The 122,847-nt window shown below is 43.8% G+C and overlaps 2 protein-coding genes across 5 annotated transcripts; both read left to right on the top strand.

Annotated features, from left to right (window-relative positions):
* The first annotated feature begins 13,056 nt into the window (after positions 1-13,056).
* On the top strand, positions 13,057-13,926 carry LOC128970807 (RING finger protein 223). The gene has a single exon (XM_054386169.1). The coding sequence runs from the start codon at positions 13,057-13,059 to the stop codon at positions 13,924-13,926; it is 870 nt and encodes a 289-aa protein (XP_054242144.1).
* Positions 13,927-27,330: 13,404 nt separating this feature from the next.
* PAX3 (paired box 3) lies at positions 27,331-107,587 on the top strand. 4 transcript variants are annotated; one of them, XM_054385704.1, is made up of 10 exons: positions 27,331-27,415; positions 28,190-28,425; positions 29,777-29,906; positions 30,544-30,678; positions 41,321-41,329; positions 79,872-80,071; positions 92,199-92,364; positions 93,182-93,396; positions 106,799-107,045; positions 107,553-107,587. In XM_054385704.1, the coding sequence occupies exons 1-10, from the start codon at positions 27,331-27,333 to the stop codon at positions 107,585-107,587; spliced, it is 1,458 nt and encodes a 485-aa protein (XP_054241679.1). The 4 variants fall into 4 exon arrangements, with proteins under 4 accessions (XP_054241679.1, XP_054241682.1, XP_054241683.1 ...); XM_054385707.1 differs by lacking the exon at positions 41,321-41,329 and having other exon boundaries at positions 29,780-29,906; positions 79,866-80,071; XM_054385708.1 differs by lacking the exon at positions 41,321-41,329.
* Positions 107,588-122,847: the final 15,260 nt, after the last annotated feature.

Here is a 122,847-nt window from a genome sequence, read left to right as displayed (position 1 = left end):
AGCAAGACAGGATCTCATCCATAGAACACAGGAGAAAGCAGGAGAGAAGGAATGAAAGTACATGGTCAAGGCCAGCACCCTGCAGGTATTTTAAAACATCTTGTCAACCACAAGTCAATATTTATCTGATCTATCCACATACCTGTCTCCCCTTTGTCATTACAATGCTGCCCAAGTATTAAAATAGGACTAACAATTCATAGCCAGCTTCTACCTAGTCCTATTTTGGGCAAATACTTGAGTTAGTGGGAGTGTGCCTCACTGAGGATGCCAGCATCCAGCTGATAAGAACTCTGGATGACAGATAATTTTTTGCCAGACTTACTCTAAAATTAATAGAGACCCCAAAAATAAACAAAAATGAGAGAGAGCAGGGTGGGAGTTTCCACCTAGTGTTAGTTTCAATCTGCCTTGTCCATGTCCCTGAGTGCTCCAGCTCTCGGATTGTCTTCATTCACTAAGGCTTCCAAGAACGCCAAAGAGGGTGAGAAGGCAATGTCCCTTTACAAATTTCCATGCCATTTTGTTGACATGAGGTTAATGAAGCTGTGACTTTAGATTGCAGAAGCGGGATTGTTTTAGCAGAGGAACTTGTGCACAAAAACTTCATGAAGTGTTATCCCTATATTTCCTTTATTCTCATCAAGGGTTAGGACTGAGCTGGCCACTAGATGAGTGACAGACTCTCTCTATGAACCCTTCTCCCTTCCCAAAGACAAGAGAAAGGGAATAAGGGAGAGAGACAGATGGGTTGGGAAAGAAACTAAACCAGCTTGAATGGAAGTAACAACGACATGAAATAGAGACAAATAGATACAAACCAATGTCAAACACAATCCCTGATGGCAATGATGTCCCTGTCACCACTGATGCTGTGGACAGCCATTGGGGAAGTCCCAGGCTAGACTCAGCAGCAAATGGAAACTGGATTAAGGAGCTGGATATTAAAAAACTGAATTCAGGAACACATGGATTGGGATTGAAGGCAAAACAGACAGTCTTTCCCAGACACTGGCCCACACCAGGCTTGACCTTGGTGATCCCTCAGCTTTATACTGAATGTGATGACTATGGAATGGAATTCCTTGTTGGTCAGTTTAGAGTCATGTATCTTGTCCCCTGCAGGTGTCACCTCTTACTTACTGCAGCCCAACATGGAGCACAAGATTTAGCAGTGACCTTTGTCTGCACAAGATCAAGGATAAGCAAGAGCATCTCTGCACCAACCCTTGCCAGCAACTCTCAATATCACCATTCTCAGCACCCCTGTCTGTGAGAATACGCTGTGAACTTCAGAAAGTGCCATCACTGGGAAGAGACTGAGCTGGGAAGTCAGATCCCTCAACAGAATTAGTTCTGTTCTAGTTCATACCAAGACAATTCCATTTTGGATAAAGCTGTATTTGAAACCTTCCTACTCTACATGAACTGGGAAATGCCAGATTAATCAAGCCTCCTTACAGGTGCTTCAGCGTGCAGGCACAAAACACTGTGGAATGGCACAAAAAGAAAAGCCAGAATTGCAGTGTCATTGAAACAAACAAACGAACCAAAACCAATCAACCAAAAAAACCCAGACACCAGGTTTGAAGTGTCCCAGATCTGAGGGAACTTCCAGAACCCCTTAAGTCAAGACTGCAGTGACCCTTTGTCTCTTCAAGTCAGAGTTACATGTGGAAAGGACGCTGCCTGTCATCTCTAGCTTAGACGTGAGCAGACCCTGATTAGGTTGGAGGTGTGGAGGTGAAGGTGTTTGCAAGTATCCAGCAAAAGGGATTTGTAGGAACCTCTGGAGAGGCAAGATGCCTCAATATCAGCAATTCTAAGTGACACACAAGCTGATGAGAGAAGTCTATGACCCTGTTTTTGCTAAGGAAAATCACAGAATCACAGAATATCTTTGCTAAGGAAAAGGAAGAGATTTGTGAAAGTTATGTTCCTAATATAAACCAATTTCTGGAGTGAAAGACAGTTCACTTTAAGACACAAAGAATCACAGAATTACAGGATGGTGGGAGTTGGAAGGGGGCTCTGGAGATCATCTAGCCCAACCCTTCTGCTAAAGCAGGGTCACTCAGAGCAGGTTGTCCAGGATTTCAATGTCCAGGTGGTTTGAGAGGAAAGTATCTTCCAGAAAAGAAAACACATTGATGGCTTTTGTCCATTTTCATAGGAAAGCAATGATAAACTACTCCTCAACTCCCATAACTCCCATAACTGCTCCTCAACTCCCATGACTTTTTTGTCCATGGGGAATAATAGAATTGTAGACCCAGGGGGGGAAAGTGGAATTGTGGAATTGTGGCGTTTTTATAATTCTCACATAATTTTATTATAAAATCCTTATTATTATTATGTGGTCATATTTTAAGACTGTAAGTACAAAAGTAAAGTAAATTTTAGAGCTTTGAAAGATGAAAGCACCCCCACAAACAGCAAGAAAGGGAATGTGCTGAAGCTGTGGCTGCTGTCTTAGGTAGGAATAATTGACTTTTCTGTTTGCAGTGTAAGTAACCAGATAATGCTATGTAATTGCTTATGATTTGCATTGCTTGAAATGGTATTGCTAATTTCCATCAATGATTAGCATGTCATTTAAATAATTATTCTGCACTGTATCTCTTGGACACTTCAATTGCATGCACATCTACTGTGAAATTTCTAGAGGTGTTCTCAACACTGCTGGTTATTTGTAGGCTATACCATATTCTGGCTGTTTCAGTGTTTTAGAAACTAGAATACCACCATGCTGGGATTCTGTGATTCTGTGTTGGAAAGGAGCTGCTGATTTTAATTGCATAATTTTCTGGAGCAGCAGTTTATATTGCCAGGGCAGGCTCCACTTTCAAATGCCTTCTGTGCCCTGCATTCTTTCCCAGGGTTCTTCACCCTGTTTGAAGCAGAATGTGAATGAATGGTACCTCTCCATGTTGCCCCTTGATAGCTTCTCAGTGACACTTCACATGCAGGAAATCTCCTGCCATCATTTCTGAAGCTGCAGCTTTCTGATTGCTCAATGCTTATCACTGCATTATGCCAGAGTGAGTCACTGCTGGCAAATGCTCATCAGGAATGTAACAGACTGAGGATATATCTCTTTCCTCTCTGTTTTTTTGGTTTTTTTTTTTTTGTTTTTTTTTTTTTTTTTTGTGGTAGGGAGCTGAGCACTGCCAGTGCAGGTTATCCTGGCCATCAGGATTGTTCAGTCCCTGCAGAGACTCACCCAGCAAAAAGCAGCCTGAGAAGAGCAACAGTGTCTTTTGATGTGAGCTGCTGCCTCATTAAATTATGTTTTTTCACATAATAGATGTTTCAACAAAAAGTCTGTTCAGGCGAAGTCCAGAGAAGGAAGGGTGAGACTGGAAAAAGAGCAATGAAATGGACTGAGGCCAGTACAGCTAGTACACAGATTTTTCCTTAGTCCATAGAGTGTAGGCACGAATTTTTGGCAATTAATGCCTTTTAACCTAGAAAAATAGACACTCAAGCAATTCATTCAGCTATGAAGACCTCTGAAATTCTCTCCTTCTCATTCCACTACCACCCACCTTACAGATGTCATCCTAAACCCAGAAATAGCTCTTGAGTTTTTTGCTTAATTTCTACTATTTACATGACAAACCTTACTCTTATTTTAAGGGTGGCAAAAAATCCCACATCCATATGTCAGTGCTTTAACACTGATTGACTGGCAGCAGACCAAGAAGGGTACATATGTATGGATTTTATGGTACAGTAGATAGAAACAGTCATTAGGAGGTCTGAAACTGTTTGTCTTGACTCATTAGAAATAATACAAGTCATCCACTTTGAATGCTGGAAACGACAAAAAGAGCTGTACAGGGTAGGAAGAAAAAACACATTGATAGTCTGGGAATTTGCCTTGATTCTAGCACTTAGCAGCAATTAATACTCAGTTATTGATGAAGCAAAGGAGCTGCTATCCTTGTATATGGATAAGTGACATAGAGATCATTGTTTCTTGCAGATGTGACCAGTATATTTTCAGAGCCTCGAGCTGTCCTGACCTTGCTTTTGGAAGCAGTTTGCAACCCCTTAAAAATGTAACCAAAGAGTCACAGCCTGGTTGTGGTTAGAAGGGACCTTTAAAGTCATCTAGTCCAACTCTTCTGCAGAGAGCAGGAACATCTTCAACTAGAGCAGGTTGCTCAGAGCCCTGTACTACCTGACCTGTGATGTTTTCAGCGATGTGGCATCTATCACCTACCTGGGCAACCTGGGACAGTGTTTAATCACCCTCAATATGAAAACCTTCTCCATAAGGAAAATAGAAATATAGGGTTGCCCTGCACTTACAGACCTCTTTGTAGAGACATCACTGAAGTCAGACTGAGGAGATGGCTTCCCTGGGCATCTCCTTCTTCCCTCTTGAGAATGGATTCATAATTGATCCTTCATCTCTAATAACTCACAGCAGGAGTGATTTTCTACTATGCCCCAAGCTCAGAGCAAACATTTTGCTGTTGAAATGTGTTTAAATATCACCAAATGGCAGGCATTTGCAGTATTTTTTGCAGGAGAGAAGCATACTTTGGAATCTCCTTTTAATGCAAACTCTATCAGCTATCTGTATGGCAATTTTAATAATCCTTATTTTAAACTATTTCAGTAAAACTATTTCCTTTGCATCAGATTGCTGTATCTCAGGTGTCATCCAAGAGGCAACTAATGACATGTGTCAGGAGCTGCTGTATTCTTTGACTGAGAGGGTGGGTGCAACAGCAGCATTTCCAGTGCTACAGCTTTGCATGGACACTATGCCAGTCAACAGGATTTGGGACATCCTTTGATTATTTTAGAGAAGATATCCACTCCCATCCTCTTATCTCTGTTTATTTGTGCTTATTTGGGGAACATGCATTCTTTTGAAACACAATGGCAGCACCTACAGACCACAGAATCACAGGTGGGGTTTGAAAGGAACCTCTGGAGATCATCTAGTCCAATCCCCATGCTAAAGCAAGACCACACAAAACAGCTTGCCCAGGATTACAATGTCCAGGCAGGTTTGGAATAGCTCCAGAGAAGGGAGACTCCACAACCTTTCTGGGCAGCCTGGTTCAAGGCTCCAGCATGCTCACAGAAAGGAAGCTTTTTCCTCATGTTCAGATGGAATTTCCTGGGTTCCATTTTGCACCTGTTGTCCCTTGTCCTGTTGTTAGGCACCACTGAAAAGAATCTGGCCACATCCTCTTGCTCCCTGCCCTTTAGATATTGATAAGCATTGAGAAGATCCTCCCTCAGTCATCCCTTCTGCAGGCTACAGAGCCCCATGTGTCTCAGCTTTTCTTTGTCAGAGAGATGCTTCAGTCCCCTTCTCATCTTTGTAGCCTCCACTGGACTCTTTCCAGTAGTTTCCAAACAACATAGATATTCTATCTATGATTGCTGCCCATCCACCATGGTTGACACCTTTCCTGACAACAGCTGATGAGAAAATCATGTTTTAACTCTCATCCTTAGTGGTGATGAGGTCTCCAGCAGTGCGTCTACAAATCCAAATCTTGAATCTACAAATCCAAATCACAACTACAACTCCATGTCCATGTTTCTAGGATAATTACCATAGAAAATTCAGAGGAGCTTCTGAAATCGTATTTGGAGCTTCAGACAGTCAGAGACAAGACTATCAAATAATACAAAATGTTGATCTAAAATATTTCTCTGGGATTATGGGATGATTTTTTTGAGGGTAAAGTGTTTCCAGAGACCTGAATTTGTCCTTAGAAAATTTCCACTGGAAAAATCCACTGGAATTCTTCCAATCTGGCATTTACTAGTGGGAGTACAAAATTAGTCCACATTTTTGTAGGAAAAACAACTGCAAACAGAACAAACTAAAACCCTAATTTAATCCTTTTTCAATTATTCTTTCTCATAAAACTCAGGAACCACATACTCTTTAATTAATTTAGATTCCAAATTAGGAAGACAGAATCTCTTTCTTGACTCACCTAGAACTGTGTTTTTAGTTAATTGGAGAGTTTTCTCTAAAAATGCAACCTCCTGAGTTCTCACCCTCAGCATAAAGACATCCCAGTTGTTTGTTTGGTTTGTTCCAAAATACTTAGTATTTACTTGTCCCATTAGAAACAAATTGCTAATTTTCCTTTCCAATATTATGAAAATGAGTGGGCCAGCAGAACAGACTATACAGTAGGAGCATGCCAAGGAACAAATCAGATATCCTTTTCCTCCCACACTTACCCTTGGTGGAGCCAGTTCCAAAGTTGGCAGCATCTCTTTTGGCAGTCTTCATCCCCTTGTAATGCTGGAGATATGTCCCCTGTGTCCAAGTTGCTTGGCTTTTTTGGCAAAGTCAATTTGACCACTATTGTATCCCCTCTTAGCTGCCTCTTTCAGAGGTTGTGGAGTCCTGGTCTGTTAAGTTTACTTCATAAGGAAGATCTTACCAATCCCAGGCTCTTCTTGCTCTCCCCTGAACACCTTCCTTCCTAGAGAAGAAGCACTAGAAGCATACATTGGGCTCAGAATGTGATTCAAACAGTGGCAAAATGATGTTACCTCATTTGGCCTATCACAGAATCACAGAATTGTAGAGTCTGGGACCTCTGGAGACCATCTAGTCCAAGGCTCAGCCAGAGAAGGTTGCACAGGATCCTGTCCAGGCAGTTTTAAAGTGACTCCAGAGATCAAATTGTTCCTAATTTACCCTTAACACTTGGTTTGCTTTGCCAGGGTTGCAGAGATACAACTAGGGAATGCAGAGGCTTCCAAGAGGTGGGGAGAGCAGGGAGCAGCCGGGGTGGCCCATAGCCCTGCCACTCTGGAGCAAACTCAATTCCCGTGTCTCCTTACCAGTCACCAGAGTTCAGGGGAAGCTTATGAGGTTTATTCTCCACTATAGAGGCATTTCTCAAGCACAAGGCTGAAATAAATCTATAACAGAAGATGAAACTAACCTCAAGCCCAGAGGAGCTGATAGAGACAGTTTTGCAGGTTTCAGCAATAGATCAGGTTTTAGGTTCACATCAATACTATGAATGAAAAAATCCCCAAATCCTTCACCTGTTTCTTATCCCAGAAAAAATGGACTAAAGCACTTATATGTAACATTGTGGCCCGAGTAACAGTAGATTCCAAGCTGTCTTAAAAAAATATGCCCCCATTATTGCCAAGGAAATGAAATTGTCCTCTCTGATGAAAAAAAAAAAATCACCAGCTTCCACTGGATGAGGATTTTACTTTAGAGACAACCACCCCATTTTAACTCAATGTTACTAATGATATGCTGCCATAAAAGCAGTAAGCGAAATGTGTACCAAGCTCCCAAAGCACTAAAGAATCTTCTAAAGGGATTAAAGGAATAGTTCTTGTTTCTTAATACAAGGACAGTTAGGGCAGCAGAAAGTAACTGCCCAAGAGCAAACAGCCATGCTGCTATTTACTAATTACTCTAAACACCATTATTAGTAATTATTAATTCGTGCTCTGTTTTCCCACAAAGCTGCTTTAATGTGGCCAGCACAGCCATAACAACTCGTTTTAAGCCCCAAGGTGCCACACGAGATGCAGCAGTCCCACATCCCGGAACTCCCTGTTCTGCAGAGATCTGTCACCCGGCCCAGGCTGCTGCGGCAGCATGCTGCACCAAGCAAGCCCAGACAGGCTCTGCCAGCCCCACACTGCCACCTGAATCAGCATCCAGGGCAGAATTCCATCTTCATTGTCACTGTGATGTGCAGAAAACACGGTGCTGACAAAACAGATTTCCCTGAGGTTTTCTCTCTTTTTCTCCTATTAGCTTGGCCCTTTTTGATGAAATACCAGCTAAATCAATGTAATTCCTGGATTTCTGCCCCCTCCTCAATTATACTGTCAGAAAAGTGTCTGAAGAACTGCAGTTTGCTTAGCAGAAGGTAAAATAAAAATGCATTTGCTCCTAAAGCTGCAACCAACCTGGAATGACTGAGCCAATTTAAACACTGTTTGCTATGAGCTTAATTAAATCCCTGCAAACACCCAAGGCAGATCTGCCCTAACACAGAAACACAATTCCTGCTCCAGGGAGCTGTTAATAAAGTGCTGTACCCAAGAGAGCTCCAAACCCCACAGCCTCAGGGACACACATGGCTCTGGAGCCCAAAGAGTTACCTTGATACTCCTGTGAGCTGGATTAAACGTAGGTCTGCAGAGAGAATTCTGAAGCTACCTCTATCTGAACTGCAGTCATCCAACACCATCTTAAACAACATTTCTGAGATGGTTTTGCTCTGCATAACAGTATCACAGTATATCAGAGGCTGGGACAGACATCAAGAGATCATCGGGTTCAATGCCCCTGCCAGAGCAGGATCACTTAGGAATGCATCCAGGTGGGTTTTGAAAGTCTCCAGAGAAGGAGACTCCCTTGGGCAGCCTGTCCCAGTGCTCTGTCACCCTCACTGTAAAGAAGTTTCTCCTCATGTTGAGGTGAAATCTTCTATGTTGAAGTTTGAACCCATTGTTCCTTGTCTTATCACTGTGAACCATGGAAAAGAGCCTGGCCCCCTTCACTTGACACCCACCCCTCAGATATTTATGCACATTTATGAGATCCCCTCTCAGTCTTCTCTTCTCAAGACTAAATAGCCCCAGGGATCTCAGTCTCTCTTCATAGAGGAGATGCTGAAGTCCCCTAATCATCCTTGTGGCTCTCTGTTGAATTCTCTCCAGCAGTTCTCTCTCTTTCTTGAACCAGGGAGCCTAAAACTGGATTCCAGGTGTGGTCTCACCAGGGCAGAGTAGTCTGTGATTCCCCTTGTTGATGTTAAACCTTGGTTGTTTGAGGATATTGCACTAAGGAACATACTCTCACAAGTTTCATGACCTCACATTCTTAAATGCTTCCTCATCTTTCCTTAGCCAAAGCTCGTGTGTTTGGCATATGCTGAAAACACAGGATTATGTATGGTTTGAATTGAAAGGAACCTTTAAAGGTCACCTAGTCCAACTGCCCTGCAGCCAGCAGGAACATCTTTGACTAAATCAGGTTCCACAGAAAATAAAGGGATGAGAATAATCAGAAAACATTCCCATCAGAAACGATGTAGTCATACCTGTGTCCCTCACCTTTTTATTGCCAATAAACCTGTTGCACTATTTGGCATCAGACTGATGCCAGCAAGGGTGTGTCTGCACTTGCTGGTCAACCATGGCTGAGGAAGAGAAGCTTAAAACCTTAACCTAGAAGAAAAGTATAAACAGAGGTCAGTATAAGTATAAAGATAAAGGTAAAGTATACAGAGGTCAGTGCTGAAGCTACCTCAAAGCTACTTCACTTTCAAATGCTCCACATTGCCTGAAGCAACTGAAATAGGGCTGTAGTTAGCAGCTACAACACAATAAAGAGATTTTTCTGGGGAAAGAGGTGTCAACTATAGAACCATAGAATGGTTTAGGCTGGAAAAGGACCTTAAAGATCATATAGTTCCAATCCCCTGCCATGGACAGGGACACATCCCACTAGATCAGGTTTCTCAGAGCCCCATCTAACCTAGCCTAGAACTCTTACACGGATGGGCAATCTACCACCTCTCTGGGAAGCATGCTCAGTCCATCTTGGTGACCCTCATTGCAGTGTGTCAGTGTCTTTTTTTTGCACAGGGGAGCCTCCTCAGATGGGCCACACCACTATAGACACTGACCAGAGGGGCTGGATCCTTGTATCTCTGCATCTTTCCTATACATTAAGAGAACAACATATGTTGTATATGGCTGTGACTGACATGAAATTTCTCGTAATTGCCATCTTTTTTCCTCTCCTTTTTCAGCTCCTTGAAATGGCTGCAAATATTACTGAAATTTAACATTTGCTTCTGTAATGAACGCAATAGACCATGCATGCAGTCAGTTCCAAGACAGAAAAGGTAAAAAGAAAGCACTTTAATTACAAACTGTTCAGAAATACCTTATATGAAATAAAGCATTAACATGAAGAAAGATGAAGATGATGTTGCAGCATCCTACAATACAATGTTAGGGCATAAAAATAATGCATGGTTTTTGCCATCTCTCCAAAGTGAGTATAAATGGGGCTTGGAGATGGAAACATTTGGAAATGAAACTGAGTGGAAGGATGACAAGCAAGAGAGTATTTTCTAAGTTTTTACCAAATGAGTTCTAGGCTTAGTTACTTAATGCACCCTAGAAAATCATACAAGTGGCCTTTTGTAAAAGTAAAAAACTCCTGCATGAAAATATTGTCAAAAAGCTTCTGCTGTCAACCACAGTATTATATTACAGAATCACAGAATCCTGGCATGGTGGGAGTTGGAAGAGACCTCCAAGGATCATCTGGTCCAATTGCCCTGCTGAGACAGTCACCCACAGCAGGTTGCCCAAGATTTCAATGTCCAGGTGCTTTGAGAGAAGAAAATGTCTTCCAGAGAAGAAAATACATCGATGGCTTTTGGCCATTTTCATAGGAAGACACCCTCACAGGAAAGAAGTTTTTTCTTATGTTCAGATGGAATCTCCAGATTCTGGTTTGAACCCATTGCCCTTTGTGCTGTTGCTGGGCACCACTGAAAAGAGTCTGGTCCCTTCCTCTTGCCTCATGCCCCTTAGACAGTGAGAGACATTGAGAAGATTCCCACCTCAGTGGGGGGAAAAAAAAAAACCAAAACCAAAACACGTACATTTAATCCTCATTTGGCACTTAGCCTTTTTATTATTTTTTTTTTTCAGTTCTGCTCAACTTTGGCATCTATTCTGTATAATTTCCACACCAGACTTAGCAGCAGCTTTCCTAGTACTGACTAGAAAAAAGCACAGTTATTAGGTGGATTTTCAGCTGACCTCACAGCAGATCCACATCAGATACAGAAACTCAGAACACAAAAGACAGGGGTAAAGCAGTTTGAACCAGCAATGTAGCTGATATATCTGGACCTGATTACAGCATTTGATACAATACATCAAAGAGTCTGACTTGAAAAATTAATTCAGATTTACTTGGATCTAAGGACTTTCATGTGTTTTGGAAATTAATTGGAAATTAATTGGAAGTTGTAGGGTTATGAAATTGGCAATAAAATTAATGGAAGGGCGGTGCCTGGGATATTTTGACATATACCTTTTAACAACAAACTCATTAAATAGGAAGATGATGCTAACTGGGAAACAGCAGCAAGGAAAATAAAAGGGGGGGGATGAAGTGGGAAAAAACAAGGGGAGGGGAAAGGGAAGGGGAAAGGGGAAAAAAAGAGCAAAACAAGCCACAAGAAATGTAAGAATTTAATACCTGAGTAAATAAGATGAAATTTAGTGTAAAAAAGTGGAAGGTCCCAGAATTACATGAACACAGTTCAAATTCATGAGGGATGATGTGCAGCACTGGGGGAAAAAAAAAAGTAATACTGGAAAGAGTGTTCCAGGTGACTGGGGAGAAGACCTCTGATGTTGCAAACTATGTGGCCTTAATAAAATAGGTGATGTTTTACTCCGTTTCACATTTTCTTTCTTCTTTTCAGAGGCTGAACCTAGATTTTAACAAATATTAAATCAGAGGAGAAAGGAAGATATCCAAGATGAGCTCTCAGTCCAGAGCTGATGTTCCCAACATGCAGGTTGAGCAACAAAGAAGGGTGATGTCGTGTATTATAAAAAGAAACAATTAGTTTTATGGCCTGTGCCAAAAATAAAGGAGTTACTCCAGACTTCTCTGATGAGACAGAGCAGAATGTGATTTTGTGAAATGTATCAGATTATTTAACATCTGACACGGGAAACTCTGAATGCTCTACTGTTTGGGTTGGTTTTCATTAAACGGGGCAAAATCTTTCAATCTGATAGCAATGTTGGGATGAAATAAAAACAGAATCATAAAATTATTTGGGTTAGAAGGGACCTTAAAAGCCATCTAGTTCCAACGCCCCTGCTATGGCCAGTGACATCTCCTACTAGACCACACTGCTCAAAGCCCCATCCAACCTGAGCTGCAATGTTTCCAGGGATGGGGCATCTACCACCAGGCCAGGCTGAGAGTTGGGGTTGTCCAGCCTGGAAAAAAAAAGGCTCCAGGGAGATCTTATTGTAGCTTTTCAGTACCTAAAAGGGCCTATCAGAAAGATGAGGACTGACTCTTTAGCAGGGCCTGTTTTGATAGGACAAGGGGTGACAGTTTTAAACTAAAAGAGAGGAGATTTAGACTAGATAGAAAGAAGACGTTTTTATACTGAGGGTGGTAAGACACTAGCACACATTGCCCAGAGAGGTAGCAGATGCCCCATCTCTGGAAGCATCCCAGGTCAGACTGTTTCAGGCTCCAGGGAACATGGTCTAGTTGAAGGTGTCCTTGCTGACTGCAGGGGAGTTGGACAAGTGACATTTAAAGGCCCCTTTCAACCCAAACCATTATATGATTCTGTGATAATCATATTGGGGAATCCTCATAAACTATTACATTATTTCTTAAAATGCCATTCAGGATTAAAAAGCATTTTCTACCCAGGAGTGTTTACTGGAGGCAAGCGAAGCATTCAGGGCTGCAGGACATTACAGCCCGCAGCATGGCTGCTGGGGAAAACCCGAACCCGGTAGCCCGACTCGCCGCTGCAGAAGCGCCCACATCAGCAGGGGCAGCCCGCCAGGAGTCCCCGTGAAAGCAGCATCCTGGCTGAATCGGCCGCGGGCAGAGCCTGCGACGCAAGCACTCCGAACGCCGAGCGGGCCGGTAGTCCGGCCGGTGCGCATTCCCCGCCACCGTCCACCGGCGGCCGCTCCTGACGGCGGGCGGCGCCGATCCCGCCCCCCGCCCGCGGCAGCTGCCACCGGCCCCGGCAGCTGCCAGCGCGGCGGGCGGGCAGGCAGGCAGGCAGGCAGGCAAGCAGCCGCCGGTCCTCCCTCCTATCCTCCTTCTCTCCCTTCCTCCCTCCCACTCTGACCATCGGGCCGCGCCGCAGCCCGCGGGCGCGGCCAGGAGGCGGCGGCGCCGGGGCTCCCCGCAGGCTTCCCGCCCGCCTGCCAGGCGCGGCGCGGACCGGGACTCTCCGCCTCTCGCCGCTTCTCCGTTCCTCCCTCCGGCGAGATGTTATGGCCGAGCCGGCGCAGAAGGGCGGCGTAGGGCAGGGCGAGCGGCGGAATGATGATGAGGAGGAGGCAGCGGCGGCGGCTGCAGCCCCCCCGCCCAGCTACGAGGACTACGAGTGCAAGATCTGCTACAACTACTTCGACCTGGAGCGGCGGGCGCCCAAGCTGCTGGAGTGCCTGCACACCTTCTGCCAGGAGTGCCTGAGCCAGCTGCACCTGCGGGCCGCCCAGCAGCCCTCCGCCTCCGCCGCTGAATCGGGGCCGGGGCCCGGCCGGTCGGGCGGCGGCTCGCTGGCCTGCCCGCTTTGCCGCCACCGCACGGCGCTGCCCGACCACCGCGTCCACGGCCTCCCCGTCAACACCAAACTGGCCGCCGCCTGCCCTCCGCAGCTACGGGCCCGCGACCCGCTGCCCCAGGACACCTTGCCGCCGCTGCCGCCCCGCCGCCCGCCCCGCGCCCGAGAGGCGGCGGCCACCCTCGCCCCGCCGTCCCCTGCTCCTGCGGGCCGGGCTGGGCCGCGCTCCTCGGGCGGCGGCGGCTATGAGAGCTGCCAGAGCTGCAAGCGGGCGGCGCTGAGCGCCGGCTGCGTGTGCGTCGTCGTCTCCTTCCTCTCCATGGTGGTGCTGCTCTTCACCGGTCTCATCTTTGTCAACCAGTACGGCGGTGATGCCGCCGGGCCCGGCGCCTCGGCGTCGCCGTCGCCGGTGGGGCCCATTTGCCTGTCGGTGGCCAGCATCCTCGCCCTCTTCTCCGTCGTCGTTACATGGCTCATCTGCTGGCTCAAGTACCGGCCCGAGGCGGCGACTGGCGGGGCAACCGCAAACGGTACCCCGCGGGGCCGGGCGGCGGCTGCCCGCAGGAGCGACACGTAGCGCCGGCGGAGCGGAGTGGGACCGGACGGCGGAGGGGCTGAGCCGGGCAGGACAGGCCGGATAGCGAGGCGCGGGCTGTGAGAGGAGCTGAGGTCCACTTCCCCGCCCTCCACACTGCGGGGTAGAGCGCGGTCGGGGGGCCCAGACCGGGCTCGCAGGTACCGCTCGTTCGGTTGGTGCTACCCCGACCCCCGACACCGCCGAGAGGCAGGTGGGGAGCAGCGGAGGGAGGAGACGGGTGAGGCCGTGGTTCTCTTGGATGCAACGAGCACGCTAGGACGGAGTCTGATGGCCGGGGCTGACAGGGTCCAAGCCCACTACAAGTGACAGGCCCCAGGTTCACCATGGCCACAGGGTTGTGGCTCAGGCTTCATCCCTTCGACGGGGACAGGCCCCAGGCCCGGCACGGTGGCATGGTGAGCCTTGCATCCAGACCCAGCCCCGCAGCCAGGTCAGCGGCGGTAGGACAGCCCTGTGGCACAGCTCGAGGTGGCAGGGATCCTCTGCAGGATGACCAGGTGAGGGATCCGGCCGCTCTGGAGGGAGGTCTGTTCAGGATGCACCTCTCTTGCAAAGGTGTCTGGAAGGGCCTCCCTGGGGAGCTGGGGCTGTGAAGGTGGGCGACATGCTCATCCCCACCTCTGTCGACGCGTGCCCTGATTTCCGTGCTCCCTGACGGCAGAAGGACACAATCTCGATTAAAGAAAGCTGGCTTACTGTTGCCCCCACCTGGAAGATAATTGGAGAGATTCGGTGTGGTTAGGAGCAGGACAGGATGATGATGTTCAGTGCGTTTTGTCGTTCTCACTTTTGTGAAGTTCACAAGTACATATAGAGGAAGCTGTAATAGAAATGTATTACCTTAAAGAGAGTGAGCCAAAGTTTCCCTACGATGTATTGGGTACGATTTTGTTACGATTTTATTAGAAGGCCATTTGGCCTCTGTTGGTTGCTTAAAATAAGCTTTATTATTTAATTCTTATTTAATGTAGGGGACTGAAACACTACATTGCACACTTGAAACACCTTATGGAAGATGATTTAATGAATGGAGCTCTAAAGCAGAGCTAAGAGACTGGTGGTAGAGAGTAACATTTCTCTGGCCATTGATTTCAATTTTTACACAGTGAGAGGAGCCCACATTAAAATATGAGCTTTGAGCATCGCTGTACAAGTGAAATGTGGTACATTTGTGTATCAAACATTTACTTTTGATTGAGGGAGTGATAAGAAGATGGTGGGTTTCCCCTCTTGGTAGGTTTCTCTTCTGTGATAGGAGTTTCTGTAAATGCCAGTAGAAAACATTTTTATTGTGTGAAGGTAGAACCTTAAAGATGTGTTTGAAATGTGAGAACATGCTTGGAATATGAAATGGAAATTGTTGCCATACAGCTGGTTTTGTAGTATATTACTGGGAGCACTCTATATACTGTTCTGTGTTGCAGGAAAATTCATTTGGTGCCTGAATTTTTTAAACTTAATCAGTCATTGTAACCTATTGGGAATAAGATAATGCTTCTTATTCCATGTTTCTACACAGTACTGTAATGGAATGAAGTAATTCTTTTTGTGCTTAATTCCGGAGTTTTAAAGGTGATCTTTCAGTATGTGTATTTTGCAAGCGTCTGCATGATACCCTACCAAAGTATCCTCCTAACAGACCTTTACCTGAGCACTTCTATTTATCACAAGCGCAAAGCAATTTACAGCGTGGAAACATAAAGGTGGCGGCAGGTGAAGACAAGTGATGTGTTTTATGGCTGCACAAGTGATGTGCGTTCTCTTGAGTATCACCAATCTGAAAAATCAATCCCCAACACCTCCCAAAAGCCTCTCGAGCCCCAGCAGTGTTTATACAGACTCTGTGGCGGGACACATTTTGTTGTATGATTCTTGTGTTACACATGTCCATTTAAAGATCCACACCAGCCTTTCAAAGTCATGTATCATAATATAAAGGCCCTGAGGAGATAAATGACTGGGCTCAACTGTGGCTCTGGCTGTGGTTTATGTCTTTAGACTGATGTTTCCATACTCAGAGTTGCTCGGTAGCCATGTAAAAATGTGTGTGCCTCCTAAAATCAGGCCCAACCATTAGCCCCTCTTGACTTCAGCAGTAGTTGTGGATATTCTGCACCAAAGAAAACCATGAGACTTTTCTTTAAGCCTCTAAATCAGAATTTAGATGGTTGACTTCAGGTACAAACATTGGAAAATTTTGGCCTTAACCTCTCTGTTCTTCAGTTAATGCATCTGTAAAGTTTGACGATAGTGTTGACCTACCTCACAGGTGAGACGTGAGGCTTTATTTATTAACCTTTTTAAGCAGGTGGAGATCCTTGAAGAAGAGGTGCTACGGAAGTGGAAGTATTCTTCTAAATGATGCTGTAGTAAGACTAAATATCTGTAAATTAATGGACATAAACAGTGGTGATGTTTTCTAAGAAAAATAAATATCCAAGCTGTGTACATCATATGCATCAACACATGATTTACTTGCTCGTGCTTCTCCTGCAAACACAGCCCGCGTACCCGCAGGTCTCTTTAATATTAGTGATCTGGACAGGGGCAACCCTAGTTAGTCTGCAGGTGACACTAAATTGCCAGGGAGTGTTAATCTGCTTGAGGGTGGGAAGGCTCTACAGAGGGACCTGGACGGACTGGATTGATGGACTGAAGCCAGTGGAATGAGGTTCAACGAGACCAAGTGATAGGTCCTGCACTTTGGCCACAACTACCCCATATGATAGTCCAGGCTTGGGGAAGAGTAGCAGGAAACTGTCCTGCAGAGAAAGACCTGGGGTGGTTGAGCAACAGCCAGCTGAGTATGAGCCAGCATGTGCCCTGGTGACCAAGAAGGCCAACAGCATCCTGCCTTGTATCAGCAATAGTGTGGCAAGTAGGACCAGGGAAGTGATTGTCCCCCTGTACTCAGCGCTGGTGAGGTCACACCTTGAGTACTGCGATGAGTTTTGGGGCCCTGACTACAGGAAAGACATTGGGGTGCTGGAGCAGGTCCAGAGAAGGGCAACAAATATGATGAAGGCTATGGAGAACAAGTTCTCTGAGGAGTGGCTGAAGAAGCTAGAGTTTTTCAGTCTGGAGACAAGGAGGCTCAGGGGAGACCTCGCTCTCTACAACTGCATAAAAGGAGGTTGGAGTGAGGTAGCTGTTGGTCTCTTCTCCCAAGTAACAGGACAAGAGGAAGCAGCCTCAGGGTGAACCAGAGGAGTTTTAGATTGGATATTAGAAGAAACTTCTTTGCTGGAAGGCTTCTCAAACACTGAAGTAGTCTTCCCAGGGAAGAGGTTGTATCCCCAACCCTGGAGATATTTAAGAGAACCATAGTTATAGTGCTGAGTGACATGGTTTAGCACCAGCCTTGGTAGAGTTAGATAATGGTTGTACTCAATAATTTTACAGATGTTTTCCAACTAAAGCAATTCAATAATTTTATAATTTCCATTCTATCAGGTAAGCTCCAGTTCCTTGCAGTTTGGGTGAGCCCAACAGTTGCTGTTGTGACTTCACTTCATGCAGGCATGTCAAAGGCAGCGCCGAGCGCTCATGAAGCTCAGGTGGAGCTCATGGCATGGTTCTTCCCCTGCATTACTCCTGTGAGGTTTCTGCTGTTTGGATATTGCAGACACCCAGTGCTGTGTGGGCACACCATCGAGCTCACATCCACATGGGTGTGCTCACAGAAGCCGCAGTCACAGCTGTCACATAGCTGTGCCCTGAAATACTGTTTACAGACAGAAATGTAAACTCCACCTTTTCTTTTACACATTGTGTTTTTATTATTGCCTGTTCTGGTTTGAGATAGAACAGAACTAATTCTGTTCAGGAATTTGGTTTTTCAGCTCAGTCTCAGTGACAACGCTTTATGAAGTTCACGGCATGTTCTTGCAAGACAGGGGCTGCTGCCAGCCGTAATAACACTGACATTTAGAGTTATTACCAAGGGTTGGGATGCAGACCAAGATCACTGCTAAATCTTGTGACCCATGCTGGGGTGCAGAAAGTAAGAGGTGTCACCTGCAGGGAGAAGAGGACAGGACAGGTGATCCCAAACTGACCAACAAGGGATTCCACTCCATGGATGTCTTATTTAGTATAAAGCCGAGGGATCACTGAGGTCAAGCCTCTTCTTTGGTTGGTTTCCAGGAGGGCTCTGTCCAATCTGCCTTCAATCCTAATCCACATTCCATTATCCAGTTGTGAATCCAATTCCTGTCTGCTGCTGAGTCCAGTCTGGAACTTCCCCAGTGACCACTCACAGCATCAGTGATGATGGTTATATCATTGCCATCAGGGGGTTGGGTTCAATATTGGTTTGTATCTATTTGTATCTGTTTAATTTTATTGTCACTGTTTCATTAAAGCTGGTTTCATTTTTTTCCCAATCCATCAATCTCTGCCCCTTATTCCCTTTCTCTTCTCTTTGGGAAGGGAGAAGAGTTCAGAGAGCACCTTCTTCTGCACCTGTTATCCAGGTGCATGTGGAAACAGATATTTGGAAGGAATGACACTACTGCATTGACAAAACACGGTTTATGTCCTGGAGTATATAAAACACATATTCAATGACATTGATCATTGGTCAAAATACCTTTGCTTGTGTTATGGGGAAGGAGCAATTCTGGCTTCCATTTGGTGTTGATCTCCTCTTACTGAAACTGGCCTTGTGGTTCTGGTTCTAAGTTGTGCTTGTTTAGTTTGTACATGTCCTACAAATCATGAGGTTTCGGATCAAGGTGATTGTGATATTGTACAAATAGAATCACAGAATGATTTGGATTGGAAGGGACCTTTAAAGGTCATCTAGTCCAACATCCCTAAAGTCTGCAGGGACATCTTCAACTAGATCAGGTTGCTCACAGTCTCATTCAACCTGACCTGCAATGTTTCCAGGGATGGGGCATCTACCACCTCTCTGGGCAAGTTGAGCCAGTGTTTTATCACCCTCAGTGTAAAAAATTTCTTCTTTCTATCTAGTCTGAATCTTCCTCATTCAGTCTAGCTTCAGGTGAAGAATGTTTCAGCTATTTTAAGATTTTTGCAGTAAACTGATATTGTGAGGTTGATTTGTCTCACTCTATTATGAAATTTGGGAGGAATAGCTTGAAAAAATTTTACTGCATTATAAATTGTTATTATTGTTATTTATCCCCCAAACCTCCTCCTTATTTCTCAGGGAATCTAAATCTTAGACTTCAGCTCACCACAGTTCTAGATGCAAGCAGCATTTTGCTGTCCCACCTCCAAGCTGTTTATTTATCAGAACAAACTCATGTTGGTTATTATTTTGTGATCTTTTGGTTAATAACAAACAGCAAGGACAGCATTTAGGTCTTTGGGTGTGTGTGTTTGTGGGGGGGTGTTGTTAATGACTGGAATCTGAGAAGTAGGCTTGAGATACAAATAAAAAAATTATTTCCTTTAAAATGGGAAGAATGGAACTTTTTATCACTTGCAAAGTGTGGAAACGTGTTATTCCACACTTAAATGTGGAACAGAAAAGCTGCAATAACAACCAGCTTGATTTCCAGAGGGTGCACAAGGATTTGTTAGTCAAAGGGATAATATTAAGGGATAGAAAAATATTCCTCTAAGAAACCTCAAAACTAAAATAGATACCACACTGTCTTCTAGTCAGGTAGCAAAAGCCTTCCTCTGTGAGACAAATTTATTTCTGCCTCTATCATTGAAGTTGTTCTGGAAGTTACTTTTGTTGTTGGTCTGAAGAAGAGGGAAGAGTCTCTCTTTAGTAGCAGTCAGTAAAAGTACTTTTCCAGGTGTTTATTGGGTCGTGTTACTCCCCTAAAAAAAAAAAAATAAAAAAAAAATGAGGGCATCAGCTTGCTCCCGGACGCGGGGCTGTCAGTCCGCTGCGAGATCAGGGAATGGAGCCAGCCCCCTATGCCTTCCCTTCCCAGCAGCACCCCTCTTGTCCTGCATTCATCATTCCTTTTTGCTTTTCCCTTTCCCTCTCCCTTTCCCTTTCCCATTCCCATTCCCTTTCCCTGAATCATAGAATTGTTTCAGCAGGAAAAGACCTCTAAGATCATCAAGTGAACTGTCAGCCTAAAACCACCATGGCCATTAAACCATGTACCAAAGTGCCACATTCACACATTTCTTAGAACACCTCCAGACACAGTGACTCCACCACCTGCCTGGGCAGGCTGTTCCAATGCCTGATCACACTTTCTGTAAAGAATTTTTTCCTAATATCCAACCTAAACTTCCCCCAGTACAATTTCAGGCCATTTCCTCTTCTTCTATCACCTGATACTAGGGAGAAGAGATGGACCCCTACCTCAATATAACCTCCTCTGAGGCAGTTGTAGAAACAGCAATGAGGTCTCCCCTGAGCCCTCTTCTCTAGACTAAACAATCCCAGTTCCCTCAGCCTCTTCATAAGACTTGTGCTCTAGACCCTTCCCTTCCCTTCCCTTCCCTTCCCTTCCCTTCCCTTCCCTTCCCTTCCCTTCCCTTCCCTTCCCTTCCCTTCCCTTCCCTTCCCTTCCCTTCCCTTCCCTTCCCTTCCCTTCCCTTCCCTTCCCTTCCCTTCCCTTCCCTTCCCTTCCCTTCCCTTCCCTTCCCTTCCCTTCCCTTCCCTTCCCTTCCCTTCCCTTCCCTTCCCTTCCCTTCCCTTCCCTTCCCTTCCCTTCCCTTCCCTTCCCTTCTTCTTGCTTGCTCGATCTTTCTTTCTTTCTCTCTTCATTTCCTCTCTCAGTTTCTCTTTCGCCTTACTTTCACCCCCGTCTATCTCTAACAGACTGAGCACTGAAGTCACACCACTACAGGCCAAACACCAGGTAATGGAGTCTGTGTTTGAGCTGGGAGGGCTGCTTTTCCCTTTCACAGCATTAATTCCTACCTTCATCGTGTTGGATAGAGGGAGGGATGTCCTGGGAGACACTTGGGGGTCGAGGGCTAGGTGCTGTTGGTGCCTTGGTGCCCAAAGCAGACCCGATGTGGGTCACACAGGGCCACATGTGTTACTCATGTCCTTCTTGCTGCTAAATCCCTTGTTTGAAAGGGACTGATCCTCTTGCATGATCTGGCTGAGCCTTGTGGTCTGTGAAGCCCCCACAGAGGGGAAATCCTGGTGGAAATCTATTGTTAATTAATCATCACTGGTGGAATTAATCATCGCTGGTGTTTTCTATATTTCATTACAGAAGATTAGACACTCCATTTTGAAATGGGGCTGCTAACAGCGGGGAAGGGACAATGCGGGTTCCCCTTCCTGTGGGTTGAGCCATGCAGGTAGGCGAGGAGGGCACCAGCCCAGCCCTCCCTTTTGGGAGGGGAATTATTGGAATCCACAGTTCCACTGCGATCTTCACCATCAATGAATGAGTAACACTAGCCTTTTCCTCCCGTCTCTGCAGGACAAGACCAGCCAGTCCCAGCCTCCGTGGAAGAACCCCTGCCACCCCGGGACCGGCCAAGCTGGGACCAGTGGTGGTGGGATGGATCCCGGAGCCTCGCAGACCGTGGATGCAGCTTCTGTCCTCGTCCTGGTAGGCGTGTGTTAGAACGGAGTGGCAGCTGTAGTATCGCTTGCTGGAGGATCTGGTAGTAATCAGAAAGGTGAGGAGTTAGTGAAGTACATGTTGTATTTATTGCCAGTTTACAGGGAGGGAGAAGGCGGCTGGGAGCCATTTGCAGGGTTAAGGGTTTCAGCCTTGTCCCACCAGGCAGCCTTGCCGGCCTACGGGGAACTGGATTTCAGCTCTTCCCGGAGACCACCTCCCAGATCGGGAAGAAGGGCAGCTATTCTTCAAAGTCACACCCGGCGGGTAGCAGAGGGGCTACCTGGGGTCTTTGCTCCCTCTTTGAGGCTACCTCGGATCTATCTGTGCACAGAAGTGCTTTGCCTTCACCCTCCAGATTTTCCTTTCCTTCCCTGTGGAGAAAATTCCTCTTTAGGAGGGGCAAAGTGCCTCTTTCCCTCTCCGGACCGGGTAGTGGGGCTTCAGAGTGCTCCCTGGGCTTGTTGCTGGGGTTTCTGGGGTGGTTTAGGGGGACTGAGATGTCCTGTGCCTCCCACTGAGCCTCCTCCCTGATTGAGCCGCCTCTTCTCAGTCTCCAAATGCGGAAATTAATGAAAACGCAACAACTCAAACAGAGGGGAAAAAAATTTGAAGAAATCAAATCAGACGGTGCGCATGAGAACATAAAAGCGATGGAGAAAGGTTCAAAGCTTTCGGTGATGACTTTTCAACCTTTATTTATGTGCCTATTAATGCAATATCCATCATGGAGATACACATCTTTATCCTTTCAACTGATATGCTGGGAATCAATTGGATATGCAGATTACATTTCCTGAGTTTCCAAATGTTAATCTCCCCAGCCCTTTGCTGGCAATTTTTTTTTCACCAAGTAGTATTACGTTTCTGTTAAAAAAAAAAAAAAAAACAACAAAAAACAAAAACAAACCCACACACGAAAAAACCCAACAACAACCAAACCACAAAAAACTTAAAACAATTAATTTTAAGGCTACTTGTCTCGAAATATTTGGTAAGGTTCGGGTCCAGGACCTGGGGTTGGAGGTTATTACTCGTTGCCCGCTCCGCCACCCGACTAGAATCTTCCCGGTGCACCGGTTCCTGCTCCGCCAGCGCGGGCCTCGGAGCGGCCTCTGCCCCTTAGAGCGGTGCTCGGCGAAGCCAGGGAGGTTGTCCAAGCCGGTGTTTTTCGCGCTAAACCTGGAGGCTGGGTGGCTCCTTGCCGGTGCTGGAGCTCAGCCCCGAATCCTGTCGCCGAGGCAGTGCTGCTACCCGGCCGGGGTCCCGGGGCTCCCTCACCCTCCTACCCCGATTCGGTAGGTAACGTCCCCGAACACCTCTGCGACTCTAAAGCGGAAGGGAGCGACATGCTAAAACACGGATGGAGAGGGCTGCCCGACAGGGCTCTATTCGCGGAGCTTGTTTCCGACCAGGGAACAGAGCTGTGCGCGGCTGCCTGTAGCTGTGACTGGTGACTTCTCCGGTGTCATCATCCGCAGGGTGCTATCAGCCACCGCCTCCCTCCCTGCCCCACTCCTCTGCCTCCCCTCACCGCGTTCCTCCTCAAAGCAGGGCATTTATTAACCGTTCGTATGACTCTAACCCCCAAACTACTAGGTTAAGTCGCGTTGAAGTACCTCTGGCGTTTCTCAGCTCGCCGTCTCTCTGTTGCTTGAAAAAGTCGGTAGGGATTGATTTAAAGGTCCTCGGGGTGCTGGCAGAGTTTGCGGGGGTATATGGATCCCCGAATGCGGGGCACACTTCCAAGCGGGCCAGAGGGTGCTCTAAATCCCCTAGTCCCGCACCCCTAGCTCCTCATCTCCCTCTCCGCCCCAACTCCTGCCGCGCACCGCCGGCCCTTGGGCCTCTGCCCGGCTTCAGCGGGCCGAGATGCCCCGAACGCAAAATCGCGGGTCGCTCTGAACGAGGGGGAGAAGGAGGGAAAACTGTATAAAGGAAGACAGATGAAGCGGCGGGTGGGACTGAACCCACAATCCGCTGTCGGAGACCCCAAACCCGGAGGTTTCCTGGAGGGTGGTTATGGCGAGGGCAGAGTAGGCTTGAACCAGAAATCAGAGTGCTCACAAATACTAGTTATGCCAGTTTTGTTGGTATCTTTCTTTCTTTCTTTCTTTCTTTCTTTCTTTCTTTCTTTCTTTCTTTCTTTCTTTCTTTCTTTCTTTCTTTCTTTCTTTCTTTCTTTCTTTCTTTCTTTCTTTCTTTCTTTCTTTCTTTCTTTCTTTCTTTCTTTCTTTCTTTCTTTCTTTCTTTCTTTCTTTCTTTCTTTCTTTCTTTCTTTTCTTTCTTTCTTTCTTTTTCTCTCTTTATTTTTTCTTTCTTTCTCTCTTTCTCTCTTTTTTCTTTCTTTCTGTCTTTTTCTTTCTCTCTCTTTTTCTTTCTTTCTTTCTTTCTTTCTTTCTTTCTTTCTTTCTTTCTTTCTTTCTTTCTTTCTTTCTTTCTTTCTTTCTTTCTTTCTCTTTCTTCCTTTTTCTTTTTCTTTTTCTTTTTCTTTTTCTTTCTTTTTCTTTTTCTTTTTCTTTTTCTTTTTCTTTTTCTTTTTCTTTTTCTTCTCCTTCCTTCCTTCCTTCCTTCCTTCCTTCCTTCCTTCCTTCCTTCCTTCCTTCCTTCCTTCCTTCCTTCCTTCCTTCCTTCCTTCCTTCCTTCCTTCCTTCCTTCCTTCCTTCCTTCCTTCCTTCCTTCCTTCCTTCCTTCCTTCCTTCCTTCCTTCCTTCCTTCCTTCCTTCCTTCCTTCTCTCTTCCTCTCTTCCCCTTTCTCCCTTTCCTTTCCTTTCCTTTCCTTTCCTTTCCTTTCCTTTCCTTTCCTTTCCTTTCCTTTCCTTTCCTTTCCTTTCCTTTCCTTTCCTTTCCTTTCCTTTCCTTTCCTTTCCTTTCCTTTCCTTTCCTTTCCTTTCCTTTCCTTTCCCTTTTCCCTTTTCCCTTTTCCCTTTTCCCTTTTCCCTTTTCCCTTTTCCCTTTTCCCTTTTCTCCCCTGGGAACAGTTTGACAACGAATTCCCCCAGATATCCCCAGGAGGACTCCGGGAGTGATCAAGTCCCTGTCCCTGCTTCATTTCCGAGCGTGGAGCGCCCAGCGCTATTCCTGGGCAGAGCCCGTGTCCTCCCGGCTCCGATTCCCACTGCCCATTTGATGTGCTCCAGGTTTCATAGAGAGCGCTCGCTAATCCCATTAAAAGTGCACCTGGCCTGGAAGAGCTCTGTAATTAGCAGGAGCGTTTTTAGCTATTTCCACTGGAAAAGCGTGAAATCATCTCTGCTGGCCCTAAAGGACGGGAATATGGGGGAGGGGGCGAGGAGGGGCGGGAGGAGTCGGGCCGGGCACTCCTGTCTCATCTTTTCAATTTGGAGCAGTTCCCGTGCGGGAGGATGCAGCTGCTCCACCGCGGGGCACTCGGTGGAAGGCGAGAGTCAGACTAGGTGGGTTCCACACCGCATTCCCCTCCCGACGAGCCTGTCTTGGGAAAACGGGACTCGGTTGCGGGGTTAAGGGGGCCCCGCGGGAAATTGTGAGGAAGTATGCAGGAGGGTCTCCCGTCCCATGCCCTGTGTCGCGGAGGTACCAGAGCACCGAGAGGGGCTGCGGGAGCCGTTGGCTGCGGAGGCCGGGGATAGTGCGGGGTGTGTGTGTCTCCGCTCCTATGCTTGGTGCCGGCGTAGTGGGGCGGGCAGGGGGATGCTCTTCGCGCCGGACTTCCCGGGCTTCCCGACGCCTGTTTTCAGATCACGAATGAAACCTTAAATAGCTTCGTCCTTTATTTCTAATATCAATTCTATTGCCTTTCATCCTCGGGTGAAACGGACACAGAAGAATCACTCGGTGCGAGCGGTCCCTTCGGAGCTTTCTGGAGTGTCCGCGTACTGGTACCCCTCATGCTGCCCCAGCCCCGCTCCGCCGGCTGGGATCTCACTGGGATGGGCTCCCGGGACTGTCTAGCGGCTTCCTCACAGACATGGTCATCGGGGTGCTTTGGAGAGCAAGCGCTGTGTAAAATCCAGCTTTTACCGTCGTGCTAAGTTTTCTTGCCAACCTGTTCACTGGGTGTGTGGAAGTTTTCCGGGGTCGAGCCTGCGGCCGCAGAATAAACAAAATTTAGGGGTGATTTTTATGTATTTAAAAAGGGATTGAAACCGGTCGATGGTCGGGGATTGGGGTCCAGAGGGAGCAGGACACTGACTGATCTCTCACTAGGAACGGGGCACACGCCGCGGGGGCTCGGGGTTCGGGACCCCGCTGACGGTCCCAGTGTTCTCCCTCATCGCCGCTGCCTCTCTGATTATTGCTGCTGCGGCCTTCTACCTAAACAACGAGAGTCCCCCGCCCTACCCGGGGCCGGTACCGGCCTCGAAACGATGGCCGGCCGGTGAAGGGGACTGGGAGCGCAAAAAACATTGTTTCCTTCATTTCAAAGGGGGGAAACCTCACCGATTCTCATCCTTTTGATTGATTAAGGTCTTGAATAACTTGAAGCTCGGGAGTGACAGTCGCTGAATAGACTATTGCAAATAAAGAGCACTGTGGAAAGCCGGGCTGGCACTTCAGAGTGTAAAGGAGGCGAGTTTGCTGGCACTTACCAAGTTATAAATAAAAGGCCAGGCACAATAGTACCTTCTTTAAGGACAGACAGTCTTTACAACACTCCTGGCGTCATATCCTGCTGTGGGCACTTCAGCTCCGAGGCAGACTTTACCTCTTTTTTTTTTTTTTTTTTTTTTTTTTTTTTTTTTTTTTTTTCCAGCAGTACGGGTTGAATGCTACAATAAATTCCTGGGAACAAGCGCTCGTTGGTAGGACTTTAACACGCTCCCGCACGGCCCCGCGGATCCACACCCAGGGGACGCGCGTGGAACGCGAGGTACAACCTCGGTATTTAAAAGCAGAAACTCCCACAGAGATCTTTTGCTTCCCAAAGCGTTAGCTCTGGGCCCGGGATGTTTCTTCGAGGAAAAAGAAATAAAGAGAAGGAACGAAAACGGATTTTTCCCGTTAGATAATAAAGTTATTCCGCTCTACCCCGCCACTAGTGCTGAGAGGTGCGGAGTCAGGAAACAAAGGGCAGCGGCTGCCCCGGATTGATGCGGGGTTCCTACGGATGCAGGGTCCGGCCGGTGCTCTCCTCCCCAGAGACGGGGCGGCCGTCTGGGCTCCGAACGGTTCACCACGGAGCCCAGGACGGCACGGCTTGCAGGGACAGCAAGCGGCCGGGCCGTACCGAGCAGAGCCATACTGGGCCATAATGGGCATTGCCGTATCAGGCCGTACTGGGCAGTACCATACCAAGCCGTGCTGTACTGGGCCATACCGTACTGTACCAGGCAGCGCTATACCAGGCAGTGTCATACCGGGCCATACTGTGCCATACCGTGCCATACCGGGCGGTACCGTACCGGAACACAGAGTTCCGTACCGGGCCATACAGTGCTGTACCGGGCCGTGCCGGTCGCGCTGCCGCCCCTCTCGCCCAATCAGCGGGGGCGGTGCGGCCGGGCCGGGCGGTGGCGGCCAATCGCGGCGGTGCCGCGGCGGAGCCGCGCCGGGGCCGGAGCCGATAAATGCTGCCGTCCCCGAGGCCGCCGCTCCCCGCCGCACCGGGGACAGCACCGGCGGTTCCCCTTCCTGCCCCACCCGCCCGCCCCTTCGCCCAGCCTCGCTGCCCTGCGGGGCTCCGGCCCTTGCCCTCTCGGTGCGGGGCAGAGCGGGTCAGTGACAAAGGGGCAGCGGCGGAGCTGCCTCCTCCCCGCCCCCCAGCAGCATCTCCCACCCCCTCCTGGGACTGCTCCTGATTCGGTGCGAGCCTCTGACAGCCCGGATCTCTCCTAGATCAGCCCTCACCTGGATATAACTGTGCTGGGCCGCCGCGATGACAACTCTGGCTGGAGCTGTCCCCAGGATGATGCGACCCGGGGCCGGGCAGAACTACCCCCGCAGCGGCTTCCCGCTGGAAGGTAAGGCCGCTCACGGGCTGTTCGCGCTATTAACGGCGGGGAAGGTAAGGCTGGAGATGGGGAAAGTGGGAATTGCTCCGTGCCGGAAGGCTGGGACAGCTCAGCCCGGGCCGGGCCCACAAAGAGCCGACGCACCCCTGGGCTGTCAGAAGCCGGAGGAGCTGGGCCCTGTCCCGGGACGCGGGGAAAGCGGCGGACGGGAGTGGGAGGAACCGGCCAGGAGGGCGGTGGAGGAGCGGACCCGGAATCCGGTCTTCAGGAGAACCCAAGGCAGCGATCTGGGAAGCCCAAAGTTGGGGAAAAGTTAAAAAATAAATTAAAATCATATAAAAAGGAGCTAAACGAAATCGAAAGAGTCTTTAGAACCGGAGGCTTCCTGAGAAGAGCCCCGCAGCGCTGGGGTGCTCCGCGGGGCCCGGCTCTGAGAGGAAGGGGTTCGGCGGGCCCCGGGCCACCCGAGGAGACCGCGGGCTTCCTACACCGCTTCTCTCCTTCTCCCCTGGAGTGGGACGAGCCCTGAATCCCGGCTCCGGTGCAACAGGTGAAGCCGCCCCGCCGCCTTCTCCTGCCCGGCTCTGCGGGGACCTGCGGGCCCCGGGCGCACTGCGGGGCGGCCGGGCGGGAGGGAGCGGGTGGCACGAGTTGCCTTACGAGAAAAAAAACGAAAACAAACCCCAACACGGTAATAACAGAAACAACAACAAGACCCAGCAGGATCCAAAGGAGACGTTAACGCCATTTCCCCCTCCTGCCTCTCCTCCCCTTCTTTTCTAGTTTCTACTCCTCTAGGCCAGGGCAGAGTCAATCAGCTCGGAGGAGTGTTTATCAATGGCAGGCCTTTACCCAACCATATCCGACACAAGATAGTGGAGATGGCTCACCATGGCATAAGGCCCTGTGTCATCTCTCGCCAGCTGCGAGTGTCCCACGGCTGCGTCTCCAAAATTCTCTGCAGGTACCAAGAGACGGGCTCCATTCGACCGGGGGCCATCGGCGGCAGCAAGCCCAAGGTGAGCCGGGCAAATCTCGGCCGTGGCAGTCGCGGAGTGAGGCCCAGCAGGGGTGGCCGACACCGGTGTTTGCAGGGTTGGAAGGGGGAAGGCAGCACCCCGGGAGGACCGAGGGGACTTTGCGGGTACCGGGACTGGGCACAGACATTGTCCCTGCCTGTTGCTCTACAGGTTTCCGAGACTTGAAAAAATATTCTTGCACTTCGTGGCAATTACTCTTTTTGCAGTTAAGAACATGGTATTTTAAGAGTAACTTCTCAAACGAAATGAAGGAGAAATGAGTTGTTTTCTGAACGCTTGGCCTTCCGAGGCCCCCGTGCTCAGCCCCTGGTAGCCGGGGCTGGTTCGGAGGCTGCGGGACCGACGGGAGAGGCCACCGGTCGGATGTCCGTACTGGCCCGGCGCGGCCGGATCGGGCTCCCACTTCTTTCGTTGTGAAGCGCAAAAAAACCCAGCCACTAGGTTTCTCCCTCTCTGCCTTCCTCCTGCTCCTTTTCTCGTTTATTTTTCTGTGCAAAGTTGTGTGTATTTACAGCCACATCGTGAAAAATTTGCGCTCGTAATAACGCAAACAAAAATGGATTCTTGTCTCACGATTAGCCTCCTCCTCGTCTTCTATCTTTTCATTCCTACAACGGCTAAGGCAATACATGACTTCCCATTGAAATTTGCTGCTAGGTTCCCCCTCACTTTGTTGCTTCTAAACTTTCAGTGGCTGAACATTTCCCTCTCGGTGTAAGGAAGGACTAGGGATATAATTTTGTATGACTGTTCCCAGACGGGAGATTTTTGTTTTGTCTGAGTTCGGCTTCATTTTAAAATCACGAGGCCATGGAAGGAACTTTTTCTTACTCGAACTTCTCAGCGCTTTTATTGCTCTGATTTTTATTCGGTGCTGCAAACTGTTGTTCAGCTGAAACTTTCCCGACATAAAGCTGACTCGAATTCCTCCTCTCGGCGTGACCCAAAATTTCTCCTCTGTGTTGCCTCATTAGGGGCTTCCCTTCCCGAGGGCTCGATCCTACCTTCCCGGAGGATTTCCTGGAAGTTTCGTTTAACATGGGCTCGATCCCATTTCCCCGGGCGCTTTTTTTGTTTAGCCCGGGGATGCCTGTTTTATGAGGGCCCGTCTTTACATATTAAGCTCCCTCTGATTTCACACTCCCCGTCCTCGGAATGTTTTATCCCGGGACTATTCGGCGGGGCCAGTGGCGGCTCTCCGTGTGGCGGCGGCGGCGGCGGCGGCGGGGAGGCTTCGGCCGCACCGGCGGGTCCCGGCGGCGGCATCCCGGGCTCCCGTGGCAGCTCCCGGCTCTGCAGACTGTGCCCGTTCGTCTTGTCTTTACTGAAGCAGGTGACGACGCCGGATGTTGAGAAGAAAATCGAGGAATACAAGCGGGAAAACGCTGGGATGTTCAGCTGGGAGATTCGAGACAAACTGCTGAAGGATGGTGTGTGTGACCGCAACACGGTGCCGTCAGGTACGGGACGGCACTGGGTACAGGGGAGGGGCTCCGACACGACCCATAGGATCGGGACGGGGAGGGTGAACCCTGTCCCCGGTGGAATGAGTCCCGGGCCAGACCGGTGCCCGTGAAGCGCCCGTACCCGCAGGAGCATCCAGGGAGGATTCTTGTGCTCGGCGGGGGTGTTTTCAATTAAATCGCAATAGCATCCCCCTCCTCCCCGCCTCCTCCTGCTTCCCCACCGGGAGGGCTCAGGGCTGGCTGGAGAGCTGAAGCTGGGAAGCAGGAATCAGGGAACAGATCCCTGTTCCAGTGAGTCGTTTTTGTATGTTTGGGTGCTCACAGAGCCGGTGCAGTATTTTTGCGGGTGTCCCTGGGGTTTTTTCGTCACCCACTGCCCAGGCTCAGGAAGAAAATTCCTTGTGAGGCCACTGTGCCGGTGCTGGAGCATGTTGCAGGATGTTGCCCCGTGAAAACCATCATGGGAAGGGGAGTGGGTGGTTGCCTCTGTGAAAGCCTTGATGGGTGGCAGCCAGGGAGGGGCACAGGACAGTGACATTGATATGGGATTTGACTCCCTGGCCTGGCCCAGCCACTGCAGGGGGCTGCTGGTGACAAGTCTGGTTACAGCTTTGTGCTTCTTCTCTTGAAGTGAGTTCCATCAGTCGCATCCTGCGGAGCAAGTTTGGGAAAGGTGAGGAAGAGGAGGCTGAGCTGGAAAGGAAGGAGGTAGAGGAAGGTGACAAGAAGGCCAAGCACAGCATTGACGGCATCCTCAGTGAAAGAGGTAAAATCCCATTATCTGCACTCTCCAAAGAGCCCTGGGACTGGCCAGTACCAACTCTGGGTGTGCCCCTTCTCCTGGAGGTTGCCCTGGGGCCAGTGTAGGGCGAGGAGCTAGCCCCCACAACGTGGCTGTGCTGCCACATCCTATCCCATCCTGGTTCCCCACCAACATGACCCTGCAGTGTGAGACAATGGCATGGAGGTGGGGGCAAAGATGGGGGACGCCATTGGTTTGGCTTTAGATAGCAGGGCCAGGGAGTGGGGAGTGCTGGACCTGGCTGCAGAGCTTGTGGCGTGGCTGTGCAGGGGCTACTTTTCCAGCCCAAGCTGAGCTAAGGGCCACATCTCACAGAAGGAACAGTTGTAACTAAGGGCTGTGGATCCTCAAGTCTCTGCAGTGGGTAGTGAGCTGCATGTTTCATTTCTTCTCCTCTTAAAAATGCGGGGAAAAACCTTGTGTTGGTGGTTGGCAAGGGACTGTGAGGAAGATGACCAAGGTGAAGGGCTGCTCTGGTCGGGGTAGCTCCCTGGCTGGCCTGGGGCAGAGGCGAGGGCCTGGCTGGGCAGCCTGTGCATAGAAGTGGCTGGCCCAGCATATGCACAGGCACTGGAGAAAGCGAGACAAAAGTACCAAATGAGCTGGTCAAACATTTGTACAACTTTTCCAGCTTTTACAAAGAAGGCCTTCTATACACAATCTACACTTGGAGATGAACTTGGAAAACAAAGAGGGGGCAGTCCATTGAAACTCACACTTTGGCTTTGCACAGACAAAGCTTCAGCTAGCAGCAGCTTGATGTGAACAAAAGAAGGCAACCTTTTTATAATTCAAGGAGAAAAGAAGAGAAAACAGCCCCACAAAAGGCTGAGAAAAGACATTATGGGCTTGCAATGAGGGATGAATTATTCAATGAGCCCCTAATAGCTGATGCTCCACGCAGTTTTATGGACTCTCCACAGTGCAAAAAGTGGCTGTTTTAACCTAGAAAGTGTTTTTTAGCATTTCTAGACATCTAGAGTGCCATTCGAGGAAAATAGAAATTTGTTCTTTAGCAGTGGGATATCTCCTTACTGTGCAGGAACAAACCTCAAAACAGGCCCCATAGTTTTCAACTCTATTACTAAAGCTTTCAGGGAAACCTCATCTTCTGCATGCTGTGTGTGATACAAACACACAGAAGATGCAGACCAAGAGATTTTAAGGCCAGAAGGCACAGCCTGATTGCCCACTCCAGCTTACCCCTCTGTGATGGGTCCAGAGTTTCCTTCAGTGTCTCCTTCAACAGGGGAATGCTCAAAGAGGGACGTGCACCGAGGGGTAAATGGAAACTCAGTGCCTTGGTTGTTAAAATAACTAGCTTTTCTGCCTTCCTGAATTTCTTTGCAGATATTAGAAATGGGAGATAGGAAGCCTTGGTAATATCCTGGCTTTAAGGAGCAAGACTAATAGAGGCAGCAAAAGAAAAAATAGTTATTGGTATAACCCACTCCTCTGCCTCTCTGAGGTATAGTTTTCCTGTTCTTTGACTCTGCTTTTTAAAGCAAGGCTTCTGATATGCCATAAATTAGTGTCTGAGTACCTGGCTACAGCCTGGGAGAGCCCCAAAACTCGTAGGAAAATCACTGGGGCTTTGTAGTGCTTTGCTGCAAACCAGGACTCTCTTGCAGTCCCCCAGCACAATCCTCCGAGGCACCTTCTCTTTCACTTTCTGTGGGTGTGGGTGTCCTGCTTTGCTTCTTTCCGATTCAATCAGCTGCAAAATTCCTCTTGACTCCGTGGGGCAGCCCTATCCTGTCCTTGTGCATGTAGGTTTTTGCTGGGTGGTTCTGTACAACTTGATAATCCAGTCTGTTCTGTGGCAGTGCCTGGGAAAGCTTGGCAGTTGGAGGAAGAGCGGCACCACCGTTTCCTCCTCACTGACTAGCAAGATGTTGCTTAATGTTACTGCTGGAGCAGCTGTAATGCTGCAGTGTGAGAGAGCTGCTGCTTGACAAACAGTTTGCCTTACACATGCCTTAGGTATAGTGTGATACTATAGGGACATCACGCTGCAGCACATTATTCCATAAAATAAGTCCATTCCCATAAAATAAGTCCACCACAACTTTCTGTATCTGTCCAACAAAAAAAAAAAACATTCTGTGTCAACTCCCATTGCCAGCAAAGGAGCTTCAATTTCACTCCATCTATAAAAATCATCAGGTCATCTCCTGCTCTCTGGCTGAAATAACTGGCAGTGCTCTGGAGGATTTGGATGCTGCAGGATCGTGTTTTTCCCCCACACCCACCAGCCTGGATGTGAGGCCTGGTGTGGCTGAGGGTGCCTGCTGACAGGGCAGTCTGATGCTCTCTGACACTTGGGTGGCTTGCAGTATGTCTGAAGGTTATCCCAGTGTATCTGAAGGTTATCCTGGTGGTACACAGCAAAACCCTTGCATGGTAGCTTACCCTGAGTACTTTCCAGTACAGTGCTCCATGTTATGGAGTGAAAAATGTGCAGAGGATGAGTAAATGTTATAGCTCTGGTCTTGAAATATCGTGGAAGCAGGAGCACGGGTGCAGGGAGAAGCAAGGGAAGGCTGTAGGATAAGTTGGAATGCAAATCCCAGAGCTGAGTGTGGAGCAGGGAATCATTCTCTTGCTTGAGAGGACACAACTAGCGCTGGACATTTGCTGCCTTTGCCTGAAATCCCCTCTTCACCATGAGCATTTGGGCAGCTTGAAGTGAGGCATTTTTTCTGAGGGCAAGGATAACAATTGTAATTTTAATTGTGGCTAATTCAAGGTTTGGGATTTGAAGAATGCTTACAGCAGAGAGAAAAGAAACACAGTATTTTTGGAAAGAGTATCTCATGCGGTTTGGGATTTCTCCCATCACGTATATTAATGGAGGTAAAGTTCTCTGGGTCCTGCTGTGATTCTGTTCCAGCCTCTCTTCACGGACACTTAAATCTGATTCTCTCGATGGTGTTTACGGACACCACATGTGCTGTGTGCTCTGCTGTATTGGGGCATTTCTCTCCCCTGAGTTTGGGTGTATATTCAAGGAAAACCTCGATGATCACAGCGCGGAGCAGGAAGTTTGTGATTCTATAACACCGTATCTGCCTTTCTGCATGCGTGATGAATTGTTCTTAATGGCACAAGTCATAAATAAAGCAGATGAGAGAGGAACTTTGGTGCCTTTATATGGCACATTGGGGCATATTTTTAGCAGCTAAAGAGGGAGTTGCTTGTACCTTGGGTGGGAGCTATGCCCGGCATGGTTTGCTGACTAATCTAACTCCCCCCTTCATAAGATAGCTGTTGTTTGCTGGCATAAACCAGTGGCTTTCAGCACTCAAACGCTGGGGTGTCGAACTGGTCCTCGGGCATGCTGCAAGCTGGGGTTGGGGCTGGGTCTGGGATCGGGACCCCCTCAGCCTGATCTCAAAGGGGTCCTCTGTTCCTAGCCAGTGGAATTGGCCCCCAGGCCCTGTCCCGGCGGATCCTCCCCCAGTCATGCGCACCCGTCCAAAAAGGGCCCTACTCATCCCAAGCCTCTACCCTTGGCTGTACTGAGAGCAATTCAGGCTACAGCAGACTAAATTGCCTCCTTTATTTCCTTCTTACTTTCATCTTGGACCAAACCCTTCCCCCTCTCCCTCCCCTTCCTCTTTTCTTTTTTGCTCTGTGCCTCAGGCTCACATTAATACAATTTCGGCACCACCCCTATTTTTGTGTGTGTGTGCTGGGAGTTTGGCGGGGGGGGGGAGTGGGTTTGAAGGAGAGGGGAAAAAAAAAAAAAAGGACCTTAGCACAAAAGCCCTGCTCAGCAGCTAGAAAGTTCAAGCTGCTGCTGCTGCTGCTTCTCTGGCTGCACGATGCTTTTCCTGTTTGTGAGTTTTGGGAAACATTTTTGCTTTGTACTGTAATGGAATTAGAGGACAGATGCTGACTGTAAGTGGGACACACGACTCCCAGCCCCTAGCTTAAATATTTAGATGCAATGTTACAATTACTGACTTGATGCACAAGCTTTGAAGTGGTGGCACATGATCTGAAGGGTGGCTCGGGCAAGATGGGCTTGCAGATGTTTTGATTAGGGTGGCTCAGTATCATGCAGCCAGTTATTTTTAGGTTGTTAAACTAATAAAGGGAGTTTATTAAGGGACAGGATTAACATACAAGGCACTCTGAGTCATCCCATTCATTTCTGTGTCATGGATTGTGGGGCTAGTGGCCAGAGCATGGGAAGAGGCAGATACTGAGGTAGTTTTTGGTCGTGATTTTCTGATGCATGGCTTGTGGTGGTTTGTCTCCAGCATCCCATCCCAGGGTGCAGTTATTCGGAGGACTTCACTCAGTGTGAAATATTCCTGTGTCTTAGGTCTGTGAAGCACACTGTGTTCACCTGCTCCATGTTCCTGGTGAAGATTCACTTACTGAATGAAATGTGATGACTCTGACTGCAGGCAATCATCCTCTGGAGTCTGCAATTTCATACAGTACTTTACATACTCACTAGCAGGTCTGAAAATTAGCTTGTGTAACTTGAACAGAATTTTGCTCCTAAGGCTCTAGGAGCTGACAAGAAAATAGTCCTTAATTAAGAAAAACTCCCTGGTTATGCCAGGATTTGGATCAAGGCAGATGGTGCTAACAGTGTTTTCTGTCTGATTTCTCTCCCTTTCTTTGCTCATATCTCAGCAGCCTGAGAGAATTCCTGGAGAGAAAAGCACAAGTGTAAATCCATGTAGGTTATGCCTGTTCACTGTTCAGCTTTATTTCTGCTGCCTGACCCATTGTGCTGTGAGTTGCCAAGCTCCCACTTTGAAATCTTTATTCCGAGCTAATAATAATTGATGACCTCAGCAATCAGTAATGACATCACCACCATGCAAAAGTGCGATGCCTTGGCATGCTGAGCATTTTCAGAAAGGTGCTAGGTGTCTCTATTTTGAGTGACTTCAGAAGGACGTTTGCTGCTTCAGAGATGCTGGGAGCAGTCTATGCTCTCCTGTCTTGAAGACAAGCTGGAGGACGTTAGGAGGAGTGCTAATTGTCAGGCTAATCACCTTACAGAAGCACTAGCAATATTTCCAGCCGTGGGAAGAAAGAGTCTGTCAGTGATCTCTCTGGATAAAATGTAGATCCGTTATACCCGTTCCCTGAAATCTTGATTTCCTTGATGGGTTCACATTTTTTGCCATCTTAGGGGCACTTTCCTCAACATGAAAGGAGTCAGCACCTATTCATGCAGAGCCACTGGCATCCTCTCCAGTTTTTCTAGTGGCATAGATAGAGAACAAAGGTAAATGTTATTTTAGCAAGTATCAGGACTGCTTCATACACAGCAGTTGATTCCTGAGTTTGTATCTTATTTGCTCTGAAAAATCTTAATGATCCGTAACACTTAGAGTGCTGTTCTGGAAAGGCTGAGGCAAGAAATGTGGTCGGTTGAACTTGAGATGGCCAGGACTTGCTCTGAAAAGGTGATTGTTATGTTTGTCTTTCTAGATTCTCCTACAGCTGCAAAAATCCTTGACGTCAGTAGGAATTTAGTGATCTCTATATCAGGCTCTTCTTGAAAACAGCTCTATAATGTGGTGAGCAACTGAAGCTACCTCAGGTTTCAGGTGGAAGATGGTTTTAATAGATCAAGTATCAGACCTCCAGTTCTACAAATGTTATGGTACAGCAGTAGCAGTGTGGAGTCCCACTCAAACAGCTTATTCTTGTGGGTACAGTTACTCACAGGGTCTGGGGCAGGCAGCAATGAGCCCAGATTTGTTCTGTTAATAGAAAGTACCTAAGTGGTTACGCACTAAAGTGTGACTCTAATCCTGAGTGAAATTCCCCAGTAAAACTCTCATCCAAAGGCAAGGATCTTTGTGTTAACACAGACAGGGGGTTTAATTAGATAAGTAATTAGCAATTAATGATAAAAGTAAAAGTGGATGTAATCCTTAAAGCAGAGTATTTTCCAGGTCTGATTTTGGATAGTAACTATTTGTTTTGTTAATTTTAGATGCTTTTGTCTAGCACTGGCTTGGGGAGGTTTTAGTTTGGTGTTAAGTTAACTTATTGATAAGGGCTGGAACAGGGTTTAGAAGTGGGAAGCCCATAAAGTTGATGGTGATAAATTATCACAAGGCCCCAGAGCTGTGTAGTAAAAGTGCATTGGGAAATGAAGCAGAACTACAAAGTGCTCTCTGGTTAATTTAAGGAGAAATGGAGTGAAACGTAAAGCCGTAAATCAGAGCAAGCCAGTCGATGTGAATTTCTCCATGTAAATGTCACTTTAAATCCCATGTAAAAAACACATCTGGCTGGAGAAAGAACAAAATACATAAGGAAAAATGCAGGATACTCCCAAGCACTCCCCAAATACTGTGTGGTTATGGATAATAAAAATTAGGTACAGTAACATAATTCACCTTGTTTGGCATAGGATGAGTGCAGCGTTTTCCTCTGCTTGCCCTGGAGTACTCCTGCCCCATGCTGTTAAACTAATTCAGTTTAAATCACCCTGCCTCAAGAAAAAAAAAAAAAACAACAACAACAAACAAAACAGGGCAACATAATGAAATTAAAACTCACTGAGGACACATTAGAGTTAACGTGTGTCATGTGCTGAGATTATTTAGTTAGTGAAGTTTGATGTGATTGTTGACAGGTCATTTATTCAGCCTAGTAAATAAAGATTCACCCGCTATTAGGAATGTGCATATATAACTAGTGAGACAGTAAAAGGCAATTAAGCAGTCAGTTTAATGTCTTATCTTGCTGGTTGCCCTGCAGTTGTTTTACAACTAGGAATTAAAATCTGAAAAGGAAGTTTTCAGTGTCGCTGGCCAAATATTGATTAAGTAGTTGTTTGCTGATGCCATTGTGGGCACTTAAAAAGGCCACTGGTTCTGCCCCTTGTTGTTCATCTTCCATTGTTGCTGCTTCTTAACCTCGGAGATCAAAGGAGGGATCGTTTCAGTTTATCTGTCTTGGAAAATCCTTCTTTGCTCCTCAAGCCGTATGGATTAATGGCCAAATTGTCTTTAATGAGATGTGAAATTTGAATAGAATCCTTATTTTGCATGGTCCGTTGGATTATGTACTGTATGCCCCTCCAGTTTGGGGGGTAGGGTGTGTGTGGGGTTCCCTTTAGTGTGATTGCATTTGTTTGAGTCATTTCATTTTTGGCACACAGCACGCTGGAATTTTACTGTTCTGGCAGGTAAAATACATGACGTTTAACTGATTTTTTTTTTTGACTAATTTTGTTCAATGTGATTGTTTTGATGAGGGGAAAAAAAACCAGAACTGTCTTTGTGCATCAAGTCATGTAGATAAATGGTCCAGGGCTGACAGTAAGAGAGTTTGAGAAGCTAGCCAGTTCTCTAGGCTGAGTTCTTAAGGGGACAAAAATGAGCTTTCTTAGGGCTGTAGAAATGCCCAATTTTGATTTTGTGGAGCTCACTTACATAGTGAGGACAGTTGTACTGCCCTTCTTCCATAAAGGCAGAAAAGTCAGCTTGGACTGGCTGTGCAGAAAAGCAAGCAGGAGTCCCTGAGAAGAATCGTTTCCTTGTTGCGCGCACTACAGAAAGCTGTACTTATTTCAGAGATAGTAAAACATATTCCACCACACCCACAGTAGAAGAGGCTGCACAATCTGGATGTGTTATGTTGGCTTGTCATTATGAGATGAAGTTTAACCTGAATTGTGGCTTATGGGAGCATTAGGTCCAGGTCCTGTCTCTTTCACTGGCAGATCGAGACACGGAAATCCTGCAAACAAATAACAGTAAGAAGCCTGGTAAAGCTGAGGAGCTTCTTCTGGTGTCATATGGATTTTCATGTGGGTGAGCCTTCTCTGCTGTAGCCACAAAGAGCAGACTAAAAGGCTAAACCAGAATCTTTTAAATCAGTGTTTTCTCATTCCCCTTCTTAAATACACTTTCTTTTAATTTTGTCTGGTTATCTCTGAAAAAAATATCACTCTGTACCTACTGCGGGAGCTACTCTAGGAGTCGTTTGGCCCCAGAGGAACAGCTTAGATGCTTTGAAAGTGTTTTAGGTACAAATTTCCTTCAAGTCCATGAACCTGATTTGTTTATTTCCACAGAGAGCTGTGATGAGGACAGCGACACACGTTCTATCTTCTGATATATTTCTTTTAATAGATATTTGCCTGGCTGCAAACTCTGCCAAACACAACCAATGTTTATGTCATGCCCAAGTCCATATAAGGACCTGTCTGAAGAATTTTGGTATTTATGATATGCCTCATGTTGGCTGGTTGATCCAAAAAGGACTGTGGTAATTTCTTTATCAGATATAATGTCACAGGGATCACTGTGGTTGGAATTGCACAAGGAATAAACCATCTGCAGCCAATATCTCTGCAAGCAGACAGCTTATTCAGCCCCCGTCAAGTCTCATTCCCCTTCTTCAAATGAGTAGGACTGTTCATGCCAATATAATCGAGATCTGTTCCATATCCCAGCCCAAAAAAGCAGTAACAACTACAGTTCTGGCAAAATGACTCTTTCCTCTGTTAAGAACGTAACCAATGTATATGTTCCATATAGCCCCTGTGAGGCAGTAGCACCATTTGGGCTGAAGACTGTTCTCCACCTCTATGTCTTTGGCTCAGGGAAAGGTGGAGATGAACATAGATTTTATACAAAGCAGGCTAACGGAGAGGCAGGGAATCCTGTTTCCACAGCAAATCCCTTTTTACTGCAGATGGTGTAGCAGGACTTCCTTTTCATCATGACCTAAGGGCTCCTTGATTGATCTGGTGTGAAGTGCTGAAGGATTGGAGAGTGAACTGGTGGGGGGGATCAGTGTCCCGGTGAGGACTCTGATACCTCCCCAGCCCCTCCAGTCAGGCTAGGTGGTAAGAAAAAGCCTGCATGGAATTAGCTGGCAGTCAGGGTTCCATTGGTTTCACGAAGAGCAAAACAAGTTGTTTTCAAAAAGGACGCATTTTGACAGAAAGGCAAATGTTTAGCTAAAGAACTGTGCAGATGGGAAGTGAAAACCACTAATTTCACAAAAAGATCCTGCAAAGTATGGATTTTGGAAAAAAAAAAAAACAACAAAAAAACCCAAACAACCCCAAAACAACCGATCTAAAATAACATCAGGAATCCTGTTTATCAAGATATAAACTGGGATTAACTCCACTGCAGTTGGTGGTCTGGACAAATGCTGAGTTAGATCAGCAGTATTTACACCTAAGAAGAGATACCATCACCCTGCAAATTCAGCTTACCCACTACTAACACTTTCACCCAATTCATAAGAAGGACCTGGCTAAGGACTCTTTACACAAGGAGTAATATTTTAAGTAGCCATCAAACCTTGATGGTTCAGGCTTTTGGAGGTCTGTTGATCTACAATTTGTTCTGTATATTTTTCTTTACTTTTTTAATGTGTGGTGCAGATAATGGCATCCTGTCCTCTAACCTCTCTTGCTGCCTGTGGTGGCTGTTCTGTCTATGGTAGGTAATAACTGATCTTTGCCGCCATCTGTGGAACTGGAAACCAGAAAAAAACATTTAGCCATCTATTTAGAAGATCATATAAGTTGATGTTGCAGTTAGGAAAAGCTTTGTGGGTTCATCCCTGATTTATGACAGTTAATTGGCCCTGCTCATGTTAAGTAATTAGCATTAAGCAGAAACTCTCCAATATTTGGCAAAAACCCCACACAAACTACTGTTGCTTTAATGCCCCCAACTTGTTTTCTGACTAATAGAATGTTACTTTTTTTGGAGAAGCCCTTAAAATGATCTGCTTGGCCACCCCTTCTGCGGAGCATTGGGGCTGGCATAGACCATGTTGCATGTGCTGAGGCAGGGGATTTGGTGAGCTGATCTCCAGCAGGGACTGGAGCAGTGAGAAGTATTGCAGGCTGTGGGGATGCTCACCTCTCCTGGTGAAAATGCAAAATGGCTGCACACAGCAGACATTTTGTTTATCTTTTTATTTATGTTAAAAAAGTTCTTGAGAGCAAATTGTACAGTCATATACATTGGAACAATCCCCCACTGTCAGCAGGGCTGTGCAGGTTCCTCAGGGTTGAATTTGACCCTGTTATGAAAGTTTTATTACATTTTAGATTTGAGGGAATTAATTCACTTTTTCAGTCTTATCAAGACTGCTGGTAAATAAGAGATCTGATGTGCCAAGTAAGATTGAGCTGTTTTAGAGAATTTCACTTAAAAATTATTTAACACATGATTTAGAAACAAAACCAAAACCCAAACAAACAAATAGCCCCACAAACAACAAACAAAACTCCCACCCCACAAAACAATAAAAAAAAAAGACAAACCAAACCCTGCTCTTCTGCTGCAGGAACCTCTGTGACCAATCTGCTCCATCCGTCCCAGCAGGACAGGAGGCAGAAGGCTGCTTGCTGGCTCTGATTTCTGGTTCCTCCCCAGCTGAAGGGTCTTTCTCTGTCCTCCCACACCACATTGCTTCCCACAACCTTTGATCCTAATCAACACCACAAATGAAATTTTGGGTAAGGAATCATGAGCTTTTAACTCAGTTGTCAAATCTTACACCATGACAGGCATAAAGAGGTTTTTTCTATAGACTCTTCAAGATCACCTGACCAAGGAAGAACTTAAACCAGGATTCAGAGCCCCTGTATGTCTTCTGTTTTGGCAGTTGAAAAGATGGAGCGATGACTGAAGACACAAATATCTATTTTAATCTGACATCAGGAACAGGCTTGTTACCACTAAATCAGAGACAAAAAATTAAAGTATTAAAAGAGTCCTAAATACATCTAGTATTTGAATCTCAATATTGGCAGATGCAGAGGAAAATAAAATACCTCATAAAAGTCCTGTATAGGGAAAAAAAGATCCTCCAGGTGATCAGTGGAGCAGGGACTCCTGTGCTTCCAGTAAAGTCACACTATTAAAGGATTCAGCCAGGTGGTGCTTATTTTTTGGCCACTGGCTAGCACTGGGAAGGCATGCAGAATGGTGGTTTTCCCAGGATGGCACAGGGGGAACTCCTTCGGATGTGCTCTTTGTTTTCTTGTTATGTTACTCTTTTCATTTTAGTCTCATGGGTTCTGAGCAGTCCTGTACCCTTGGGGTACCTTGGACCATTTTTTCAGGGCTGGATCCTTTAAAAGGTCCATTATGCAGTTTGAAGCAGAAGGAGAGTGCTTAAAGCAGTACCTTTAAGTTCAGAGGTGGCTCCCAGCCCAGACTGGAACTGGTGCTACCGTTTCCAACTTAAGGAGCTCCTTGCTCTACCTTTCCCTTCTGGGAGGTTTGCAAGTGGTTTTCATTCAGTTTATATCTTCCATAGGATTGCTTGGTTCTCTAGGTGGGAAAGTTCTGGTCACAGCTCTGCTTTGTTGTTGTTGTTTTGCACTTTGTGACCTTCAGCTTTTTGAATAGATGCTTTAGGTCTCAGTGATTTGGGCTCAGTGTCTTTCCCCCACTTGCCCAGCTGGTGCTGGTTTGCTGCTGAAGTTCTCACAGCTACAGCAAAGGGGCTGCTGAAGACATCCTTCCATTGGCTTGAATAGTTTTCATATGGAGCTGTGCTGAATGTAGTTCTGCATCTTTGGAGTGGGATGAGGGAGTTTATTTACTATTCTTTTTTAGTAGGAGAAAGTGATTTTGGTGACTAACATGTTTGTAAGTGATACCCCTAAAAAACCCCCAAACAAACAAGAAACCAGGGGTCATAGCAAAACTGGCGCTAGAAGAGATGAGTTTACTTTGGAGGAGAATTTATTTCAGTTGGTATAATCTGCTCTGCATTTCTCAGAGTGATTTTCTGCATTGTCTATGCCTGGAACCAGCTGAGGTGATTCTTCTCAGTTTGGTTACTGGTCTCTGCCTCTGGCCATGATCCCCTAGAGCAGAGAGAAGCTGTTGGTTCTTGTTTTTTACACTCTCCTTAATTTTTTTCCCCCCCTCCTGTTACATCCTGGCAGTGTGTGCAGTGGGGAAGGGCCTAGAGTCTTGATGAACTGTGTCAGCTAAAGCCTTTTGTATCTTAGTTTTTTGTTGTTGTTGTTTGGGTTTTTTTTTTTTATTTTTGTTAAAAATGGGATTGGATATTTCAAAGCGCCTGGAATCAGGAAATCAAAATCAAAGCCTATATAGGTTCAGGTGCTGTAGCTCATCTGTTGAAACTGCAAATCCAGAGGGAACGATGTTTTGGAATGAATGTTTTGTGGCTAGAAAGGATTGCAACCCATCCTTGTAAGAGTAGTTTGGCAAAGCTGGGGAATACCAGGTTGGTTGTAGAGGGACTAGTGAGTGCTTTCTTGTCCAGTGGATCCATGGTGTGGAACTGAACAGAGTGATGCTGCAAGATCTGAGCAGCTGGTAGGTGAATGAGTCCATTTTGATGAAGTAGATAAATCTCAGCAGTTTTATTTCTATTGCTGTTTTAACTATTTGTTACTGCAAAAGCAGAGCAATAACTAATATGGTCTGGGATTCAGAGGTGTTGCCTCAATTTATATCAAGACTCCAAGCCACAGCATATTTACTGGAGCACAGCAATTAAATGATACAAACTTTTTGCTGAATTTGCTGCCTTTCTCGTGAATAGCCTGAAGTGTTCTCATATAACATGGTGTGGGAAATCTATCCAATACTATACACAAATAATCTTTGGTTCCAAGCAAACATTCAACGCTTGAAATTTATGTGGTTGCAGCTAGACACGCAGGTCCTGTGTTGTTCTCTCTGCTTGAACTGCATGTTGCTGTTGTATTCATAAAAAAACTTGTCTGGATAGCTGCTTAAACTACTTTATTTCTTATTGAATTCCCTTTTTCTTTTTACTATGTGCTTGTTAAAATAGAAATCTGAACTGAGAGGAAAAAAAGTGAGACAAAAATCATTCTTTAAACATTCTTTTATTGTATATTTGCTGGCATATATAGTTTAAAACTACAGCTTTCAAAAACCTTTATGCCACAGAACATATCTCTCTATGATAGGATTGTGTGTTACACAGATTGCCTAAAGATGAATTGTTTTGGCTTGGTTTGAAATGGTTTTAAAATTAAATCTCTGATTTTCTTTTATAAGCATTTTTTTTTCCTGATGGGGAGAAATAGTCAAGTGAGGCAACCTGCAGCAAGGCGAGATACAAATGCTATTACACGTAGTTTTAACTGATTTCTAGAGTTTCAAGGGCATTGCTACAGTCTTAAACATTTATTTTTTTTAAATACTATTTTTAAAATCATAAATTCCTCTAATTAATAATATCAAGCATGTGAGATTTCTCCTAAACTTCCAAAAAGCCTGTTGAATTTAACAGCAAGACTTGCATTGTCTTTAAGGAAACTTGAGTAGATACTAAATTAAAATAGTTTTCTTCTTTTTTTTCTCTCTGATTTTTTCCCCCCCTTTCCTTGAGGGGGGGGAAGTTTTCAATTTTTTTTTTGTGTGTGTGTGCGAGGAAACTGTGGAATTCTGGCATTCCTAGACATGAGAGAGGAATACTGATTAGAATCAGGCAGAGAGCAAGCAGGTGCTGAGCATGTTCATTGCTTAACCCCCTGCCCCGCTCCTGCATCCTGCCCTGACCCAACGCCGAGACCCTGCACGTAGCAGCAAGTTGCCAGATGTGGGAGATGTTTCCAGGCAGAGTGATTATTCACCCAGCCTTAGATGAAAACTAGAAAGTTCCTACAATGGTTGTATTTCATGTTTAAAGCTGGGCTGGATGATGCTGCTGGGGGAAAATCCCGTGTTTGTGATGAGAAGGGGCCGTTCTTTTGTGAACTGCCATGTGGTGGCTGTGGTATCTGCCTGCAAAAAGTGGTACAAAAACCCAACAAGAAGGGTATTGCCTGAGGGGGAAAAGCTGTCTATTTTTTTTTTTAATGAAGAAAAAGGATTTTATGGCTTAGAAACAGCATACCCTAAAGAGAGGTGTGTTTAAAAGTGAGACTCAAATTCTTTTGTCTGGAGAATAATGCACTGGGTGTAAAGAACAGCACAATGGAAGCCTTTTCTTCAAGTTATGTATGGGCGAGCATCAGTCAGCCAAGGAAGAACTTCAAAGGCCAAAGTGAAAACTTGCTCAGCTCTTTCTTTTCTGCCAGGTTTTTCTTGGTGGGATGGGGAGAGCAGAGAATTTGCTATCTGCTTCTGTAGCAGAGGAGGCAATAATAATGCACAAACTGCAGTACCCAGCCTGAACTCTCTGTCTCCACTTGATGTGCCTTTTAGGAAGCTACTAAACTATCCCATCTCCTAAGTCTTTTATTGCTTATTCATAAGGAGCTCTCAGAAATTCCACTTCTGCCTTGCTGTGAAGGCATCATGCCAGATGTAAGGGGAAGCTTCTTTCTAAGCATCTTCCTAGGGAAAGATGATCTACTTCTCTGCCTCCAAAAATACTCATTATTTGTACACTAGAAATTGCCTTTAAGGAGTGAAAATAGCACCAGTGTGTTTTAATGTAATTAGTCCAAGGGTATACTGACAGTGCATTAGACCAGCCACTGAACTTCATGTCTGTCAATATGCATGTGAACTGTCAGGGTTTGTAATGGAGATGCTTGTGTGATAGGAAATAGAAACTCTAAATAGCTTTCCAACATGACCTTACATCCTTGTTTCATGTTGTGATTTTTGAAAGCTTTTTTTATTATTTTTAACCTAGGAATTTATTTACAAGATGTTAAATGCAGCAGCCTGGAGTCCTTTACCTAAATTAAAAACTGGATTTCAGAAGCCATTTCAGTGTTATCTGCAAGACTGGATTCTGGAGAGGTAAAAAAAAAATCTATTGCTGTTTTAGTGAGCTGTGCGTGTCAAGGGCAGAGGCACAATGGAAAAACCAGAGGATGGCTAAGGGAGGGAGCAGCCAAGAGTGCAGAGCAGTTCATACCACAAGCCTAAACCACACCAATGCTCCTGATGTGTGCCAGGCTATTCACTTTTTGAGGAGTGGGGTAGGCCAGACAGTTGCCTTTAGGAATTACAGAAGTATCACAGTATCTTGGCTCTAATACTTGAGAAATGCTTGTACAGGTAAGAGATCAGCCTCTCTGCCAGCCCATATTTCAGGGTTGGGTGTGAACAGTGGTGATCATGGCTTATGCCACAGCTGCCCAGTCCTCAAGCAGAGCTGTGGGAGGAGAGCACTGGGTCTCCTTTCTATGAAGCTTGTAGCGATTGACCACAGTACCAGTAGGCTGTTTTTAAAGCATGTTTGGTAGTAGCCTGAATTTGGACTTTAGTGCTACAAGAGGAGATCAATGGAGGTAGCTTTTGTGCTTTGTATTCCTATCATGATCATCTACACTTACAACTTGAGACCCTTTCATGAAAGCCTTCATTCAGCGCATTATGTGTTTGGTGGGGAAGAAGAACCAGTAATTATGAACAAGCTGGCAATACTGAGTTTCAGAACTCTGCTTCATTTTGTGTTTGAATTGATGGCTTCATGAACGGGGAACCAGACTTCGGGATGATATGGAGGAGGATTTCTGTTGGCATGGTCTGTCTTTTGGCTTGAGCCTGTTGTACATGCTCAGGCATCCTTGGCTTCAGTCAGAAGTTTGAAGGAAACAGGGTTTATGTGAGAGCTGGGTTGAAAATACCTGCCAAACAATAGGTGTTGTGGTAATATTTGGTAGGAGCGCAAACAGGAGCCAGAGTCTATGGACTGCTGTGAATGTACTATCGGTGAAGGTAACTGGTTGTCTTAGAGCTGCTACTCAATGATTCACATACCTACTGAAGAAAACATGGAGGGAAAATTTCTGCAGGTGTGAAAAAGAGATGGGTGACCACTGCATTGGTCGTTCCATTGCTGAGAGTTCCAGTTGGCAAAGCAAAGAGGTGTTTGTATTCAAGAAGAGCGTTTTGCATTCTGGTTCTGCTGTGCTGGCAGCCAATAGACCATTAGTGGGAATGGGATAATGGTCCTTATTTTGGATCAAGTCTACAGAGCTTAAAACATATTGGGAAATGAGAGAGTTTGGTTCCTGGCTGCATGGAACATTTTTAGGCTCTTGTGATTTTAATAGAAAGTTTTTGGGTGTGATCATGTCTTTGTGTTCTCATTTCTAAAGTATTTATTTTTTTATTAAATAATAAAAATAATGTATTTTGCCTTCCCTAGGGGAAAAGTGATAGATAAATTCAGAGTATGATTTTCACCCAATTCCTTCTCCTGAATTAAACCACTGTCAATTTACCAGAGATTGAGATATGGGGAAGTTGAGAACCAGGAGACATTATTTTGCAGCTACTTTTCATCAGCTGTTCATTGCTCACAGAATAAGAGCTACAGGCACTTGAAGAATGAATCTCTACAGACAGTAAAAAAGATTAAACCCCTGAAAATCTGAGAAGTTTCTGTTACACAAATATTCAGGATGTATTTGGGCATTTCTGCCTCAGCCTTTTCCCCATGAGAAAAGCTCAGCAGCAGGTTCAGTATATTTAGGTTCGGTCACATCATCTCCTCCTTCCTGTGTTTCTGTCATTGCTGTGTATCATGGATTCAAATTTTTGGAGAACAACTTTTAATCTCCTTTTGTATGTTTTGATAGGTAACAAAGAGGAAACCAGCATAATTGGAGATACCAGCTTAATCTAATTACTGTTGTGAAACAAGAAATAATGGACTGAGGCATTAGAGATTTGTACTTGCATAGAGACGTTCTCACAAACTGGCAACAATTAAAGCTGTAATTCAGAATATTCTTAAAGACCAGATTCTGGTGCTGGCATTAAGTTTGATGCCTACTGGCATCAAATCAGAGTGGTTCCTTTGTGAAATCCCTCCATTTCTGTACAGATCTGAATTTGGTTTGTGGATAGTTCTGTGCAGTTTGATCAGCTGAGGACTTTCCTGAGCAAGGGCATATAGGGTGTCATAGTACAGGATTAGCTGTGCTGTGAGGTTTAGTTATGTGAAGAATTTTCCTTTGGGGATATTAGCTGAGGGTTATAGAGGACGTTTATTCTGTTTCATAGAACCATAGAATTATAAAATTTTTAAGGTTGGAAAAGACCTCCAAGATCATTGAGTCCAACCGCTGACCCAGTGCTGCCAAGTCCACCACTAAACCATGTTCCTCAGTGCTACATCTACATGTGTTTTGAACACTTCCAGGGACAATGACTCCACCACTACTCTGAGCAGCCTGTTCCAGGACTTAACTACTCTTTCAGTGAGGAAATTTTTCCTAATGTCCAACCTAAATCACCTCTGAGGCCATTTTCTCTCATCCTGTCACTTGTTACCTGGGAGAGAAGACCAACCCTCACACCACTCCAACCTCCTTTCAGGTAGTTTTAGGGAGTGAGAAGGTCTCCCCTTACCCTCCTTTTTTCCAGGCTAAAGAAGCCCAGTTCTCTCAGCCTCTCCTCATAAAACCTGTTTTCCAGACCCTTCACCAACTTCGTTGCTTCTTTGGATGCACTCCAGAACCTCAATGTCCCTCCTGTAGTATTGGAATATTCAATTGTCTAAATCAAGTTATTTAATGACTAATATCATGTTTTTAGGTAAATACGGAAGACTTTTGGTAGCTTTTCATACAGCTCCTGTAAGGAGTTGGTGAAGTACACTGGTCAGATGTATGTGTTTGATACTAGTCTCCTGAACATACTGTTAAGAAATCTTACAGATCTTGAGGGATGATGTTCTATAACTTATCTGTAGTGGGTATGTCATATTTGATGTGCACAAACATGGATGTACACCACAGAGACACATAAACCCATCGAGTCATTGGTGTAGAGTCTGGCCAGGCATGTTGCTTCTGCAGCTACAAGCTTGTGCTTGTGTTTAAGCAAAGCTCTACCTGCCCATATTAGTGAAAGGTTACAAATGGGATTTTAAGCATATAAAGAAAAATTTCTTTTACTGCTTAAAGGAACTGCTGCCAACACACATTAAAGCCTTCAAACTAAAAATAAAACCCAAAAACAAAGAAAAAAATTAAAATTATGAAAACCCCCATCAACAAACATCCCAACCCAACCCCCAAGTTTCAAACCAACCTCAGTTTGAGGAATATTGTTTGTGTGTTTGTTAGTAAACTTGGTTATAGTCTCCAAGAGGCTCTTCTAGCACTGTTCCCTGCCAGTACTCTTAATGTCCTTTCAAATACTTCATCTGATTGTCTTCCCACTTACAACTTGGAGGTTATGCTGTTCAGGTCTCAGAACTGTTTTATTCTGGTAAGATATGAGTCCACTGAACGTGAAACTCCGTCAAATCCTAACAATTATGGCAACATTTTGTCCTGAGGAAAACAAAAAGAAGGAAAAATTCGGAGTGCATAAAATAGCCCATCTCAATGTTTTTTTTATTCATTACTTAATTCTTATTACTTCATAACATGTTTTCTATTAAGACCTTCAGCAGGATAGCTGTCTGGAAATTGTCTTTGGATCCTGTTTATTTTCCACTTTTAATCTTTCTGACTTGCACAGTGGTCTCTGCTTGCTCTTTAGGGAGGATCAGAAAAATGGCCTCAGGGTTTTGGGATCTATTTGGGACTAAGAGGGGGAATAACAAAATACGGCTCGTATGAAGTTTTGTTTCTCGTTTTTAACTTTTCCCTTAGAAAATTGAAAATAAAGGTTTGATTATTTCTTTGTTGTTACTTTTGAGACAAAGCAAAGGCATTTGAGAAGATTTTTCCCCTTCAGCTTTTTGTTCTCAAGACATATTCAGATTTTGTTCTTAACCAGAAGGAAAACAAATGCTGAGATACCAAACTTCTCTGGGGACCAGAGTTTCTCACTCCAAAAAGTGTCCTTTAGAGGGTTGAGTGTGAAGAAATGTCAGAAACAATATTTTCATTTTACTTTTTTTATTTTTCAGACTCTGGTTTTCCCAGACCAGTCACTCCATGAGATGTGGGGAAGCTGGCAGCCTCTCGTTAGAAGCAGCAGCGATATTGGGGGTGTTTGTTGCCTGCAGTGTTTCTTTGCTTGATAGCAGGCACCAAATCTGGTAGGAAGGACTTTGAGTATTAGCTTTGACTTCACTGGCTAGCCTAGTCTCCAAGAGTAAAAGAGACTGCTACAGTAAACTGTAAAAATACTCGCTTTTACTAGGGCAACTTAATTTTCCCACCCATGAAGCGATAGTAATGAGTAAATTTGGTCTGTCACTTAGCTCAAAAAGAAGGGATTATTTTTTTCCAGTTTGTTTTGCAGACTTTCCGTTAATTTAAAATCTTGGGAGCTGTTCAGGGAATGAGCAAACACTACCACAGCAAAGCAATTAATAACTGAGCAGTGGTTTGAAATCAAGACATGAATATTAATTCTTTAGGGGCTGCTTGGCATATAAGTTGAGTTTGATTTGGGCTGCTTCTTTCTCTCTCCTTTTAACGTTCCTTCATTTTTTCGTTCTTTTGTCCACTTGACATATAGCTTCTCGAAAGTGGCTTTAGACAAGATGTTGACATGATCCTGGAACAGTTTTTCCATGGTGTAAACATGGACCAACTTTTAATTACACGTTTTGTCTATGCTGTTTCAAACAGATGGAGAAATAGCTGATGGCATGGATGGAAGGATGGTCTTTGGTGCTGACAGTACTGAGCACCTCTGTTGCTGGTGGATGCTGGGGATAAAAAGGTCTGTGGGGAGAAGAGCAGTGTAGGCTGTAGGTTTTACTTTAGGGGGATTCTGGAGCTGCCAGAAGTTTTCAGTGTCATTGAGATTTAAATACTGGTTGAGAAAACAGTTTGGTTTATTAACTCAAGTTATGGTGCTGTCAGTCTTCTGCAGGGGGGAAAAAAAAGGAAAGAAAGGTGTAACTTTAAGCACACACTGATTTGTTCTTATTACATAACAAAAGTCTATTTCTTTATCATGTTATTATTCAGTTAATAAAAATTAGCTACAATAACACCATCAACTTAGAAACCCTTCAAAGTCCAGGGGATTTTCTTTCACAATGAACATGAATACTGTTCAGAAATACAAACAGTCAAAGGATAACTTTAGGTCTGAAAGAGAAACCTGGCAAGGGTAATTGAATAAGCCTGGATCTCCTGAATATGTCATGGTGAGTGCAGTCAACATGTCATAATTAGGTTTATTGAGGGCCATTCCAACAATCTGCTTCTATTCTTCCTGCCTTATTGTCCACAGCTAGGCAAATAGCCAGGGGACAAAAGGAATCAAGTGCTGACAAAACATGAAAGAGGAAAAAGATTTAGCTGCTTTTATCAAAGAAACTGAGAAGGACTTTGTGTAAATAAAGTAAGTAACTGGCCATCCTGCATTTAGGCAATGCCGTTTTCATTAGAATTAATTCTTGACATATTGGAAGGGTTCCAAGAGAAGGATTTCTACTTCTGACAAGTTTAATTTGTAAATTAAAAACAGTTGGTTAAACATGAGCTGCCATCAACAAAACTTAACTAAAGCCATACATGGGCAAGTCCTAAGCAGGTGAAAGAGAGAATTACTTTGAAAACAAAGTATTCCCTAAAATTATGCAAATTCTTATTACTTCATAACAAATGTTTTCTATTGAGACCTTCAGCAGGATAGCTGTTGGGAAATTGTCTTTGGATCCTATTTATTTTCCTCATTAAGTCCTGCTGGCTTGCACAGCAGTTACTGCTTGCTGTCTATGATGGCTCAGAAAAAGCGGCCTTGAGGTTTTGAGTTCTATCTGGGGACAAAGGAGTGGGGAGAGCAGTAGGATTCATGTAAAATGCCTGTGCTTCGGGGTCTCTGTGGTAGTAAGTGCAGAACAGCATCTCAAGTGAGTGCCTCCTACCTCTCCTTTACCTCTCTAGATGGTGGTGATGGAAACATCACAGTGACCAATTAAATGCTTTCTGTTATTCAGAATCTATGGTTTGATTAAGACCAACTAAAAGCTGCTGTCCTCACTGGGAGCTGCCTGTGGAGCAGCCTGCTTCTACTGAAGTCAATATGAGCTTCTTGCGGGCTTAATGGGAGTAGAATTGGGTCCTCTGGGCTGAGCATGTAGGGTAGTTTACATCATAGCAAGAGCTTTGGGGCCATAGCAATGGTCTTCTAAGATTACAGAATCAACACATGGTTGCATTTTCATTCTCTTGTATGGCTTCTAGTTTTCCTTTTAGGTTGTTGTATTGTATGCGTAAGAAGTAGAAGCTCTTATTCTGTCACTGTGTTGAGCATCGGGGTTTTGATAAGTTTGTCACTGAACGTTTCCAGACCAAAATCCCTCAGACCCTTTGTTAATTTGGACTTAAGGTTAAGCAGATGTTCCATGAAACTGGTAGGGGAAATTTATTGGTTTTTTTAACACACACACACACACACACACACACACACACACACACACGTCCTCTTCTTGAAAACTTTGGAAGGCCTGGAATTGAAATGGAAAGACTGAACTTCATAACATAAAAAACATAGGAAAATGTGTCTTCATCTCTTTTAGCTCTTCACAGGAGGACTCTATTTGGTTAGAGCCTTGGGACAGTGGCTGTCCTGCTGCAGAGGAGTATGGATGTTGACAGCACAGTTACGTTTAGCTAGGTGCTTTCCCAGAGCTTTCAGGTTTGCTAGAAATCCCATCCTGACCTTGGGTTGTGTTTTCTAAGATGTTTTGCTTTTCAGCTTCAACGTTCTTTTATTTGTAAAAGTCAGGTGATGATTTATCTGTTCAACCTCACTCAAGTTTCATTGAACTTCTGTCCCAGAAAGTCCCTAGGCTCTTAAAGAAGACCTAAAGACTTGATAAATATCTCTGCATCAAGTAAGGATTGAGTGGTAGATGAATGAGGATGTTCTTACAATGCTCTTGTGGACATGATATCCTGCTGAACTTTTAAGATGTCTGGACAATATTATACATAATGGGACACAGAATCACATAATGGTGGGCGTTAGAAGGAACCTCTAGGGATCATCTAGTCCAACCCTCTTGCTAAAGCAGGGTCATTCAGAGCAGGTTGCACAGGAATGTGTCCAAGTCGGTTTGGAATCTCTCCAGAGAAAGAGATTGCACAACCTCTCTGAGCAGCCTGGTCCACTGCTCTGGAACCTGGGTGACCCTGATTTAGCAGGGAGGTTGGACTAGATCATCCCCAGAGTCCCCTTCCAATCTCCACTGTGCTGGGATTCTGTCATTATTAAGCACTGAAGGATTTTTATTCATATATGTATATATTTAATGATACCAATTTTATTTCTTTATTTCTGATGGTTAAGCTATTTAGGTGATAACGAAACACAGAAATAACACTGAAATATGACAAAAAGTAGAGAACAGTTGAATCCAGTTATCACAAAATAGTCTTGTGTTATTTGTCACAAAATGCCCAGGGCATTATTGTCCAACAATAGATATGCCCTGGGCAGTACTGGATGGACAGCTTATGATAGGTGAGTAGTAATGGTCATACTCATGCCCCTCTTCAGTGTTGCTTGAATCTGTCACTGGTTTGCTTTATATCAGTGAGAGTTCATGTAATACAGAACATGAAGAAATCCATTTACTTACGTTTTAATTTTTCTGGTGTTTCTAGATCATTCAGTAATGATAAGCAGAATAATAAAGGGTTTGTATAGTTCACAAAACAGTGATTCAACTTTTTTATGGTGGAGAACATGTAAGATGGCTTGACTAGTGTTTTTCTGGTTTGCCCATCAGTGAGGCTATTCTAGAACAGTTATTATTGTAATGCTAAATGCATTTTATGTACTGTTAGAAGCTGGAGTAGCAGATCAGACAAAATGAGGAATTAATAGGGAAACCCTTGTAATTTAAAAAAGCCCCAATAGGTACAATGTTACCTAAATTTGAAAGACAGAGAGCATTTAAACCATTAATTTTATTTCATTAGGTTGATTTTTAGTTTGTTTCAAATGGAAGTCTAGCTATCATTGTTGGAGACCTGTGTTGCAGCTGCAGATCTAGCTTTGCACATGCAACCTCTACAAGGTAGTCAGCTATTATAGTTGTGACACATCCCTGTATTTCTAGATCATCTGCTGATAGGTAAGAGCAATCTGCATCAAAGAAAGTATATACAGCCTGTGAATACCATTGTGCTGCTGGTCAGGAGAGGATAGCCTACGTGATTGGGATTATTTCAACAATGGAATAATTTTGGCAGTTAGTATGCGGGTAGATGGCTTTGACTTGCATTAGATTTGACCTAATGTGGGTCCAAATGTCGGATCTCGGCTCCCATAGTGGTTCTGTCATATATATCATGGCTCTGGATGGCCAAAAACTCCCTCCTGGAGGTGAAATTGTGACTGTGCCTGCTTTGGAGCCTTGGTGTCTCCATTTGAGCTTCACTTTTTGCATGTGAAGCTCACAAACCTGGTGGCACCCGTCTGGAGCTGTCCCCCAGGTTTACATGAGGTTGTGGCATGGAGGAGTCTGTAAACTGGCTGAGCAGCCAGTCCCTTCATCTTGGAGCAAGCTATTGGGAACTTTAACATCTCAAACTCTGAGTTTGTGCTGTGCTTCATTCTGCTGCTTGAATTGGGCATGCCTTGAACTGTGTTCAGTTTTGGGGCCTTTGCTCGAAGAAAGACATTGAAGTGCTGGAGCATGTCCAGAGAAGGGCAATGAAGCTCATGAGGGCTGCGGAGAACAGGTCTGGTGAGGGGTGGCTGATGGAACTGGAGTTGTTTAGACTGGAGAAAAGGACACTCAGGGGAGACCTTCTCACTCTCCACAACTGCCTGAAAGAGGTTGGAGCAAGGTGGGTGTTGGTCCGTTCTCCCTAGTAAGATGTGATAGGATGAAAGGAAACTGCCTTAAGTTGCACCAGGAGAGGTTTAGATTGGGTGTCAGAAGACTCTTACGAAACACTTGAATAGGCTCCCCAGGAAGGTGGTGGAAACCCCACCGCTGGTGGTGTTTAAAAGACACAGAAATGTGGTGCTGAGAGATGTGATTTAGCACCAGAAATGGTGAGTTAGTGAATGGTTGGACTTGATCTTAAAGGTCTTTCCCAGCCATAACAATTCAATGATTCTATGACTTGCTCTCCCTGCAGCCTCACACATGGAAAAAATACATCACCTCCACTCATGTAATGTGAATAAGTAACTATTTTTAAGCATAGTGTGATGCAGTTCTGATACTCTACAGAGACTGGCATTACAGAGGAGTCAGCTGCTGCCTTTCAGAAGAGGAATTCAAATGGAGCAGTGTCTTTCATTTACCAGCTAATGGTGTAATCTAGCCTAATGCCTGCAAGCATTTGAAGAGTGAAATTAATCATCTGAGATATGGAAAATACAGCAGGGGGAAAAAGCTAATATTTAAAAAAACATGTTAGAAAATATAAATCTTCTGAAGCAGAAGAGCATCAGGTGTTAGGAGAATAGTAACCTTGGTGTTGTTTGATGTACTGAGATAAATCTCAAAATTAATCCAGAGTTTCTAGGCTCCTGACTATCATTAAAGTAGGACTGTAAATCAGGCTAGCTCAAAAAAAAAAACCACATTAAATTGAAGAAGTTTCGCTGGTACTGTTTCCTAGCAGGCTGTGGGAAATATGGTTTTGTGCTGAAAAAGATGCCATTTAGCTAGGCTGGTGTTGGCACTGAAACTTCAGAGCTATTTCCGTCCCTCTGCTGTTGGTGGCACCTTTCTGCTTTTCCGTTGCCTGTTTTTCATTACTGCCCTGCTTGCCTCCACAAATGTGAGATGCTTTTGCAGTGTTTGTCAGTACCGAGTTCCCAGCTGGATGTTTAAGGTCAAAGTTCTTCACATTCTGGTGGGTAATAAAGATTCAGAGCTTGGATCAGGGTGATGACTGCTGTGGCTGAGTAAGGCAGGGGTATGGTAGTGATAGAGGGGTAAAAAAATCAAATCACAGGAAGCATCAGTGAGGCAAAGTCTTTTGACAGGTTGAACACAGGGTTAGGCTTAAGTGTATGCAATATTAATGAGAGAACCTTTTTGAAGAAGTGGGGCTAAAAACACAGTTTGTGTTCCTCTGGGCTATTTGTACCCCGACAACCTTCTTAGTTATGGGAGATACCAGCACAATTCCTGATGTGAATGTGCTTATAAGGCACTTTTACACTGTTATGAGTATAGCTAATCCTCTTTCATGGGGGGATAACTCTACTGCAATAAAACAACCTTGTATTTAAGTAAGTTATTATTTCTCTGCAAAGAGAATCCTGAGTCTATAAGTAATAAGTCATAGAATTTATGGAGGACACCTGTGAACTCCTTGTTCCTATACACTTGCATTGTGGCTGTAATTGCATTACAATATACCTTAAAGCTTCTCATTTGAATTCTATATTCTTGGTATTTTGAAGAGAAAATAGATGACTCCATAGGTAGGATTAAGAAGTTTTCTTAGTGCAGCTTCACAGGTTTCAAATAAGCAAAACCAGCCAGTCAACCAAACAAAATCCCCAGGGATTGAAATTGAAAACAAAATATCAGAGACCTTTCCGTAATTAAGAAAGCTGAACAGTTGCAGAGTTAACACAGCACCAAACGCATTTGCAAAATGCAAATCGATGAAATAATCTAAATAATGGAGTTTGTTACTCCACAGGCACTAAAACACAAACCACCGAGCCTCAGGGAAAATAGCAGGCAAAGATGATTCCTTCTCTTTATTCCTTATTACAAAGTCAGATTAGTGTGTGTCGTTTTGTTTTCTTTTTTCTTTGTTTGTTATTGGCTTTTTTTTTTTTCTTTCAATACCTCTGGACACAACTGTATTAAAGCAATTTGTGTTTGAGATTGAAAGTTTAACCATTAAATATTTTTAGTGAGAGGTGAGGGAAATGAGGAGACTGGAGCTGAGCTGATCCCCAGCAACTCACAGAGGGTTAACAGCCTTAGGAGCTCAATGGGATGTTGGTTGGTTTTTAACACCTTCAGCCATATGAAGTTATTTTCTGTTTGTGTGGTTTTTATTTGTTTACTCTTGTTTGTTTGAACTAATCGCCACTTAAGCAGAAACCGCCTTTCCTTGCCCTGCCTCCTCTTCGTGAAGCATTTAGCCATGGTGACCAGTCAGGCATAAAAACGTGCTTATCTGCAAATGAATGGCAGCTCTTTGCTTCATTAAAGCCTCTTTCTCTTTTGGCACTCGCATTGTGACCCTTTGATATTAATTCAAAGGGCAATTAAAGAATGCGGCCCATCTTTGAAGTAAAGCATTCAGGGCAAGGAATGGGATGAACCTGGGACTCTGATGGACTGTGCGCATTCAACAGGCCTTTTCAAGGCAGTTTGAAGTGACTCAAAGAAAATGGGCAGGAGAAGGTCAAAGAGAAAAAAGGGGCTAAAGAAACAGTCTGTATTTGTTCGAAGTATTAGCCAAGCAAACTGCAAATAGCAACAAAATGAAACAGTTAATAGAGCAGCCAGACAGAGGCATGTCAATCACTTAACTTGAACAGCATTGGACTAACCAAGGCTTCAGTCCACTGTGTTATCTAATTATCTTGGGAAAGCCAGTAGCTGGAAGTAATAGTATTGTATTTCTTTCTGCTTACTGCTCAGAAAAGGTGATAAATACTCACTGCTTCATAATTATTCAACATATATACATAAAGACTCGTGGGTTGGTGGATTGTAGGCAAGCTGCTAGTAGAAAACCAACAAAAAAACCCTTCTCGATTAACCTGGGATGCAGAATGTGAGCATTAGCATGCTTAAAAATCCCATCAGGGTTTGCATATGGAGCAAGAGAAGGCACGCATGGTTTCCCCTGGAACAAACCCTAAAGACAAACACATTTTCGGGCCTAGGAAAGTCTTTTCGCTCTCTTTCCTCCAAATACAGTTTTAAACCACATATAACATTAAGGGTCAGATTTTAAACCACAATAAACAATGAGATTAAGAGCTGAGGCTGCATCTCCCCTTACTAAACATATGCTGCTGTACCTAAGTGTTACAGCACACATGGTATGAGATTCCTGCCTGATTTGGCCCTAACAGGGTAAATTAAGGACAAAGTCTTAGATTTGCCTGACAATTTTCTTTGTATTGTTGGTTAAATCATCCCTGTGGGGCTTAATTTTCCACTGGCCTGAATTTACACATACAAAACAAATGCACGGTTTGATTTGCACAAATGGATGTGCCCATAAACAGACATGTTTTAAGGTCCTGGCTTAAAGAGGGATTCCTGAGTTTATCTTCAGAGTGGCCCTAAATTGTGCAAATTGTTGAACTGAGACAAGGAGATATAATCAATTTTCAAATCTAGTTTTGATCCAGCTGAAGCAGGGAGTTAGGTAGTAAGAGACACAGGGACAAAACATGTGTCAAGCACCATCTTGAAATACATGAACTTTTAGAGCATTCCTTAGCTCCTTGTGTCTTTTGGATGATGGATTTTACTTGGAAAGAGTGGCTGTTGCTTCATATGGATAAAACCTTCCAACAAGCTTTCCCTTGTGTTGAACACGATACTGTGATCACCGCTGTGTTAAAGCCACTTTAGCCTCCAGCGTGATCGTGATCCCGTTTGTTGGAATCCTACTTGAGTGGGCCCTAAGCCCTACAACAAGATTGGGTGGTACTCTTGGATTTATTGGTATGACACAATAAAGAATTTGTATGCAAAAATGCCCTCCACACATGAAATGGACAATATACAATATGACTTAACGCATGTTAAAAAACTACTGCATCAACAGCTGGTAATGGTTTGCTGTGGGGCAGAAGGGAGAAATAATTTTTTTCTCACTGTTGTGGAGAAAACAAAAGCTTTGGCACAGTCAAAAATCACTTTTGTTGAGATCTTGCATGCAAAATTTTAACCAGAGGGGATTGTTGTGTTGTTGTTGGTTTTTTTTTTTTCTTTTCATTTTGTCTTTCTCTGGCTTCATTGCACCCTCCTTTGAACTCCAGTCAAACAAACAATCTGAAGAAGTATTCAGTGTGGTTGTGCTTGTATGGAGGGTTCTACCACCATGCAAGAAGAAATACCAACTTTTGCAGTGGCCACTGTATTTTTTTTTTTCTAAAGGAGAAGAAAAGAAGGGGAATTCCTGTATATGTTGGGCATAGCAGAGTTTCAAAGCTACATACTGATAGAAAAATGACACTTGTGAACCCTTCACTGTCTAAGAATTCCAGCTGGAATAACTCTCCAGAACCGATGACCTTGTTCTTTTGTATGGGTCCCTCCTGGTGCCCATAGGATTTAATCTGTAGTCTTCTGGAGTTAAATCCATCCATTGATTCTGTTTAGTTTTGAAAGGTTCTCCTTTATAGGAGAAATTTATTAATATTAGAGCCTGATGATGATGATGATTTCTAAGGATATATCAAGACTGATGAAGTGTTGTTGCATCAGGTGAAAACAGGGAAGATTTCTAGAAGTGTAGAACCTTAGCTGGTGCAAGTTGCCTGGTCCATATCTCCAGCTGAATGGGGGCAAGGATGCACCATTAGAAGTCCTGTTTGTAGTTCACTAGCTGATCTGGTTTTATTGTCTCCTATATTGTCTCTCTCCTTTTGATTTCAAGTTGTTTTGGAACAACAACTTCTGCTGCTGCTGCTGGAAAAGGAAAGTGTGCTATTCTAATATCCTGGGGGTAGTAGCTATACTTGTTTGGAGCAAGACAGGTCAGTGTGTGTCCCAGAGGGGTTTTCCTCTCTGCTTTTGGGCAGCATACCGGTTTAATAGACTCTACTGATGTAAAATTTGGGGAGTGGGACTGAAAAAGGAAGGAAAAGTCTTCATGTCATGAATAGAGCAAAGAAAGGATGATTGGCTGAGGTGGGAAAAGACAGCAGAAAGCATTAAAATGCCATGGTGTGCATTATCCATTTTTTGAATATACAATAAACAATCTGGGGTTTGAATATTCTGTTCTGGGGAAACCTGGGGAGTCAGGATACCACCCCCAGTGCCCCAGCCTCAGTTCCATGATCTTCAGGGAGCTTTGCTTCCTCCTTAGGTTTTAGTTTCAAATCAAATGCGCCCTGGGTGCAGAGTGTGTCAGCAGGATAGATGCTGCTAGTCAGGGCCCTGGTGGCCAGGGCAAGGTCTTTCCTTGCTGCAGTTGCCTCTACACATGGTTTAGTCCTACAGAAAACTTATTGCCTTGTTAAGGGGAGCCATCAGTAGTTCAAAACTCATGTTGCTTGGGGTGCCTTGTGTTCTGGAAGCAGGAAAGAGCATTTTCAAACACACATAGACATTTTAAAAGAAACTACCCTTGGTTATTGTGGTTTGCCTGGAAGAGCTTCCCAGGTACTGTGTGTATGACAGAGTCCCAGTGTCCATGGGACAAGTAAGTCTTGAGGGTGGAGGTTGCACTGAGCTGTTCCTGCATGTCAGCCAGGAGATACCTTGGAGGTGAAATGAGAACTTTGGATGCACCCCTTGAAGAGAGGTGGGATGCTTGGAAGCACAAAGTGTTTCATCTGGCTGTTTTACCATGCCAAACTGGAGCCTTGTTCGTCTGTGGCAGTAAGAAGTGGAGTCTGAGTGTGTCAGTAAACCTGTCCTTGTTGGTGCAATTGCCTGATGTGTTACAGAATCCCAGAATGGTGTGGGTTGAAAGGGACCTCTGGAGATTCAAACTCTCTACTAAAGCAGCGTCACCCAGAGCAGGCTCATCTCCAGGATCATGTCTGGGTAGGTTTTGACAATCTGCAGAGAAGGTTTGTCACTGGCCTTCAATTTCTTCCAGGCTGGTATTGTGTGAACTTGCTTTTTAAAATGCAAAACTTAATTTTTACCTGTGCTTGTATGGAGCTTTGGGGGAAATATTTCTCTCTAGCACAAAAGCAGAGCAGCTCTAAGAATACAGCATTATAATTGCTGAGGCTGTACTGCATTTTATGAACAAAAATAAAGGCTAGCTGCTTCATTTTGCTAAAACCCCTCATTTGCCATGTCCCAGTACTCCTCCTTGAGACTGGAGGCCTTTGATTTGATGGTGTCCCTTCCCAGACGCTGATTGCTATAATGCTGTGTGTGTGCCGTACACTTGATACATCATCTAAGCCCTGGAAAGAGTTCCTGCTCTTTGTGCGATCTCCTGCTCCTGATGTAAACCAGGCAGAAGTGCAGCAATTCCTGGCATCATGTAACATGATGCCAGGAATTAGAAATTTCCATACTGGAATGTACCAGGAAACGGCAGCGTTGCCTCTGCTGGTGGGGATGGACTGGTGGCGGGCTCCTTGCCCTCTCCTTTGACACACAGGATCTACACATATGGCTGTGAAAACAGAGGGGGACAGTGTGTAGGAATCTATGTAAATGTAAATATCTGCTCTTTTCTGTAGACACAAATTCCTTCTTTCAAGAAGTAAGTCTAAAAATGTCATGCACTGGCTAAAAACTGTCACCAAGTGTCTGAGCCGAGGGGTTGGATCCTGCTGGTGTGGGAATTGCTGGACATTTTGCCATCATTTTTATGACTGTAGAATCAAATCTGAAGCATGCTGTAAAGTTATCTGAAAAAAGCCATGGAGCTGCAGAAAAATGCAGATAAATCTGAAAAGCAGTGCACAAAAGGAGGCTTTTTAGAATATATTATTGTCACGTGGCAGCTTTTTTAAAATGTCAAGGCACTTGAGCATTGCTTGGAGTTGTACAAAGCTTGAAAACAAAGGATTAAACCCTAAAGGAGTATTTTTAGGGGTTGTTTTTTTTTTTTTCTTTTGTTAGCTGGCAAGCTACTAAATGAAATAAGCATCCATTATACCCAAATTCAAATCAGAACAAGTTAAAAGGAGAAGAGAAATGCTTAATAAAACATGACCAAAACAAATTATTACTAGAAAATAAGTTTTTTCCACTTGCAAACAATTGACAGAGTTTAGGAATCAAGTCTGGGGTCAAAGGGTTTTGATGGCCAAGTCAAAGGGCAGTCAGAGATGTATATTAATGCATGTCAGCTTCTAGATCCGGGAGTCAAGCAGTAGTTCATAAAGAAACAAGGCATCTTAAGAAGAAGTGTTATTAGCAAACATCAGGTCAAAGTTTATCTTAGGGTCAGCGTGTACTGGAGGGTCACCCATTCACGCTCCAAACACAAAGCATTATCCTTAGAGCTCCCTCGGTGCAAGGTGCTCAGGGAAAAGAGAAATAGGAAGTTTTAACTTGGGAAACTGGGTCATTGATTGGAATGCTTTGAAAGGTTGAGTCTTAAATTGAAGCATCCTGGAGGCATTCCTGCAGCAAAGGAAAATGGGGATTGTATTTAGGTTAGGGTAGGGTTTTTATATGTGTACATATATATATATATATATATAATTTTTTTGTTCATGTTGATTTTTTTTTTTTCAACCAGAAGCTAAATTTTACTTTTGTATGGGCAGAGAGGATTCCCAGCAATGCCTTTGCCCTCTTTTCTGAGTCAGTATAGCTGGTGTTATAGAGGACAGAGATGGCTTTCTTTCGAGAGAACCAGTATAGCCAACGTCAAGCCCTTTGATGTGGGGGTATTGTAAATCTTGCCACGTGAGCCTTCCTGGAAGCCTTGCATTTCCTAAGCAGCGTGTTGTCCAGTTCATCCCATTTACAACGCTACTTCTGCAGCTCTGCTTTCTCCTCTTCCCACCGCCTTGGGTGTGGGAACCCCAGCGCCCGGGGCAGCAGCGGACGGGGGTGCTCTGCCGCTGAGACCTGGAGGAATGCTCCCGCTGTGCTGGAGCACACAAAGGCTCTGCCTACTTGCTTTGACAAGCCCAGGCTGCAGAAAATCCTTGCGAGCTTTTGTGCTTCATGGTGTTGACTTGCTTTAGTTCTGTGCTAAGATGCTCCCTGTTGAAACAAAACCCCATCCCAGTAGAGTATGGTTCTTCTAAATACTGTTATTCTGATGCCTTCAGGAGATATTTTTGCCTGATTTTCTAAAGAGGTGCAACTTATTGCTTTGGGGGGGAAGAGAAGAGCATAGCTGTAGGAATAATAAATATGACTCTTCATTACAGCTGATTATGTTTGCATTGAATGGCAACTAAAACATTGTGTGCAATAACTGAGTATATCTGTGACAGAAAAAAAGATCTGTTAGATTTTTAGATTTTTACTTGTGTGGTGTGAATATCGTAGCCCCAAGTTGTGCATTTAGTACATAGCACTGTGTGTTGGAAAGTCCTAAACTCCATAAGATGATAGAAAACCTTGGTGTGTTCATAGAAATGTTTGTTGCACTTCAGTGCAGTTATACTAGAATAGTTCCAGCCTCCTAATTAAATCTTTTGGTCAATCTTCCTGAACGTTGTGTTGGTAAAATATGAGGAAAGTCATGAGGAAAAAGCTTGAGCCACGATGAAGAAACTTCAATGCTTTTTAGATAAAATACTTTTCCTATCAATCAGGCTCTGACTTTAAAATGGACTTTTCCTGGGAGTACATTATATTCTTTGGGAGAAGTTTCCTCACTCTGGCTGGAATTCCTGTTTGGAAGTAAGGGGAGAAAGTGCCTGTCCTGTCTGCTGTGAGCAGGGCTACTCCCTACCTCAAGGAAGGGATGAGTTTCCCTGGCACCGAAGCACAAGCTGTAACCTGACCTCTCTGGGTCCTCTCAGAGTTCCGCTACTTTGTCTGCTGAACCACCACCTACTGGGCATTAGGACACTTGCTTGGAGTATGGGAGAGCCAAGTTCAGATAATTAGGGCTCATTTGGGAGTATGTTTGGGTATGGGAGGATTGTTGGGGTTTTAGTTGTTTTTTTTTTATCTGTTTTTAAGCACTCACTGGACCTTTCAAAGATTGGAAATGGAGAAGGAGTGACTGGTCTCAAAGACAGTTCCAGTTCACAGTTGGTCTCCTCTTTAAAGCATCCTGAACAAGTGTCACAAGTGCCTTTCCCTCTAGAGACAGATGATTCCCCTCTCTCTTTCCCCTTTTCCTGAAAGATTTGAACAGATTTTTTTTTCTGCTAGCTGAGATTGGGGGAAAGTTTGGAAAGAGAAATCTGAAACGAGGAGACGAGCAAATACTCCTTCCTTCACCAAGTCAAAACCATGGTCTGAAAGCATGAAATAATATCAGTTAGAAACATACCCAAACGACAGAGCAGCAAAACCTTTGCTGGTGTAATCTGTCATGGCTCCACTGAAGCTAATTGGAAAGTCTGTCTGGTCCTAAATAGGTGCAAAGGCCTTCCAATGGATTGTGTGTTCCCATAGGAAATGATATTAAAGAGAATGGCATTTGGGGAGCCTGCAAGCTGTCACCTTTAATGGTAGCTCATTGAGTTTGATATAAACACTCTAAAGAGTTTGCAGGGTTGACTAACTTTGTTTGTGACTATCTGAACTGCTAAACTCTTGAGTCTAAGCCCTGTAAAATCCTTTGTGCTTGAACCTGCCCTGATAGAGCCCTACTGGTTAATGTGAGCTCAGTGCTCACCCTATGTCATGGGAACAAGCTTCTGAAGCTGTGATGTACATAGGATGAAGAATTGAGAAAGCTAAAAGTTTGCACAGCGTGTTGGTGGACTGGAAGGCTGAGGAGGAGGGTGGGAATACTGGTTCCTGCAGTGGCTTAGCAGGATCAAATTTATTTCTAGTTCTTTCTCCCTAAATGGTGTTGCAAAAATTAACCTTGCATTTATCAGAGAAGAACTAGAAGCTTATCTTGCTCCTGATGAAGCTGATGGCAACATTAGTTTATTGCAAGCTGATGCCCACTAATGTAATAAACAATTACTTTAAATGAGGAAGAAATCTGAATGCCAATTAAGGCAAACATCAGAACGACAATGTTCCATTTTCCAGTGTACTGAGAATAATTTAGGGCCAAAAGATTACTTTTGAAATTGTTTTGAATTCTGCCCTTTATTAAATGAATCTTTCTTTTAGTAACTTGATTGCAAATTCCCTCTAATTTAAAAAAGCCCCACTGTCTTACTTGGATGTAAGCAGAGCCCTTAGGGGGTCTATAAAACTGTCAATATGTCTGTTAATTTGGCTTTTCTTTTTTCCTTATGACTTAAAGCCTAATTCTGAGAGCTGGGAAGATGCCATGATTTTGGTTTGGAAGGACTCAGCCCGTGTCTCACGGGTTTCAGATCTCATCAGAAGTTGTAGGAATCCTCCAGCTGATGTTCACATGTGAAGTTGGAAAAGCTGCAGAGATCTTGGGAGGAGAGAGGGTGTGGGGAAAGGGAGTCCCACCTGGTTTTCATGCTGAAATTGGAGGTGAACAAGAACCAAGGGCCTTAGTCTAAATGTCCCTCAGCTTTGGGTGGGTCTGGATCCAGATCAGGATCTGAACTTTTTGTGCCTCAGGCTTGTCTCTAATTGAATCCATGCAAAACCACACATTTCACATGACTTTGATGCAAAACCATAAATAGGCACTTTTTTTCCTTTAAAAAAAAAAACCAACAAAAAACCAACCCCCCCAAAAAACCCCCAAAGAGTTCAGACTTGCTTAGAAAGATCCCAAACCTTCTACCGAACATTACTGGTTCCAGGTTATAACGAAAATTCAAGTCTCCAATGCAATTGTGTTCCTGGAGGGAATTATGGTTGGTCTTGTTGTTCTAGTTAAATGTGTGACTATCCTGAGACAGGCAATGATGTTCCACTTGCTGTGAGTTGCTCAGAAGATGGTCTAGACTCCTCCTTGCACGAACTCTGATTTTATTTTTCTTGGGTTGGATCCTGGTTAAACAATCTCAGTGATGCTCATACTAGTTTTGTGTCCTGTACAGATAGGCTGAAAGAGTTGAAGTTGTTCAGCTTTGAGAAGAGAAGGCTATACAGGGAAACTATAAAGCAGCCATCCAGTATTTGAATGGGGTCTACTGATAGCTGGAGAAAGAGTTGTTACAAAGGTATGCAGTGACAGGAGAAGGCCTCATACTGGAAGAAGCCAGATTTAGGAAGGAATTCTTCCCTGTGATGGTGGTGAGGCACTGGAACAGGCTGTCCAGAGAAGCTGTGGAAACTCCAAGCCTGGAACTGTTCAAAGGCAAGTTGGATGGGGCCTTGATCAACCTGGTTTAGTATGAGGGGTCCTTGCCCATGGCAGGAGAGTTAGAACTAGGTAATCTTTAAGGTCCTTTCTGACCCAAGCTTTTCTATGATTATATAGAAGATGACAGGAAAGATTCTCAGTGATGTGGGATTGGAAAAGCAAGACAAAGATGCCCATGGAAGCTTGAGTGAAATTCTGCTTTGATTGAATCAGTTCTGCAAACTTCTGTGTTTGAATTTTGCAAAGCAGTTCTGATTTTTAAAGGAGACTTTCAAAACAATGCAAGGATTTTAGCAGTGTAAATCCTGGTACCTGAAGCAGGACAGCATGACTTGTCAATTTAATGATGGATGGAGACTTCTCTCCTTTGAAGATCTCAGTCTGAACAGTCACAGAATGGTAGAGATTGGAAGGGAACCTCTGAAGATCATAGAATCATAGAATCAGTCAGGGTTGGAAGGGACCACAAGGATCATCCAGTTCCAACCCCCCTGCCATGGGCAGGGACACCTCACACTACATCAGGCTAGCCAGAGCCTCATCCAGCCTGGCCTTAAACACCTCCAGGGATGGGGCCCCAACCACTTCCCTGGACAACCCATTGCAGGCTCTCACCAAGAATCAAGAAGGTTGGAAGAGACCTCAAGGATCATCGAGTCCAACCTGTCACCCTACACCTCATGCCTATCTAAACCATGGCACCAAGTGCCACGTCCAATCCCCTCTCGAACACCTCCAGGGATGGGGACTCCACCACCTCCCTGGGCAGCACATTCCAATGGCCAACCACTCTCTCTGTGAAGAACTTTCTCCTCACCTCCAGCCTAAACCTCCCCTGGCGCAGCTTGAGACTGTGTCCTCTTGTTCTGCTGCTGGTTGCCTGGGAGAAGAGACCAACCCCCTCCTGGCTACAACCTCCCTTCAGGTAGTTGTAGACAGCAATGAGGTCTCCCCTGAGCCTCCTCTTCTCCAGGCTAAACAGTCCCAGCTCCCTCAGCCTCTCCTCACAGGGCTTGTGCTCAAGGCCTCTCCCCAGCCTCGTTGCCCTTCTCTGGACATGCTCCAGCAATTCAACATCTTTCCTAAACTGAGGGGCCCAGAACTAGACACAGTACTCAAGGTGTGGCCTAACCAGTGCCGTGTACAGGGGTACAATGACCTCCCTGCTCCTGCTGGCCACACTATGCCTGATGCAGGCCAGGATGCCATTGGCTCTCTTGGCCACCTGGGCACACTGCTGGCTCATGTTCAGGCGCCTGTCAACCAGTACCCCCAGGTCCCTTTCTGCCTGGCTGCTCTCCAGCCACTCTGACCCCAGCCTGTAGCTCTGCATGGGGTTGTTGTGGCCAAAGTGCAGCACCTGGCACTTGGACTTGTTGAATGCCATCCTGTTGGACTCTGCCCATCTGTCCAGCCTGTCAAGGTCCCTCTGCAGAGCCCTTCTACCTTCTAACAGATCAACACCTGCTCCCAACTTGGTGTCATCTGCAAATTTACTGATGATGGACTCAATCCCCTACTCTCATGGGGAAGAACTTCTTCCTCACTTCCAGCTTTATTCCATTCCCCCTAGTCTTATCACTACCTGATAGCCTAAAAAGTCCCTCCCCAGCTTTCTTGTAGGCCCCCTTCAGATACTGGAAGGCTACAAGAAGGTCATCTCGGAGCCTTCTCTTCTCCAGACTGAACAGCCCCAACTCTTTCAGTCTGTCCTCATAGGAGAGGTGCTCCAGCCCTCTGATCATCCTGGTGGCCCTTCTCTGGACACCTTCCAGCATGTCCATATCCCTCTTGTAACAGAGGCTCCAGAACTGGACACAGTACTCCAGGTGGGGTCTCACCAGAGCTGAGTAGAGGGGGAGAATCACCTCCCTTGACCTGCTGGCCACACTTCTCTTGATGCAGCCCAGGATCTGGTTGGTTTTCTGGGCTGCAAGTGCACATTGACAGCTCATATTGAGCTTCTCGTCCACCAAGATCATCTAGTCCAACTCCCTTGCTAAAGCCCTGTCCTTCACAGTCACTGTGAATTCATCCACTATTGGTTAATCCATTTATATATGATGATCTATGTCAGAATTAAGTGAATGCTTGACCCACAGCCTGGGTGAAAGTTTGCTTGTAAGGTATTATTTGGTAACTGCCCTTAGACCATCATTTGGAAAGGAGTGTCTGACTGAGGTAATTGTCACTGAACACAACAGACCATCTGTTGTTCTGCCACTTGTTGTTGTTTGTATTGCTACAGTAAACAGAGCCCTGCTCAGGGACTGCCACTGTGCTGGGAGCTGTACCAGCACACATCTCAAGATGTGCCTGTGAATTCCTAATGATGTAAGTGTATGAGGGTACACAGACATGTTTGAACTTTAAAGCAGAAATGGAGGCTCTTGAGCTGCTACACCCAAACAGCAGGGATGCTGATGAGCTGTCACAGCAATGAAGCCACTGTTTATTCCTGTCTATTTTGCTGTCCATTGTGATGAGTGTTCTAGGCTTCTGTTGTAAGCCCAAAGGCACAACACTGTGTGCTACCAGGGTCAGAGAAACACTGATCTTAAGTAATTGGCAGTATTTAAAGGATGGGGGAGAAAGAGGACAGGGTCAGACTTTATTCCAGTGGTGCCAAGGGCAATGGGCAGAAACTGGAACCCAGGAGGTTCCTTCTGAAAATGAGGAGGAACTTCTTTCCTGTGAAGGGTGCTGGAGCACTGGACCAGGCTACCCAGGGAAGTTGTGAAGTCTCCTTCTCTGGAGAGACTCCAAACCCACCTGGACATGATCCTGGGCAACATTCTCAGGGTGATCCTGCTTTAGCAGAGTGGTTGGACTAGACGATCCCTAGAGGTTCCTTCCAACTCGTACCATTCTGGGATTCAGTGTGATTCTGATTACTTGGCCAACAATAGATTTAGGTAAAAGTCCACAAATACAGTTCTCACAGGCCAGGTCTCTTGCACTTGTTGCTGTGGTCTTATGAACCCCTCGGGGAATGTTATATCAAGGTCCCTGGATCATCCTTTCCCTGCTTGTCCAGCAATTAAAAGGAAACCACTTAGAAAAGCTGCAAAGAGCTGGTTTCTCCGCTGATCTCTGTTTCCTTTACAGATGCAGGAGGGTGGCTGGCAGCATGTGGCTTTTCTTCTCTGTCTCTCTGCAGTTGTGTGTAGTTCACTGTGGCAGCCTCCTCTGCATGCATCTGGGACATCTGTCAGGCCCCATTGTTGGGTCCAGCCAAGTTTTGACTTCCTAATCTGTATTGAACACTTCGATATGACTCTCAGCAGGATTTGACCCAAAGCAGACACAATTGCATTTTACAATCCATAGGCTGTGAACAGGAAGACAGGCTGGGTGTTAGTGGTTGCACTTCTTCTAGTACTTGTCATGGGGGTATTTCTATTTCAGACTGAACTTGCAAGATGACATATGTCTGCCAAGCTCCTGTTTAGGACCTCTTACAGTTTCATAAGGTGGTAGACAAATGCCAGGCTCCATGGAGCTGTGATGAATCTGTATTCAAGAAATCCTCTTTATTTTTGAGTATGGTACAGTGTTAGAAGGATTTCAGTGTTTTCAGGAGAAATTAGAAACAAAGAAAACTACTTCTATTTCCACTTAAGAAAGTGCTCTCAACTTTTACTGTGGAACTATTAAGACTCTTGCTTGTGGTGTCACTGGGCACCCAGCACCACATGAGTGAGTCTTCACAATCTGTGGTGCTCTTAGACAGGAACAAGGACTCAGTTCAGTGGTACATCACTGGAAGGCAAGAAGAAACAGGAGCCAGAATTTTTATAGTTGGCATAAAGCTTTTCCCAGACCCCCTTCCACTTCCCACCATAATGCTGGGGACCTCTGGGAAACAGAGAGAATCTTTAAATAGAAGCTATCAACTAACCCTACAGCCTAACAATTTAAGATAGCTGATTTTACGGAGATGAAAGATTGTTGCTAAGAAACTGGGCATTTTAACAACTTTTCTGAATTCCTATGTTTGCATTTTGGTATATTTTTTTTCTATTTTTAAACCCTGAAAATATGTTTGGGACCACTTTCACTGTTATCTTAGAACTTGCCCCATTTCTGGAGGGTAAAATCAGCAGCTTTAATGAAACCATTGATTTTTCTGTGTGTGAGGAGATTCTCTAACAATGAACTCTTCTTCATGCTCTAAAAAAAGCCCAGGCTGTTTCATTGGGTTCCCATTTGGGCAAAACCCACTATTTAAAGGCCATCTACCTTCTAGTACTTAAAGATGGGGACAGGAATTTTAGTGGGCCCATTGTGACAGGATAAAGGGTGATGGTTTTAAACTAAACCAGGGAGATTCAAACTGAGTCTAAGGAAGATATTTTTTACACAGAGTAGTAAGACACTGGCCCAGGTTGCCCAGAGAAGTGGTGGATGCCCTATCTCTGGAAATGTTCCAGGTCAGGTTGTTCAGAGCTCTGAGCAACCTGCTCCAGTTGCAGATTTCCCTGGTCACTGCAGGGGGGTGAACTAGGTGACCTTTAGAGGTTCCTTCCCACCTCAAAAATTTCACCATTCTAATAGCTTTTGGAAGGTTTGTTTGCTCAGATTTCATCTGACCAGAGCAGTTTGGGTCATATATAAGTGCTACACTGCTAGCTCTTGGGTGACAGTCACTGGGAAGGGTCGTGCAAAGATGATACCAAAAGTCTGCTGACACATGAACTTCACAGGGCAAGAGACAAAAAAAATCTGCAGGTGATTCCGTGACCAGCTCTCATATGGACTCTAGTTAATTGCTGTAGTAGCATCACAGGTACTGTAATGAGTGAAATGACAGTGTGTGCTTCAGGGAGCGCGTCCTGTGCGTGAAGGAGTTCTACACTCACCCCTGTGCTGGCACCCAAGGCAGGAGCCGGGAATGAAAAACCCTGGGGGAAGCAAAGAGGTGCTGAGCACCCTACTGCTATCCCATAGTGGGGTGCTTTCCATCTCAAAGACTGAAGCAATCTTACAAGGCAAACACTATCTTTGACCAGTGGGATTGGAGGGCTCAGTACCCAGTAGGACCAGGTCCTGTGACAGAAGATGATGGATTTTGGGGTCAGCACCTCAATTCTTATGTAGTTGTGATGGGAGTGACCTTGAGTGACTAACAGATTTGGTTGAAAAGAAGTGTTTGGCAGGAATTGGTAGTACCTTGGAAAATCAATCACAGGAAATCTGGTGAAAAACAAGATTTTTTTTTTTTAATTGACTGAAGTCTGGAAATTGATAAAAAATAGTCAGAACTTTTAGTTTTCTTTCACAAAACCCCAGCAATCTTTTGACAACTGAGGTGATTTATTGAGGAGGTGGAGTAATCAACAAGATCCAATGTTCTGTTTAAAAAAAAAAAAAACAACCAAGTCCAGAGAGCGAAAAATAAAGATGATCAGGCAACTCTCTTTTGCTCTAGAGTGGGTAAAAGTGGCTTCTTGAGGACTGGCCTGGCTGCAGCTTTGTGTTTAAGGGATGATAGTCTTGATTTTCTGTAGAGACTTTGAAGCCTGTAATGTTGACATTGAGATGGAGCTATTGACAACAGCTTGCTCTGTGTTTGCTTTGAGTCGAGGGTGGTATTAATCAAGGTGCTAGAACTAGCTCAGAGAGGTAGGAAATATGTGCAAACATTTGGGATTTTTCTTTTTATACTTTAGGCATCCATGCAGTTTCTTTTTTTCTTCACAAGTGTTTCAGTGATGCTACAGGTTGGTCAAACCACAGTGAAGCAATGCAGAGCTGGCTTAGAACAATCCTTGTAAGCTGCTTCTATCTCAGTGTGCCTGGTACATTTGTCAGCTTGCATAACTTCAGGAGTTCCATTTGCATCCTTCTGTGGCAAAGGATTGAGCCAAATATAGTTTATAGATTAATATTTCCTTCTTCTGAAGAATTCACAGTGAGAGATTGCTGACAGCTCGATTATTTGCAGTACTTTAACTCACTTATACAGTCTCATTATTTATCCAGAGACTCCACTTGATTTATTTGATTTTTCAGCTGACAAATTCCATCTCCCAAGTTACTCATCTCTTAATTTTTACTGTTACCAATTGGCTCTTCCATCAGCTGATACTGTCTTGGAGACATGATGCCAATTCTTTCTTGGCATGTTGTGGGGTATGTTAAGAGAGAGATTTAACTTTCCTCTTAAGGTTCCCTGTTTTACATTAAAATATTGCCTAAAACATCAATGTTGCTGACAACAAACCTCATTCAAATTTGTATACGTAGTTTCCTTCTTCTAAATTTAGTAGGTAAAGTTTTCTTTGTTATGAATACTCTGGAAGTTTTCCCTTGAGATCTCTTAGTGCATTTTTAAGTGAGAGGGCTTGAAGTTGCAATGTTTAAATATAATACTTGTGTTTGTGGTGTTTCCATTCTGGGAAGGGTTGGAAAAGCCCCCAGATGTGGGCACACATGAGCTCCTGCTGCAAATCAGCGAGATGTGCTTGTGACTCGTCTTGGTGCTTTTCACAAAGTTCCCCTTTCAATGGGCTGCATTCAGAGAGATGGTCCAGTCTGGGGTGACTCAGAGTCCAGTGACAGTGTGGTTGTATGGGTTCATGCTGGAGCACATTGTCATGCTCAGGGGTTATCACTGTGCTGAGCTCCTTCCCTGGATCTGCTAGGAATGACAGGAGAGATTGAGCAAGGGTCAAAGCTTGCCTGGATCCATCTTTGCTCTTAGACTGGTGAAAACAGGGAGTAGTCCTTTGAGATCAGCTAACAGAGTCTGAAAGGCTTGTCTTTGTGGGGAAAAAAGTGTAGTAATTTTAACTTTTCTTTAGTCATTAAACCTGAGCTAACCCTTATGTGGCCACCAACTTCTGAAACCACAGGGAAAGCTCCCACAAGTTTTACCAAATCACTCTATTTTGGCAGATTTTTGGTTGAATTTTTTTTTCTGTAGCACAGTTGTTCAATAAGATCTAGTTGGGGGTCTGGCTTGTGTGACTAAGTTGGGAGGAGAGGGCTTTGTTTTTCTGTCCTCCTTTGGGCAGGTTTGCTGGACTATACACTCACATGACCTGTGCAATAGGATCTGAGAGCTGACTGTAGCTCCTTTACATTTAGTTTTCAATGTGAAATAATAATAATGACGATAATTGCCTGTGCAGATTTACAGCAGTGCCACCTGGGATTGGGCCCACACGCAAAGCCGTTAAGTACTTTAACGTTGTATCAAAACCCCAAATCTCTTCTTGGAAGAGGAGGTGGAGGAATGAGAGGAGATTTTTGTAGTAGTATTTGCAGTTTCCTCTTCCCTTCCTTTCACTCCAGAAATTCTTTATCCTTTCATGCCCATTTGAGAATTAGCCATTTATTCTTAGTGCTGGTGATGCAGTCTTTGATATTTAAAATGGAATGTGTTCCTTTTTGATGCTCGCTGGTTTTGAATGAAGTACATGCTAGCAGATTAATGGTGCAGAACACTTACACACTGGCCATTTTTTTTTTTTGTCCCCTTTCCATCCATATTATTTCATCATTCAAAGAAAAAAAATATTTTTATAAAGAAGAGCCTATGAATTGCCTATTGTTTCATGGTGAAATTGTTTTCACAGTGGTGTAATTTTCTAAGCTGGAGTCATTGAATAGCTCTGAGCTGTCACTTTTTTTTTTTTTTTGTAAGTTATAACTGCCTCATGCTGTGCTGACAAAATGTCCCTGCATAACTGTTAATATGCATTGTCATTTTAAGCATGAAACAGTTTAGCTAATGATTTATCTCTTACAACGCAGCACTCGGGGCAGCTGTATGATTTGTCTCTTTAGCAAGTCAAGTCATTTCTTTAACAAAATGTTAAGCACAGATGGGCCAGAGGCTGTCAGTTAACCATTATTGTGCATGCATCTGCTTGCCTTCAATGCACTGTTTTATGTATTCAGCCACTTACTTAGGCACAGCTCTCTGAAAAGCGGAACCTACTCTGATTGGCAAATAAAATGTTCATTTGTCTCTTCTTCCTATTGTTTTGTTTTGGTAACACATGTCAGCAGCTCAATTACCCAGTTCATTAACAGCTCCCAATGGACATGATGGCTAACCCATGATAAGGAGGGTGATTGTGGCACATATGGTCAATAATAGCCTGTCTCTTGGTAATTGTAAATAAAAGTCACTGTTGGCCATTTCCTTTTACTGCAGCTACTGTTTTCTTTTTCACTTCACTGTACAAAGCAAGTTTCTGTATGTGAATCAGCCCAAACAAAATAAAAATACCATCCACTTCTCTTAGGAAGATCACTTTTATCACTGTTGTCATTGCTGTTCCCTTTCTCTGATGGCTTTTACAGCTTAGAAGAAGGCAAGGTTGCTCTTTTTCAATCGCAGTAACTGATAAAGTACTCTTATTAATCAATTACTTAAACGACATATTTCTCCCCATTTTTCTTATTCTCTCACTGCAGACTTTTGAAAAATGCCTGTGGAGTTAACCCCTCCTCATTTTCAATGTTTTTGTAAGTATGTCCTTTGCAAACAGCAGCAGTTTTCAAAGGAGTAATTGAGGCGTGACTTGATTCCTGTTAGATGAGTGATATTTGTGTCTGCAACAGAAGCTTCCTTTTTGGATTTTTTTCTTGGGTTTTGATGTATCAGAGTCAAAATGCTGGTAGGAAGGGATAAAAGAGATTTTACTATTTGTATTTCATATCATACTGGATATTCTGTTGCTTTGTAGAAAAGATTATAGTTGTCTTATATACTTGTTGATCCTAAATTGTCACTTAACAGAAATAGGAGCATGTAACAGCATCACCTTGTTTCATCTTAACCTCACTGAGAAATCTTTTGCGGCTTCTTGTTTTGTTCTTTATGCTTCTTGAAATTTGCTTTTCCTTTCAAAGAGGAGGAGTCCAACTGCTAACAAATTTTGGGCTGTGACCAGATGGGATGAAACTCAGGGTGCCTGAATCTTCTCTCTGTCTTCCTCCCCCTGCTTGAAGCACAGAAAGTGAACAGTGAACTGGATAAAATGCCACTTCTGTCTCCTGGTAAACTTGCTAAAAGCAATTTCTTTGGTGGGAGCACCACAGCCTAGAATTTAGGGGAGCTTTTCTAATCTTTAGATAGCTTTATCTTGGATAAACATGATGTCTCAGCCTGAAACTGCGTGCAGGTAGTTGAGGGGTGACTCCGGACCCCCTGAGCTTGTCTCCTGCTGCCAGCCATATTCATAACTAATCAGTAGTCTCCACCCAGGTCTGCAGGCACTAGGGGAGTTGTTGAGTGTCAGAGTTTATTTGTCCTGTTTTGATTAGCACAGACCTGGCAGGGCGTATTTTCTTTTTACTGGCTCCTTGCTGTGACAGTGATGTTTTGGGAGGAGGAGGAGGAGGAAAGGGGAGCCTGGAATCATGTTTCCTCAGGCAGACACAGCAAAATAAAGGGCTGATGTGCTGGGAGGGATGTAGTTGATGGGAGGGAGGTAGTTGGTTGGCTCCAGAGTCTTCATTATATGTTGTATGCAAATATATGCCTGCTCTAAATGAGCCTGCTCAGAGGGGAGGAGAGAAGGGGGCTTAGTAGGAAATAAAGATGCTGTTTTATTTTCCTGTGGACTTTATTTTGAGGAAAGAAACAATGCCTGATGTGGGTTTAGTCTGTTGACTGTTGAAATGCCAGCTGCTGAAAGCCTACCCCAAGACAAACAAGGATATGGAGAGGAATGTGCTGCTGGCCACCTATGGCTACTCCCAGCTTTCGCAGCAAGACAGTGTCGGAGGTTTGTTTAGCGAGTGCCTAGGGTGACTTTGAGGGCCCACATCCTGGGGTGATTTCTCCCTCTTTCCCTTCCTCCCTCCATCAATCCATCCACAGTGTGATGGAGGGTTGCATTTGAGCTAATTCATCCACAGTAGGACAGCGGGTTGCATTTGAGACCCTCACCTCTGTCAGGGAGAGGCAGTTTTGGAGGGACGCCTCCAGGTGCTGAAGTTTGGGGAGGAGGGGTTTGGATTAACCCCCGCTGAGCATCCCCTTCGCCCTGCCCCCTCCCCAGCCCGTGGCCCCCCTTGCGTCAGCCGCAGCCGCCTTTGTGCCTCCCGCATCCTGCCAGGCAGGTGTCAGAGCCCTGAATGCGGGCAAAGGCCCCGCTGATGGATACCACAGATGGAGCGTGGAAATCGGGCGAATAGGCCTCAGCCACAGGCCATTTCTTAGGACCCAACAAAAGCCTCCAAATAAGTCAACAGAAATCCCAAAGACCACAAAGAGAAAGCGTCATTTGTCATTTGCTGCGGGTCTGTGTGGGGGTAGCAGCCCTGCTGCACTCCTCCTCGCTGGCACCCGAGCAAACACGAGGGAGGTCACTCGCGCCGCTCTGGGCGTGAAAGGGGCTCAGTCAGCCATGGGTGCCCGCTGATGTGCAGCCCCTAAAGTGGGGATGCCCTGGCTGTGGCCTTCAGTAACAGAGATGTGGCATGAAGGGGAGAGCTTTGAAGTTAAGCTTATGTAAATAAAAAAATGAGGAGGTCTGGGGCTGGGTAGGTAAGAAATAAACTGCACCTAGAACCCTTCCAGGCTTTTTGTGTATTGACATTTTTTGGGTCTTATTTCAGCCACATCTGTGGCAAGGCAAAATTCATCTAGGGGTGACCCCAGGCTGTTACAGTGCATGGAACCACAGAACGGTGAGTGCTGGAAGGGACTTCTGGACATCATCTACTTCAACTCTACTGCTAAAGCAGGGTCATCCAGAGCAGGTTACCCAGGACAGGTGGGTTTGGAGTACTTGCAGAGAAACAGATTCCATAACTTCTCCAGCATCCTCACAGGAAAGATGGTTTTCCTCATGTTTTTCCTTCCACTTGGAGGAAGAGGCTGTGTAATATTTTAATTAAAATATTACTAACAGAAGGATTGCCAGAGAAGTTGTACCTTCACAGGCTGCAGGAAGAGAACCTCTCAGGCTGTGTATGTCAGGTGCACTGTGCCACAGCTGTAATATATGGGTTTTAAATGGCTGTCATGTTTTTGTTATCTAATTATTCAAATGAAATGTCATGCTGAGAGGAAGAACAACCCACAGAATGACCCCTTCTGTGTTATTTTGTTGCTCTTTTTTTTTGACCCAACGTGTCTATTTACAGTGTTTGGAAAAGAGATCCTTGCTGAGCTCCAGGTGACTGACTGCCTACAACACTGGGCAGAAGATTTTTGCATATCATGGTGATAACTGGTGTGCAGTGTTTTGTTAGGCCACCAGACAGGTCATGAAGGGTTAAGAGACAAATAATTGCTCTTTAATTCTGTAATTCCTTCTTTAATTAAACTTCATGGCTCAGCTACTTGCAGTGCTTTTGGTTGCCTCTCCCATTTTGGGATGTGCACTAAGGGAGGGTGCTGATGATCTTGAGGAATCTGAGTGGGGATCTCCCAGGGTACTGGTGGGTCTCCTTTCCTCTGTTTGTATTCTGGAGTTAGGAATATTAAGATCATTAGAACATTAGGACACATACTAGGTCAGTACATGCATTGTGTGTGTGTGGAGGGGATGAAAGTAGAAATAACCCAGCTAAAATCTGACCACCTTTATCTGTGCTGAAGAGCAGCTTCTTATATTGTGACAGGGGATTTATCAGTGAGATATTGCTCAGCAAAAGGGCTATTGAGCAGGTATGAAAGAAATATTGCCCTTATAAAGATTGAGGTGTGTCCAATTTATGCACTTAGTTAACACTCTAATTGGATTCTCACCTGTAGAGAAATTTAACAATATTTTAATAGTAAAAAACCACAACCAACCAATAAATAAACCCCTTCCTTGAAACTGATAATACTTAAGGTGATTTTGTAGGAAATAAAAATAAGGCAGTTTGTAGTAGAAACATGTAGCTATCTGATATGAATATTGCAGATCAGACAACAAAGAACTCAGCGTTTACAATTAAGCAGCCCATAGCAGCCAGGCTTGCAAAAGGTAACAATGGATAAATATGGAAGCTCCTTCATTTGGTATACTCTTTCTCCCTGACTTAATTGTATCTCTCTCTAAATGTTTGCACTTCATTAAATGTGTTGTCCTTGACTCTTAGATTCCTTATTTTTCTTTTCCTTTGTGCCTTTGATGTAGTGCTTCATACTTGTAAAGCTAAAATGAGAACAAAATGAAGTCAGTCTATTCGAAATATCCCATGTGTTGTCTTATTCATGAACAGCAGCATGAAGCCATCTTGGAGAGCTGTAGCCTGGCAGTTGCTGAGGAAGGCAGGTGTCACCTGGGACCTCAGCTGAGATTTGGATCTGTCACTAATTCAAATGATTGGTTATGTTCATTTTAGGATAGCCTAAATTGCCCATTTAACAAGGAATGAACATGAACTGTTTGGGATAGGATGTTTGTGCTGATTCCCATTTGTTCAGAGCATCAGTATTCTTAAGAATTAGAACAGTTTAATCTAGTCTTGGGGCAAGTAAGAGACTTTTGGAGTACCTGATGTGAAATATTTGGATGTTTGCACAGTATGCTGTTGCCGAGCTCTGTGGGAGTTTCTTCCAATGTCCTGTATGTTTGGTAAAGATATTGATGGTGTCTGGACAATGAAAATAGCTTTGACATAAGAGCCTCTGGTCAAGCAGTAATTATTCTTTTTTTTGGTATGCAGAAATTCATCGGCTCTTCAGCTGAGAAAGCACTTTGTCTTTCTCATGCTGCAAGGCTGAGTAAACAGATTAGGTGTATTTATTAGTTCAAACAGCTTGAGTGAAATTAGAAATGTAAGAGAGCTAAAAATGAACATGGTGGGAGACTAGCTGGAGGAACCAAGATTTTTTTTTTTTTTAGCTTTGTGTTCTCAATTACTTCCAAATAATTAATGGTAAGGAGATTATTTAAATCAATGTCCATATCAATAATTTATTTAGCATTATCAAAGTAGTAGGAGCAATACTGAACCGGCAGCTTCAGCATCACTGGGGAGTGTCTGCCCTCTTTAGGTGGCTTCCCTTGAAGGCTCAGGAAAGGAATGTTTGTTTCCTGGGACAGCAGCTAATGCAAGTGAAGAGTGGCTTTGGAAGGCTACTCTCTTGGTTTGTTACTGCTTATTGGAGAAAGAGTATGGCTGGGACCTGGAAGAGGCTTTTGCTGCTGCAGGGGTTCAGCTGTAGCTGGAGTTCACTTGATTACCAGAGGAAACAGGCAATGATGCCAGGAACCAGCTGGCTTTGTGTGTGCAGTCTCACTCTCTCCACATCCATGAAACCCAGTAAGAGTTTTGTTTCTGATTTCTCTTTAAATGCAAGAGTTGGTAACCCCTTCCTGGGTCATGGACATTCTGTATGTGGTCTGTTTCTTGCTGACTTTTACTACTGACCTGGGGCATGTTGTGAGGATCCTTTTGTCCAAGACAAGTCTGGCTGTTTTGCCGTTGTGTCCTGGACTGTGGTCTGGAGGCTGAGCATCAGCACTTCTGCGTGTAGCTGTGCACTGTGCCGGAAAACCTCCCAAGGTTTGGGGGAATAATGATGTAACCTTAGGTGAAGGAAGCGTGCAGTCTGGGTATTCCTGCTCTATTCACCATGTGTGCTGGAATTTCCATGCTTTAGTGACTGGAAGAGCCAAGTCAAACTGTTGCCCTGAGTTGTTCTTAGAGGACTTCTCTGTGCAGTGTTAAAACTTGTCTGGCCTGGTCTAAGGTTGTTAGGTGGTCCTAAGACAGCCAAGTAAGCTGAAAATGAGGGGAAATGTTTAAATGTGTTGAGTTACATTAACACAAATAGGTGTAAAATACTGTTCAGAGTGTAGGACAAATAATAGACATGAAGTAAATATTTCATTGTGTATGAAAATTAATTCCTCAGTAGCACTCCTCAGACCTGTGTAAGTGCTTCCATAGATTTTAGTGATGAATCCCTAGGGAAGGTCTCATGGGCATTTATTGTGTCCAGTTCTGGGCTCTCTATGTCAGGAAAGATGGGGACCTTCTGGAGACAATCCAATGGAAGCTACAGGGATGATAAGGAGACCGGAGTGTCTCTGACAAGGAAAAGTTGCAGAACCTGGAGTTGTTTAGCCTGGAGAAGAAAAGACTGTGAGGAGTCTTCTCAATGCTTATCAATATCTAAAGGCCAGGGGGCAAGAGGATGGGCACAATGTAACACTTAACTCTTATTAATTGTTTGCTGTTTTGTAGTTTGTCAACTCAATTCTGAGCCATGGAGAAAAGCAGCTTTTCCTTATGAGTGGGATCAGTTGATGATGTCCTTAGTTTGCCTTCCTTTGTCCCTTCAACTAAAGCTAATTTTTGTGTTTCATTTCTTTTCTTTTTGGAGCATCAGCACCTCAGTCTGATGAAGGCTCTGACATAGATTCTGAACCAGATTTGCCTTTAAAAAGAAAACAGCGTCGCAGCAGGACAACCTTCACAGCAGAGCAACTGGAAGAGCTGGAAAGAGCATTTGAGAGGACACACTACCCTGATATATATACTAGGGAAGAACTTGCACAAAGGGCCAAGCTGACAGAGGCTCGTGTCCAGGTATGTGTTTAAAAGCTGCCTAACAAAGGAAATTTCCTTTCCTGTTAGTGTCAATATTATATTCTTACATAGAGTAGGATTCTACTCTAAGGTAGAAGGAAAATGTGAAGCTGTGTCATTTACAGCCTTAAGATATTTTCACATCTGTCCATGGACATTAGTTTTCCAACTTTTTAAGATCACTGCTTTTAAAAAATATTTGTTTTCCTCAGTAAACTTTCCATAACTACTATGAATATAATACTGAGCCTTTGGAGAAGAAGGTCTATTATTCCAACTTGTTTGCTTAATGAATTACACAGGGGGTCAGCAGTTGTGCCAGTTTATGGCTATTTAATTGGTTTCCTCTGTTCTTTGGGTCTTTCAGGAATTAACAGAGGAGAGGAAAACCACTTTAAAAAGACAATGTGTCTATAGTGCCTTGCAAGTGAATAAGGTTACTGGTGCAGTATCTACTTGTAGGTTATATTTTGAAGTAGACTTGATTTAAAACTTGTAGTATCTCTTTTATCCCCACTGCCACTTTAAATCAGAAGAAAAGAAACCCTCAAATGACAGCTAGGTTCTCACAGCTTCATATAGATTTGGATTGTCTAAAACACATGAACATTCTGGAGGAGTAAATAACAGATTTCAGTTAAGTTATTATTAAATCATGAACCTGGATTTTCAGATGTTCAAAACTCGGCAATTAACAGCCAAATAATTCTGGACTAAACTGCACCCTGGAGTTCAGGTTCTGACTAGGATTTACTGTGTTTCATGGTGAAGAAGCATGTCCTGTGAAATGTTTAATACTGCAGGCAGGATCCTCTGCTGCTCTTTCACTAGTTGACATCCTAGAGTAATTTGGAAAAGCAATCTCTGTTTAAATCAGTCTGAGTTGCAGGTGTTTATAAGCAAGTGTGCAGCTGGGTGATGATCGTAGCCTGTAAGTAGCTTGTGATCTGCCTAAGGAAGAGAAATAAGTGGTAAGTTGTGATCTAACCAAAGACACAGGTGAATGCAATGGCTTCAGTGAAACTCTGGGTGTATGTTGTGACCTTTGAAGCTCAACCTGAGGCATTCAGACTCTGTGGACTGAAATGAACAATAGAAAATATCTCTCTGACATCATAAGACATGCAGCATGCTGGGTTATTGAATGCTTTTCTGGAAAGGTCCAGACTTTTTCAGTTTTAACTACTAAATGTTTTTGCAGAAGACTTCACACCACATTTCTTGTAAGTGTTTGTTATGGCTGTGAGAGAAAATCTGATGTATAGATAAATTTGTCTGGAAGGCAAACTCAGTGGTGCATGACTCCTTTCTTGGTGTGTTTACTAACTGAATTGCTTGCAGAACAGCTTCATATAGAGTCTTAGGCCGGGTTAGACCAAATCAAGCCCTGAGAATCATCCATGCACAAACATAATAAAGATAACTCCATAGACAATTCTGTTAGCAAGATGAATGGGATCTAGGGTATGATGTTTTGGGCTACCTTAGCTTCAGCAGAAAAATATGATAAAGCAGAAAAGACCTTGTTCATGTTTTTCTAAATCAGTGACCCACAGCTAGAAAAAAAGTAGAACTCTCATTAACATAACAGCTGTCTTAATGTGGCTTTAACCCTGTGACTCTTTACATTCCTTGTGACTTCCTTGGTTCCCTTGAGACACATCCTGTCTCACACCACTCCTGTGATCTACAGCCTCACAAATTCCCCAATACCTCTGACATGGACATTTTACCTAACCCAGCATGGAAGAAAGTTCCCAGTCAATCAATGATTAAAATGCCAGAACAAAACCTCTCTGGATTAAAGATGAGCTGCAGCTGAAGTAACCAGCCTGTGGGCAGTTTCCTAGTGCACTCCATCTGTCTGGTACTCTTGAAGGCTGGCTGAGTCATTTAGCAGTGGATTAAGGGATACAGGATTTGCCTTATCAGCATTCAGCACCTCTCTATAGCCCCTTAAAATAGCCACCTATGATGGGCATGAAATAAAAGACGACCTGTGAAAAGACAATAACCCTGAGAGACTTGAGGCTGAGAGGGCTGGATAGCCAGACTGATGTAGCATTCAGACTTCCTCAGTCACACTTTATTTTTGCTAGCAGTATGAGAGAGATTAGAGATAGTAAATTTTATATGGGTATACACACAAAGATCTCTTTGGCTGCTTCCTGGTCAAGTGTCATCTAAAAGAACTTGCTCCATGCAGCCTGAGTCCGGATAAGCTCAGAAAATTCATTTTTTCTCTCTGAAGCTATAAGGTCCAATTTTGTAGAGCTGTTTTATGTTGTTATTTAGTTGATTAAAACTGCATTCACTTTCTCTTCCCTCAATCACTCCATGTAGTGCCTACATCTTGTGTTTTGTTTTTCCCAACCTGCTGCCCCGTTGCTTCCCCTTTTCCTTCCATTCTGTGAGGCCATCTCTGAACACCCGGGAAGAAAGAGTCTTAAACTGCTGAACCTTCCCTCTATTTTCTACCTTTCCCACTGTTGAAGGGTAACCAAATGCACGTTTTAAGCTGGTTGGAGGTTGGGGAGAAAAGTAGGCTCTGAGCTGAGATCAAACTTGGAATATTTCATCCCCTAAGGGGAATTTTTTGAAAGCTGCAAGCAACTGAAAACAGAATTGACACTGTGAATGTTATGTGGGGACAGAGAAGGCTTTGGGAAAAGAAACATTGCAACCCACCCCACGTTGCAAGAGTTGCAAGTATCACTGTAGTAATTGCAAATACTTCAGCACTGGGTGTAGCGAGGAGTTCAAATGTGGTTTCTCCTTCAACATCTTTCCTACTCAACGACCCCTTTCTCCTCTGTGTTTGAGCCTAGATGTGATGTGGAAACAGGACAGCCTCTTCCAAAAGCAGCTTGTGAGATGCAGCAGATCTTGTGGAGGTCCAGTTCAGAAACATAAGTAGAGGCCCAAAGGATGACCTTTCATTAAAAAATAAAAAGTCACAATATTCTGAGGATGTGAGATTAAAGATTTAGATACTGTGAGTAAAAATAACAACCATGCAGTGCTTTACTGGTCCAGCTTAAAACCTCATTAAACCATCATGAAGTTGCCGTGTAGACCCTTAAGGTCTGTGGCCTATTTTTACTGAGTCGATCTGAAGGCAAACTCTAAAAGTGACATTTTCTCCAATGCAGATAAAGATCAAAGCCTCTCTCTGAGCTTCAGAGCCATGCGGTTGTGGTTTCGGTAACGATCAGCGCATATGGAATGATGTGGGGTAGCATCTTTTCTGGCCACTTCTTGATTCCCACATCAAGCTTATTTTTAGACCTGGATGAACTGGGTGAGCTTTGGCAGCAGCTTGAAGCCTGTTTTGGATTGTCAGTGGGAGGTGTTTGCTTCAGTCTTTTGGAGAAGGGTTTGTAAATAAAGTACAGGTTTGTCCTGTGGCAGGCAGAGGGCCAGGAGCCTGCCTTGGCTTATGGAAGTTGGCTGGTCAGAGAAATCGTTATGGGCTGCATGTTGAAAGCAGGCCTGCCAAATGATCGGGAATGTGATGCGGGAGACTTGTGTGTTGAACCATGTTGAGCAGGGTGCCCCAAGCTGTATGGGATGGCAGATCCTGCTGCCAGAAGCAGCTGGCACATGGCCGTCCTGCTTAACCCTGAAAGGCAATGGGATAAGCGTGTTTGAACTCTTTTAGTCCGTGAATAATGGTGGAAAAGCAGAGAAAGTCAGGAAGAATTCTGAAGCACAAGTTTGTCCCATCCTGGAAAGGTGGTTCTCAGCCAAATCCTGGGTTTAAATTGATTTGCTTGAGAGCTTCCATAAAGAAAAATGTTGTTTAGCAAAAAAAAAGCATGTCTGAAAATTCAGGCAGATCACTCCAGGCTACTAGGATGGGGCTCAATGTTCCCATGTCAAACTTGTAATCAGCTTGTAAGCTTTTGTAAAACGCTTATTATAGCCACAGCAAATAAGAGCAGTCCCAAGAGCTCAGAAGTCTTGAATAGCCAGAAGGAAAATGATAAAAATATTTATTTTGTAAGTACTATGCTTGTATATTGTTTTCGTTGCTTCACCATGGTACACAGAGGGTAAGAGCTGGTTTGGAGGAGATGATAGTGAGGGGAAGGTTGAGAGAAGAAATGTTGACTCCTAAGCTAGTTATAAGTTCTGAGAGCTCTGAAGCCAAATCTCTCCTCTTTGGTAGTCTCAGTAGCAAACAGTGGAAAGCATTCAAAAAAATAGAATCTTCTTGTTGTCAGCTCCTCTGAAAGGGTTTCAGCCTGAATGCTGAACTGCAAAAACCTATAGGGAGATGGGGTTAAGGAATGCAGGATGGATTCAGGAACATTTAGGACATTTCAGCAGATCTTAACAGAACCCTCACTTTGGACTTCCAGAGGGCAAACTTCAGGTTGTTCAGGCAACTTATTCGGAAAGTTCCCTGGATAACATCCCATAAGAACAAAGGGGTCCAGGATGGTTGGACCTACTTCAAACAGGAGCTCCCAAAGGCACAGGAACTGGCAGTTCCCACATGCCGTAAGACGAGCCGGCGGGGAAGACGACCGGCCAGGATGAGCAAGGAGCTCCTGAAGGATTTAAGGGAAAAAAAGAGGGTTTATCGCCTTTGGAAAGGGGGGGAGGCAACTAGTGATATGTTTAAGGATGTTGCTAGACCATGTAGAAGAAAAATTAGAGAGGCAAAAGCACAGTTAGAAATTAAACTGGCCGCTTCCGTGAAGGACAACAAAAAGCATTTTTATAAATATATTAATGCTAAAAAGAGGGGCAAGAGGAGCCTCCACTCTTTATTGGACGTGGAGGGTAACATTGTAACTAAGGATGAGGAGAAGGCTGAGATTCTAAATACCTTCTTTGCCTCCATTTTCAACAGTAAGGCAGGAGGACTTCAGGATAACTGGCCTCCTGAGCTGGTTGATGGGGTCAAGGAGCAGTGTTGTACTCCTGAAATCCATGTGGAATTAGTTCGAGACTTGTTGAGTCACTTGGATATTCACAAGTCCATGGGACCTGATGGGATTCATCCTAGGGTGCTGAAAGAGCTGGCAGATGAGCTGGCCAAGCCTCTCTCCATCATTTTCCACCAGTCCTGGCTCACTGGAGAGGTCCCAGAAGCCTGGAAACTGGCCAATGTGACACCCATCCACAAGAAGGGACGGACAGAAGAACCTGGGAACTACAGGCCTGTCAGCCTGACCTCAGTGCCAGGGAAAATCATGGAGCAGATTGTCTTGGGGGCAATCACTGCACACCTGAAGGATGGCCAAGGACTCAGGCCCAGCCAACATGGATTTAGGAAGGGCAGGTCCTGCCTCACCAGCCTGATCTCCTTCTATGATCAGGTGACCAGCCTGGTGGACGTAGGAAAGGCTGTGGATGTAGTCTACCTGGACTTCAGCAAGGCCTTTGACACTGTCCCCCACAGCAAACTCCTGGCCAAGCTGTCAGCCTGTGGCTTGGACAGCAGCACTCTGTGTTGGGTTAGGAACTGGCTGGAGGGCCGAGCCCAGAGAGTGGTGGTGAATGGTGCCACATCCAGCTGGCAGCCTGTCACTAGTGGTGTCCCCCAGGGATCAGTGCTGGGCCCCATCCTGTTCAATATCTTTATTGATGATCTGGATGAGGGGATTGAGTCCATCATCAGTAAATTTGCAGATGACACCAAGCTGGGAGCAGGTGTTGATCTGTTAGAAGGTAGAAGGGCTCTGCAGAGGGACCTTGACAGGCTGGACAGATGGGCAGAGTCCAACAGGATGGCATTCAACAAGTCCAAGTGCCAGGTGCTGCACTTTGGCCACAACAACCCCATGCAGAGCTACAGGCTGGGGTCAGAGTGGCTGGAGAGCAGCCAGGCAGAAAGGGACCTGGGGGTACTGGTTGACAGTGGCTGAACATGAGCCAGCAGTGTGCCCAGGTGGCCAAGAGAGCCAATGGCATCCTGGCCTGCATCAGGCATAGTGTGGCCAGCAGGAGCAGGGAGGTCATTGTACCCCTGTACACAGCACTGGTTAGGCCACACCTTGAGTACTGTGTCCAGTTCTGGGCCCCTCAGTTTAGGAAAGATGTTGAATTGCTGGAGCATGTCCAGAGAAGGGCAACGAGGCTGGGGAGAGGCCTTGAGCACAAGCCCTATGAGGAGAGGCTGAGGGAGCTGGGACTGTTTAGCCTGGAGAAGAGGAGGCTCAGGGGTGACCTCATTGCTGTCTACAACTACCTGAAGGGAGGTTGTAGCCAGGAGGGGGTTGGTCTCTTCTCCCAGGCAACCAGCACCAGAACAAGAGGACACAGTCTCAAGCTGTGCCAGGGGAGGTTTAGGCCTGGAGGTGAGGAGAAAGTTCTTCACAGAGAGAGTGGTTGGCCATTGGAATGTCCTGCCCAGGGAGGTGGTGGAGTCACCATCCCTGGAGGTGTTCAAGAGGGGATTGGACGTGGCACTTGGTGCCATGGTTTAGATAGGCATGAGGTGTAGGGTGACAGGTTGGACTTGATGATCTTTGAGGTCTCTTCCAGCCTTCTTGATTCTATGATTCTATGTTCCACTGCCTTAGCAGCTTTGTGGCTCTGCACTGGGCTCTTTCAAGCAGTTCCCCTGAGGCCCTTTACAGTTATTCCTGATCTGGTTTGTGGAGAATTTCTCCTTTTCTTGAGGCTTTCCCTCTTGTATCACATATAGGATAAAGACAGAAAATGCTGTGTGCATTCTTGTAGCAGATAACCCTGTAATTGCAGGGTTTTTTATTTTACTTTTTTTTCCCCTGGGGTAAAGGAAAAATTCTTATGGGTAAATCAGCCAACTACAAACATATGCAGGCTCAAGAAGATGTTTTTAAATATAAAGGAAAAGAAAGGATGTGATCTTGATTCTCTTTTCTGGTCCCTGCTGCCTAAGGGCTCGAATTAGTGGTGCTTTAATTTATAAATACACAGTTCAATTCGCTTATTACTCAATATTTCTGCAGAACTATGCAGTGTTTTAAAAGCAGAACTGAGTCAAAATCCTTTCAAAGAAACCTGTGAGAGCTGAGTGTGTTGGACTGCTTTGGGAGGTGGTTGCAAGTTGGAAGTCCTCGTTCCCATTAACACAACCTAGGTTTTTTTTGTCTGGTCTTTTTTTTTTTTCCATGTGTGGTGTGGGTTTTTTTATTTTTATTTTTTTCTTCCTGGTTTAAAATAATTCTGGTTTCTGTAACATTGATAACTCTTTGTATCCAAACCCGCACCTCCTGGCAGACCTGCAGCCTCACAATGTTCCAAATGGGAAGGTTGTTCTCAGCAGCAGATGAGAACAGCTTTGGGATGCTGTGAGGAAACAGGCCCACCCATGATGTTCACAGGAGATGTTATTCCTGTGAGGCTGGAGGTACCCAGGTGGCTAAGAAGGCCAACAGCATCCTGATTTATATCAGCAATAGTGTGGCCCACAGAACTAGGGCAGTGATTGTCCCCTGTATTTGGCACTGCTGAGGATGTACCTCAAATAGTGGCTTCAGTTTTGGGTCCCTCACTACAAGAAGGACTTTGAGGTGCAGGAGTGTGTCCAAAGAAGGGCAATGAAGCTGGTGAACAATCTAGAGCACAGGTCTTGTGAGGAGTGGCTGAAGGAACTAGGGTTGTTTAACCTGGAGAAACGAAGGCTTAGGGGAGACTACCACACTCCCTACAACTCACTGAAAGGAGGCTGGAGTGAGGTGAAGGTTGATGTCTTCTCCCAAGTAACAAGCTATGGACAAGAGGAAATGGCCTTGAGTTGTAGCAGGGGAGTTTTAAGTTGGACATTAGGAAAAATTTCTTCCCTCAAAGAGCTGTCAAGCCCTGGATCAGGTTGCCAAGGGAAGTGCTGGAGTCACTGTCTCTGGAGGGATTTCAAAGCTGTGTATATGTGGTGCTAAGGGACATGGTTTAGTGGCGGACTTGGCAGTGCTGGGTTCATGGTTGGACCTGATGATCTTAAAAGTCTCTTCTAACCAAAACAATTGTATAATGTCTCAGTGAAGCTGATTTACCATCTAGTTGTTGCTAAAAAGTTGGTTTTGCTCTTTCTTCTTCCTATGGCTGATCTGTCATTCTCTCCATGCAGCTCGCCATACTATGAGACAGGATGGAAATTCATCCTACTGCAAAAAAAGAAACTGGAAAAATCCTCCCCCTTTTGTTTTCCCCTGCTGTTTTATGTTCTCTGAATGAAATCCCAGTGAGGTCAGGCAGGTAGGCCCAAAAGTTGGTATCTCTTGTTGGCCAGGTGAGAGGGTGAAAGAAGAGCCTGCACAGACTGGTCTGAAGGTTGTTGTAGTAAATGTAACATCAAAAGGAACAGCAGGACCCAGACATTGTGGGTGTCTTGTGAAATGCAGCAGCATTTCTTCTAACTGCTTGTGGAGTCAGCTCTGTGCAGGACAGTGCAGCCTAGCTTCATGAGTAGTTTCCTTCTTCAGACTCTCCAGTTCACAAGGCAGCCCCACTGCTTCTAGCACCCTCCAACTTCATTCCTTGATGGCACACCCACCATTGCCTCCCTTTCACAGGATGGGCAGACTTTATTTTGAATATGTGACTTTTGGGGGAATGGAGGTGACGGGAACAGGGAGGGTGAGGCGGGCAGTTATCATGAAAAACATCATGAGGCAAAAGAGACAACCCTCCTGTCTAACATGAGAAGTGCCATTAACCATACATCAGTCTTTTGACTTGGTGTGTTTTTGGCACTCTTGCTTGCAGTGGTCAGGACTGTGTGTAACAACAGAGCCATGGGTTCTCCACAAAATTCACATCTTGACTGTTTTGCCCTGTTGGATCAGAGCTCTTTTTGCCTTAAAAGCACATAGAGCACTCTGTGTTTATGATCAGGCTGTGGAAATGTCAAGGCTAATTACACTTGTGGGCTCCCAAGTGAATAAATGCATCCTTTAAGGAATATCCTGTTGAGATCAACGCAGTAAGATGTTGGCATGATCCCTTGCAAACTACTTAAAGGAAAAATGATAATAAAAGACAGGATCTAATAATAGAAACTAGAGACGAGAGAAGCCTGTTAGTTCACCTCATCCATTCTACATTGGTGCAAAATACTTTTTATACTCTACTGTGTAATGATTTCTTTTTTTTGGTGAGTCCAGTTCCAGGTGCTTGAAGAACTGGAGCCTCTGATAATTGCTTCCCTTAAAGGACTGTGTTTTCCACCTCATCCTCCATTTTACTCTAGATTTTATTCTCTTCAGTTCTCTGAGATGTAAATTTTGGCCAGATACTGAAGGTCAATTTTGTTTCTAAATCATCTGGGTATTACATTCCATCTTTGAAAGTGACATAGAAACTGGGTAACCAGAGCCTCCCTAGAGTGGCTTCTGGTATAGACATGGTTTTTGGATGCTTACATCCCTCAGACAAGCCACATTTCTTCTGTCCATGTCTGCATTCACACAGCATCAAGAACAATTTAGAGCTCCTGCATGTTACACCAGCACAAGCAGATCACATTCCTTGTTTCTGCACAGTCCAGGTCAGGTTCCTGTACCCCTGCAATGTTCTTCTTGAGTTAACATGGCTCCAAGTGGCAACAGAGCTCTGCACGAGTTTGTTCATCATGGGGATGCTGGAGACTTGTTGATACCATTGAATGGCTGTCAGGGATGTTTAAGACATATATGCAGTTCTTGAAAAATGCAGATCTATAAAATGAGCCAAATCTGTCTGTAAATAAAAGCATAAAGCTTGGCATTAATGCAAATTACTCACTACTGAGTTAAAGTTTTGGTTCTGATGATTTTAATAAAGATCTTGGGTTTGAAGACAAATGCTTATCTGTAGCAGAAACCAAATCTTGTTACCTCATTCTCTTCAGTGAAATCCACTCATTAAGTGTGGTTCAGCTAGTGCTCCCAAAGCATTTGAAGATCATCAGATAACCCTCTTGACCTGAAGAAGGGAGAGTGCCATGGAGAAAGGCATTGTTAATGACCTGGGAAGGCTAATTACAACATGCTTTTTCTGTTTGCTCCTCCCTTTCTGACCTCAATCATCCTCCCTAAGCACTCATTAGCAAAGCCTCTTCCTTGCTCTTCAGCGTGTCTTGCCCCTTTTTCCTTCTCTTTGGCTATCTTCTAAAGATACTGAGTGCGTGAGTGGTGGAATTTGGGAGACAGGTGTAAGAAGCCCGTGAGGAGTAAATCAGAAATTTACACTCAGACACCAGTGAGGGAAGCAAAGGATAAGGAGAGAGGTGGAAAAGGATATAGATGTCTACAGGATGAGAAACTAAAAATTATCTCTGAATCTAGACCCATTCTCAACTATTGCTCATTTCAGGTTTCACATCTCCAGCCTGATGGCTTGTCCCTGCCAGTTGAGTTGGTTAGTTTGGAGGCAGAGGGAGTGGAAAAAAAAATGAGAGAGGGATTCCTGAGGTAGAATAGAGGCTCCATCTATTCTCCTGTCCTAAATCTTGAACCAGAGTGGGAGTGTGTAATTGAGGAGTAGACATTTAGGCCAAAGGAGGAGGAGGCAGCTGTGTGAACTGAGCAACTCATTCTGAAAAGAGGATGAAGCCAGATCAGACTACATGGTGACAGATGGCCCACATCAGAAACCAGATGGCTCAATGAGTCCCACCACTCCTGCTGCGGAATAGCAAGTGGAGGAGCCACCCACAGTGCAGTCCAAAATGTTATTACACTCTTATGTAAGGCCCACTCATGGTTTGTAAGTGATGTTGCATCCAGAAGTCCAGTCTGAGATGGCTGGTTCATATTATATGGCCATTAGGAAAAGTTTCTTCCTTGGAAAGGTTGTCAAGTCCTGGAATAGGCTGCCTGAGGAAGTGGTGGAGTCATGATCCCTGGATGCATTTAAAAGATGTGCAGATGTGGTGCTGAGGAACACATTGGACTTGACCGACTGAAAGGTCTCTTCCAACCAAAATGATCCTATGATGCTGTCAGCCAGTGTGGTTGCAGGAAGGGTGACGGATCTGAGACCCAGCATGCTTTCACAAACATGTTTACGTGTACCTCATCAGCAAACATGTCTCAGTGGCTTTCAGGTCAAACTGGCTGAGCAAGTGGACCTTGTAAGAATTTAATGCTCAGTTAAGGTTTTACTTAATTGATAGTATGCAGGGATGATCACCACATTGTACCGTTGTGAATAACCATCTGCTTGTTTACCCTCATCTCAAACAACCTCTCTGTTCTGCCATGGTTGACCTCATGCACCTGAGTGCTGTGATCTAAAAGGTGCTCTTAAACTGCACCAAGGCAGAGGCTGCATCCTGCTACAGCTGGCTGTCCTTCCCATCTGTGGTGTGTGTAATCACACTAATATCAATAGTAATCTATGTGTTTTTCAGCTCTTAACTATGTCTGCATCTGTGAGGTCTTGTCTCTTCCTTTCTTGGAGGCAGTAAGAACCATCCAAGACTTGGAAAGCTTAAAACATGAACTAAGAATGACGTGAAGGGAAGCAGATTTATGGCAGAAATGTCCTGCTAATCCTGCCCCCATCTGTTTGGTACCCTGGGAACAGATTTCAAAGTGGTTCTGAAATGCTAATCTAGTAGTGAAATCCTGTTCCACTGTTAACGTCAAGTTTACTCAGAGATGTTTTGTACATATGTGAGTACATGAAGACTTGCTGGGAGGGATTTGTGTGTGTGTTGGACACTGGGCTTTCAAATTAAAAGCTTAAAGTTTTCTTGTTGTTAGGGCAATATAATATCCCAATATCTAAGTGCAAGCCCCTTCCAAGAGTGCATTAAGCAATGCCACTAACTTGTCAGCAAATTAAATACAAAGGCAATAGACTCCAGAGCAAATAGCTTTGGCCGGCACTTAGCTCAAACGGAGAGATGTTTTGCCTCCCTCATTAAATCTGGTGCTTTAGGAGTAGTAATTGAGAGCTATTAAAAGCACTAAAACTTGAAAGTACTAGTCAGCTTGTTTCTCAGGGTTATGCTTGAGATTTGGAATTCCTGTGTCCTGTCTGAACCATGAAAGTGTGTGCCAAGGGCTTCTTTCTTGTCTGGGGGCTCAGAGCCCAGCACTCATCTTCTTTATCACTGAATGCATTGGAAATGCAATTCCCTTATTTCTGAAGCACCTGCATTAAATGTACCAAAATCAAATGTCCTTAATTAAAACATTTGTAGGTCTGGTTTAGTAACCGGCGTGCTAGATGGAGGAAACAGGCAGGAGCCAATCAGCTGATGGCCTTCAATCATCTGATCCCAGGAGGATTCCCACCCAGTGCCATGCCAACTTTGCCGACGTACCAGCTCTCTGAGCCCTCCTATCAGCCCACCTCCATACCGCAAGGTACAGTAGCCAACAGGTACTTGGGGAAGTAGTGTCATTGTGGGGATTCATGTGTTGATCCACTGTGGAAATCTTTTCTTCCCTAATGTAGAGAAAGGGAGGGTGGATAAATAAGTACTCCCAACTATTTATCTGATGGTGGAAAACCAGCTCTTCAGGCCATCTCATTTCACATCAGATAGCAGCAAGTGTTAGTATGCCAAAAACTTATCTTAATGTCAGAAATTCATGAACTTTGGATTTGAAAGGGGAGCCTTTGATCTAGGCTCTGCTAGATTTTACTGTTAAAGAAAAGTAAAGTTACAGGTGAGATTTTATTGAACAAGGTATTATGATCTTCTTGTCCCCTTCTTGAGATCTGGCTCTTAACTGTTAGTGGGTGTTCCAATTAAGGGCATTTTTCTACGCTCAGGGCTTCTCCCGTCCAGTGCTAGGTTCACTACAAACCACAGTGTAATTTCTGTTTTGTGCCCAGGAGGGGAAAGTCTGTTACCAGTCCTTTAAACAAATTAAACTTTTCCTTTATGTCTTGTATATATTAAATATTACTTTTTCAATTCTGAATAATATGTGCCTGGTAAGGTTTGTCTGAAAGCTGCATGTGTCTATTGTTACGATTTCTTAAGTCTATTAAAAAAATTCATGTCATCTTACTGGCCAAGTAAGTGTCTAGCAATATGAAAGATTTACCTCTCCATTGAACCAGTACTTAGACTCAGGTCCTTCTGCAGTTCTGTTGAGTTGACCTTCACATAACAAACCTATTATGCCAGAAAAAAAGGAGGAAAACATCTCAACGTGTTTCTTTTGCTTCTAGCTGTGTCTGATCCCAGCAGCACTGTCCACAGACCTCAGCCTCTCCCTCCAAGCACTGTACACCAAAGCAGCCTCCCTTCAAACCCAGAGAGCAGCTCTGCCTATTGCCTCCCCAGCAGCAGGCATGGATTTTCCAGCTATACAGACAGCTTTGTGCCTCCGTCTGGGCCCTCGAATCCCATGAACCCTGCCATTGGCAATGGCCTTTCACCTCAGGTCAGTCCTGTGTTTTCAGACAGAGGATTTGCTGTATACCAGAACCAAAGAGTCTATTCCCTCAGGCCACTGTATAATGAATTGCCAAATTTAAACCATAATGTATTCTTTATACAAGCCACATGATTTTAGTTTGCTAGCTTCCTTCTTTTCTTATTTTTTCCCTCCTCCTGGCTGAATCAAGAGTCACAGCATATATCTAATTTCAAGTGATTTATAATGTAATCATGCAGGCTTCATATTTATATTCAGCTGTTAAGCACTTGCAATGTCCTGCTCTTCTCCTGAAGATCTGGGGCTAGGTATGGAAAGTAAATGGTATAGTCTACTGTGAATAAAGAATCTTTTTAAGGTACCTTCACCAAGGTCTTACTGAGTGGACCAGGAAAATAACAGGCAAGTGGTACGAGAAGGGTTCCGACACCGAGCAGTATGCAATGAGATGAGCTCTAATCGAGTTATAAATACATAAATTAGGAGTAATACCACTCTCTGGCAATAGAGAGCTGCATGAACACTGTAATTGTTTTTCTAATTTGCATGAGCTCCTTTTAGGAAATCATGTTAATAAATTGCCTTGATAATTGCATGTCAAAAGGTTGGTTAAATTTTCCTACATGCGGCATCTGTCTGAAGCTGACATTATTAGTTAAAGCTTGAAGAGATGGAGGGTTATTTTATTAGTCTGGGCTTTGCCCAGGTGCTTGGGAAGAGCTGTCCACTAAATTCTGAGAAGGCACAAAGAGGATGCAATCTATAATTACAATCAGGAATCTCTTCAGGGCTGAAACTGAGAGTTTGAACAGCTTTATCTGCTTTCTCCCCTTTTTTCCTCTCAGTGGTTAGAAAAACAGAGGGAAGCTCGGAATGACACAAATGAAAAGTGAAAAGACAATTATACTCAATTACACACTAATCACTGACTATCACTACTGCCTAAGCAGGGAGAGGGCATTCTAATAGGCAGAAAATGAGATTTTAATGGCACAAAGGGTGGCCAAAATAACGACTTGGATATCTTTGCCTCCTTCGTTTTCTTCAACTTGTGGTTTGCATCTCGGGAGTACAGTTCCTGGTTCCTGTGCAACGGTGATAACTCTGTGCAGCTGAAAAGTTCAAAGGCACCGGAGTTGAAAAGAATGAATAACAAAGGCAATGAAATAAACATTTTCGCCCAAAGGCAAAAGTTCATAAACCTTTTTTTTGTAACAGTAAATGTAATTAAGTTTCACAGATTCCTTTAGCAGAGACTGGGGTACAAAACTTTATGGCTTGAAATCTCAAGGAAAAAAAATACCAAGAGGAAAACAAACGGATGTATTTCCAACAAGACTTGAATGGGTTTGGTTCAAAAGAACTCTGATTTCTAAATGCAATCTCCAACAAAAACATGACATTATATTGGTTGATCATTTATTTATTAATGGCCACTTTTCGTAGCATGCAAAGCTTTGTGTCATAAATATCTTTCTGAGGTTCAGTGTTATTCCATGAGAAGTAGTTGTTAGTGTCAGTTTAAATGTCTGTTGGTTCTGATGATGGAAAATGTGATTTTTAATTTTTCTTTTCTAATTTTTTTTTCTTGCCTCTTCACAAAGCTTTTATTGTCTGTGACACAGAAGCAGAGCACAACAGCAAAGATATCTTGTGATGTCTGGGTGAAGTGGGACAAAAAAGTGAGGCCAGGTTTCTTCCCCTCCCCAAAGTCTTGCTGATTTGAGGTTTGATATAATCAGAAGGAGATCCTAGAGCCGATTAGGTGACTTTAATCAGTTACTGGGCTTCCTTACACCCAGCCCTGAAGCTTCAGTTTTTAACTTAGATTTCTGAAACCTTGTTCTACTGCAGTGCTTAGAGCTCCTGACTGTCCTGCAGCTCTACCAACAGGTTTAGGATATTGATCATTTGGGAGCTGACATCATGCCTTCATCACTGAATGTATGCAGGGGATTGCTTAGACCCAGTTAGGTTTTGAACAGCCTCTTGGCAACTGAGTCATTACCTTCACTGGCTGATAAAGATCTTTCCATCAAACAAAGTGAAAACTCAGCCCTAAATTCATGTAGTACTACCAAGAGCTTCTCTAAAACAGTTTTAGGGTCTAACCAATGACATAGAGATTTGTACAAAATGGGTATGTGTATGAAGTGACATTACATAGGGGGGTGATGCAGCCTCAGGTAGCTATTGTACATGTAGCAAACTGTGGGACTGTAGCAGAATGGGGAATGTCTTTATGCCCAAAACAGCCCTGGATGTTGGTCATGAATGTTGTGACATCTCTTTGTGTGACTTGAAGGAGCATACTCTTGTCACACTCTCTCAGATCTCTTCCTGCAGGTGCTGAGGTAGTGGTGGCTGGCAAGTCAGGATTTCATGGAGCTAGGGAAACAGAAGTTTTCCTGCTGAGTGGGCATGTTGTAGTGCCCTGACTGTGTGCGTGGAATTTAGATGAGGAAGAAAGAGGGTCTTTTTACTAGCCAGTGGGACCACAATAAATCTGGGTGTGTGAGCAATTAACATAATGTTTCCAGCCATCCATGTCTCTCTTGCAGACTCTGGACACTGTGTGAAGCAGAATTTACGGTGACTTAAGGAGGAGAGGAGGGCTTTGTCTGAAGCCCAAATAATCTTTTGTGATTTAAAGAAATTGCTCAGAATGTGAAAAATAAAATCTAATATTAAGATTCACCAGATCATATTCTTGCCATACTTAAAACCCCCTTTTGCCCTTTACCTTCAATTTATTCCAAGTGGAGGTCTGACATGCAGACAGGATGTTTCCTTTCTAACTTTGTTCTTGAATATTGTGGAAAAATATGTACTGTAAGGCAAGCATTGGGTGAAGGCAGAGGACAAGCAGAGATGGTTAGGGTGCTGTAATTTAATTTTTGTTGTGCTAGCTTTGAATTTGGAAGTTAGAGAGGGCTGTATGCCTTGCTTTTAGGAAGCAGAGTGCTCCCTAGCATACCTGTCTTGCAGGCTGGGTAATAAATACTGTTGCTCTTTAAAAGAATAAGAACAAGAACAGAACAAGTCCCACCTCACTGATATTTAGCACTTTCAACACCAAGGCAACATCTGAAGGTCTCGTCCAGCAACTGATTATTCTCTTTGTCCATCTGATTTACTTGTTGCTAGCTGGCTGTGGTGAGAGAATCTCTGTCTTGCAGCCCTGTGAAGGGTTGGTTTTTGCAGAACTAAGCAGAGAAATTGTAGCCAATAGCGGCCTTGTTTGTATTTGATGAAAGAGTAACTCAACTGCAAGCACACCATCTCAGCTAGAGCTCCTTAAATATGTCAGAAAGGAGATTATTAGTGTGTAATATATGTAAATTGCATATTTTTGTGTTTTCTATGCCTATTATGCAGCCTCTTGGCTTTCATGCATACATCTATAGGCAATATTGCATTTCCTTTTCAAATTAGGCTTCAGTTGCTCAGTGTATTTTCTTCTAACAAACGTTTGTTAACTCAGGATTATTAGGGGGTAGAATATCTGTGTGTTAATGTGTGTAGGGAATTTAACTGTGCTTCTGACCTGGCACATCCATTTGTGATCCTGGCGTTAATGGTCATCACTGGTTCTTCAATGTGAAGCATTCTAGCAACTGCAAGTGTGTGTTCTTACAAGAAAGCAGATTGTTTTTAACTCAGAGTATCAATATTTTGAACTGCTTCATTTAAGATAAGGAAAAAGGCTTTTCCGCTCTACATGGGCATTGCCTGACCTTGCCATGTGCTTTTTATTAGTGCAGAGCAGCACACTGCCCCACACCAGGCAGTTCAGGCTGTTTGCTGGGTTGGAAGTGTGCTATGTTGGGCTCTTGGTGGATTCACTTGTTGTTGCCCAGGAGGCCATTTGCTTCCTGCATTTAACCTGTAGGATGCCCAGGCATAAATAGTATGACAGTGTTATGTTTGTACTGGAAAAAGAACAGATGTGTGTAATCTGTCTCCTGCTGCACATAATTTATTTTTTTAACTCCATGCCCTCTAGAAAACTTCTCAGCTCTACTTTTTCCTCTTCCTTGTCATCTTCCCCCATAATTGAGTCAAAGCAGTAGCTTTCAAGGTTGCAGCTTCAAAACGGGAGGCGGATTAAATGTTGAGTGGGTTGTGTCGAAGATCTTAACAGGCTTTAACAAAGTCTGCCCTTCTTGTGCCATTACCTGGAGCTCAGGAGGAATCTTGATAAGAAAATTCCAATCTTTTCTGTGAACAGTAGTAGAGATGCAAGCTGTTTCAAGGTTTCTTTCTTCTCCTGTCAAAACATTTCACTGCCTGAGTTTAAGAATTATCCTGTAACTCTTTGCTGAGAGAGATCTTGGGCAATTGGCTTCTCTTAAGTCTCTGAGAGCACTTGGTTTTCATTAACCTGAAGTATGGAGCTGATGGCAGCTGTCGAATCAGTTAGATATGTTCATATTGTCTTGTGAACTCTGATTTTAAGGGAAACGCAGGAACCACTGGCTACAATCTTGCATTCCCTCATTAAATGGGACAGGAGAGGAAAGAAAAGTAACTAATAATTTATTATACTTTTTCTTATACTTTTTTTCAAGCAGTTGCCCACAGAAACATCCCATTTGGATCCCAGTCCCACACCAGTGAGAAGCTCATGATCTTTGTCACACTGAACTTGGCTTTGAGAGCTCTTTGATTAGTGATCCAGGAATGTCAGACAGAGGTCAGGGACTCCTTGATGAAGAATAAAGTTAATTCACATGGTGTTATTGCCATGGACACAAGTTTATTTATTTACTTTTTTTTAATGATAAAAAAAAATTGTTTGTTTGTCTGGTTTTGGGATCCGAATTTTATAATTGTTATTGTGCCAGAATAATAATATTTATTATTTATTTTTTAAAATATTGTGGTATTTTAAATATTATAAATATATAGGTTACACAACATCTAAAATAGATTAATACCACAAGAATAATAAATCGGTGATCATACATTTTGAATGTTCGCCTTAACTTCTCTCTGTGGGTGTTCTTCCCCATCCATCCCTGACATGCCTGAAAGGTTGGAGCAGGTGAGTGAGGCTACAGCCATAAAACCCCTGACCCCCTCTTAGAGCGTACAAATCTTACATGGAGATACAAAAAGCTGTGAACTTCTCTGGAAACAGAAGCCAATTGTGTGTAACATCAGGAGAATAAATGTTTAGAAAATAGAATTAAAAAAACCCCACAACTTAAACAGAAAAATCTAAGAGTTAAATAATAGAATTATCTAGGCTGGAAAAGAACTTGAAGATCATTGAGTCCAACCATTAACCCAACACTACTGAGTCCACCAATAAAATGTGTCCCTCAGCATCCCTTCTAGGGATGACGATTCAACCACTTCCCTGGAATTCCACTTTCAGGGCTTGGCAATGTTTTCCAGGAAGAAATTGTTCTAATTGTCCTAATGACCAAGCTAAATCTCCCTTGTTACACCTTGAGGCCATTTTTCCTCTCAGCCTATGGCTTGCTATTTGGGATAACAAACCGCTGTCCCACCTTGCTCCAAACTCTTTTCAGGGAGTTGGAGAGAATGAGAAGGTCTTCTCTGAGCCTCCACTCTAGGCTGAACAATCCCAGTTCCTTCAGCTGCTCCTCATGAGACTTGTTCTTCAGACTCTTCACCTGCTTTGTTTCTCTGCTCCTGCACTTCAATGTCCTTCTTATAATGAGTGGTCCCAAATTGAACCCATTATCTGAGAACAAGGGAACAATAGCCTCTCTAGTCCTACTGGCCACACTATTTTGGTACAGAAAAATTACACAATATATATAAAACATTAATTTCTTGGTTTTCTTCACTTTAAAAAAGGTTTATCTTCCTCTGTAGTAATCTGTACCATTTAGAATGTGTGCAGGGTGAGTAGTCACTGTCACTGCGGTCCTTAAGATATTTTTTTGCTCCATGTAGAAGTCCAGTTTAAACCACTTGTTTAGTGAAAGTATGAGTCAGTCCTTCAGAGAGCAGAAGCTTGGAATGAATTCATGAACTTCATTAAATAATTAGAGTTTATAAAACAGAAATATCAACAGGAATTTGAATACTTGCATATTTATTCAATTAAGGACTGATCAACGAATAAGGGCTTTGTCATGAGTCATCAGAGATGGTTCACGGAGGTCCTTTACATTTTAGATTGAAAAAAAAAAGCATGAGTCAGTGAAAAGCATAGATTGCAGTGGAATCAGGAAGAGCAGATCTTCTTTATTGGGCTCGATTTTCTTCAACGTTTCTTACCTCCTTAGAGAGAACTGTTTTATTTTTACCTTCATTTTTGCCAGGATACCAGTAATGGTTATCCTTTTCTTATAAAAGCAAGACTGAGTGCTGAGTCAGAAGGCAAAGTGGCTTCCTATGGTCAAAATAGCAAAAAAAAAAGAAGTTTATTTGTTCCCAATGCCAATTAGCCTAATGACAGAGGCCCCAGTGTACAGATTAATAGAAGCCTCATGAATAAACCCTTCCTTACTGTTTGGATTCCTCCAGTTGTTATTGTCCATCATCTTTCCCCCCTGCTCCCCACATTTGTGGATAGCTTTTTTGGTGAGAGTCCTGCTATGAAAGCTTGGTGGATCTTATCCCCTGACTATCTGCCAGAACAAAAACCCATGTTATCCCAGTTTGGAGGGAAGGTGTGAGAGAGCCCAGCTAGTGACAGCTGGTCTGGTTTTCATGACGACCAGAACCCTTCTTCTGTGTTTTTTGTTGAGCAGAATTTGGGAGGATAAGAGCTCACAAGCAGAAAGCAGCTTTGTATTAAATCTAGGCTTGGTATGAATTGTTATAAGCAACACTGACATATCCAAGTTTAAAACTCATGAGCCTATGATCTCTGAGACTGCCTGAGAAGGTTTTAAGGTGTTTAATTTTATGTATTCACTATATTCCTCATATAAATTTGTGAATATACAGAATCAGAATGATTTAGACCTTTAAGATGATGGAGTCTAACCATCAACCCAACACTACCAAGACACCATTAAATCATCTACCTGGCAGAAGAGACCGATCGCCTTGCTCCAACTTCCTTTTTTTGTAGAGGGAGGTCTCCCTTCAGCCTCCTTTTCTCCAGGCTAAACAACCCCAGTTCCTTCAGCCACTCCTCACCAGTCTAGTGCTCTAGAACCTTCACCAGCTTTGTTGCCATTCTCTGGACCAGCTCAAGCACCTCAATGTCCTTCTTGTAGTGAGGGTCCAAAACTGAACCCAGCATTTGAGATACAGCCTCACAGCACTGAGGAATGATCTCTGCCCTGGTCCTGCTGGTCACACTATTCCTGACACAGGCGAAGATGTTGTTGACCTTTTTGGCCATCTGAGCGCATATTCAGCTGGCTCATATTCAGCTGGCTGTCAACCAACACCTCTGGGTGCCTTCCTGCTAGGCAGCTTTCTTTATATGTTCATCTTTGTGCTTTGTTTTACCTTTTAAATAATCTTGATGTTTTTGAAGCTTTTCCTTACCACCAGGAGCTACAGAATTATCTTTTTGAATTATCTTGGTAATGTTACCCAGTCCCGTCACTCCATGATCTAGCACCTGAAAAAAGACATGAGTTTCAGACAGACTGTGACATTGTACTGATCAGTAATCTCCTGTAGATCAAAATATAGTTCATGAAGAATCAAGTAATCCTCTTAAGTGCCTTAACTGTACACCAGTGCACCTTCTGTAATTTCAGTGAGGCTACTGCTGCTGTCTGGTAGTGCAAAATCAGTATGAGGTCTCATTTGAGATGAGCATGCAGATCATCAAATGCTCAAAGTCAGTGTATTTGCTCCTGTTTCCATTACCCAAATATGTGCTTCCCAGTGTTTGCCATTTGGCATGGAAATGCTTTGTTGGGTTTCTTCATATATTCAGCAGAAATATTCATATATGTAAGATGAATCAGCACTGTGGTTTGAGATCTGTATAGCTGATTAATTTTAATTACTCTACTAAAATCTCCCATTCTAATGCACTCTAACCACCCTTTTTGTGTTCTTTCTGGTGTGATATTTTGGTTTTGAGAGATTTTTCTCCAGTGAAAAGAGTTACCAGCAGGTAATGCCATTCATCTCAGGAGGAGTTGGAAATGTTCAGTGTTGGTGATGAATGAGAGTATCTGACCCACATCTGTTTTCCATTAGAATGGAACATTGCTCTGACATCGTTGGGAGCATTTGTCAAGATTCCCTGGACAGAGCTTCTGTAAATTACATGCTGAAAATGTGTCAGGGTCAGATAAGAGGATATCATTAACTCGACTAAAGTTTACTCATGATTCTGTCAGTTCAACTTAATACGTTAACTGCCAGTGCTTTTCCTTGAGCTGTTTCATTAAATCTTTCATTCACAGGAGGGGGATAAAAATAAAAAAGAAGTATCACTGTACCCAAAAAATATCACACATGTTCTTCTCTCGTAAATCATATTAATTGCAGGCATGGTCACAAAGCATATTAAATGCAGGCATGCGTAAATGAATTAAAACATATGAGAATTTGATTGTGCCGATGGTGGGTCCTACACCCTCGGATGCCAACCACCTTGGCAGACACTGTGTTTTGTTTAAGCAGAAGAAACTTTGCCTCAGTTTAATGGCCTTCATTTTGTTGAAAATAGAAGTGTTTTCCAATAGCTGATAATGGCTCAGATGTTGGGTACATGATCTTAAAGGCTTTCATTGTTCAATTCCTCTTTCTGGATCACATCCTCAGCTCATGTGCTGACACCCCCTCCCCCACCAAGGGGTTCATCCCTGTGAATATTTTGGATTGCTCTGATTGTGCTGTCTTCCGTAGAGTTTGTTTGTTACAGATCAGTGTTTTCTTTGCTTATTTCTAATTGCACCTTTGTTTTCTGATGGAACAGTACTGCTTTACCACAGAATCCTAGCATCCCATCAGGGTGGGTGTTAGAAAGGACCTCTGGAAATCATCCAGTCCGACCCCCTCTGCTAAAGCAGGGTCACCCAGAGCGGATTGCCCAGCAATACAACATCCAGGCAGGTTTGGAATCTCTCCAGTGAAGGAGACTGCACAACCTCTTTGGAAAGACTGGTCCAGGACTCCAGCACCCTCACAGGAAAGAAGTTTCTCCTCATGTTTAGGTGAAGCTTCTTGTGTTGTAGTTTGTGCCTGTCACCCCTTGTTTTGTCACTGGACACCCCTGGAAAGTGTCTGGCTTCACCCTCTTGCCCTCCCACCCCATAGATACTGATAAGCATTGAGAAGATTCCCCTCAGTCTTCTCCAGGCTAAACAGCCCCAGGTGTCTCAGCCTACTTTTGTCAGAGAGATGCTCCAGTCCCCTCATCGTCTTTGTAGCCTCCACTGGACTCTCTCCGATTGTTCCTTGTCTCTCTTGAACTAGGGAGCCCAGAACTGGACCCAGAACTCCAGATGTGGCCTCACTATGTCAATTATATAGATTGTCATATATAGTATAGGCTCAAAGGCCATGTGTCAACATGTCTGCTTTGTGTTTTGTGAATCTCGGAACAAAATACATGTAGCCCAAATCCTCACAGGCCCCCCCTCCCCCCTTTTTTTTTTTCAGTTATAGGAGTTCTTTTCTAAAACAAACAGAACAGTTACAGCAGCATTTAGTTCTAGGTGTTAAATCACCTCTCGATTTTAATTTCAGCTCCTTTGGGATCCAAGTCAGCAAGACTGACACTGCTTTGTCTTTCCCAAAGTAATTTGGAAGGAAACACATATTTCCCAGTAAGTCAACTAGATTAGTGGTTTTATAAATTTATTTTCTTCCTAAAACAATCAGGTCTGTTCAGTCATTTAGAACTATACTGCTTCATGCCAGCAGCAGATCTGACCTGCAAAGGCCAGACAGTGGTGTGTCTCTTTTATATCGTGAAGCTGAGAGTGCTGAGCATTGTGCAGACTTGGCCCATCGATGGCTTTTTAATAGATTAGGTGAAAGTCAGCCATGCCCTTCCTGTAGCTCCTTGCATAGGTGATAAGGTCATGGCCCTCATTGCACAAAAAGCTGCTGCCCTGAGGCTACTTCCCTTATAGCTTTCAAAACAGACATAACCAAAAATCTAATTATTTAGATACTAATCAACTGCAGGATGATTCCAAAGGCCTCTGAAGAAGATATTTCTGAAAATATGGTCTCTGTTCTGACTTCAGCTTTCTCCACATCAGCAACAGAGTGCTCTCAGGTCTGTTTCCAAGTGCCTATGCTCCAAACAGTTTACTTAGGTGCACATGCACTTATTAAAAAGCACAGAATCCCAGCATGGTAGGGATTGGAAGTGACCTCTGGAGATCATCTAGTCCAACCCCCCTGCTAAAGCAGGGTCACCCAAAGCAGGTTGCCCAGGATTGCAATGTCCAGGCAGGTTTAGAATCTCTCCAGAGAAGGAGACCTCACAGCCTGTTAAGATCATCAAATCCAACCACTATCTAACTCTACCAAGTCTGGTACTAAACCATGACTTCGAGCACCATGTCTCTGTGTCTTTGAAACACCTCTAGGGATGGGGATTCAACTGTGTCCCTGGGAGGCATGTTCCAGTGTTTGATAACCCTTTCAGTGAAGAACTTTCTTCTAATACTCAACCTAAACCTCTCTCAGTGCAACCTGAGGCTATTTCCTCTTGTCCTATCACATCGTTACTGCAAAGACTGAACCCCACCTCTTTTCAGGGAATTGTAGAGAAGGAGAAGGTCTCCCTTGAGCTTCCTTTTCTCCAGGCCACTCATCATGAGAATTGTGCTCCAGATGCTTCACCATCTTTGTTGTCCTTCTCTGGACCTACTCTGGCACTTCAATGTCCTTCTTGTAGTGAGGGCCCCAAAACTGAGCACAGTACTAAGGGTGTGACCTTGCCAGTGCTGACTACAGTAGGTAGTTGTTCAAATCAAGCAGCTGTTTGTCCAACTCAAGCAAGTATGCGAGAGGGCCATGCAAGCCCAGCCCATTCTCCCTGCTCTTGAACTTGTAACACCATGGCAAAGGCCTGTAAATGTTGGGTTTACAGAGGTGCTCTGTGGGAAGGGAAGATTCCCTACTTACTTACTTACTTACTTCTGCACTTACTTCTGATCAACCATGTGTGCTTTAATGTCTCGTCAAACTCTCACACTCCCGCAAGCAGAAATCTTTCCCAGAGTGACAATTTCCAACAGGAATAGTTATGTTAAACTCTGGTTTTGTGGATCTTTCTCTTTGGACTCTGTTAGCCTTAAAGGACAGGAGTTAACACAGCCTAAGTAGACACAGGTTCTGATACTGCATTGCACTGAGGCAATGTCAGGTCATTGAGGACACAGGATTTTCAGGATTGTATAATTTTCCAAAGGTACAAGCAAAACTTTTGTCATTCCTAAAATAGAAAAATTCATTAAAATAGTCTTTAGAAATGTCAATACTTTTCAGGAACCAGTCCTTAGAAAAAAAAAATTGAGCCCATTTTTTTCAGGTTTTAGGGAACAAAATGCTGTGTAAATTAAATGAGTTTTTAGCCTGTGGTGATTCCAGAGATTTTCTAAGTTGTGTTTTATTAACATCAAATTCTCTTAATAGATTTTGTGCACTGCAAAAGTTGTTTGAAGTAAATAGTAAATATCTTACAGCCTGGATCCAAACAAATTCCTCTTTTGTGTTTATAACTGAAAAGCAACTAAAGGAAGGCTTTGGGTATCCTTTTAAGCTTCATTTTGCATGAATGCTTTAATTTGTGGAACATTCAGTGAACACCATCAGTTAAACTCTTGGTTTTGAGCTTGGTGAAACAGAAGTGAGCATTCTAGTGTCCTAAGTAATAACTGAACTTCTTCCTCAGCATTTGTGGTTTCAGTGGGATATCTTGAGAGCATCTGATGCAGAAATGTTTTGTGTTCCTGAGGCAGATATTTGGTGGGTCTTTCTGAAGTACTCTGTGCATGTCTGATGAGACGTCTAAGACCTGGATAGATCTTCCTTACTCCTTCAATCATGATCCCTGGGTCTTGATTCATTTATTTAAGAAACAAAACTCAGGGCTGGGACCACAAGCTCCCTACAATAATGATCCCTTTCCCTTTGCAATGGAAAACAAATGCAGTTCAGGAAGGAGCATCAGATCTGTAGGAGCCAGACATGTTCATGAGCATTGATTTATTCTTTACCAAATGGACTCCATTTGTAATAATATCTTGTTGGTTTATGGTAAGAAGTGCTTACAAATAGCAAAATGCTTATCAAATAGCACGTCAGATATTTGTAGTGCCTTTTTTTTGGAGGACTAGCAACCTGTAGATGATCAGAATACACTGTTTTGTCAGAAGCTGTACGTCACCCATCTGTTACAAGCCACAGACTCCTTCTCAGGCTTTGAAGTGCAACATTGCAGCAGAAGTAAGCAATTCTCTGTCGTGCTTATTCTCAAATTGCTCCAGAGATGTGCCAGGAGAGCAAACACACCAACCTGCAGTGTGAGGGCTTTTTGTACAGCAGGAACTTCTCTCTGTAGCTTCCTTAGCTCCAGCTTGAAAGTACAAGTGCTTTTCAAACTTTTTTTTGCTCTTCTGTTGGTAATTATGATCCAGAGGGCTGTGCTTTTATTAGGACAGCACATACTTTCCAGTAATCTGTTAACTGATCTGATTTCATAACTGTTCATGTACTAGAAACTTATTAAGGGAGTCACAGCTAACTTGAAGCCATACTGGAATGCCTAACCATTTCTGTTGTGTTCTCTAACTCTGAGTATGAAGTTGAGAACTGGTGTTAGGACCAGCACTTTTCCGTTTCTTCACAGGCCAGCAGACAGGGATTGCAGCAGCACAGGTTGTGGCTACTCTAACTGCTCCACATGTTCAGGGTGTTCTGGGTGCTGGGATTCTTTGTTACTTCCATCAATAGTGGAAGTATTGTGGTCTGCTCCAAATTAATTTCATTTTAATGACTGCTGTTTTGGGGGGGAAATACTGTGTGAGCTTTGTCATGGGTTTTCTCTCTGTTTAGTTAATGCAAGATCATATGGTTGAAGAGCTTCTTGTTATGCTCTTACAATTGATTCCTCAAAGAATAAATGTCTGCAGAGATCCCAGCTGGGACATAGGATCAGACACTCTAAAATCATAGTTTTAAAACTGATTTTTCGGTATTTGCCCTTGGCATCAGATTAACTAGATAATCTCTAAGGTCCCCTCCAACTCAAACCATACTATGATTCTATGATTGTTTTTCATTGGTTGTTAGTTTTTACTTTGGTGGATAATGCAACTAGATTCGATTTCCTCTTTGGATGAGGCACTCAAAGCATAGTTTGAATGTCATTAAGTTTGCCTGTTTTAGGAAATCAGATGATGGACTTGAGAAGTCCTGTAGCTATGTAAGCAATACAGTCCTTCTCATATTTAAATGATTTCTTTTATTCTACCTTTTATTTTAGGTAATGGGCCTCCTGACTAACCATGGTGGTGTGCCTCACCAACCCCAAACTGATTATGCCTTGTCCCCTTTAACTGGGGGCCTGGAGCCCACCACCACTGTCTCAGCCAGCTGCAGCCAGCGGTTAGATCACATGAAGAGTTTAGACAGCCTGCCAACATCCCAGTCCTACTGCCCACCGACCTACAGCACCACAGGTTACAGCATGGACCCTGTCACAGGCTACCAGTATGGGCAGTACGGACAAAGTGAGTACTGAGACCTTTACTGTGCTCTGTGTCTTCATCACCCGTCTGAACTTTCCGTCTGTAGCAAAGAGCATTATGAGCAGAGCTCCTAAGGGCTGACTTCTCCTTTTCTCTGAAACTGAGTGGAGATAGCTGGTTGTTCAAGCAAGATTTCTGCTGCATAATTATTTTCTTAAGTGATGTCAACAACATCTTGATGTTATTAATTGTTGAGACATGAAACCTGATTGCCATTAGGTAAAACATAAGGGTTGTCCAAAATGAAATAACCACTGGCATTCTGCTATTAGAAACACATGTTCTTAATGAGGTCAGCTCAAGAATCATTACAGTGTATAATCCCAGATACATTGAGTTTTGTCAAACTTGTCCTAGGAATAAAAATATTAGTCCCTTTCCTTTGATATATCAGTATTAAATATGACAATGTCAACCTGTAGTTGGCATGGCCCCATGCTGTGAGCTTGTCACAGCATGACTTAAAAAGCTTCTCTTGCTTTTTTGCAGGTGCCTTTCATTATCTGAAGCCAGATATTGCATAAATGAACTGTCCACTTCAAGCTAAAGCTGGTCTTGTTTTCCGGTCTCACTCCAAGGCTTTGATACGAGGGATCTTCTCAACACACTGCAGTCCCACTGAGAGAAGCAGGCTTGTTGTGTTCTCTCCAGTCATAGCTTTTAGCTGACTTTTGAAGGCTGGACAAAGCTACATAGAAGACAAAGGCCAAAAGCAATAATGAATAAATAAATGCACCATGGTTCATTGTAGCAGGCTATACAAAAGAGAGCAGCATTTAATTGTGCTGCCTAGCAAAACATTCCAGTTTTTGTTGTTGAAATTAATGTGCATTGATTGGGACAAATGGAACATTCTGAAACTTGGAGCAGTTGAGCTCTGCCTACTCTGACTCATCTGACAGCCAGTGCTGACTTCACTCCAACTTCAAAACCGCTCAGTTTCTGCAGCAAGGGCGGGAGAAACTCCTTCTGGTTTACACACTGGAAACTGTCCCCAAGAGGCAATGCCACAGTCCATAGGAAGCTAGGATGAGTGCAAAAGACTTCCAGAGCAACTGACTGGTTACCTTACTGTGCATTCGTAATCATCTTGTCAATAAATGTCACTTACAAGCTTTGCTTTATGAAAACAACAAGATCTTGTGTACCACAAAAAGCAGGTTTTTCCTTTTTGTCTGTGGTTTTCCTAGTCTGTTGTACCTTTTTGAACAAACATGAGAGGAGAATACCTCCAACAACACGGCTGATTTTTCCCAACTGCCTAGCAATGTGCAATACTGTGTACCTCACCCAGGCTTTGGGATCATCCAAAGTCTTAGAGATAGAATCAGAACTATATTTTTGCAGGTACTTTTATTTTTGCAGTGCAGAATTCCTGATGGCAAAACAGGAAAATATTGTGATCTGCTGGATGACTACACTCCAGCTTGTTAGTCCTGATTTAAAGGTCATGTTCAGGAAAGGGTAGGAAGAAAAGATGACGTTTACATTTTGGGTTTTAGTGATGTACAGGACCTGTATTTGACACATTTGTTTAAATTATACAGTGATACCCAATATAGAAAAAATATAATTCTAGGAACCAAGGTTTACAAGAAGTTTGCATTGTGACATTCTAGAATGTCAATAAATTTGTGTTTTGTGATGTTGAGAGGAAGATGGAAGGTGGCATTATTTATTTCTCTCTATTCTTAGAACAAGGAGGGAGGCAGAACACAAATACATTCCTTTTAGTGTTAAGGACTATGAAGTAGTGAGTTAGTCTAGGTTCAGTACAGAGGTTAGGTCACACATTGGTCTTAAGGGTGATGGAGAAATGAAATATTATCTTTGTGTTGCAGCCTCTACAACAACACACGTGTTGTAAAAAAACCCAACAAAACCCCCAAACCAACAACAAAACATAAACATGCAAAAAAAAGCCAAGAAAAAACTCCCAAGCAATAAAAAAATCAACAAAAAAAGAAAAGAAAAAAACATGTAAAAAGCTCAGTAAATATTTACTATTTATAATGATTAAACATTATGAAGACTTGCAAAGCACTGATGATTTTGTCCTAAAATGTTGTATTGTGCTAAATACATTGATACATTTTAATCTGAATATCATGAAGAAATAAACCATGTTATCTTCAATGCAAACTGTACTTGTGATGTGAGTGTGTTCTGTGCATTGTCCCAGGGCTGCTGAAGTCTTGTGCAGCCCCCATACCCAACCTATTACAAGAAAATTGCCCTCATTACATGAAAGACATTGAGGTGTTGGAGTGGGTCCAGAGAAGGGCAACAAAGGGGGAGGAGGGTCTGGAGAACAGGGCTGGTGAGAAGTGGCTGAGAGAACTGGGGTTGTTTAGTCTGGAGACAAGGAGGCTCTCTTTCTGTAATCCTTGAAAGGAGGTTGTGTTGAGGTGGGGGTCAGTCTCTTCTTCCTAGTAACAATTCATAGGATTGAAGGAAATGGCCTCAAATTGCACCAGGGGTGGTTTCAATTGGATATTAGAAGAAACTTCTTCACTGAAAGGGTTATCAAACACTGAAACAGGCTTCCCAGGGAGGTGGTTGGGTTCTCATCCCTGGAGGTGTTTAAAAGACACATGAATGTGGTGCTCAAGAACATGGTTTAGCACCAGAATTGGCAGAGTTAGATAATGGCTGGATTTAATGATCTTGAAGATCTTTTCTAGCCAAAATTATTCTATTATTCTATGATTCTGCTGCTGATGTGCCACCTGGAGCTCCTTATTAATGAGCTATTTAATTTTCATATTTCAGCTGTGCTATTGGTACCATAGTACATCTTCCCAGTGAGAGAAAAGAACCTTTGCTGTGCAGTTAAAAACTCCCCAATATAGCCATAAAACCTGCACAAGTAGGGCAAATGGGACAGCTTTATACAACGTGGGAACTTTGTAATCGTTTATGGACACTGCCTGGCAGTATCTGTCCTGAATTATCGGAGTCTTTTGTTTTGTTTGTTTGGTTTTTGTTTTTGGGTTTTTTTTTTTTTTTTTTATTTTTCCTTAGAAGCCTCAAGAATTTTTTAACACACTTGCACAGGAGCTGACTAAAACATGAAGAAGACCCTTCAAAAGGAATGGGTCACGTGTTAGTGTCACTTCAGTGTGTGAGGAAGTTTTTACTTCACACTAGGTGTGGTGGATGTTTAATTTCCTCACTGTTTTGTGGGGGGATGTAATCACCTTGAATCTCTTTCAACCTATATTTCTATGTGCATTCTAGTTTTGTTTTATTTTCATTTTGTTCTTTTAACGTTTTTTTTCCCCCCATGGAAAAGGAAGGAATGTAGTTCTTGAAAAGAGATTGTTAAAAAAAAAAATAAAAAATGGGCAAAGGGGATGTCTTTTTCCCACCTTCCAGTTCATTTCTCTGATGTGCTTGTAATTTATGTGCCAATTAGCCTTGAAAAGTCTCATATTAATACAAATCCCCTGCTATAAGCTGCTAATTTTTCTGATTTTTTTTCTGTGTTGCTTCCCCTCCCGTGTTTCTCTCTCGGCATTTGTCTAATGTCCTAGACTGGCTGCAAAGGCCAAATAAGGCTCTTTCCCCTGACTTTGCTTTAAAATACAGGATAAAATCTTACTTGCACAACTTTGAGATGGAGGAGGTCTGCCTGAGTGCTCTTTCCCAGGAAGAGCTTATCTTTATGGTAGGATGATTACAAAATTCCACCTTTGCTGTCTGTCCTATTCTATTCCAGAAGCTGGTAGGGGATGGACAGAGCTGTGGTTCATCATAGAGTTACAGAGCAGTTTGGATTGGAAGGCACCTTTGAAGGTCATCTAGTCCCAGCCCCTCTGCAATCAGCAGGGACACCTTCAACTAGTTTGTGTTGCTTAGAACCTGACCTAGAATTTTTCCAGGGATGGGACATCGACCACCTCTTTGGGCAACCTGGGCCTGTGTCTCACCACCCTCAGTATAGAAAAATCTTCCTCCCATCTAGTCTTAATCTCCCTCTTTTAGTTTAAAAACATTACCCCTTGTCTTGCTGCACCAATTCTCCCCCCAACCCAACAGTGCTGCTGAGGGGCTTTCCTGACCTAAGTTAGGATGGCGTTTTCGCTGCTCCATCTTCTTTATAAACATCTCCCAAGCACTTCCTTGTATGAGAGGCTACTGCAGTGCAGGAGAGCCTGGAAACCAGTAGAAAATAATCCAATCCTCTTGCAGACAAACCTTGGAAGCAGTGAACTGGGATGAGATCTTGCCTGAGGAAGTGAGGAGCCCAGGGCAGAGGGACTCAGCAGTTTCCTGATTTATGATGGACTATAGAAATCTCTGATGGAGCTCTAAGGATTACCCTGGGTGCTGCTGATTCCTTCTTGTTATCACTGTCAAGGCTGAAGTGGTTCTTGGGAGCCAGACATGTTTCTGGAAAACAAACCCTGAACACTTGGAAAGTCATAACCAACTGTCATCTCATGGACAGAAGCATTGGGAACTCCTGAGAGAGAGGCTTTGAGGAAATATTTCTTCCTTGCGGCACAGCCATGATTTTTAATTTATTCTTTGCTTTTGAATCTACCTTTATCTACAAATAATCTCTGTTCCCATCCAAATTACCAATATATGCATTTGGGCATATATTTACATTGGAATATTTTACTATTACTTTATTCAAGGGTGTGTAATATTTAATGAAAGAGCTAGGAAAAGACTTCTTTTTAATGGCACCTATTTTTCTCCTAATTTCTCTGGATAATTCAGTGCATCCCATTACAAAAGCATTCATAAAGTCTACTGGCCCTAAAGTCTATAAAGTGGATTACTAGAAGGTATCTTTCTATGAAATGATAAGAAATTAATTTAAGGCAATAGCAATGAGCACACCAGAAAGTGGAACAGCTTGAATTCATAAACCTCTTTGTACTGTTCACTTCAGTGTTCTGTGGCTCACTTAATAATTGCAAGGAAACCTGCATCCTGATCAGAAAACCCCACTTTTAATTTATTTTGGCTTTTCCAATGACATCTACATGTTGCCTAGAGCCAGAAAGAAATAACTGGGAAAGGTATGAATGACTTACAATAAATGAAATTGCTGAATTTCTGTTCAATTAACATTAAATAGGTATTATGTTCAGATTATACATGTGACATTGCAAAGTTCATTTACCACAGCCTGAAAAAGTCTTGTGTGTCTTTCAGTTTATTCTGTAGCTGATGCTGTGATGAATCAGTGCATATGAAACCATAGGGTTATATTAAATAATCATGAGTTGATCTGAATCTGTTCAAGATGTTTGTCTATTGTAAAACAGCCAAAACTGAAGTCTGCTGCTGCAGGGAAAAGGCCATTTGGTCTCTCAGATTTTCACTACCTGTTTTTACCCAGGGCTTCTAAGCAGTTCATCACAGGCTGGGAAGTTCTCATCAGTCACAGGGAGCAAAGTGCTTTAGCTAGATGGTTAATCCAGGATCAAAACCTAAGAAAATGTTTATGGTACAAGTAACTTCCAAAATCTGTATGTACACATAACACTGGTGCTTGGTTCTGTTTTGCCATCGTGGTTCCACAAGCAAAACTTTGCATTGCCCACACAGTTTAAATCTTTGATTAATTAATTTATATTGCCTCAGAAGTGATAACTGAACAGGCTCATGATCCAGAGTGCCTGTGATAGCTTGGGCACTGCAGCGCTTTGGCATGCACTGTTTATTATTCAGCTACTCAGGCAATGTCATGAAAAATCATAATATAACTAGGAAGACACATCACATTTGACCTTTGCTGAATAATTTAATAAAGCTAGCTTGATACACAAATATGAAAGAGCAGTTGCTGATAAGAGCAGAACTATTGCTTCCTTGTCTGAGAATTGGAAACAGTTCAGAAGCTTTATTAACTATTTGGTGTCTTCATCTTCAGCAAAGTTTGTCCCTTAGGCCATAGCCAAATGTTAAGCTACTTGTTTCTTCCTGCACTCTCCTCCTTCAGTGCTCACAAGGGTATCTTTGCTTGTGCTGTACACAATGATGGTCTTAGTTCTTCTTAGGCCTCTGTATAATTTTTTTTTTTTGTCTCATAGACTCCGTTGCACTTACAAAAATATTTTTCTCCCTGTGTTTATTTATAAGGCTCTCAAGTGCATATACGTGCAAAAAAATAGGTTTTTGGGGATGTTTGTTACAAGTACTTTGCTTAACCTATTCCACTTTATAATTCAACAATTCAGAGATGGATAAAATTTAATCAGAGCCTACTTTTATGTGAGCATCCCCTTGGTCAGTAGTGGAATGGTTTACAAAGCGTACAAATCTCCAGAGGTTTTTGAAATGCTGGTTTTGTACTGGTCATCTGTCCTGATGAAGAATCAAACAGGGCTGAGGGGTGGTGGAGCAGGCAGGCAATTCCTGAACAACACCAGGCATGATGCCTTGTTGGGGCCTTACCTCTCTGTCAATTGCATTACCCAGCATTTCACTGAACTCTTTCTCCATCATCTCCATCTAAAGTCTCCCTATGTTGAAAGACACTCCCTTTCCCTCAGTGTCATAGCTGCTCCCCTTCATGTCTCTTTCACACTGTGGCTTGCTGGCGACCTCAAGCCCTTCTGCTCCACAGATGCCTACCAGTGAGACATTTTTTTCTCAGTGCCCATGCCAACTTAAAGAGTTTCTCTTTCACCTGCTCTTTCCAAATGGTGTGATCACCCCACTGCCTCAGTGAGGGTGGTAGGCTGTGGAAAGCAGGGGCAGGGCACACTGCTTCCCACTGCCAGGCCTCACAGAATCCCAGAATCCCAGCATGGGACCTCTGGGGATCATCTAATCCAATCCTTCTGCTAAGGCAGGGCCATCCAATGCAGGTTGCCCAGGCTCGCAGTGTCCAGGTGGGTTTGGAATCTCTCCAGAGAAGGAGACTCCACAGCCTCTCTGAGCAGACTTGTCTGGTGCTCTGGCAGCCTCACAGGAAAAAAGGGTCACGTATATGCTCTTGGGTTCTAAGGTTGTGCTCGTTGCCCCTTGTTGCTGGGCATCACCAAAAAGAGTATGATCACATCCTCTTGCCCCCAGCCCTTTAGTTATTGATAAGCATTGATGAGATCCCCTCTCCGCCTGCCCTTCTCCAGGCTAAACAGCCTCAGGCCCCTCAGCCTTTCCTCAGGGCGGAGCACTGCTTACAGCTGCTTCCACGAAATACTGCCTCGCAGTTTCACCTCTCACTGAAAACTGAGGGAAATGTTTTAACAATCAGGGTTGCCTGATTTGAAAAGAGGATGATGAATATGCAATAAAAAATAAGATGAAGTTCAGTGCTTCTTTTATAGCTCAGAGAGGTCTCTGGGTGTGGTGTGGTGTAGCCGTGACTGGCCTGGGGCAAGCACAGTGAGAGGCACTGAGGAGCACCCATCCTTGTGTGGAGCAGCCAAGACATGGCACCCATCAGCTGTGGAGGCAGGCAGTTCTGGAGAGAGCAAGCTGCCACTGCTCAAAGGGAGGTCCTGACTTGCTGGAGAAGCAAGTGTGTGAGCAGGGAGGGGGACGGCGCTCTGCAAGTGAAGAGGTGGTGAGGCCGGGCTCCAGGTGTGTAAGAGCTGTGGGGTCAGCCGTCTTGCCTCTCCGGTGCCAGGGTGTCCAGCCACGACACGCCATAGCACAGCTTTCCCTCTGAGTGGGTAGGGAAGCAGCGGGAAACATGATGGGAATCCTTTCAGACACCTGAGCAGTGGTTTGTCCCAAAGGTGGAGCCTAAACACAGTTTTCCACACGAGTGCTGCTGTGCCAGGGAAGGTGCCTGGTGGGTGGGAAGATGGTGCTGCGGCCTCTCAGTACTGCCAAACGCACATTTTCTTTGAGCCTGTGGGGTCAGTGAGAGGGGTGGCTGAGGGGAGCAGCCAGGTGGACATGGTCCTGTCTGTAACAGAGGTGGATGTCTTTGGACAGAGATTGATCTGTCCTTTGGGAGCAGCTGGGAACAGCATCAACCATTTCTGGACTCAGGTCGTGGTGCATGGATAACTGCAAAATTAAATCCTGGTTCCTTTGCAGGTGCTACTGTGGGACATGGTGGAGCTGCGGCAGCCCCAGGTGATCTACATGTGACAGCAATGTAGTGTGCTCAGGATCAGGGTACCTGGTAGGTACTTCTAGGCATTTGCTTGATAACTGCACTTGAGATCCATACCAGACCGCTCCTGTGGGCCTTCACTTCAGGTTGGCTTTGTTTTTACAGCATTTTGTCAGATCCAGTGTTGATTCAAACTGTGAGACCGTGATGGAGTCTCAGGTGTGAGGTCTTTGTCAGTCTTGCAGGTGTTGAGACCATCCTGAGTGTTCCCCTAGACCAGGTGGACGTCCCCAACTGGGGTGGCAGGGTGCAGGGCTTGCCTGCTTTCCCTCAGTGAGAACTGAGCATGGCAAAAACAGCTGGTGAGCCTCAGTGAAAATAGCTGGTTTGGGTAATGTTACCCTGAAGATCTTGGTAAATCATATCTGGGGTTTAGACACTCATCAAGCTTGTGGCAGAAATTCCTGCCTGCCTCCTTTGGTCATGCTTATCCATAAAGGGCTACAAAAATGCCATACATTTAAATGGCTTGGAATAATCTGTTTCACCACCCTGTCCCAGCCCCCAAAAGGTTATTCTGCTATTGTGTCTGAAAAAACAAAAGATAAACAAAAGCTGTGCTAGTATCACAGGCTCTCTTACCAAAAAAGGATTTGGAATAGTTAGGGTTGGGTTTTTTTTTAAACCCTAAAGTTTAAAAAATTCCTAAAATGAACACATGCAGTAGGTAAGGAGCTCAATCTTACATCCATGCACATCCAGGCACTTTCCTTTGATTTCTGGTGGAAATGTTAAGTGTGTGAAGACCTGGAGATAGCACAGATGTGTAAATAAGGCAATTCTGATCTGTGAAACTACAGTACTATTGCTCCTATCCTGATTCTGCTCAAGTTCATCAGGAAAGATTAACTTTGGCAGCTTATTCAGTGACTAAATCTTGATATTTTTGTGGCCTAATTCATAACATAACTGTAAGCTATTGCCCTGTGTTTCTATTTCCCATCCATTTCTCACATTTCCAAAGCATACTGATATGTGATCCTGGCAATTTAGCTACCATAATTGGCATTTTTCTAGGGCCAAAAGGAAACAAATTCCTTATCCTCCATACTTCTTTAATTTCTGAAAAACAACAAGTAACATGGTTAATCCTCTTTTTGATCTCCCCCCCCCCCCCCTTTGAGTTTTTCTCATGGTCTTTTCCTTTTAATCTTTTACTTTCTTTTTAATCTTCAGTCATTGTCCCCCCTGCATTTGAAGAATTTTGTGTACTTACATCTCTAAAAAGAATTGGACCACTTTATGGAAATAGCTCTTTAGGATCTTGTTCAAAGCACCATTATATACTTTCAGCTGTTTGAGGGAGGGTGAAAAAAAAAAACAAAACAAAACCAAAAAACCAACCAAAGCTAGGAAAAGCAACTTTAAAGCTGTTTTTGTTTGTTTGTACAGCCTAACATAATACTGATTTGTTGAAGGAGGTGCAGAAATGGTACACAGAAGCACCCTAAGTTACACCAAAACCAAATTATGTTAGAGGAGCAGACGAATGCATCAGCATCTTCCTCTAATTGGGGTTGGGTCATATCATCTCACTCCTGATGCAGGTGTGTTTGGGCAAGAACATTTAAAGGAAGGGCAGAGGAGGGCAACACAAATGAGCTTTGTGAGCCATCAGCAAGCAACTGAAAGGTAGGTGAAGAAAGTGCAAGTCTTTGTGTGCCTTAGAAAAGTGCCATGTATATGTGCAAGGCTGTCAGTTGAATGTATGGTATAAAGTGAGTTAAAATACTTGAAGAAATAATGATTGTGCACCTTGAGAAGCAGGTTGCTGCAGCTCTATGCTAAGAAACATGGTGAAATGTAGGCACTATGCATTTGTGGCATACCTGAACTATCAGTATGAATTTGCTGGTGTGATTTTTATTGTTTGTTTCTCTAATAGTTGTGGTGTCCTCCATCCCCCTCCCTTGTGTTTTACACTTATTTTAACAATACCAAAAAGCCCCAGAAACTTGGCTAGCAGAGGTCGTGTGGTTCTCAAACAGGCAAGAAATTTACAGGGCTTAGCATGTGTCCAGTTTAATTTCTGTAGTACCCCATGCTCCTTTGGCTGAAGCAAACTCTTTAAAAAAAACAAACATCCAGCAAGAGTTTACAGTGTCCTAGAAATTTGCAAACTTTAAATGAAAATCTTCTCCCTGTTCCACGAGTGTCAATTGGGCATGTTTCCCCTGAAGATTTTATGTTAGTTTAAAGAATGTATTTTATTTGTAGCTAAACTGATGATAGAGCTTTTCCTCTCTCTTCTCAGAATGAGATTAGGTCCTCTAAATGTGGTCTCCTTTATCTGCAAGAATAGGTGAATAAGATCTCTCCTATAACTTGGCCCTAACTAAGAACAGGATTTGGCATTGCTCTTTATGGGAATTTTTAATCTTTTTTTTTTTTTTTATTTAAAAGGCTGTTTTTAAAACAAATAATTAAAGTGCAGAGCTGAATGTTTCTCCTAGAAGTTGCATATTCTAAATGTACTTATACCATAGTCTGCTGCTTGTATAAAATTACAGACTTCACTTTCATCTTCCTCTTTACAAGAAACCCTTAATGACAAATGCAGGCTGTTTGGTGATACCGATATACTGCAATCTTAGCATGTGAATTAGTCATCATACAATCAGTTCAGGGGGTCAGGCCTAAAGAAACAGTGCAGAGTTGGCAAACTGCTAGTCGGGGTGATGTGCTCTCCACTTCAAAGTCATGGTGCTTACTCCCCAGAATTCAGATCACAGAAAGAAACAGCTGGCATTGTCATTTGTGGCAGTAAGGCTTTTTTCTTTTTTTTTTTTTTCCCTTTTGCAGTGAGGTAAGGTTTCACTACTTTCTAAAACAACAGTTTACTTTAGAGTGACCTAGCCTGTAAAACACAATAGGAAGCAGGAATCCAAAGAGCTCTGCTCTGCCATTATCATGCAAGTAGACATGACCTGTGACAAACCACACTGGAAAAGACTTAACCCTCTTGCTCCTTGTCTGAAAATATTCAGTACAGTCCACTTACCAGAGGCAGTGAAGGGTTTCATTTTCCAGAATGACTTTATAGGCAGTTTTGTCAGTTATGGTTTTGACTCTCTGGCATGTTTTCATTGCGCTAGGTATTTGTGGCAGCACACAGCTACAGACAACCAGCCCTAATGCTTCCATAGACACATTAAAGCATTCAGCTTCCTACTTGAGCTCTGAAGCTGTCATATTTGACTTGAAATTTAAGTTTTCACATTTAACTTCTAGACAGTGGTATCACAGAATCTCAGCATGTTGGGGTTCTATGGGACCTCTGGAAGTCATCCAGTCCAGCCCCTCTGCTAGAGCAGGGTCACCCAGAGCAGGTTGCCCAGGAACGTATTGTCCAGGTGGGTTTGGAATCTCTCCAGAAAAGGAAACTCCACAGCTTCTCTGGGCAGCCTGGTTCAGTGCTCCAGCACCCCCACAGGAAAGAAGTTTTAAAATTATGTTCAGATGGAACCTCCTGTGTTCTATTTCTTGCTCATTGCCTTTTGTCCTGTTGCTGGGCATCACCAAAAAGGGTCTGGCCCCATCCTCTTGACCCTCTCTTAGATACTGATAAGCATAAATTTGTATTTATGTTTATAGCAACTGATTGAAATGTCAGATCAATATTCCACAACCTTCTCTTCCCCTGAACACTAGTAGGTTCCACAGGCAGTATGTTTTGATGCCCTTTGTTTAGGGACTGTGATGCTGACAGAAAGCACCTGAGAATGACATTTAGAAATCCTGCTCTTCAGAAAATGTTTGAGGTTGTGCTCTTCAGCTTAGAGAGGGACATAAGCACCTTCCTGCATTTGGAGTGTAATTGATTTATTTATTCTTTGTTTCCTTCTCCTGTCTTCTTCACCCCTACCACATCCCACTGCTGCCTTTAAAATCCCTTCATTTGGTGACCTTAGCAGATTGGTTCCTCAAATATGGAGGGAGAGGAAGAGAGTGGGGGCACACTTGCTCCCCTCACCTCCATTTATAACTGCCTGGAAGATCTATGTCTTGGGGATTTGTTATTGCTCTGTTATTATTAATAGACCTGACTCCACAGGCAAGGCAGGCTTATCTGCCAAATGCCTCATTATCAAAAGACTGAGACTCAGTAAGTGCTTGACAGCATTCCTTACCAAAAGAGGAGACCATTACAGGCCAGATCCCACTCCTGTTAAAGCCAGTGGATAGATTCCCACCTCAGTGAAGCGTCAGTCTGGGCCCCTTGGATGCTTGCTCCCCTCTGTGTTTTCTGCCATGCTTTTTGACTCCTCGATATGAACCAAACAGCTTTAGTTTCTCTCATCTCACAATGTGTTCTGCAACTTCTGGAAAGGAACCTGGACGCAAGGAAAAACGCTACAGAACAAAAAGAGCCACAATACAAACCATATGACAATGCCTATTTCTTCATCCTCTTTGTCATGTTGTTTTACTCTTTCCTGGCGTTGACTGTCTTTTTTGGTTATGTACGCTCGAAGAAAGCTGTTTCAAAGAGAGATCCTTACCAGGAGTTCGTCCAGGACAGGAATCGAAATAAGAAATGGAACATGAGCCGGCCAGTGGTGGTGAAATTTGACTTTGAAGAAGAAAGTATTCTTTGAACTGTTTCAACCAGAATATACTGCAAAATGCACTGGACTGTCTTTGCTGCCTACATCTCAGGTGAAGAGCCACATCTTGTCTGCCTCCCTCACAGTAAATCAAAGCATTGCTTAAAGTAGATAATGCAAAATAAAGTGTGTGGTGTTTTGGTTGGTTTGTTTGTTTGTTTTATTATGCAATCTGTTGCTGGAAAGTTGCTTTTCTAAATATTGGAGAAGTCTTCAGAGCTATAAAACATCTCTGGAAAGTGGCATCTTCTAGCTGTTACTTCCAGTTTTGTGGGACAGGAATAGGAACCCATCTTGCATCAAGACTGGATTTAAGACAGGATTACTTTGTTTATGCATCCAGGGGAATGCTGTTGCTTCTGAGCCCATCAGACCTGGAAACTGGTGTGTGCTGTCTGTGGAAAGTGCCTCCCTCAAATAGCAGAATGCATTTTACCATGCCTGGACCAGCAGAGGCTCTTCAGCATGTAAATAGAGGAAAAACTTCTCTTGCATTGCTTACCCTCAAAAATTAATTTTGCATGCTATGGCAAAAGATTCCAAAAAACATCTGCAAAATGTAATTAAAATGCATCTAGTGGAAAATCAGGTTGTGGAGTCATTGACTTTGGAGTTCTTGCCTTTTCCATCTCTTACATGTTGTTTGCTGTTTCTTTGTTTTTGTGGTTTTTTTCCTTGTCAGTTTCTCACTGAAAAGTGTGTTTTGGTCCTAGGGAATAGTAACTACAGCTGATCAGAAACCTGACAGAGGAACAGCTCTGTATCTGCAATGAATGTTTGGTAAAGTGTGATACAAGCTTCATTCAGAATGCACTGAATACATGACATTGTCATCTATTTACTCGTCACCCTTCTACTTAATACAAGAAGTATTAAAGGATGAAATAGTTGTGCCATGGGATATATTGCTGTGCTTAATATAAAAGAGCAATGCTTATTGTGTTGTGATATGACACATACTGCTTTGATATACTCTTCTGAAATCTTCCTTTTTTTGCCTTCTCTTTTTGCTGGTCTTGTTACAGGCCAGCTTAGATGCATTATATATCCGCATTACAGGTCCTGAGGACAGTAGTAGTTTTCAAGTGGTAGGTAGGCTCTGTTCTTCCTTAATATGCACACAAAGAAAGTAGAGTGAATAAATGCTCAGGAATGTATTAACATTTCTACTAGTGGAAATATAATTTGATATTTTTTCTGTGTAGTGTTCACAATTACAGCCTGGCTAGTTTAGATTTTTCAAAGTATTGAAAGAATTCAAATGTTTTTCTGTTGAGTGAGCAGATTTTATTGTTTCTCTTTCCTGACAACATGGGTTAGGTGTTTCTAGTGTGTGTGCAAGCAGTGAGGTTAATAAAACTAAATTTGCTTCCTGCTTTCTAGCATGAATGTTTGTAGAAATAGCCCTGTTGGCTCAGATCAGTGTTCTGTCACTGATAGCTCTGAAGTTAATTAGAATAAGGTGATGCTTTCTCAGTTGTGTTTGTCCAGCCTCCAGGGATCTGTTGGTTGGGGACCATCTGAGCCAGAGACCACTCCTTTTGTCTAAACATAGGGGTGGGAGATATGTAGAGCATTGATGTAGAAGGGTATGAGCGTAAGCACTAAACAGGCCAGAAAATGTTCACAGATGTATCTTTTTGCTGAACTCATCCAACTCTAATTTAAATGGCTTTGACTATAGAAACAAGACCAGTGTTGCAGTTCTTGCACACATCAGTGTTTTGTCTGTTATACATGTCTTGGCTGCTTCGTCTAGGAAGTTTGGGGGGAAAAGACAACAGTTCAACTCATCTGTGCTCACGTCATGCTCCTGAGTTTGGAGTGCCTGAAATGAAAATCGCTTTTGGTTGTGTCTTGTTACAGCTAGGAGCTAGGGGGAAGACTTGCTCTTTGGAAAGGTTGTGAATTTGTTCTAACAGAAGATCCTTTCTATTTTTATTTTGCAGTCAGTGCTTTTTTGACTCTCTACAGTGTATGCTTTAATGTTTAAGATGACAAAGATCAATGTTTTTGAAGCTTCATTCAAACCCATGCCCTCCATTTCTGTAAGCTGTTCCAGCTTTTGTCTTACCAAGCAATTATCAGATCAGCCCAAATCCCTTAAACATTCTTTAGCAATGTGCTGCCATTGTCTAGTGTTTAGGCTTTTTGGAAACATTCACAACTCATTTAGCAACAAGACCACAAGCTCTTCAAACAATTTTGCACAGTGTGTGCGTGCATGTGTGTGGATGCCAACAAGACCAGGCTTTTTCCTACCCTATCTCCATGCAGCAGCAAAAATGTCTCTTTGTAAATGCTAGCCACGGGGCATGTTGGTGACATTATTAGCCTTTCTTCTTTCTGTGTCAAAGACTGTTTGTCCCTGCCCAGGAGATCTTATTACTAACAAATGAGAGAGGACACTTGGATGCTACAGGACCAGAGACACGGCCTCAGACATAGCAGTGTTTCTGTAATTTCAGTGCAGATCCATCTGCCCTTCCTGACATCTAACCTCGTGAACTAACTTCAGTTAGAAAGCTATTAGGTTTGGAGGTGTGCCGCAAACCCTCTCTGAAGTTTTCGGAGTTGAACACTGACTCTGAACAACAAGTGAGACCTCTGACACTTCAGTGTCTAGAGAGATTGAGGGGTAAAAGATGCATTTATGTATTTATTAATTTTCTCAGCAGAAGGAAACGTGACAGGGCACTGATTTTTTTAGTCTTTTTGTAGCATGATGTGTTGGCTTTCTGCACTGGAAATAGAAGGGGGTGAGGGCAGAGAGGATAGGGTTAAATGACACACATTGTGCTGTGAAATTGCTGAAGCAGTTAATGTGTTGCTACAATGAGAGTTGCCCACCTTATTTTCTTTCTTCTCTGTGTGAAGCTAGTATATGTACAGTGCTTGCAGAGCCCACAGGAGCTGGTGATTTGCAACCTTGTCAGTCTTTTATAGCCACTTCTGGCTTTCTGCATGTGGGGTGTGAAACAGCAATAGGAGAGCCAAAATAACCTCATTCATGGTAAGCCATGAACTGTGAAGTATGAATTTGCTCTGCTGAGATGCTGAGGACTGGGGAAAGTGAGGGCAG

This window comes from Indicator indicator, chromosome 13 (genome assembly GCF_027791375.1).
Source record: "Indicator indicator isolate 239-I01 chromosome 13, UM_Iind_1.1, whole genome shotgun sequence".
Classification (NCBI taxonomy): Eukaryota; Metazoa; Chordata; class Aves; order Piciformes; family Indicatoridae; genus Indicator; species Indicator indicator.
This window is presented reverse-complemented; position numbering and strand designations above follow the sequence as displayed.

Bases quoted from the DNA above. Each gene is read 5' to 3' on its own strand.
- LOC128970807 (XM_054386169.1), top strand. From the start codon at position 13,057: ATGGCCGAGCCGGCGCAGAAGGGCGGCGTAGGGCAGGGCGAGCGGCGG.
- PAX3 (XM_054385704.1), top strand. From the start codon at position 27,331: ATGACAACTCTGGCTGGAGCTGTCCCCAGGATGATGCGACCCGGGGCC. The intron at 93,397-106,798 runs GTCAGTCCTGTG...CTTTTATTTTAG, and splicing joins GCAATGGCCTTTCACCTCAG to GTAATGGGCCTCCTGACTAA. The intron at 107,046-107,552 runs GTGAGTACTGAG...GCTTTTTTGCAG, and splicing joins GTATGGGCAGTACGGACAAA to GTGCCTTTCATTATCTGAAG.